The sequence below is a fragment of the Erigeron canadensis genome, chromosome 1, assembly GCF_010389155.1.
Source record: "Erigeron canadensis isolate Cc75 chromosome 1, C_canadensis_v1, whole genome shotgun sequence".
Lineage (NCBI taxonomy): Eukaryota > Viridiplantae > Streptophyta > Magnoliopsida > Asterales > Asteraceae > Erigeron > Erigeron canadensis.
In genome coordinates, this window is record NC_057761.1 from 22492496 (window position 1) to 22636674 (window position 144179).

Consider the following 144179-nt stretch of genomic DNA (forward strand, 5'->3'; position numbering starts at 1 on the left):
CCAAAGCTTGGTGTCGGTCCTGGTTGCATATGAACCGGGATTAGGACGATATTGGTATTTCTCAATATTTGCAAGATCTCTTGGTATTGTACTGATACCGTTCTTGGAAATTACCAAAAATGGATATCGTTATCGATCCCAAACGGAGTTCGATACTTCCCGGTATGAAGACTGGGATGGTACCGGGATGGAACCGTGATTCGTTATTTTTGCTCATCCCTGGTCATAACCTTTGAATAATACAACTCTTTATTTTTAATGGTTCGGTGATAAAATAAATATGATTATTTTTACATTTATATACTAGATTAATATGCGTTGCATGGTGAATAATTGTTGTCATAAAAATCTAAAAAATAAATAATGGACCTTTTTAAATTTAAATTATAAGACTACGATATTGTAGCAATAATATATTCAAATGTAAACTTACTTATCAAAGACAATTATATCATAATTGAATATATTTTAATACTAATCAAATCTTTTTTAAGAATATTTAAATATATAACCATGTAACAATAAATGAAATTAAGAAATAAAATATATAAAAATATATTTCATAAATAAACAAGTAACAAAAGTTCAAGTTCAATGTATAAAACATAGACCGGAAATGTTAATTTTCAAGAAACAAATAATTTACTGAACTTGAGTAAGAAATTAAATTTTTATTTAATAATTAAAGTATAAAATAAGATCTCCTATTAAAAGAATGAAAAGAAAAAAGAATTACTATATCATATTTAATTCAATTCGATATAATCAATATAATTATTACTTTAAATGAAAACTTAAATGAGTACGTGACTAAGTTTAAAATTTGAAAGCTTTTATTAATTATATAGTCCTTAGCCGTTCGGGAAAAAAAATTATATAGTCCTTAAATAATAAATTTAGCTAAGTAATTTTTCAAATAATATCATAAAATAATTTTAAAAAATGACAAATAAGCAAAAAACTTAGCTGACTCTTAAACATTTAAGCTACATTAGTCTTAATTATCCATTTTAAATATAAAGAGATTAAATAAACTAACTATATATACATATTAAATATAAAGAAAAATAAATAAATTAAAAGATTATAAAGAGATAAATACAAAATTTACTTTAATAATTAATAATCTACACGACATGCAAAAAATATAAAATATTTTTATTAAAATTATAACAAAGCAAAAATGTTAATTGTCTTTTAGATAAATATGTTACATATGATTTTTCATATCTTCTTTTACTTTTATACTAGATTATTAACCCGCGTAATACGCGGAGAACACATTAAAATATATATTAAAAATTATGATGGATGTTAAGATATATAGTTTATAATTAACTTTTATTATATAAAGTTGTAAGTCACAATGTCAGGAAGCTTGCCTTTCTCAACCATGACATTGATAATACTCTCTGCATCTTTTACCTTGCCTTCTTTGCATAATGCATCAACTAATATATTGTAGGTATGAACATTTGGAGAGATCCTATAGTCCTCCATTTCTTTTAACGTCTTATATAACTCACCACTGACTTAATTTACATAGGCCAGATATCAAATAGTTGTAAGTGATGACATCAGGTGCAATGCGTTTTTGAAAGACCATCTCTTTAAATAGTTTGAAGGCATCATCAATCATTTGGTCCTTGCAAAGACTATCGATGATTGTGCTGTATACAACAAGATTAGGTTTACAGCCTCTTTCGTCCATGAGCCTAAGCAAAGAAATGGCAATAGCATTATTACTGATTTTGCAAAGGCCTTTAATCATTGTGGAGCACATAACAACATTAGGTTCGCAAAGTTTGAGTTTGATAAGTTTCTTGAAGAATCGCTCAGCCTCAAGAATCCGATCTTCTAGGACGAGTCCGTCCAAGAGTGTACTGAAAGTGTACACAGTTGGTACAATATATCGTCTATAGGAAAGGCCTAAAAGTGCAAAACCGTTGTTGGTTCGATGCAAGTGACAACAACACTTGATGGCAATGTTGGTGGTGTAGTCATTAACAGGAACACCAATTTCACACATTCGTTTGAAGAGATGAATGGAATGTGAAAAATGTTTCATTTTGGTGACCAAATTCAAGAGTTGGGTAAAGTAAACAACAGAAGGAAGAGGGGTTCTTTGAGACATTTCATCGAACTTTTTGAAACTTCATCGAACAGGTTCAAGGCATCTTCCAGTTTTGAAACTTTTTGGTATATAGAACACGGGGCATTGTAATATTTTCAAAGTCGATCGCCCACCGCATAATTTAGTAAAAAACTTCAAGCGAAACAGAAATGGTGTGAAGAATTTATGTGTACACTACATTAAATATTACAACTTTGAATCTAACAACAACTAACATACGATCATATTTTTGAGATATCTAGGTTACTAGCTATGACATTTTTATGCCAACACTTACATTCCTATTACATGAGATTAAAAACTTTGAATTTGTTGAAGTATTGTATCTTACAAACATTTTTTAACCTCTATTTGGAAGAATAATACAATGTACAAGGTTTAAAATGCAAGTATTAAATATGGGTATTTTTGATTTTTCATTAACTTCATTCCGTTAAAATATAACAACCAAACATGATAAAAAATAGTAAAAAGTCATTCAATTATCACGTTCATTTTATTACAAGTTCATTCCATTCTGTTATTATTTCATTCGGTCCAATCAAACATACCTCCTTTTTTTTAGCATTTTACTCCTTGTGCCATTATTCGTCTATATGAAGAAAATGATATTTATTTTATCTATGATCTATAGTTCTATATGGAAATTGATAAATCTTCATAAAAAGTAGCCTAAAAAAACTTCTTTAAACTATAAGAAAGTGACATGCGTAATCCATTAGTTCTCTTTCTTAATCTTGCCGCCTAATTTTTCACATGTCATCATTACATGATTAGGAGGTTCTTTGATTATTTAGTTAGGTGGATTAATCAATTCCTATCTATACTTCTCTATTAGTACTTTATAAAAGTTATCACACTCTCTAACCTAACACATTTCACGCTCTATCATAAAAAGGTCCCAGTGCGAAATGAGTATCTTAACCTTAATAAATTAATTATTTCTCTTTTTTTTATATTAATTCAAACATCTCCACTTAAAATACCTATAATACCCTTAATGAAATAATTTACAACATAGACCCATCAACTCCTAAAATAACTAAACTAACCCTTTTACATTAATTTTTTTAACAATAATAACCACACCGCCACCACCTGTCACGCCATCACCACACCGCCGCTACCACCACCACCGCATTGCGCGGGTAAAATGCTAGTCTATATCGATAATCTATAATCATTTATGATTACATAATAAAGCAACAAGCCCTCTTTAAAATCTCAATTAAGAAAATAAACTACCTACACTACCCCTCTATTTTATTCATTAATTTAAACATCTCTAACGAATATACCTATAATATCCTTAACGAAATAATTTATAACATAAATCCATAAATTCTTAAAATAATTACATTGCCTCCATTACATCGCCACTACCACCACCACCGCATTGCGCGGGTAAAATGCTAATCTATATCTATAATCTATAATTATTTATGTTCACCATCATTGTCGCCCCGACCACCCGTCACCACCGCCGCCACCCGTCGTCGTCACCGCCACCCGTGCCAACCATCATCGCCGCCGCTGTTTGTGCCAACAGGGGCGGATCCAACAACGTAAATGCGGGGCGGGGGGGGGGGGGTAGAAACCAACCAAATTAGCCCAAAACCACTAATATTGATATATATTTTGGGCAAAACCCATTACAAAAGCTAAAATGAACCCAGCCCAAAAATTAGAATAAACCCAGCCCAACAAAAAACCTATACTTTGGAAATAAAATTAGCTCAAATTACTTATTTAACCTAAAAAAACGTGTTCATTACTCGTATTAACTTGTGGCCTTGTGGAAAAGGATAAAGTAGGTTACTAACAATTTAGTAAAAAGAACATAAGTTGAATATATATTTTAAATTCCCAACAGGTATAATCACATTATCACATTAATATATGATTATTCATTGCTTGGAAGTTGCTTGTATATATTGAAATTTATATGTTTGGAAGATGGTCCCTAATTGTTTTTGTGTTGATTCTAAGTTGATTCTAAGTTGTCTTTTATGTTGTATGTATGCTGATTTTTAGGGTTGTTTATAATCCTGTTTTTGGTGATGTTCGTAGGCTATATTTAGGTTGTTTGACTGCTGTTTTGTTACAAATTTAGTGTTGTATATAATGCTTCTTTGTTTTAGATTTAGGGTTGTCCGAAGTGTTGTTTTGGTGCAGATTTAAGGCTGCTTGATAGCTGCCGATTTGTCATACATGAGGCTATTTTAGTGAGGTTTTGCTCATCTAATTGTTGTATTTGGGACCTGCTCAGAAGCTGTTTTTGGTATTGGTTTTTTTGCAATGTACTGATCATTTTTTGATGTTGCAATAACTCAATAAGGCTATTTTGCTGCTGACTATATTGATGTTACCATGAAGCTATTCGACTAAGGTAAAAACTTTTGCCCCCACTATCTTAATTTCCTGGATCCGTCATTGTGTGCCAATGGGTTGATAGGCCATGTGTCGTCCCAGACCACCAATAAAAGCTTGTTCTATGGGCAACCAGGGTTCGAATCCAAAGAGGCGCAAGTTTTATACCAAATGACATTCGATGCCGTAAATGTCGTGTCGTTTGACGATCTATCCGGAGGCTTTTCCTGTGAACTAATGCACGAAGGTTCAAATAAAAAAAATGGGGCATGTATTAATATTTAAAAAGTTCAAATACTTTTAATTGAAACTTAAAAATTAATTTATTTTTTAAAAAAAATGGAAAATCAATAAAATAATACATATAAATAAAGTAAAATGAAAAAATCAACTTTGTATCATAAATATATTCCTCTGGTCTAATTGCAATTGTATCATAAACAAATACATTAGTCCTCTAGCTAATTGCAATTATAATACAGATAGTCTTTTGTTTGTTTGTCAATAATTTATATCAGAATCCATTACTTCTTAAACTTTTTGTGGGTAAAACATTTTGGTGGGTTGCAGATTTGTAGTACAAGGCTATCTTGAAATCTGGAAGTGTGCTACAATATCCTCTTACTTTCACGAGTTCTGCACTAGATTAGATATTGCACCATATGGACTATGGAATGTTGCACCAAAGACCGGCTTCATTGACCCTCCACGTCAAAAAATTGCTACCATATAATTAGAGGTTTCCAAACAGTAAGTGACGCCTATTTTATATATCTTCACTTTTGTCTGTGCTGATAACTAAGGGTTAAGTGCTGATAACTGTGCGAGTTTATGTCCATTGAGGATTTGCTGAATGATGGCATGATCCCTAAACGATCAGGGCCTATATGGTATTGGTTGGTCATCACTAACGTGTTGCTTGAGACACTAATTAGTGATGGAGAAACGATGGAGAAAAGTGTTGGATGTAGCACATCATTTACATACCATGTAAAGTCAGGATTGACTTGCACCAATCCTATACTATGCTGAGCCGACTAGCAAATGTAGAGCAGGAACACAACATTCTGGTTCATGGACACTTTAACATGTTTATTTGGAAACTTGACTGGTGTAGAACATTACATTTTGAAGACACACACGAAGGAATCCAAATGTCTAGAAACCTATCAATTGGCTTTATCAATTCTGAAGCCAGTCGGCTTGAACACCGCTCATTTTCAAGTCCTCTGCTCAAATATTCCCACAGGTGCTTTATATAATATAAAGAACTGGGTTGCTGGTGGAATTCTTAGCGGCTTAAGGTGATGCCAATTGGCAAATCGGTTGTCTACACACCGGTTGTGTTCGTGAGTGATTACATTAGTTAACTGATGAATTAGTGATGAGAGGATGGGACACGCATATGATTTAAGTTCAGGTAAAGAAACTCTTTCTATTCACCAAGAATCCCAAGCAGGTAAAAAAAAAAAGTGTGGTTCAAATGAATATTCCACTCCTAATATGATATAAATATTCTGATGACATCGATGTAGGGTAGGTTTAAAACCATCCAAATAAAAAGTTTAATAAGGTGGTTTTCACGGGCTTTAATAAGCCAGTAGGAGAAAACCTCGGGGTTTATCGTTCTATTGACCAGATACTAAACAAATCTATAAACGAGAGCATCATTTGATTCAATCAATAAAAATATAACGGGTACGCAGAAAGTAGTTTTATTTATTCAGAGTTGTGATATTGCAAACGATGCAATCAATACATAAAACAAATAAAACGTGGGCTAGTAGCTAATACTTATATGTATACATGCAGTCCTGTATGTGTGCATAAGAAGAAATAGAAACTTATGGACTAAAACACAGAAATTTTAGTAAGAACGGCTCTTAACATGTGCTGAAAACTGCCCACTATAGGCTATTGTACAGAATCTTACTGCACAAAGAATCAGCCAATGTACAAATAAAATGCTATAACAAATAAGATTTTAGAAAAGATCTCAATTAAAACTATAACATCCACATGGTATATGTCAAAGTCAAATCTTTAAAGCAGGTAAGTCAATTAAGTGGCAATCATCCTTCTCAAGAAAAATACACAGAATATGTAACAGCTGGCAGCCATGAAATTAGAAAAACATCATACAGCTACCATAAAAAATCAATAAAACCGATAATCAATTTCTCTCACTCAGACCCATGCTTAGGCAGAAAAACAGAGACGGTCAATTAACTCAACCATAACTCTGTGTTTTTTAAACAGAAAAGCACATCATAAACAATACTTTTTCTCTTATTAATTTCATACCCAGTCTGCATTTCAATACATCCACATATATTGTTAGTCGTTTTAAGTGGCACACAACTGACAACCATAGACACCATAGACACAGTATGTTCATGAATGGAGAAACAAAAAGCTATATTGATATAACCTTAACTGCATGACAGGAACAATGATCAAAAATTGAAGAAATACGGTAACTCGGTGTGCACATCCGCTACAGATAGTAGGGTTTTGATCTAAAAAAAACAATGCTATGAAGGCAAACCTACAATGGCTGATTATGGGACGGTTGATTTCTAATACACGCATGAACCTAGACTATTTTTTAAGCCATGACATCCATATTGTAAATATGAAAACCGCACAAGCACAACAGCAAATAAAATCAACCTAATGAAAAACACATCACAAGAAGGAATATCGGCATATAAAAGAAGCAAACAGCTAGTATCCATTTAATTAACAAAACATCATTCAACTACTCAAATCCACATTCACTTTTTTTGGATTTCTATTATAAATTTTTATCTAGGTAGCGAAATTGGGAGAATCCCTGAATTCTTTTGGCACGAGCTTGCCAATCAATTTAGAGATAGTGGTACCTAGGGATCCCGCAGCGATTGAGTCAATTAGCAAAGACATCGTTGAAACATCAAGTGAGTAACCCCTTCCTTCCATTTCCTGTAAAAGCATCTCTACATCAACATAGCGCTTGTTCTTTAGATATCCTTGGAGAAGAACACGGTAAGTAACACTATTTGGTGAGCAACCACTCTGGTCCATTTTGAGAAACATCTCCTTTGCATCTCCCAATAAACCTTCACGACACAAAGAACTTATCATCACATTATATGTCCGGACATCAGGTTGCAAACCTTTAACCATCAGGTCCTGGAAAAGATCCCTTGCGATATCGAACTTATGGCATTTACTTGCACCATCAATAAGGGTAGTGTACACAACAATACTTGAATTAAGCTTGCTATTACCCATTAGATTGAACAAAGAGATTGCATCTTCTACAAGATGGTTGTTGCAAAGACCTTCTAGAACAATGCCATAAGTCATTTCATCTGGAACCAGGCCTTGTGCTCGCATCTCATCAAAGAGTTTACGTGCAACCCCACAACGCCCGGCCCTAAACAATCCTTGCAACATCGTGCTGTAAGTGACTGTATCGGGTTTCAAACCATTTCTAGTCATTTCACTGAACGTTTGCAAGGCCTCGTCTATCTTTGAATTCTTGCAATACCCATTCAATAAACTGCTGTAAGTAATAACATTAGGGACGATACCTTTAGAAACCACTGAATCAAAAACCGTCTTTGCTTTGGTCATCTCACCTCGCAAACAGTAACCATCGATAAGTGAGTTGTAAGTCACTATGTCAGGAACCTTGCCTTTCTCAACCATGATATTGATAACATCCTCGGCTTCTTTTACCCGACCTTCTTTGCAGAATGCATCAACCAATATATTGTAGGTTTGAACATTGGGAGAGATCTCATAATCCGCCATTTCTTTTAGTATCTTATACACCTCCTCCCACTGACTTAATTTACATAGGCCAGAAATCAAAGTGTTGTAAGTGATGACATTAGGTGCAATGATTTTTTGAAAGACCATCTCTTTAAATAGTTTGAAGGCCTCATCAATCATTTGATCTTTGCAAAGACTATCAATGATTGTGCTATATACAACAACATCAGGTTTACAGCCTCTTTCATCCATCAGCCTAAGCAAAGAAATGGCAATAGCATTATTACCGATTTTGCAAAGGCCTTTAATCATTGTGGAGTACATAACAACATCAGGTTCGCAAAGTTCAAGTTTGATAAGTTTCTTGAAGAATCGCTCAGCCTCAAGAATACGATCTTCTAGGATGAGCCCGTCTAAGAGGGTGCTAAAAGTGAAGACAGTTGGTACAATATATCGTCTATAGGAAAGACCTAAAAGTGCAAAACCGTCGTTGGTTCTACGCAAACGACAACAACACTTGATCGTAATGTTGGTGGTGTAGTGATCAACAGGAAGGCCAATCGCACACATTCGTTTAAAGAGATGAATGGAATGTGAAAAATGTTTCATTTTGGTGACAGAATTCAAGAGCTGGGTAAAGTAAACAACAGAAGGAAGAGGGGTTCTCTGAGACATTTCATCGAACAGGTTCAAGGCATCTTCCAATTTTGAAACTTTTTGGTATTTAGAAGGAGCAGGGGGGTCGACATCAAAACGATTTGAAGAATGAAAATGAGAAACGGATGTAATTGAAGAAGTAAGAAAATTAATACTAGGTTTCAACTTGAAAAAATAGGTTGTTCGGTTCACCAATGTCGCCATTTCCAAAGTGGTAACTTTTTTTATATTTAGAAGGAGGATCGATATCAGAATGACTTTGAAGAATAAAAATGATAAGTGGGTATAATCGCATTATCACATTAATATATGATTATTCATTTATTTTAAACATGTATTTTGAATCCTTAATTTTACTTTGCTTTGAAGTTGTTTGTATATATTGAAATTTATATGTTTGGAAGATGGTCCCTACAAAGAACTATTGCAATTTATAGTTTGATACCCACAATGAAACTTAGTTTTGTTAGTAGTTTTTATGTTGATTCTAAGCTGTCTTTTATGTTGTATGTATGCTGATTTTTAGGGTTGTTTATAATCCTGTTTTTGGTGATGTTTGTAGGCTATATTTAGGTTGTTTGACTGTTGTTTTGTTACAAATTTAGTGTTGTATATAGTGCTGCTTTGTTTTAGATTTAGGGTTGTACGGAGTGTTGTTTTGGTGCAGATTTAAGGCTGCTTTGATAGCTGCCGATTTGTCATACATGAGGCTATTTTAGTGAGGTTTTGCTCATCTAATTGTTGTATTTGGGCTCTGCTAGGAAGCTGTTTTTGGTATTGGTTTTTCTGCAATGTACTGATCATTTTTTGATGTTGCAATAACTCAATAAGGCTATTTTGCTGCTGACTATAATGATGTTACCATGAAGCTATTCGATTAAGGTAAAAAATTTTGCCCCCACTATCTTAATTTCCTGGATCCGCCACTGTGTGCAAATGGGTTGATAGGCTATTTGTCGTCCCAGACCACCAATAAAGGCTTGTTCTATGGGCAACCAGGGTTCGAATCCAAAGAGGCGCAAGTTTTATACCAAATGACATTCGATACCGTAAATGTCGTGTCGTTTGACGATCTATCCGGAGGCTTTTCCTGTGAATTAATGCACGAAGGTTCAAATAAAAAAAATGGGGCATGTATTAATATTTAAAAAGTTCAAATACTTTTAATTGAAACTTAAAAATTAATTTATTTTAAAAAAAAAATGGAAAATCAATAAAACAATACATATAAATAAAGTAAAATGAAAAAATCAACTTTGTATCATAAATATATTCCTCTGGTCTAATTGCAATTGTATCATAAACAAATGCATTAGTCCTCTAGCTAATTGCAATTATAATACTAATAGAACGATAGTCTTTTGTTTGTTTGTCGATAATTTATATCAGAATCCATTACTTCTTAAACTTTTTATGGGTAAAACATTTTGGTGGGTTGCAGATTTGTAGTACAAGGCTATCTTGAAATCTGGAAGTGTGCTACAATATCCTCTTACTTTCACGAGTTCTGCACTAGATTAGATATTGCACCATATGGACTATGGAGTGTTGCACCAAAGACCGGCTTCATTGACCCTCCACGTCAAAAGATTGCTACCATATAATTAGAGGTTTCCAAACAGTAAGTGACGCCTATTTTATATATCTTCACTTTTGTCTGTGCTGATAACTAAGGGTTAAGTGCTGATAACTATTTGTGCGAGTTTATGTCCATTGAGGATTTGCTGAATGATGGCATGATCCCTAAACGATCAGGGCCTATATGGTATTGGTTGGTCATCACTAACGTGTTGCTTGAGACACTAATTAGTGATGGAGAAACGATGGAGAAAAGTGTTGGATGTAAACGATGAAGAAGCGGTTTACCCTGATCATCATGCCTACCCGTAGATTGAACGGTGAACAGCCTACAACATTATCTATGATTTCCTTCTATTGTTGATGTAATTGTAAATACAGGCAAGCTCACTAACTGCCATTTAATTGACTGTAAATAAATGATAAATAATGATAAATCATATTTCGTATCATTAGAAAAATCAGGGGTCAAGATTAGGAAAGCGAATTAGTGAATCCATATATCAGATTTTTAAGGTTTTAGGTTGATTTTTTGGCACATGAGTTAGGTTGATTAATCATTTTCCATAACAAATACGAGTGTATGTGATATATGCGTTTTTTTTTGGGTTCATCAAAGCACAAAACGTGTGTATATGTTTCAACTGTTAGGGTAGACATTTTAGGTGTTTTATTGGGCTAAGTTCATTTACTTAATTAGGAAATGATAAATCTTTTTAACTAATTATTTTAAGAATCCTCTTAATATATTTATTTATTAAAACATGTAATCCAAGAATTCTCTTTCTTAATTTCACTCACTAATTTTTTACTTGTCTTGATCCTATTAATTAGTAAGAATTTTAGGCTAAACAATTAAAAGGATTGATCATTACCCATTTAATTAATATGCTGACTAGTTAGTTCATATAATTTACACAATTAAAGCTATATAAAGATCTATTTTAACAAAATTTTCTTCTTCCGTTGTTCTAATTGTAATTGTAATAATATAATATTTATGATCCAGTCTAGTTTATTAACATTTAGTGTTTCTATTGACAATTATTGTTACTGACTTTAAATAACAATATTAATTTTATATAAATAATTATAGATTATAGATATACTGTTGTAGTAGATACAAAATGTAATTACTTTTTTTGTTTTTATAATTACTGACTTATTTTGTTGAAGGTACTTTTAATATTTTCATTTTAAAATATAAATTTCCTTTACTATTTGCTGGACGACTTTTACAACCATGAGTACAGATAAACGATGTGTATTTATGGTTTGTCTGAAAGGTTGGTCCAAAATAGCAAAAGGAAACCAAAAAAACTCTACACGGACAAAGAAGAAAATTATCACATAATTTTGTATGCCCACCTTGGTATTTCTAGATCCGCCAGTAGCGTTTGTGATTGTTGTAATGCTCAACTTGTAACACCCTACCGTTGGCGGAAACATAAGGTGTCATGAAAAGTACTGAACAACATGGAATTACATAGATACCGCTAAATGAAATAGAATATAATAAATATATTCCCAAAACATGAGTTCAAAGTCATAATTATGCTGGAACAACTCAATACAATAAGTCCATAAACGGTATAGTCCAAGGCATGTAGCCTTAAAGTCTGACAATAAGCAATGGAGCTTAAATCTCCAAAGTCCAGTCCTAGCATAGAAGTCTTTATCCCTGATTAGCCTGAGTACCTGAAAAGTATACTAAAACGTGTCAACACAAAGGTTGGTGAGTTCGTAGGTTTTTTGTCAAAAAGTCTAGTCAAGAAAGAAATCCTTTTGTCGATTCTTTTAAGTCAAAATAAGTATTTGTTCAATATATAAATAGCAGAGTTACGCCATATAAGTCAAGGTACACAAGACTCAAGTCCAAGTCTCAAGTCCAAGGTACTCAATGTACCCGAAGTACTCAAAGTCTCAATGTCTCAAAGTCTGGCCTTACGGTACCTGCCTTAGTCCATAGTCTCATAGTCTCAAGTCTCCATATAAAGCACGTCAAATAAGCACGACATCGAGCACAACAACAAACACATAATCACACACATACAACAAGACAGAAGCCCGTCAAATGGCATAAGTAACCCTATACGCACAGGCGCAATATTGAACATAAACAGAAATCGACAAAACTGTTTAAAAAGAACAAATATACTTTTCACCCCAAAAACTTATAAAAAGAGGGGCTACGAAACTCAACTGAAAGCAGCACAAGTATAAGTACCCTAGTTCAACGAACAAGAACACGAACAGTCAGATGCACCTGAAATAAGCTTACTATCTGTCTAAAAGTCCTACATTGTTCACAAGTCGTCCAGTAAGTACTTACTTAATTGCACAAGTCCATGTCCTATACTAGTGTCTTATAAAATGTCATTATGTCTCGTCAAATGTCATAATATATATATATATAATAGTCATGTTGTCCTTATAGATTGTCCAAATGAAATAATCTTTTAATAATGTCACATTTTAATATCTATATCACGTCAAGTCCTCGTATGGAAAGTCTTTATGGAATATGTTAAGTCCAATAGTCATTGATTATTATTATATCTTTACAAAGTCCATTAATCTTTATATTTATATAAAAAAAAATATATTCAATGTCCTTATTAAATCGATGATATATATATATATATGTTTAGGTCCATGTTAAATTGATTCTTATATATATAAATATATAAGTCCATATCACTTCGATATTACGACAATTTTTTGATTCAATTATTAGCACGGCTCGAAATGACTAATCATAATTAACTTTGCCCAAGAAACCTTAATTTTGACTAGAAAACATTAATTTTGACTTAATCAAATCTAAAATAAATTTGACTTTAACCAAAAATCCACATCAAACCAAAATAATACCTAAACTAACAACAAATCTGATTTTGAACCCAAAATCATAATCCGGCAGATTTGACCGGCGTTGACCGACTAGAAACCAGCTTTGACCGACTAGAAAACAGCTTTGACCAGCTTTGATCGACGTTGACCGACTAGAAAACAGCTTTGACCAGCTTTGACCGACTAGAAAACAGCTTTGACCGACCCGAATAACACATTCTTAGACCAAATTCACCAAAAACAATTCGGATCTCAGTAATATCTAATCAAAATAACCAAGAACAAGTCTAAATCTAACACAAAATCAACAAGAACCACTCGGAAATCAAATTTACCCACGGATCTATACAATTTTCGGTTTATAACAATGCATACAATACCGAAATCAGAAACAAGACCACAACTCTTACCCAAGATGATGGATTTAGGATCTTTGTTCACGGATTTCATGGATCTCAGTTATAAGGTTTCCGGATTTGGATGATTTTTGTCCATACTTTTCGGATCTAAGAAGGTTTTCGGATCTATAGCCTTATATATATTTATATAACCGAAATATAGGTATTTATCAAGAAAAATCGGATCTATGAGTACATACATACATACATCCGAAAATATAATTAAAAGTATATAAAAGAAATTCAGATTTTAAAAGGGTTTTCGGGTTTATATACATATATACATGTACAAAACCGATCTAAACGTATATTTGTACCACTTTTCGGATCTATGTGTATGTAGGCACACATATCCGAAATATACATATATAAATAACAAAATCAACTCTTGATGAAGAACAACATAAAATCATTTGGATCCAAGCATATATTACCCAAGTAGTGAAAGAAGAGGAAGAAGAAGAATAAAAGATGAGAAGTGGTGGTGATTTACGGTGGTAGAGCGGCGGCCGGATGGTGGTTGTGGGTGGCGGCAGAGAAAAGAGAGGGAGGGGGAGAAGGGGACGGCCTAGAGAGAAAAGGAAGAGAGGGAAGGAGTGTGGGAAGTGTGTGTGTGAGAAATGAGGGGAGGAGTAGGAAGAATTAGGGTTTTGTTAGTTCCACCTTTGACCCTTGACCGAGTTGACTCTCCTTTGACCCTCACAAAATTCGTTTGACTCGACATTTTAAGAAAACTCGAGACCCGTAAATATATTTTGTCGATATATTTAAATGTAATTTTTCAATAGCTTTCAGACGGATATAAACATGACCATATTTGTTTAATTAAATCTTTAATTGATTATATTTTAAGTATTTCATTTAATTTGGCATTTCCACAAGACAACTAGTATTCCTTCTGTTCTCGAGTCCACAAGCAATTTTTCTAAAGTCTAGGTGCTCATAAAGCCCAAAAGAAAGATAATTCAACTTAATCCATCGATAAAGTCTTAAAGTCTAATGACGTACTTAAACAAAACAAACTAAAACGACCGGAAAAGTACCTCGGGAAAAACGCTCAGATGCCCGGTTGTCACAGCATTACCCCGTTAAAAGAATTTCGTCCCGAAATTCAACTCGCACTAGTCCCATTAAATAATTGGGGGTATTGTGTCGTGAATTGATTCTTCCGTTCCCAAGTATATTCAGACCCTCGCTTTGAATTCCAACGAACCTTGACAAGTGTATACTTGGTTTTCTTTAGTTTCCATACCTTGCGATCCACAATCACCAAGGCTCATCAACGAAGTTCAACTTATCGTCTATAGGCGCAATGACGTTCCTCTTCGGCTAGACATTCCCGAAGATACGGTACATGAAAATTGAAATACACCGTGAACACTCTTAATCTCTTCCGAAAGCCTTAGTTGATAAGCTACCTTACCAACTCTATCCAATACTTCAAAAGGTCCAATATATCGTGGTCCGAGCTTTCCACTCCTGGCAAATTTGACTACACCTTTCTACGAGGAAACCTTAATAAGTACACGGTCCCCTACACTGAATTCCAAGGGTCTATGTCTGACGTCAGCATATTACTTTTGACGATCACGTGCTAATCTAAGTCGCTCTTTAATCTGAATTATTTCCTCGGCAATCTCTTCAATAAGCTCAGGCCCAACCAACTGGCTATCGCCAAAGTCAGATCATGCAACAGATGATCTACACTTTTGTCCATACAATGCCTTGAAAGAAGCCATATTAATACTCGCGTGATAGCTTTTGTTGTAAGAGAATTCTATCAAATGTATATGGTCATCTCAGTTATCTCAAAAGTCTACGACACACGCTCTCAACATTTCGTTTTAAAGTCTGAATCGAACACTCACTCTAACCACCAATCGGAGGGTGGTACGCCGTACTCATGTCTACCCTAGTTCCAGAAGAACTTTGCAACCCTCGCCAAGACTGAAAATTAAAGCGAGTATCTCTGTCTGAAATAATCGAAACTGGTACACCATGTTTCGATACGACTTCCTTTGCATACTTCTTCACCAATTCCTCTGTGGAGACTTTTTCACGAATGACCAAGAAATGAGCAGACTTTGTTAGTCTATCGACAATCACTCAAATCATATCCTGACCTTCCTTCGTCCTGGGAAATTTGGTAATAAAATTCATAGTCACACACTCCCACTTCCATTCAGGAATCTCTGGTTGTTTGAGTAATCCAAAAGGTTTCTGATGTTCCGCTTCCACACGTAAAAACGTCATGCATCGACTCACAAACACAGCAACGTCCTTCTTCATGTCAGGCTACCAAAACAACTCTCGCAAGTCATAGTACATCTTGTCGGCACCCAGATGTACCGAATACATTGAATTATGAGCTTCGTTCATGATCAATGTTCTCAACTCACCAGTGGAAGGAATCCATAGCCTGTTCACAAAATACGAGTCTCCATCGTCTCTTTTATCCATTTTTTTTCCATACTTCGTAATCCCTTCTTAAGAAGCTCCTCATCGCTAACAACCACTAGTTGTGCCTCTATAATCTGATCTCTAACACTTCTTTGCATTGTGATACTCCTAACACGTACTCATCTAGGCTTAATGCTTTCCTAACGGCTTAGAGTGTCGACTACAACGTAAATTTTCTCTCGGTTGATAACGAATGTCACAATTGTAATCAATGAGTAACTCAAGCCATCTCCTATACATCATATTCAGATCTTGCTGCTATATGCAATAGACCTTTATAATTCGTGTAGATTACACACTTGGTTCTATACAACTAGTGCCTCCAGCACTTTAATGCAAAAACCACTGCTCCTAACTCCAAATCATGAGTTGTGTAGTTCTTCTCATAAACCTTTAATTATCGCGAAGTGTACGCGATGACTTTGCCCTTTCGCATGAGGGCACAACCTAATCTTTGACACAATGCATCGTTGTACACTACAAAAACATCTGATCCTTCAGGCAGACTTAAAATCGGCGCATTGCACAACCTATCCTTCAAAATCTGAAACGCTTTTTCTTGTTTCTCGTCTTAAACATACGGCCTATCTTTCTACATCAATTGCGCTAACGGAAACGTAATCTTAGAAAATTTTTCAATGAACCTTTTATAATAACCCGCCAGACTAAGGAACTGTCTAACCTTAGTCGGCGTCTCTAGCGTTCTCTAAATCTTAACTGAATCAACCTTGCTGGGATTTACATGTATTCCATCCTCGCTCACATCATGTCTCAAACAGTGTACCTTGTTCAGCCATAATTCACATTTAGAGAACTTTCAATACAGTTTTTCCTTCCATCAACCATTCCAGTACCTTTCTCAAGTGTTCAGTATGTTCTTCTTTTGTCTTTGAATAATTCACAATGTCGTCAGTAAACACGATAACAAACTTGTCCAAATACGGTCGGCACACTCGATTCATCAAGTCCATGAACATTTTCAGAGCGTTAGTTAATCCAAAGGGCATCACTGTAAATTCGAATCGTCCGTATTTTGTCCTAAAAGCGGTTTTTGGTATGTCGTTCTCATGTACACGTAATTGATGATACCCAAAACGTAAATCAATCTTTGAGAAACACTTTGCACCTCGGAGCTAGTCGAATAGATCGTCAATCCTAAGAAGGGGATAACGATTATTCACCTTTAATATATTCAGTTCATAATAGTCGATACACATACGAAATGAACCATCCTTCTCTTTGACGAATAAAACACGCGCTCTCCATGGTGACTGACTAGGTCTAATAAATCCCATGTCTTGAAGTTCTTCTAGTTGTACGACCAATTCTTGTAATTCAGTCGTCGCTAGTCCATATGAAAATTTTTGCAACAGGAGCTACGTTAGGAACAAGACAAATACGACAATCAAGTTGTCGAGACAGAGATAAGTCGGGTAAAACATCAGGGAAAACATCCTAATAGTCACAAGCGACATGGACATTGGTCAAGCTAACCTCATTTACAGACGCACTCATGACACAACCCTCAAAAGACTCGGATCTCTCGCTCTTAACTTCTAGTATCTCGCCATTAGGTAAGGGTAAGAAAATGGGTTATGTAAGAAAACGTTAGCGTCGATTTCTCATAGAGCATGAAAAATGTAAAGGATTGGTAAAAAGTTACGACCTTTTGGAACCTAGTCTTCTGAGTCAAAAGTTATAAGGGGATTCTAACGATTTTTGCACTACATAGTATCGTCGCATCGACCAAAGACATCCAGTCCATATACCAACAATAACGTCAAAAATCCCATTTTCAAAAGGTATTAAGTCAATAAAGAATGCATAGTCATTAAGAACTAATGTGCACGAACTAATGACGCGGTCTAGTCTGATTAGTTCTCAGTTAACCATTTGTACGTGAAGATATATATACATAGACTCGGTCTACTATTCAATAAGGAGATAAAACTAGTCGCGACAAAACTATAATCAGCTCTCGAGTCAAAGGACAGTAACATAAAGATCATCCAGAGGAAGTTCCCTGTAGCACAATCGAATCGTTACGAGTCTCTGTTGCATTTAGTACGTGAGTATGACCTCTAGCAACTTGAACTTGATCGCCTCTATTTTGACGAGTCCATCAATCTATAGCTTATTAGGATGAACGTCCACTTGAACCTGTAGCGTAACACACTGAACCAACTCATCAATCATAGCCTCAGATCTCCATATAGTCGCTTCCAGCGTAAGCGGGTGAACAACAGCCATAGCCGACCTAATCCTGAGGGATCAACCTACGAAGATACTTCTCGATGCCTTAGCTCTCTGGATTAACCAAATGTGACAAGCCTTGACAACTCATTGAAATGTGTAGCGTAACTAACATGATCAACACCAATCATCTTATGCTCCAAAAGTTCTCGATATAAATCTATTGGCCCAATTGTTGTAGAGAATTTCCTCATCATTAGCGTCTTCACAGTATACCAAGACATCGCCTCAGCCACTACTATGCTTCTGACTCAACAGTGACCATTCCACCAAGACAGCACATCCCAAATAACGAAATTTGTCACATAACCCTCTGAATAGGAGTACCCCCACTAATGCCAATCACAGCTTCTATCTATCTAGCCCTTGAATAAACTTGACTTCTCCACTTCTGTCGTCATAATCTTGCACACCACAAATCTTGAAGTTTTTGCAAGTAAATATCTCACACCACTTATAGGCTCTCTTAGTACATTTCCAATACGAACTCTCTCGTCAGCATCTTCATCGTATCCACTAGTCTCTTCATTTACTGCTTCCTCATACTGTGCATCCTCTGTTTCATTACAAGATGGTCCTTCCTTTGTCGCAATTCGTGTATTTTGTGTCAGGACAGCGTTGATGACTTGAATAACCGCGTCCATCGTCTCCGTTAGCAGTAGCTCTCCTCTTACTGTTATTCCACACACGTTAGTATATCTCTAGGACGTTAGACGCGATGAAAGGCTCGAAAATGTCAACATCTATGTCACATGTTACACTCAGCAAGCTCTCTCGTCCTATGGTCTAAGGGATGCTATCTAGAACTTAAACTAGTCATGCAATTCATGTCAATGCAATACATATGTATATACTAATAATATATAACCCTAAATCGTAGTTAAAATGTGGTCCGAATCTAACACCTACATTCGTTGCACTAGTGGTGTATGTATACAGGGTGTACCAGCGGCTAACCCTCCACACCCCTAGTACATCTAATGCAAGGTTGGATCACAGTACTGGTATGCTCTCTAGGTATTGGCTCGGTATGTATACAGGGTGTACCAGCGGCTAACCCTCCACCTAACCAACACCCGTTAAACATCCCAGCATAGCTACCACACTCTCACCACAAGTGCAATCACTGATGTCAATACCTGTCGCAAGGCATGGCGGTAATCATAAAACAGTTGATCAGGCTTTTCTATGATTATCGTTATGCGATACTAGTTAGCGCCATCACTTCATCTTGCTCTAATACACATAATTAATCACAATAACACCGAAAGCACACAGTCACCAAATGATAGCCATAGTCAAATAAACACAGGGATAATAAGTCTCAATAGGATATGAACTTGAAATATAAGCGACGTTGGCACATCTAGAATGCATCTATGATTCCTATCGTAAATGCTATACGGGGTTCTTAGGTTATAGTCTAGGCTTTTTCACCTAATTCTGTACAACCATGGCTCTGATACCATTCTGTAACACCCCACCGTTGGCGGAAACATGAGGTGTCATGAAAAGTACAGCATGACATGGAATTACATAGATACTGCTAAATGAAATAGAATATAATAAATATATTCCCAAAACATGAGTTCAAAGTCATAATTATGCTGGAACAACTCAATACAATAAGTCCATAAACGGTATAGTCCAAGGCATGTAGCCTTAAAGTCTGACAATAAGCAATGGAGCTTAAATCTCCAAAGTCCAGTCCTAGCATAGAAGTCTTTATCCCTGATTAGCCTGAGTACCTGAAAAGTATACTAAAACGTGTCAACACAAAGGTTGGTGAGTTCGTAGGTTTTTTGTCAAAAAGTCTAGTCAAGAAAGAAGTCCTTTTGTTGATTCTTTTAAGTCAAAATAAGTATTTGTTCAATATATAAAGAGCAGAGTTACGCCATATAAGTCAAGGTACAGAAGACTCAAGTCCAAGTCTCAATTCCAAGTTACTCAATGTACCCGAAGTACTCAAAGTCTCAATGTCTCAAAGTTTGGCCTTACGATACCTGCCTTAGTCCATAGTCTCATAGTCTCAAGTCTCCATATAAAACACGTTAAATAAGCATGACATCAAGCACAACAACAAACACATAATCACACACATACAACAAGACAGAAGCCCGTCAAATGGCATAAGTAACCCTATACGCACAGGCGCAATATTGAACATAAACAGAAATCGACAAAACTGTTTAAAAAGAACAAATATACTTTTCACAAGTCGTCCAGTAAGTACTTACTTAATTGCACAAGTCCATGTCCTATACTAGTGTCTTATAAAATGTCATTATGTCTCGTCAAATGTCATAATATATATATATATATATAATAGTCATGTTGTCCTTATAGATTGTCCAAATGAAATAATCTTTTAATAATGTCACATTTTAATATCTATATCACGTCAAGTCCTCGTATGGAAAGTCTTTATGGAATATGTTAAGTCCAATAGTCATTGATTATTATTATATCTTTACAAAGTCCATTAATCTTTATATTTATATAAAAAAAAATATATTCAATGTCCTTATTAAATCGATGATATATATATATATATATATGTTTAGGTCCATGTTAAATTGATTCTTATATATATAAATATATAAGTCCATATCACTTCGATATTACGACAATTTTTTGATTCAATTATTAGCACGGCTCGAAATGACTAATCATAATTAACTTTGCCCAAGAAACCTTAATTTTGACTAGAAAACATTAATTTTGACTTAATCAAATCTAAAATAAATTTTGACTTTAACCAAAAATCCACATCAAACCAAAATAATACCTAAACTAACAACAAATCTGATTTTGAACCCAAAATCATAATCCGGCAGATTTGACCGGCGTTGACCGACTAGAAACCAGCTTTGACCGACTAGAAAACAGCTTTGACCAGCTTTGACCGACGTTGACCGACTAGAAAACAGCTTTGACCAGCTTTGACCGACTAGAAAACAGCTTTGACCGACCCGAATAACACATTCTTAGACCAAATTCACCAAAAACAATTCGGATCTCAGTAATATCTAATCAAAATAACCAAGAACAAGTCTAAATCTAACACAAAATCAACAAGAACCACTCGGAAATCAAATTTACCCACGGATCTATACAATTTTCGGTTTATAACAATGCATACAATACCGAAATCAGAAACAAGACCACAACTCTTACCCAAGATGATGGATTTAGGATCTTTGTTCACGGATTTCATGGATCTCAGTTATAAGGTTTCCGGATTTGGATGATTTTTGTCCATACTTTTCGGATCTAAGAAGGTTTTCGGATCTATAGCCTTATATATATTTATATAACCGAAATATAGGTATTTATCAAGAAAAATCGGATCTATGAGTACATACATACATACATCCGAAAATATAATTAAAAGTATATAAAAGAAATTCAGATTTTAAAAGGGTTTTCGGGTTTATATACATATATACATGTACAAAACCGATCTAAACGTATATATTTGTACCACTTTTCGGATCTATGTGTATGTAGGCACACATATCCGAAATATACATATATAAATAACAAAATCAACTCTTGATGAAGAACAAACATAAAATCATTTGGATCCAAGCATATATTACCCAAGTAGTGAAAGAAGAGGAAGAAGAAGAATAAAAGATGAGAAGTGGTGGTGATTTACGGTGGTAGAGCGGCGGCCGGATGGTGGTTGTGGGTGGCGGCAGAGAAAAGAGAGGGAGGGGGAGAAGGGGACGGCCTAGAGAGAAAAGGAAGAGAGGGAAGGAGTGTGGGAAGTGTGTGTGTGAGAAATGAGGGGAGGAGTGGGAAGAATTAGGGTTTTGTTAGTTCCACCTTTGACCCTTGACCGAGTTGACTCTCCTTTGACCCTCACAAAATTCGTTTGACTCGACATTTTAAGAAAACTCGAGACCCGTAAATATATTTTGTCGATATATTTAAATGTAATTTTTCAATAGCTTTCAGACGGATATAAACATGACCATATTTGTTTATTAAATCTTTAATTGATTATTTTTTAAGTATTTCATTTAATTTGGCATTTCCACAAGACAACTAGTATTCCTTCTGTTTTCGAGTACACAAGCAATTTTTCTAAAGTCTAAGTGCTCATAAAGCCCAAAAGAGACATAATTCAACTTAATCCATCGATAAAGTCTTAAAGTCTAATGACGTACTTAAACAAAACAAACTAAAACGACCGGAAAAGTACCTCGGGAAAAACGCTCAGATGACGGTTGTCACACAACTTGACTCTATAGATTACATTTTTATTTTGTGCACGCTGAGTATTACCATTTGGGAGAGAGTGAGATACTGATGTAAGATGCAATTAATGATTGAAAATACTTCGGGATAGGTTGAGGTTCAAAGGGATCATTCCGGGTTCCTTACTATACAAGAAGATTGAACAATTGCATCATCTTGGTTTTACTACCGTTTATGTGGAAAACTAAAAATTGATAGTGTTCGATCATTTAAAGAACTGGTCAAACAAAATTGTAGAAGAAATAATATCAAATTTCTATTTATGGCTGAAAAATGAGGTGAAATACTGAAACAAAGCTTATAGAGCTAGGAAGAATGGAGAAATTTTGATTTTCCATTATAACTTGTTATTTGTCTCTAGCATCTTGCTAATTTGTTTTAGTGAAAAGTTTGAGATTAAAAACTCAAAAATTACAAGATCTCCTAAGAACTTTTTATATCAATATCTACCATTGCTTTAATGCTATGAGCATATGTATGCAAGTCGAGCATATGCATGCAAATATTTTAAAAATAAATGTTTTATAAGATAGTTTTTAATCAAATGTGTAAGCAATTATATAGTTATATGAATATGTGTAAGGAATTATAATGTAAATATTTTTAGTTTTAAAAAGGTTCCCGCAATTTTTGGGGTTCTCCAAAAACAATTAAAATTATTTAATATATGATTGCGTTCATGTGACCACATAATTGCCTACAAATGTTCATATGACTTTCTATATACATTTTCTTACAAAGCACTTGCATACATGTGATCGACTTGCATATATATGCTCATAATACTATTCATGCCAAGTGATCATAGAATCTATGTCTCCACATTACTATACGGATGATAACCTATGCCTATGTATAATTGGAAAATTCAAAATTTGAATACTCTATTGGAAATGACATAATGTATAAAAGTTATTAAAATGTTGTTTTCAAGTGTTTCCTTAACAACACTAAAGTATGTTGCTAATGAGTTCTTGTAAAGACCCAAACATTTTTAAACAAAATCAAATAACTTTTTTTTTACAGTGCCCACTGCGGCGTAGTGAGGCAAAACACCTCCACTGCGGCGCAGTGGAAAACCTCGGCAGATAAAGAAAGAAGGCTCGCTGCGGCGTAGTGAGGCACGACACACCCACTGCGACGCAGTGGATAAACTCGGCAACAAAACTCCATTAGCCCACTGCGGCGCAGTGATTTACGACAGGCTCCCACTGCGGCGCAGTGGGACTACCTGCAGCAAACTGCTTGACCAAAAATCAGATTTTTCCCCGCACTTGACTCAATTTGCTAAAACCAAAACACCATTTCAACTTCAACATTTCCAAATACCAAAACAAGACATTTAAAACATATAAACCACCAATACATTGAAATCCTTCCTTTTTATAAGACTTTTGACTACAAAATTCCACAAGCGGGTCGATAACCCTACTTGGGTAATTGTTGATTTTGTCACAAATTCTATCATTACCAATGTTTCCAACGCAACCACAACTTTTCAGAAGTTCATCCAAAAATAATTGACCAAAGATTATGTATCACGAGCCAATGGGTACCAAAAGGGACTATCTACCCTCAAAATTATCCAACTTGCCAACCTTAGCGATGACAAGAACCTTCACTTGAACTTCACTCTAAAGCTTCCTTGCCTTTACTACTACCAACTCCTATAAAAGAGTTAAACAACTAAAACATAAGCAACGCTTAGTGAATGCATACACATATAATCATAATCATGTCATTTCAACTTTGTGCATTAAGCACCATATAAGCCTAGCAAGCTAGCCTTTTCATACAAATCAAGCAACATACATTCATTTTCAACATGGCCATGGACGATATGGCTAGTAGGAATTTACCCACCTACTAGCTCTTACAAACAAATTGACTAGTAGGAACTTACCCACCTACTAGTTCTATTTAACAACTATCACATGGGTCATAGGAATTTACCCACCTATGACCTCTAATAACAAGAACATGATTATATGCATATACACTCACCTCAAACTTGGCTAATTGACACAATAAGGCTACAAGATCAACAACTCACTCTTCAACACCTATACATGAATAAACACATAACATCTATGAGTTCTACAAAACTCACTCCCTTGCAAGTATATGCTTGCATTCATAAACTCCATCACTATGGTGTTTGGCTACTCAATATTTCCAACAATCTAAGATCTCATGATAGAATCCCCTTTTTATGATTACTAGCCAAACACCACTATATATAAAATTCTTACTATGGGGATTTTCATAATCAACAAACTTTTTAAATCAAACTAACCATTTATCAATCAAATTTAACTAGGGTTTTACTTGAAAAATCTCAAATAATAGGAACCCCCAAATTTTAAGATTAAGAACCCTAAATTTAAATAACAAATAGAACTAGGGTTATGGAATCAATACCTCAAGATAAGAGACAAGGAATTAGGTTATCAAATCACAATTTTTCTCCTTTTTCTCCCTAGAATTTTCGGCTACCACCACCTCCTCACAACCCTCAATTTCAATTTCTATTGTATTTGGAGATGGTTATTGATTATTGTTCTAAGAGTAAAATTTCTTTAATTGAGTTTCTATTGCATGGATTTGAAGAGAATTAGAGGAAGAAGATAGTGAAAAGGATGAGTGGAAGTTTAGTGGGAAAACATGAATCATCAAACTTGGTGGCTGGCTTTTCTCCCTGCTAGCTGTAACACCCCAACTAAGGCGGAACAATGAGATGTACAGAAAGTCGAGTATTCAAAACAAAGGATTATAAATAACATTCACCACAGCTTTATTTGATAAAAAGGAATTTACAAATGTACAAGCATGTGAACCAATTTCCAAGTACAAATGCGTCCACCATACTTGAATATTAAGTTCACGAAACAAATATCAAGCACATGAATAGTATACTACAATGATCAAGGCGGATTCCATTGCCCTTCACAAGGTTTGATATCCGACTCCAAAGTGCAATGCAAACAATCATGATGCATATAAATCCTCAAAGCTTATGCTAATTCCTGAAAAGCATGAAGAAAAAGTGTCAACTACGAAAACGTAGTTGGTGAGTGCATAGGTTTTTATATAAATCTTGGTACATCACCGTATTAATACTTAGAAAACCGATTACTATTATATTTCGAAATATCCAAACCATATGATCGACAAAATTTTCATATCATGTTATCAATTTTCCAAATACCATAATGTCATATCAAGACTTGGATAAATCCATAGTAAAATTTCAGGTTCTCATTTGTCAAATCATCATGAGAGAAAAAGTATATAAATCGATTAATCGTATATCATACCAAAATCATTCGGTTACCAAAATCATTTCAATATCACCAATCTCAACGTCTTTCAAGATATCATATGAAGGACGATACCCAATCCGTATGTCCAAACAATTTCCAATTATCAACAATATTAATATCAATTTCACTTAGCCACAAGGGCATAATTCAATATCAATTTTATTTAGCCACAAAGGCATAATTTACATAATTTGATGAGTAAATGCTTGAGCCACTACTACTACCATTTTCAAGTCCAAGCTTTATAATACTTCTTATCTTTGCACAAGCTGTCAATCAAGTGCCTTACTTATACTTGGGGTCGTGTCATGAGGACGACAGATTAAACTTACGTAGCTAGAACACCCTAATGGTCGGACTGGAAGTGATGGTCATCACGAAGGCAACCAACCTTCCACCGTTACGCTCTGGATGGGTAGACGACTCCTAGTTGCGCAACTATCTAACTACAGGCCTCCCTTAGGAGTAAATAGTAGTGTACCGAAAAGAAAACGGGTTGACAGAACTCAAGTTCATCATATAACAATTATCACTTGGAACATACGTTATAACTTCATATCATAATCATACTTATCAAGAGTCATTTCATATATCAAACTTTCTTTCAAGAAACACTTCATATATATGTATAAAATAACTTTACTTATCATGCTTTTCACCCCGAAAGTTAAACACATAAAATAGTTTGAAAAGAGACTATGACTCACCTTGATATGCCGCATATTATATTCACTTATCCAAAATGGGTACTTCCCATCAATCGCTCCATCATACATCCGTCGCGTTTCCCAATCACATTTCAAAGCCAAGACTATCCCTACGATAGGACTAATACACGTAAGTTCCTATCTTAAGTCATCACTTAGAAATGCCACTTTCATTATGTTGCTATCAATTGTGGAATCCAAGTATATTGCTAATATTTGCATTGTTTTGGTTGTAGCGATTGATGGTGTAAAAGGTTACTTTAATTACGTGCGTAGTTATAACTTGTTAGATTTTCGGCAACTTGGCTTCATTTGCGGTTTCACTTGATATATTAGGTTATCATATAGAAATGCCATATTAAGTTATGTTATTCTTTATTCATCATTTGTTGTGTAACCGATTTTAGCGTGAATTAACATTTGTGATATCAATGTATAGCTTGGTTAACATAATTACTTATGTCAATCTCACTTAATTATCTTTGTTTTATTTTGATTATACTTATCTTCAACTCATATATTCCTCGATTTGTCTTACGATTACTTGGTTCATGAAATTCGTTTAAGTGTTATGGGCCATTACCAATTGAGCCTTAAGTGTCATGGGCTTTTAAATGTTTTGGGCTTACATTAGTTATTGGGCTTTACCTTATTTGGGTTAGGTGCTTAATGGGTCATAGTGGTTATTGGGCCATAAGGCTTATTGGGCCAAGTGGGCCTACTGATTTGTGTTCCTTATGGGTTCATTATTTGGGCCGGGTTAGCCCATTATGGTTCTTAGTTCATTACATAGCCCATTATGCCATTTATAAGATTACTTACAAATTTTCTATTTTATACTTTATTTTTAAGAAATGATAGCTACTATTTTGGGGTCAAGACGAATTATTTGGACCTTCATAATTTTTACACAGTGACTTACATGTATCTAGTATTTTTGTGAATTTTTGGTGAATATTTAGATGATGTTTGGTGTCCGTAAAAATTATCCAAACACAAACTGTCCCGAATGGGCACTGCTTGCGACATCAGAAGTTTTATAAAAGTTCTTGATGTTCTGATTGTTAGAAAAATCCCATGATTTTAATTTAAGTTCACAACACATTGAAATTACTTTCCACCAAGTATGACCTCCTGGAACTTTATGGATTAGGAGATAAAAATTGTTAAAGTTTATAAAATATTCATACAAAATTACAGTTTTGACCAGTTTCAGTAGAAAAATCATATCGTTCGTTTGGTTTAGTATTTTTGAGTAATTCCAGTTGGAGGTTAATCTTAACTCATTTGTCTACAACTTTTATTTTGATAGTTTTTGTTGAAAATGTCCTCACATGTTCAGTTTATTCGTTACAAGACAGAAGACCATTTGCTTGCTTTAACCTCTAGATTCCCAATAACAAAATTATTACTTTGTTTTGTATCTCTTAACATCAAATATACAGATTATATCAAATTCAAAGTCATGACCATCCATCTCAAATCCCCAAATCAAAATCAATCAAAACTAGTGCAAATCTAAGCATGCATGTTAAGATCTATCACTTTCAAGCTCAATCAACTTATTATCTTTTATGTGTGAGACTTTTTAATGATTATTTCTTATTATTCCATCATTTAAATATGCATGCATGAATAGATATATGTGTATTTAGTGATAAAATGAAAGGTAAAAAGAGTGGTAATCAAAAGAGTTCAAGTTATCAACCTTTGAAGGTCAAAATAACAAGATGGGATGTGGTGTTGGGTCTTGTTCTTGATAGCAGCCCATCAGTCGTTTGTTGGCTGTTACAAGCTCAAAAATAAGGGAAAATAAGCTATCAAATGAAAGAAGGGATGAAGAACAAACAAAGGAACATGTTGGGTACCCATTGATAATCAAGAACCAAAAGGAAGGAAGAAGATGGGACTTGTTTGCTCCTGTTTTCTGCTGCTGTTCGATCAGCCCCTTAGAGGGCTGATTTCGTGACCTTGTTGCCTCCAAATCGACTCCATGCTTCCACCATACATGACTCTAGTTTTTGGATGATCAATGGAACTTATTATTACACTAGATTAGTTAATTTCAAGCTCCATTTTGCCTTGGAGAAATCTGAAAATGGAGAAGGAGGTGGAGATAGTTGAGAGAGAGTTTTTGGGAAGAGTGTGTGTTGTGTTTTCAAGAATGAAAGGTGTAGGGTGGTGTGTGCAGATGTATGGACGTGGGAGAGAGGAGGAAAAGGAGTTAGGAGGATGCCTATTGGTCTAATGGAGTGGTGTAGTGGGTTAGGAGTGAACTCATTGGTTAACCCAAGTGGTTTGTGTTAGGTTTAAGTCCTAACTAGTGTTTGTATGTATGTATATGTATATGTGATGTATATTTATGTGCGAGTGTAAGAATAAGTGGGTTAGTTGTATGTTGATTGGTGGATTTTATAAGAGTTTATATGTATAATAAGTTTAAGTTGTGTGCATATCTTTTAATTGGAAGACTTATTCAAATGTTGCAATATATTTATGTACTTATTATTATTCAAGCTTACTATTATGTACATAATAGTTTATAAATCTATTTTCAAGATGGTCATTATATCTTTGTGTTCAAATGTACGTCAATTAGTTTGGTGTTTGAATTGTTAGTCCTTTGTGAAGATTTATGATTGTTATCACAACTTGTGAGTCTTACCTTATTATTTATATAACTTAACTTCTCGAGATTCAATTTTTGGTTCATTGCCATTTTGTCAAGCTCAATTAGAACTAATATCTGTAGCTTGAGATCGTATTGAATAATTATAGTTATTGTTTATGGCATTTCACTGTACTAGGGGGCAATTATCGCTATGCTTTGAATGTCTACAAGGTCGATTCTCTTAATAAACCTCTAGGGATAAGGACCTAGATAAGTCCAAGTAAATTATCCTAATTGGAAATTGAGGGTTGTTACACTAGCCACGCCCCATAACATATTTTGTGGGTAAAATACCCGCTGGCCACTAAGGTTCCAACTAAATTAATCCCTTAACTCAAAACAAAATACTAGGAAATTAATTTAATGTCAAAACTACGAAAAGGGTTAATTTTTATTTACCTTAAAATATTGGGGTGTTACAAATTTCCCCCACTTAGAATCGATCACGTCCCCGTGATCCATGCCATGTGCAAAGACGAATAGTACACCAACATGTCATGTTCGGTTTCCCACGCATACTCGGAGTTCTTATGATGCTTCCATTGTACCTTGAAAGTGCGTACCGTCTTGCTGTTTATCCTTCTCAACTCTTCTTCAACTATGGCGACCGGTTCCCCGATATAAGTTAACTTCTTGTCTAGCTCAATTTCGTGCAAAGGAACACACGTCGCATCATCAACAAGGCATTTTCGGAGTTGTGACACATGAAAAGTGTTATGAATGCGAGATAGCTCTTCAGGCAACTCCAAATTGTATGCCATTTTGCCAACACGGGCTAAAATCCGAAACGGGCTAATGAACCATGGACTCAACTTTCCACGTTTGCGAAATCATAGTAAGCCTTTCATGGAGATACCTTTAACATAACCTGATCACCAACCATAAACTCAATGGGCCTTCTTCTAACGTCGGCGTATGACTTTTGCCTATCTTGAGCCGCTTTAAGCCTTTCACGAATCTCATCTATCTTTTGAGTAGTCTCAAGAACGACATCGGATCCTCCTAATTCTCGTTGACCCACCTCTCCCTAACAAATGGGAGTTCGACATCTTCTACCATAAAGCATTTCGTATGCTGGCATCTTAATACTAGAATGGTAGCTATTATTGTACGAAAATTCCGCCAAAGGTAAGTACGCATTCCTTGGTCCTCCAAAATCAATAATGCATGCTCGTAACATATCTTCCAATGTTTGGATGGTTCTCTTGCTTTGACCGTCCGTTTGCGGGTGGTATGCGGTACTAAAATGTAACTTAGTACCCATATCTTCATGGAACTTCCTCCAAAAATGGGAGGTAAATCGAGTATCTCTATCCGAAACAATAGAGACGGGGATGCCATGCCGAGCTACAACTTCTTTCACATATAAATTGGCTAAAACTTCGGAAGATGATGACTCACGAATGGGCAAAAATAAAGCACTTTCGTTAACCGGTCTACAATCACCCAAATGGAATCAAATTGATGTTTGGGCGTCTTGGGGAGTTTGGTAATGAAGTCCATAGTCAAGTGCTCCCATTTCCATTGTGGTATATCAAGTGGTTGAAGCTTCCCATATGGCTTTTGATGCTCCGCCTTAACTTGTAAACAAGTCAAACACTTTTCCACATACTTGACAATGTCACGTTTCATGCCCGGCCACCAATAATTGATCTTCAAGTCTTGATACATTTTCGTTGGAGTACTTGGACTTATGTGCTTCATCAAGAAGAATTTCCTTCATTGTGCACGAGAATGGAATCCAAATTCTCCCATAACGAACCATGAGGCCACGAGAGTCCTTAGAGAGATGTTGCAATTGCCCTTTAATTCTCTCTTGTTTGGGGTCGCGTTTCAGGGCTTCTTCTTGAGCTTCCCTTATTCGTTCGAAGAAATCGTTTGTAAGCATTACCCAAAGAGGCGAAACACGAATTGAAAAATGAGAGTTTTTTCTACTCAAGGCGTCGGCTACCACATTGGCCTTCCCGGGGTGATACAAAATTCCACAATTGTAATCCTTCAATAAGTCTAACCACCTCCGCTGGCGATTATTAAGATCACGTTGTTCAAAGAAATACTTAAGACTTTACCGACTGAAGTCAGAATATTCCTTGGTCTGGCTGGCTACTATAGAAGATTCATTGAGAATTTCTCTAGGATTGCGTTGCCGCTTACGCAATTAACACAGAAGGATAGGTCGTATGTATGGGGTGAAAAACAAGAAGCAGCGTTTCAAATCTTGAAAGATAAGCTATGTAATGCACCGATTTTGAGTCTGCCTGAAGGATTTAATGACTTTGTAGTGTACTGCGATACATCGGGTCAAGGATTAGGTTGTGTGCTCATGCAAAGAGGCAAGGTGATTGCATATGCCTCACGACAATTGAAGGTCCATGAGAAGAATTACACAACTCATGACTTAGAATTAGGGGTAGTGGTTTTTGCATTAAAGTGTTGGAGGCATTATTTGTATGGAACCAAGTGTGTAATCTACACGGATCACAAGAGTTTACAACATACTTTCAATCAACAAGATTTGAATATGAGACAACGAAGATGGCTTTAATTACTCAATGATTATGACTGTGACATTCGTTATCACCCAGGAAAAGCCAATGTAGTGGCCGACACCTTAAGTCGTAAGGAAAGGGTTAAGCCTAGACGAGTCCGTGTTATGAGTATTACAGTGCAAAGAAGTGTTAGAGATCAAATCATAGAAGCATAATTGGTGGTTGTTGGCGATAAAGATCTTCTTAAGAAGGAACTACGAGGAATGGAACAACATTTGGATAGAAGAGATGATGACGGCTTGTATTTCGTGGACAGACTATGGGTTCCTTCCACTGGTGATTTTGAGGACATTGATATTGAACGAAGCTCATAATACAATGTATTCGGTACATCCGGGCACCGACAAGATGTACTATGACTTGCGTAAGTTATATTGGTGGCCTGGAATGAAGAAAGATGTTGTTGAGTTTGTAAGTCGATGCTTGACGTGTCTACAAGTAAAAGCGGAACATCAAAAGCCTGCTGGATTACTCAGACAACTAAAAATTCCTAAATGGAAGTGGGAGAACATAACTATGGATTTCATTACCAAGCTACCTAGGAGGAAAGAGGGTCATGATATGATATGGGTGATCGTCGATAGATTGACAAAGTCTGCTCATTTCTTGGTCATTCATGAAAAAGACTCCACTGGGAAATTAGTGAGGAAGTATGTAAAGGAAGTCGTGTCGAAACATGGCGTACCAATTTCGATTATCTCAGACAGAGATACTCGCTTTAATTATCAATTTTGGCGAGGGTTGCAGAAGGCCTTTGGGACTAGGATAGACATGAGTACGGCGTACCATCCTCAAACCGATGGTCAGAGTGAGCGTACGATTCAGACTTTAGAAGACATGTTGAGAGCCTGTGTCTTAGATTTTGGTGGTAACTGGGATGACCATCTACATTTGATAGAATTCTCTTACAATAATAGCTACCACGCGAGTATTGATATGGCTCCTTTCAAGGCATTGTATGGACGGAAGTGTAGATCACCTGTCGCGTGGTCTGACTTTGGCGATAGTCAATTGGTTGGGCCTGAGCTCATTGAAGAGACTGTCGAGAAAATAATCCAGATTAAAGAGCGACTCAGACTAGCACGTGAACGTCAAAAGAAGTATGCCGACGTCAGACGTAGACCCTTGGAATTCAGTGTCGAAGACCGTGTACTTCTTAAGGTTTCCCTTTGGAAAGGAGTGGTTAGATTTGTCAAGAGTGGAAAACTCGGACCCAGATTTATTGGACCTTTTGAGATACTAGAAAGAGTTGGCGAGGTAGCTTATCGATTGAGACTTTCGGAAGAGCTTAAGGGAGTTCACGACGTATTTCATGTGTCGCATCTTCGAAAATGTCTAGCAGAGGAAGATCGTCATGTGCCTATGGACGAAATCCGGATTGACGATAAGTTGAATTTCGTTGAAGAACCTTTGGAGATTGTGTATCGCAAGGTGCGGAAACTAAAGAAAACCATGTATACACTTGTCAAGGTTCGTTGGAATTCAAAGCGAGGACCTGAATATACTTGGGAACGGGAAGATGATTTCAAGACGAAATACCCTCAATTGTTTAATAGGACTAGGGCAAGTTGAATTTCGGGACGAAATTCTTTTAATGGGGTAATGCTGTGACAACCGTCATCTGAGTGTATTTCCCGAAGTACTTTTCCGGTCATTTTTAGTTTGTTTCGTTTAAGTACGCCGTTAGACCTTAAGACTTTATCATGGAATAAATGAATTTATGTTTGATTCGGGCTTTATGAGCATTTAGTCTTTAGAAAATTTGTACGTGGACTCGAGAACAGGAGGAATACTAGTTGTCTTGTGAAAATGCCAAAAGTAAGTAAAATACTTAATTTTAAATCAGTTTAAGATTTAATTATCAAATATGGTCGTGTTTATAGTCATTTGAAAGCTATTTAAAAGTTACATTTAAACATGTCAACAAAGTGATTTAACATGTCTCGAGTCTTCTTAAATTGTCGGGTCAAACGAAGTATTGTAGGGGTCAAGTGATGGTCAAACTCGGTCAAAGGGAATGGGAGCATCAAAACCCTAGCCTACACATCCTATCTTCTCTCATTTCTCCCAAACACTCTCCCTCTCTTCTCTCTCTCTTTGGCAGCCGCCCCTCCCCATTTCTTCCTCTCAAAATCGAATTTTTAATAAGAATTCGTCATCTTCACTTCAAAACTTGGTAAGGATTTAAATGGGTTCAATGTAAATCCGTTTTTCATGTTAAAAATACATATATATACACAAATCGGTTTGAATATATATACATATACCCGAAAATCTTTAGAAACCGAAAATAAATGTAAGTTTGAACATAAGTCGGCCTGATCTAGATTGGATTTGAGTGATAATTGAAGTTATGGTCTTGAAATCGTGTGCTTTTCTTTCTTCCTGACCGAATCTGGTCATATTCATGACCTAGGGTTTTGGTCAAATCTGGTCAAACTCGTTTTGTTCATCTTCTTCCTGATTTAGATCTGATTTAGGGTTGTTATTGGTTAGATTCGAGTGTTCTTGTATAATCTCTGTGCCTATTGTTTTATTCTTTTCCCTTTCGTTCTTGACAGATTTAAGTCATGAGTTCCTAGTTATTTTCTTCATCTTTTTGAAATGGTTGTGTTCTATCTTTTTTAATCAACATTCTGTAAAATTAGGGCTGGTTGATTGGTCAAACTCTGTGGAAACGTTTCTGTTAAACTCTGTTCTTTTGATTCTCTATAATTCGGTGCAAAATACCTTGGTCAACAAACTCTCTGAACAGGGAGTTAATTAAATTTGGTGCCTTTACTTGGAAATAAGTTTTATGGGATTGAAAATATATTCTATGAAGTACCCAATAGTACTTTTGGTTGACAAATTTTCCAAACAAAGAGTTAAACAAATTCTGTGATAATAAACTCTCTCCATAAGCTCCCTGTTATTCGAAGAGTTTATAGTCTCTGTGTCATGTGTCAGATGCAAAGAACATATAAATTCTCCACCTTAATTTCGAAGAAGTTACAAACTCTCTAAAAATATTCTCTTCACAGAAAATATCAACTCTTTGCTATAAACTTTTCACAAGTTAAACTCTCTAAATAAATTTTATATGAAATAAACTCTCTAAACTGTATTATGAAAGTTCTGTCATAACTGATTTCGTGCAGACAGTTTTTAAAGAATTTATAAGTTCTATAGATAAAGTTCTTTTAAAATAAGTTCTCTACCTAAGTTCTTCAAAATAAGTTCTCTCAAATATACAAACTCTACGTCATAATTAAGTTACGAAGAACTTATAAATTCTCTAAATTGAACTCTCTACTCAAATTCTCTGAAAGACTAAATTTCTTTGATATGTACATTTCTTTGTTTCAGCGGTCAAGGACTAGACTTTAAGACATTTAAAAGTGTTTCAAGTACAACTAAGTTACTATATATATAATATGACATTATACAAGACATAATGGCATTTTTTAAGACATTAGTATAGGATATAGACGTGTACAATTAAATAAGTACTTACTAGTTGACTTATGGACATTGTAGGACTTTTGGACAGATAGTGTACGTGTTTCAGGTGTATTTGACTGTTCGTGTTCTTGTTCGTTCATCTAGGATATTTGTGTTTGTGCTGCTTTCAGGTGAGTTTCGTAGCCCCTTTTTATTACAAGTTTTGGGGTGGAAAGTATACTGATATTTCAAACAGTTTTGTCGAATTCTGTTTAAGTTCAATATTGAGCCTGTGCGTATAGAGTTACTTGTGCCATTTGACGTGATTCTGTCTTGTTGTATATGTGTGATTATACGTTGTTGTGCTTTATGTCGTGCTTATCTGACGTGTTTTTGTGTGTACTGGAGACTTGAGACTTTGAGACTTTGGACTAAAGCAGGTACCGTAAAACCAGACTTTGAGACATTGAGACTTGAGACTTTTGGACTTATTATGGCGTAACTCTGCTCGTTATATATTGAACTATTACTTGTTTAGACTTAAAAGAATCGACAAAAGACCTATTTTCTTTGACTAGACTTTTTGACTAAAACCTACGAACTCACCAACCTTTGTGTTGACACATTTTAGTATACTTTTCAGATACTCAGGCTAATAAGGGATAAAGACTGCTATGCTAGGCTTGGACTTCGGAGTTTAGTGCTCCTTTATTATTGTCAGACTTTAACAAAATTTGATCGACGTCGAAGTATCAATAAAAAATAAACCTAAATACCTTATACTAAATAGGGTAAGTGGGTATCGTTCCCACGAGGAGCGTTTGTGGTTATAGTCAAGTTTTAACAATTTTAATGAACTTTAAAGACAATACTTAAAGTAATTTTAATTAACTAAAGCAAAGATAAAATTAATTAACTAAACTTAACTAATAAAACAAGACAAATTTAAAAAGAGAAGTTGTAAACAATAATGAAAAGTGCATCCCTCCCGAATCCCAAAAGTTGCGTTAATTTACCTAATAAACTTTACCGAGTATTTATTCTAAATTACATAGACATAATTTTATTACTTGACAAGAACAGTTTTGGGCACAACCTATGTTAATTATATGACTTGTCTTAATCCCTAAACTAGGTGGACTCGGCACAAATCATTAACTCGCAATAAGTTGTCTTACAAAAATCCAAATCAAATAAAAGTGAATAAATACTCTGTAATCAACACGATTTTCTCAACCGAATTCACATCAACAATGGTGTTTGGTTAGTGTGTGTGTTCTTGATGTTTGTGTGTGTGTTTAGAGAGAATTGGAATCAAGAGTGTGATATTCAGGTGTAATTGTATAAAGAATGTGTTGTTAATCTGCCAAAGTTATAATTTCTAAAGAATTGAGGGCTATTTATAGTCCAAACTATCTAACTATGCTAATTAACGCTATTAGCCCCTCAACCTTAGAAATTATCAACTCATGACTTAACAACAAGTAAGTCCATAGCTTAAAATACAATGTATCACTATTTTTGGATTTCTAACATTCTCCCCCTTAGTGATATATTGTAAGGTCTGAAATACGTGTTGGTTTGTCTTGTAGGAATGAATTTGATGAGCCCGGTGATGAAGACAATTGGTGAGTTGAAACAAGTCTTCAAAGCTTTCTCATTGTCTTTGGAGAACTTGATTTAGTATTGTTCTTGGACTTCTTGAAGTTAGATCATCTGTTGTTTCTCAATGTTCTTATAGAACAGAGAATGATGAGTGTGTGTATGTCTTGAATCTTTGAAGATTGTTGAATCATGAATCAGAGTTGTCTTTTGAGGTGCGGAAGGTATGAACTTGTCTTGAATTCTTCAATCTTCGAATCTTGAAGTCATTTCTTTGAAATCTTGAAATGAATTTTCAGAAATATGTACTTTCCCCCTTGATGTGTGCAATGTAGCTTTAGATAAAGTGTTTGTTGTATGACGTGAAGATCTTTTATTTGACGAATACTCTTTTTAAAGCTTTTCTTCTTTGTCTCGAATCTTCAATCTTTTGTCCTTTGAAGCTTTGATTTTTGTCACATCATCTTGAACACTTTTGAGAGTAAACATTTCAATAAGGTTTTGGAAAGTCTCTTATGAAGTAATCATGCTCCTCATTAATCCATGAGTAATCACAGTCTCTTTGATTTTTGAAGCTGAATGATAGTATCTCTGAAAGCAATTGAAACAACCAAACACAAACTTTTCTCCTTGTCCTTATCAATCATTCTAATTTCTTCTCCTAATCAATAATCAATCATACTATTTTCTCCCCCTCATAATGACAAAGTTGGGAACCAATGTCATTATGCAAACATTGATTGACTTGAATATTTAGAAGAAATAATCATGACTAAAATCTAGACATTGTGCACATGGAGATTTATCAACAAACAAAACATCAATCTAATCACATAATCCAACCCATTTGTTCCTATGGATGACTAAAATGTAAGATTGAAGTTGTTGGGATAACCTTTGTATCATGGTGTTGGTGTTTTCTATGTTCGGGTGATGAGAAAAGAAACCGGATAAGAATGATCCGTTTGCATTCAAAAATCGAAAGGATTAATGAAATGACCGAAGGAAATGTATTATCATTTATCGGATTTCCTATGTATAATTGAGAAATGCACAAAGCAAACCTCTAACATAGTTTGGTCTTTTGGCTTTCCAACCTCAAGATTGCTTCAAAGAATGTAAATCATGGTCAGTGTCACCTAAGCGTTCGATAACCATGTTCTACTATCCTTAAAGACTTTTAGGGAAAAAAAATCCAAGGTCACAATAGACTTCTTGTTAACTAAATAATTACACAAATGCAATTATGAGACCTACGTTCAAAGCTGAAAATGATGTTAGCAATGGTAGGATTTCCATTTGATCATCGTGAAATATCATCTAAGATATCACTACAAATGTTCCGGCTATATCACAAAGATAAGCATGTATATCACAAAGATATGACGCAAATGTGTCCTAAAGAATGAATAACGATCAAATTAATGATCAATTATAAGAGCTCTAGACACAAAGTGATCAAATGAAGTCGGGGACTGGAGCAGAGTGTCACCCTTTTTCAATATCAACGTCTTCCAAATGAAGAGTTAATAGAAATGAGAAAATCTCTGTGAGAAATAAAACAAGCATTTGTTAAGAAACACTTGAGTGGTTAGGTAAAGATGTGCATTGCTTCACTGGGTCCATGAAGGCTTCTTCAATATCGAAATATCAACAAATGACATCTGATAGAAATGTGTTTTACCCGGCGATTTTAGAGTTTTTTTAGATAAGGGTATCAATTCTTTTAACCCTTTTCTCACAATATATCACCTTAACCTCTCACTTTTCAACTTTACTCCCTCCAACTTAGTTGCACGAGTTCATCATCACTCAAAAAGACCCTCACTATCTAATGAAAGAAGTGAATACTCCGGGGTTAGAACTCATCGGCGATGATGAAATTCATGGAGTAGAATTTTGAGAAAAATCTAGTCTCTCATGTGCTAACTCAACACCGAACTTCTTTTGATATAAATGTTTTGAAAAAAAATCATCAAATGTGAAAGAAAATGTTTAAAAAACATTTGAAGTTTGAAAGAGATTTGAAATCACAAACTCCCCCTTAATCTGTGCAAAGATAGATCAAAAAGATTTTCATAGAAAAGGTGGAGCAAAGATGATTTGTGTGAAATCAAAACAGGTTTTATGAAAAATGAACTCAATCAATTGTTCAAGATGAGATAACTCAGGAGTACACAAAGGCGTTCAATCCTTTGCTTCTCATATCAACAATTGAGAGTTTTTTGAAACAGGTATAACAAAATTGTAATTAACATCTTGTATTACACATATCCATTCATATAAGACGATTTGGAAGTACACAAAGGCGTTCAATTCCGCGTTATCTTATATCAATTTATATGTATAACAAAATGAATTAATTCCAATCTTTGAAACATAAATAATTTTTTCTTTTTAAGACCGGGTTGCATACAGAGTATATGCAAGCCATTTTGAAATAAATAGTTCAATGAAGAACGGGTTGCATACTGAATATACGCAAGCCACTTTGAAATAAATAACAGAAAATCTTTTTGTTGTTTTTCAAAATTTTATATTTTTGTATTTGATTTTTGGTTTTTTCAATTTTTAATTTTTGAAAAAATGAATCAAGAATTCCTTCCATGGTAAAGTGAATCAAGGATCAAGATTTAGCATACCAAGTTTAGAGATTAAGAAATTAAACCTCTTTTCGTCCAGTGGTTTTGTGAACAAATCAACGAGTTGATGGTCAGTTCCCACGAAATAGAGTTCGATGTCACCTTTCTCAACATGATCTTTGAGAAAATGATATCTCACGTCAATGTGCTTTGAGCGTGAGTGGTTAATTGAGTTGACAGCAATTGCAATGGCACTTTGAGAATCACAATAGATAGGGACACGATCATATTTCAGACCATAATCGGTAAGTTGTGTTTTCATCCATAACACTTGAGCACAACAACTAGCAGCAGCTACATATTCAGCTTCTGCTGTTGACAGTGATACGCAATTTTGTTTCTTGGATGACCAACTTACAATCTTATCCCCTAAGAATTGTAAAGTACCAGATGTGCTCTTGCGATCAAGCTTACAACCTGCATGATCTGCATCTGAATAGGCAGTTAAATTGAATCCAGTATCCCTTGGATACCAGAGACCAAGATTGGGTGTACCCTTCAGATAACGAAAAATTCGTTTCACAGCTTGGTAATGTAAATCAGTCGGAGCGGCTTGATACCTAGCACACATACATGTTGCAAACATTATATCTGGGCGAGATGCTGTAAGATACAACAATGAACCAATCATGCTTCTATACCTCTTTTGGTCAAATGGTTTCCCATTTTTATCAACATTTATGTTTGTACGAGCAGCCATTGGGGTTGAAATTGAAGAACAGTTAGTCATTTCAAACTTTTTCAACATATCTTTTATGTACTTACCTTGTGATATAAAAATACCAGTTGGTAATTGTTTGATTTGTAGACCCAAAAAGTAATTCATTTCCCCAATCATGCTCATTTCAAAATGATTGACCATTAGAGATGAAAAATTTCGGCAAAAAGTTTGACTGGTTGACCCAAAATAATGTCATCAACATATATTTGGACAAGTAAAACATGTTTACCTTGCTTACGAATAAACAGGGTAGGGTCAATAGTACCTTTGGTAAAGCCTCCTTTGAGTAAGAAAGTAGATAAGGAATCATACCATGCTCGAGGTGCCTGCTTCAAACCATAGAGAGCCTTGTCTAACCTGTAGACATGGTTTGGCTTCTTAGGATCAACAAAACCTTCAGGTTGCTCCACGTAAACTTCTTCTTTGAGTTCTCCATTCAAGAATGCTGTCTTCACATCATTTGAAACACTGTCAAGTTTCTGAATGCGGCATAAGCTAAGAATATTTGAATGGCCTCCATTCTTGCAACAGGAGCGAAAGTTTCATCGAAATCCACACCAGGTTGTTGGCAGTAACCCTTTGCAACCAATCTAGCTTTGTTCCTTACTACAACTCCATTTTCATCCTTCTTGTTCTTGAAAATCCACTTGGTGCGAATTGGTTCTTCTTGCCTTGGATTTGGAACCAATCTCCATACTTTCAGTATCTCAAACTGAGCTAATTCATCTTGCATTGCTTTAACCCACTCTGGATCACAAAGAGCTTCAGAGACGGTTTTAGGTTCAATGTTACTCAGTGAAAGTGCAACAAGACACTCATTAACTGTAGTACGGGTAGAAACACTAGCTTGTGGATCTCCGATGATTTGTTCTGTAGGATGATCTTTGCGCATACGTGACCACTTGTTGTCATGAGGAAGAGGATTTTGTTGATGAAGGTCAACATTATCATCATTAAATCCAGAGTTCTGTTGAGCAATGGAATAGCTTGGAAGAACTCTTTCCTCAAAATTTGGATGATCAAAATCCAGTGGTACATACACATTTGGAGTATTTGATGGATTTGTTGTTTGGGTGATTTGAGAAGGTTGTTCTTGATCATTCTTTTGAGAATAAATATCACTTGAAGATGATTCTTCTTGCTCTGAAGAATTTGAAGATGATTCATGATTGTTGTCTGGAACTGATTCATTTGTTTGAATGGGGTTATTGTTCGTAATTGGTTCAATGATGACTTGAGGTTCCTTTTCTTGAATCGGTTTTGAGTTGTAGAATTCTTCGAAAAGAATATCTAGCTCTTCACTTGTTGGAGTTGGATATTTCTTGAATTTTGAAGCTAAGGTAGACGTCCTTGGAGAAGCACTTGAAATACTTGGATCACTGATTGTTGGTAGCAAACTTTCTTGTTCAAATATCATGCCAGACATCTCGTCAAACCAAACATTCATGGTTTCTTGAATCGTGTTTGTTCGACGATTAAAGATGCGATATGCAATCGATGTCTTTGAGTAACCAACAAAGTAACCTTCGTCACCTTTCCTTTCAAACTTTCCAACATTTTCCCGATCATTCAAGGTATAACAGACACACCCAAAAATATGGAAGTAATTGATGTTGGGTTTGCGTTTGTTAATAACCTCATAAGGAGTCTTCTCATGACGCTGATTGATGATGGACCGATTTTGAGTATGACAAGCTGTGTCAACAGCTTCAGCCCACATGTTTGATGGTAACTTAGAATAAGCAAGCATTGTTCTTGCTGCTTCCACCAGCGTACGGTTTCTCCTTTCAACAACACTATTTTGTTGTGGGGTACGAACAGCAGAGAATTGGTGAGTAATGCCTTTTGATTTGCAAAATTCATTGAAGATGGCATTTTTAAACTCAGTACCGTTATCTGAACGGATATAACGGACTGGAAGTTGAAGATTCACTTGAGTGGAAGTGATGAAATCGATCAGAATTTGAGTTGTTTCATCTTTTGAAGCAAGAAACTTGACCCAAGTGTATCTAGAATAATCATCAATGATAACCAGAATATATCTCTTCCCGTTTCTGCTTTGTACTTTCATAGGCCTATAAAGATCCATGTGAAGCAAATGAAGAGGTGCCAAAGTGTGTGGAATTTTATTTGGTTTATGAGAAGTTCTCTTGATCTTCCCAACTGCACAAGAAGGTCAGACATGCTCACTTTCATATTTGTAATCAGGCAAACCTTCAACAAGTTGCTTGTTGACTAAAGCATTGATGGTTTGATAATTCAAGTGAGAAAGCCTTCTGTGCCACAACCAAGAATTTTTCGAAGTAGCTTTTGAAACAAGACAGATATTATCAGTTGGTTGGTTATCATCAAGATTAACTGTGAAAAGATTGTCTTCACGATCTCCGCATAGGATATCAACTCCATCTAGAGTTTGGACTTTGCACAGAGATTGTCAAAAAAGTACTTGAAGATTGTTGTCACAGAACTGTCCAACACTGAACAAGTTATGACTCAGGTCTTCAACATAATAAACTTTCTTGATGACAATTCCGTTTCTTTCAATCTCTCCATAACCTAGAATTGGAGCAAAATTGTTGTTTCCGAAACGAACAGTTCCCATGAATCTTTCAACAAAATTCTTGAGCAATGATTTATTGCCAGTCATGTGTTTTGAACACCCAAAATCGAGTATCCATACACAGATGGTTATTTCCTGCAAACAAAATTTAACCTACTTTAGGTACCCACTTAAAGACGGGTCCTTTATGGTTAGTTAATACAGGCAGGGGGTATAACTAAGGTGACGCATACAAACATGCTTTCATGTCAACATACTTGTTAACAAGCACATTATCAATAAGCACATTTGGATTAAACAAACGAATATTAACACACGAATCAAAAGTAACATGTTTACCAACATTCAAACCATGCATATGAGAACAAGAATTATCATTGTTTACAACATCACAAGGCCTAGCCTTGGCACCATTAACATTGTTTAACACAGAGGACTTAAAAGATAAATTGTTTGACTCAACAGAAACATGCTTCTTCTTTCTACCATCTTTTCTTCTTCGCCTTTTCTTCTTTTTATCAACATTAGTGATCTTAAGTACTACTGACTTAGCTACCCATTTAGACTCACTAATCAAGCTCTTTCCATCTGTTGGATTGGCATTAAGAAGATTAGAATGAGAGTTTTGAAGCACTTTTATCTTTTTAGACTCTTTTAGAGGTGCGGAAACTTCTTGTTTCTTAGGTTTATCATGAGAAAACCAGCCATATCTATCCCTATACCTAGTTCCATTATTTGAAGCATCCCTAGTTAGCAAAACTGAGCTAGACTTAGACACTTTAGAATTTGAACTAGAATGAGAGCTAGACAAAGAAACATTTGAATTGATTTCCCGAAGTTTCACTTTGTTGTATTTTATTTTGGGATTGGTCTCATCTTGCTTGGTTTTAACATGCTTTTCTTTGGTAAGACACTTTGTTTTTAACTTATTGGTTCTTGGTTTGGTGACAGTCTTTGGTTCAGTCTTGATGGGTTTGGAAGTACCCGTTTCTTTGAATAATATGAAGTTAGAGCTTTGAAAAACGATTTTGGAGATTCCTCTTTTGATTCAACTTTGATTTCGGTAGATTCAATCTTTTTCTCAGTTTCAGAATCAAAAACATATTCTCCCTCCATGAATTTATCAAAATCAGATTTGTTGAATGATGAAATCGGAGAGAATTTTGAAAAATCAGGAGTTTTGTTTTCCAACTTCACACTATTGGTTGTCTCAGGAATAAAATCAACTTGAACTGACGCTTCTTTGGTTTCACAAGAAAATTGAGTAGAAGTATCAACACCTATACTAGCACAAGGCTTAGGGTGAACAACTAACTCTTCAGGAAACTCACAAGTGAAAAACCTAACATAGTACCATATCAAAACTAAACTATGCGCAAGTTCGTCATTCGATAAATCAGATTGCACATAATCACCAGCTATTTCAGTAGCAGTATTTCGACATGAATACTCAAAAGAATCAGTCAAGGATTGGGTGGAGGAACAAGTAGATGAAACACAAGCAGTCTGAGTTGAATGGTCTACTAAAAGACTGAAATCAGTTTGTGTAGAAACATTCACACAAACTTTCTTGATATCAACAACAATTGATTCATTCTTTGAATTCAGACTTTGAGACTTTAGATTATTGATAAAGTTTTGTTGAGATTCCACCTTTTGTTGTAAACCTTCTATTTGTTTTTCCAAAATTGTGGATGGAACATACACTTTAGTTGGTTTAGGTGGGGAAACAACAGATTCTTGGTTTTGAAAATTAGACGCAATCTCTTCTAATTCAAAAATTGAAGATTTTTGCATTTCGTAAGAAGTGTTGATGGCATCATAATTAACCAAAAATTTATTGTTTTGAATTTTCTCAACTTCATCAGTCTCAAATTCGTCATCCAATGGACGTATGAATTGTTGAACCATACCAAGTCTCAAAAACTTTTCATCATACAAGGGTTCGATCTTTTCTTTGGCTTTTTGCAATGGAGTGATATTCTCAAATCCCAACCCAAGAAGAAGTTCTGATCTATCAATCTTTGACTTATTGAAATAGGCAGTGAAATCCAAAAGAGGGTTTTGTTCAACTTTGTACAACTTTTCTTGATAGAAAAGTATATTCTTTTTATGTTCCTCAATTTGTCTTCCAAGATTTTCAATCTCAATGCCTTTTAAAAAACAGTTATGATTTAAATCAGAAACTTTTCTTTCAAGTTCAATTGTTTTTGGTGTAGCTTCTCGAAGCTTTTTATTCAGAATATCAACATCCATTTGTCTTGCATTTGCACGAAGCCATTCATTGGTCTTTTGAATTTCAAGATCTTGATTGGCCTTTTCAAGATCAAGAATGGTCTTTTCTAAATTATGACACTTTTCCAATAACTTAGAGTCAGGAGACGCATTCATTTCATATTCTTTGGCCAACATTTGTTCTTTATAGTTTTGAAATTCTTGTTTCATAGCATCATACTCAAAAAGGAGTTTAGAATTTTCTTCAAGAAGTTTTGTGTATTCCCTTTTTGAAAATACAATGCTATTTTTCAATTTCTTGTTTTTGTTGGCTAAAGAAGTGTAATGATTCGTCAGGTTTGATAAGGCAATTCTACAAGACTCTTTATCCTTAATTGATGAAAAAGTAGAGTCGAGATTTACCTCATCATCGGGATATTCCTCGTCAGTGTTGTCAGCCTCCAGCATTTTATCTTTGCTCAACCTTGCCATGAAACATACATTGGCAGACAGATCTTCATCTTCATCATCAGTAAGCAAGAGCCACTTGTCATCTTCAGCAATCAAGGCTTAACCGGCTTCAACTTGCTTTGCCAGAAGCATCTTCTGCTTGTAGTATGCATAATCCTTTTTGCGAGGCAGTTTGCAATCCACTGCAAAATGACCAGGAAATCCACAGTTGTAACACTTTTTGTCAGATGTCTTTTCTTTCTCCATGATTTGTTTCTCATTTTCTGCTTTCTTGTCTCTTTTCTTGGAAACAGTTGTTTCACCTTGTTCAAAACTCTTGTGATGATATTGTTCCTTCTTTGGAAATGCACTTGTTGATGAAGTTCGAAGATTGTTGTTAGTTGGCCTTGCTTTGAAATATTTCTTCTTGAAATGCTTGGTAACAGCAGCAAGAGCTTGGTAGAATTCATCATGAAAACCATCTCTTGGAGCCAAGTAATCTTCTCCTTCCTCATCAGACGAAGAAACAATAGTCATCTGTCTTTTAAGAGCCTCAGAAACCTTTCGTTCAACAACCAATGCCAAAGGATCAGTAGATACAACTTCTGGCACTTTGTTGAATGAATTTTTGCTTAGAACTTTGCTCTCATTCAACTTGAAAGATTCATAAAGAGTATGAATGGTGAATTTGGTCAGATCTTGATGTTGCTTGATTTAGGTTCCATATTCTTCCCATTCGAAACCAAGTGCTTTGATAAACTTGATGTTCAACTCAATCTCATCCTTCTTGACCTTGTTCTTTCTCAGTTCATTGATCACATTGCAAAATCTGTAGTAGACGGACTCAAGAGATTCATTTGGAGATTTCTGAAAATTGTCAAATTCGGTTAAGACATTTGTCAGTCGAATTGTTGAAGTTACATCAGAACCTTCCATTTGTCTAGCAACTTCATCCCAAATCTCCTTTGCTGTGTCGTAAGAATCAACTAAGCCATAAATCTCATCAGGAAGTGCTTGGTACAAGCATGACCTAGCTCTGTTGTCAGCAGCAGTACGATCTCTTTGTTCAGCGTTTAAAAGATCAGGAGTCAAAATAGTACGGGTAGTAGGATGACGATGCATAGCAAGTCCATTGATGATTGAGTCCTTAAGCATGTGACCATTTGTCTGACGTTCAATGTAATCCATGAACCTTTTCTTCCAAAGTCCCTAATTACCACGGTAAAGAACTGGTGGTCTTGTATCAGTACCCAGAGACAATGCTTCACGAGTAGTTATTTGAAATTGATTTGAATTGAGAATTGAATTGATTTTGAAGAAATTAGGAAATTATGAAACGATCTAATTTGAAATGAAACTGAAACGATCTGAATTTGAAATAAGAATGAAACGATTTAATTTGGAGTAAGAATGAAACGATCTGAATTGGAATGAAGATGAAACGATCTAAATTGAAGAATGAAACGATTTGATTTGAAGTATGAATGAAACGATCTAATCTGGGATTAAAACGAAACGATCTATTTTTGAAGTAAGAATGAAACGATCTGAACTTAAAACGATTTTCAGAAGAAGGAAAAAAAAATTCTAAGTATTCTGAAATGATTTGGGCAGAGTTTTGGTATGAACTGGAATGAAATGAATTGAGCAAAAACTTGAAACGATCTAAAAGAGATCGTTCTAGTTTCTAAGAGAACTGAAACGATCTAAAAGAGATCGTTTTGGTTTCTCTTCAGAATTTCTCACTAACTTGTGTATTTTTCAATAACTGAATTGACCAAAACCAATCCAAAGGATCAGTTAGCCACAATCAGTTCTTCACAACACAACACTTGTCCAAAACGATCAAAATTTGAATCGTTTGACAATACACAACACTGATATGAAAGTATGAAGGAAAGAAAAACTGAAACGATCTAAATTAAGATCGTTTTAGCTTTACACAGTCGTCTTCAACCTTTGAACATGAACAACTCCATTGACGATATTTAAAACTTCAATATCTTTTGATTTTCTGAGAATTGGAACATGAAACCACTTGCAAACAGGTTGTTTTCACCTCAGCAATGATCCGATTAACAAAACTTAGCTTATAACACAACAGAATCAAATCCCAAAATTTACCGCCAAAAACTCAAAATCTGAACTTTTGATTCAGATTGAATTAGAACATGAAACTTGAGAGGATTATGTTATTAACTATGAGGAATCGAACAGTGAACAAACATCTGTGATTTTATGTGATTTGAGAGGTTAATTTTTGGATTTTCAAAAAGAACAAAAATGACGAACAGAAACAGAAATAAAACAGAATTAAAGGTGATTTTTGATGAAATGTGATTGAATTCAGTAATGGATCGAGATCAAAATGATGTTTGCTCTGATACCAAATGTAATCAACACGATTTTCTCAACCGAATTCACATCAACAATGGTGTTTGGTTAGTGTATGTGTTCTTGATGTTTGTGTGTGTGTTTAGAGAGAATTGGAATCAAGAGTGTGATATTCAGGTGTAATTGTATAAAGAATGTGTTGTTAATCTGCCAAAGTTATAATTTCTAAGGAATTGAGGGCTAATTATAGTCCAAACTATCTAACTATGCTAATTAACGCTATTAGCCCCTCAACCTTAGAAATTATCAACTCATGACTTAACAACAAGTAAGTCCATAGCTTAAAATACAATGTATCACTATTTTTGGATTTCTAACATACTCGATCAGTCATACGAATTATAATCTAAAAAGAACAGTGTTTACAAGATTGAAAGTAAAGTTCATCAAATAAAATTAATTAACAATTGTTCATCGGGAGAGATTGCAAAAACCTTAACCGGACATAATATAAGATAAGAGAATTCCTAGTTTCATCGGCTGCATCTTCGATCCTCCTTCTGTTCGTAAATAATGATACCTGCAAACGGATATCCCTTCGAATATTATTGTGTTGTCGAACTTCAAAAAACCCTCCACAACTTAATCTCTGTCGAATATATATAATAATTGTAGAACCTTGCAAAACCCCACCAAATTTAATTGTTGTCGTCGACTAAAAGATCCCCCGAAAAAGATCATAGCTCCTCAATATTAATGATAGGCTTATATACTAATTTGTTTTTCTTGCTAGCCATGTGAAATCTTCCTAGCAGACATAAACAATAGATGGGCTCTCCTTATTCGTCCAACATGATAGGACAAGAGTAATGGGCTGCTATGTGATACGGCCCACATTAAGAAATACCATCACAAATCTTGAAATTGTAAATTGTACTCTGCTTGTTTCGTACACAGCTTATAGTCATCTCATTCAGATATGTGATGTTAATTGCCAAACTAACTTCGCTCCAAGTACTTTATCACGAACCATACTCGAAAAATTTATCTTCATTTGAACACCATATAAAGTCATATTTTATCCTTTTTAACTCAAACCTAAAATTCACAAAATATATATTAAAGTAGGTCTATTCTAATAAAAAAATTAATCTATATAATTATTTTTAAACCATTTAATATGTATCCATTTATGACTTATCAAACCTCCCCAACTTAAGCTTTGCTTGCCCTCAAGCAAATCCATCTTTCAAAATCAAAATTATCCCTTAGTACACAAATATGAAAAACATGACAATCAACAAAAAGAAGCTAAACTATTAAGTTGAAAAATATTTTTGAATGGTTAGGCAGTTTTAATTTTAAATGAAAACTGAAATGTTTGTCAATACTCAGATCATTCTTAAGCCTTGATAGAACACGACTAAGCAACCCTCAAATGAAACGACATATATCTCACTATCACACTCCAACTAACAAACTATTATGTTGTATATAATCACTCAACGCCTAGTCGTGATGCATACTATTTTACCATAGGCTTGTTCTAGAATCAAATCTCCACCGACGTGGCATAAGCACCAGGTGTAACCATCAGAAGAGGACTTTTAAAGGGTTGTAATGCTGTGAAAGGGTCATTAAAAATAAAAGGTATGGAATATTTGGGAAAATTGTTGTAAAATGTAAAATAAAATAGAAATCAAAACTTAAAAACATAGTCTAGTCCAACACAACCCGTGTCATTAGTTGCCATCTTCCCAACTAACCCAATAAAACGTTATCCTGACAATACAACTCAATAAACCAATAAAAACCGACACCATTGTGGGGTATTACATTCGAAACAACTTAAACAACCATAACATACGATTGTTGACTTTAACGAATGTGCCAACTCCAATTACGGAAGATATGAACACTAATAGAACCTTTGTTGGTTTAAAACAAATGTACCAACACAAATTGACTTGACATAAATGTGGAAATGCCAATTGACAGTCCAAGTTCATATTTTTCTTTTTTTTCCCATTTTTCTGTTTTATTCCCTTTTTTTGTGAACTACTTTTACCCTGCCTAATTGGTATTTCATTTGAACTTTACAATGCATTGACAAATCATACTTTCACTAGTTTGAATAATCTATACTTGAACAAAATTTATGACACCTCAACCTATACTCAAAAACGAGAATATATCAAACTAACACAACTTAACAAACCCAAACCATCCAACTAGCATAGACAACCAATGACCCACCAGGACTTCGACTATCGGTATGGCTAGGATAGGTGAAATATATGGGGTGGATTTAAAAACAAAAGAAATAGGCTAGGTTCAACAGGTTTTCTAATTGTATCTTACACTAAAAATGAGTGTAACAATAGTTTCACAAAGGTGGTTCACTAACCAGTTTAATTAGCTACTAAAAACATGCACATAACAATGAACATGAACAAATAATTAACAAAAACAAGGGGTGAAATTCAAAGAAAAAGGGCTTAATCCTAATTTGCCTCTTCGTCTTCTAGTCATACCTATATCACCGAAGTGATCTCACTGCGGTCTCGAAATGATCAACTAGGACAAGTTCTAGAATCAATGCGATCACCGGCACACTCATATCAAAGAAGAAAGCCGGAAAATGGAAAAACCAACCTCAAACTTGCACATCATAGTTCAAAGTTCTAAGTAGAACCCTAACTCTTGAATAAATTCAAAAGCCTATGAGAGGGACAAATTTACAAGGCCAATCAATCCAAATCCATAAACACCTAGCATATCTATAAATGATCAAGAATCTCACATAATTGGTGTTTTGGGATATAAGTGTGCTAGTCATGTTATCAATCCAGAAGGGATCGCCCTATCAATCATTTGAGATTTACATTTCCCGATTAAAAATTTTGTACCAAAAGGAATTAGCTCAATTACTTACTAGATATTATTTAACCTATGTTGCAAAAAGTAATCAAACTATGAGGACAAACATCGCAAAAGTTCAAAATTACCCGGTTTTTCTATTTACTTCCCTCCCACAATCAAGTTGTATAATGAACTAAATATAACATATAGAAGAATAGGGAAAATAAATAAAAAGTATAAGAAAAATAAAACTTCCCGGGTTTAGATGATGCGCTCTGATGCTTGGCTGACTTGAAAATCTTCAAAATTTCGCATCATTCTTCTTCTTTTCTTGAACCTACTAACAAACAAGTAAACTAACAACAAAACAATAAATTTGACTCCCCTCCCCAACTTTGAGCCAAGCATTGCCCTCAATGCTCAAAACTAGAGATAAGTCCATTACTCAAATTATCTACTTCTTTCTCTCTCCCAAAGTTGACACAAATAAACAAGTTAATACAAACCCCTCCCCATGTCAAAGTTGATGAACAATTGTATTATTGGTGACATAACTAAGAAAAAAAAACTTAAAATAAAAGACACAAAAACTAACTAAATTAATGGGTTGCCTCCCATTCAGCGCTTAGTTTAACGTCATCAGCCTGACTCACCCAAGAGATTATCATGAAAAGATTTTCAACAACCCTACACATAAACAGTCGGGTGGTCTACACCAATAAGGTGAAAAATAGGTGAATTTAATTTTTATCATTACCGAGTCAGTCATTTTCAAAATTTCCTTTCAACAAACAAAAATCATTTATCTTCTCTTTAAAATCCACATAGAAAATCCATCCTTTCATCCGAACATACAAAATTTTAAAAATTCCGTTGTGATGCGGAATCTTCAAATGATTAATTTTAGAGCTTATGAATGTAAGTTTGAAAAGATCAGGGACTAAAGGATCCGGGGATAATTTTAGGAATAAGAAACATGGCATAAAATTAAAACTAGCCCCTGGATTGACTAATTCATTACACTGAAAATTAACTGAAGTATAAGGAATTAGAGAGCTCCCTGGGTAACACGGCTTAGTCAGAAAATATTCTTGCCTTGTATCAACAAATTCAGTTGTAAAAGTCGTGATCTCCTTGTCTGGCTCTTTCTTCTTCTCTATCAACATCAAGTTCTTGAAAGATTTGTCAAGTTTTGTCATACCTGAAAACAACATAAACGAAGACACATTAACTTTTATAAAATTTATCATGTTCGGGTACTTACCAATCTTTTCTTGAATTTTTTCTTCCTCTGTTTGTTGCGGGATAGTAATTAGAGCTTGATCAACATATAATTCAGAAGCTTTAACTGACTCCAATGGATCAATGTCAGCCTGATAGACACAGTGTGGCGCACCATTAAGAACAGGTTCGACGCTTTGAGCAATGTTTGGCTCCTCGAAATCTTCTTGTTCACAATGTAATGTACCATTAGAAATCAGTGGCTCATCTTCTTTGAAACTCATCCAGTACGGCGCATCAATAGGATCATGTGTGGCACACTCGGTTGGTAGATCATATTCCAAGCTTTCTTTCTCAATTTCAATTTCCGCATGTTCGACCTCCTGTATCTGCACATATTTTTCAGTATTAAATGGGAAATCAGAAACTAAGTCAGAAGACTCACCTGAATCAATGAATATGTCATTCATTGTCACGTTCCTTGTCGATTCATACTCATCTATGTAGCTTGGAAACACCTCATCTTCCCTCCTTAATCTCCTTAATCGCTCAGTATGTTCCTTATTTGACTCTCTCAACCCTTCCAGAATCCTGTTCAGCTTTGACTCAAAGCTAGATGACTGATTATAATCTTGATTCTGATTTTGGCATTGGAAAGATCCTTGACTTTGGCTCTCATACTGATACTGATTTTGATACTGATTTTGAAATGATCCTTGGTATTGGTTCTCATATTGATTCTCATACTGATACTGGCATTGGTATGAATCTTGTTGGTACCCATAATCTTGATATTCCATGTAATAGTTGCCCTGACTTTGATAATTCTGTTGAGGCCACTGTTGGTAAGATCTTTATGGGTGGTTAAATTGTTGGTATGCTTGATTTGGATTCATTGTATTATCACCACGCCATCCAAAGTTTGGTTGATCCATCCATCTTGAATTACATGTATTTGCATATTGATTATATCTCCTACCTTGCACTCTATTCCTCTGCAAAATATTAGCACTACCACTCCCGAATTTTTGGAGTAAAAGATCAACTTTCTTATTCATTAAATCTAAATCAACTCAAATACTATTATCAAAATTTCCTAAATTAGAGACAACATTTAAAGAGTAGTAATCCATCGCACTAAAACTAACTGAAAAAAAGAACAACAAACGCAAAAACAAACGCGTAAAATAGAACAAAAAATAATAAATGTAGAAAAATAGAACAAAAAATAATAAATGTAGAAAATAAACTATAATAAAAAGAGAAAATCTTTTTGTATTTTTTTTTTCTAAAGTTTTGTAATTTCTTTTTTTTGAATTTTAAAACTAAAGAAAAATAGCTAACTAAATAAAACAAAAAAAAAACTTGAACTACAAGCGCACTCGCTCCCCGGCAGTGGCGCCAAAATTTGATCGACGTCGAAGTATCAATAAAAATAAACCTAAATACCTTATACTAGATAGGGTAAGTGGGTATCATTCCCACAAGGAGCGTTTGTGGTTATAGTCAAGTGACAATACTAAAAGTACTATTAATTAACTAAAGCAAAGATAAAATTAATTAACTAAACTTAACTAATAAAACAAGACAAATTTAAAAAGAGAAGTTGTAAAAAATAATGAAAAGTGCATCCCTCCCGAATCCCAAAAGTTGCGTTAATTTACCTAATAAACTTTACCGAGTATTTATTCTAAATTACATAAACATTGTAACAACCGTTCCAGAAATGCCCCATTTAAGTTCTTAAAGACGTACATTTGCCACTTGATTCAGCAGACAGTTCAATTTGTTTAAGTTCTAGACGTACTTTAGACGTTCATTATGTGCTTATGTGAACTTCTCTTTGATCTAAATAATGTTATTATATATCGAGTTCATGATTATGTGCAATAATATGGTAAGTTCGGTTCATAAATGGTTAAAGTTCATAAGAGTCCTAGTCCACAATAACTGAAAAATAGTCCTTGTACTTATGAAATTTCATTTTTATGGGAAGGTATAAAAAGAAAATATAAAACCCTAAAACTTCACTATTCATTCATCACCTCCATTTCTCACTCATAGTCAGACATATAAACACACACAAAATCACCACCTTGATTTTGGGTTGTTTGAGTGAAATCACTTGTACTTTTGGGTTCCTTGTGACGATCAAAACACGTTTCTAGAATCAAATCACAGGTAATAACAACATCTCTTTGAGAATTTGATCAAAATAAAAGTGTACTTTTTATGTTCTTGTTCTTGATGATTTGGTCCGAATTTTGTTAAGAAATCATGTTATTAATTAATGGGTTTTTGTCTAGATGTGTTTAACATCATTTTGGTGAACAAATTTAGGTCATAACATGGTTTAATCACAAAGCCCACTTTTCAAATGTGAATAAAACTTGTTCTTGAAGTTAAGTGTTCATAAGCCCTTTTTAATCTTGATTCTGTTTAAGTGAAAGTGATATTATGAGAATGTATATTAGTATTATGTTGTTCTAAATTCTGGAAATCAGTTTCGAACCCAAAATTATGAAATTCAAGTGATCAGGCTTGCGGTTTGGCTAAAACGATTTCATCAGGATTTGACTTGTTGTTGATCAGGCTCTTTGTGCTGTGAAGTGTTTTGGTGATTGATTCGTTCACTGGGTAACCGATCTATGGATTGGTTTCGCTCAAATTGAATCATGAATCAATGTCATTATGGCTGTGGCAAAGTAAGAACTTGAGAAATGATTAGAACTTGTAATGGAGTCTAAAACGATCTTACTTTGATCGTTTTGGTTCCATGAGTTCTGAAACGATCTCTTTTAAGAGCAGGAGACGACCTCTTTTCCCTCCTAAATTCAAAACGATTTGATAAGTTCAACTTATAAAACGATCCCTTCTGGCTTACTGGAAATGATCTCTTTCGGATCATAAAACGATCTAAATCCTCTTTCCTAACTAAAACGATCTGTTTTTGTGTCAAAGTAAAACGATCTTAATCTGATCGTTCTGGCCTTGTTCCTTTGAGCTCACTGAAACGATCTATTTCCCTCTTTATTACAAAACGATCTTAATTAACAATCAGGTAAAACAACCTCCTCCTCAGAAATAAAACGATCTAAAGGACATAGAAACCAAAACGATCCCTTTCATCAATTAGCCAGAACGATCTCTTTTGTGATAGCTAAGACGATCTAAATTACCTGTGTTCAATAACTTGGTGTTTTGTCATGCTAAATTTGAGTACAAGATTCGATGACTAATCAATCAAAGTTGAGACTAAATTTCCCTAATAAGTTCATGTACAACAAATTAAGAAAATAATTAAGTTGTGTGAGTCCAAAGACGTACAAAGCAAGTCCTGCACAAGTACTAAAGTTCATTTTGTGTCAAAACGTTCTAAGTACATTAAGGACCAAATCATCGGATCGTCAAGAACAATTTTGTGATTTATTAATCACTAAGACTAATATGTGTACGTATTATACGAACAACAATATGTACATAGGCTTCTGTCAAGACGTGCTTGGACTTCGATAGATATAATATATCTATCTCTGTGTTTATTCTCTGTGCTCAATAACTAAACAGTACCAGATCACTGTGAGTTCACTTATTCCCCCTTTCGTATATTTTTAAAAGTTCTTTATCGGGGACTGAAAAGCATGAAAACTATTTTGTACTTATATATATACAGACTTATATATATATATATGATCTTAACTGTTTTACGTACTATTTTGAGACAGACAGAATATTTATGTACAAGCTATTTTCAGACAGACTATGTACAGACAGACTATTTACAGACAGACTATTTATGTATGATACATACAATTCATCTCCCACCTGTTCTGGGAATGGACCGTAGGTATTATGGACAGCGCTGTTAGGGTAGGCCCATCCTCATTCTCCACAGTTAAGGAGAATGCATATTACCCAGACTTGTTGATCACCTGTTCTGGTCACCGGTTCTGACCTAGTTCATACTTATAGACTATCTGATCACATGAGTTCCCTGATTTATCATAACTCGTCATGGCCAAGCGGATCAGCAGTAATAATAGACATACATATTAAGCGCATTACAGATTCTAAACCATTGTTATTACAGCAAGGTACATTTTGACAGCCGTACAGACTTTATGACTAGACTTTTTATTCATATCTGAACTATGTAAAGTACTTTTGACAGACGTACAGACTATATGACCTGACTTTTATACATACCAGTACTATGTTTATTTATAAAGTACTTTATGTGAATCTCACCAACTACTTTCGTAGTTGACCTTTGAACTCACATGCTTTTCAGGATAGGTTCTAGATCTTTAGCATAAGAGTCTTCCGTTCTAAGCTCATCCTTTTGGTAATGGTTCATGCGTACAAGCTCAGGAGCTACGAAGACCTTATTGCTATTCCAGTTCAAGTTCTGTTCTTTGAGACAATTGTTCTGCCCTATGAATTTGACTATTCCGATTCAGTTATATTCTGTAATAATATTTGTACTTCTGTTCTAGACTTAATTAGGATCTGGAATGACTTTGTTCTCTTGAACTTTGATTAATCTCAATGGCTGTGTTGAACTTGTACTGTGTGCATTTGTACTTGTCTGTGCATCCCGTATATTCCGCTTTAGCGGGGTGTTACAAACATAATTTTATTACTTGACAAGAACAGTTTTGGGCACAACCTATGTCAATTATATGACTTGTCTTAATCCCTAAACTAGGTGGACGTGGCACAAATCATTAACTCGCAATAAGTTGTCTTACAAAAATCCAAATCAAATAAAAGTGAATAAATACTCGATCAGTCATACGAATTATAATCTAAAAAGAACAGTGTTTACTAGACTGAAAGTAAAGTTCATCAAAGAAAATTAACTAACAATTGTTCATCGGGAGAGATTGCAAAAACCTTAACCGGACATAATATAAGATAAGAGAATTCCTAGTTTCGTCGGCTGCATCTTCGATCCTCTTTCTGTTCGTAAATAATGATACCTGCAAACGGATATCCCTTCGAATATTATTGTGTTGTCGAACTTCAAAAAACCCTCCACAAATTAATCTCTGTCGAATATATATAATAATTATAGAACCTTGCAAAACCCCACCGAATTTAATTGTTGTCGTCGACTAAAAGATCCCCCGAAAAAGATCATAGCTCCTCAATATTAATGATAGGCTTATATACTAATTTGTTTTTCTTGCTAGCCACGGCCCACGTGAAACCTTCCTAGCCGACATAAACAATAGATGGGCTCTCCTTATTCGTCCAACATGATAGGACAAGAGTAATGGGCTGCTGTGTGATACAGCCCACATTAAGAAATACCATCACAAATCTTGAAATTGTAAATTGTACTCTGCTTGCTTCGTACACAGCTTATAGTCATCTCATTTAGATATGTGATGTTAATTGCCAAACTAACTTCGCTCCAAGTACTTTATCACGAACCATACTCGAACAATTTATCTTCATTTGAACACCATATAAAGTCATATTTTATCTCTTTTAACTCAAACCTGAAATTCACAAAATATATATTAAAGTAGGTCTATACTAATAAAAAAATTAATCTATATAATTATTTTTAAACCATTTAATAAGTATCCATTTATGACTTATCAGCTACATGCCTTGGATTATTTCTTTATGGACTTGGTTGTAATAAGCTATTTTAGCCCTGTTATGACTTTGAACTCATGTTTTTGGGAATATATTTATTATATTCTATTTCATTTAACAGTATCTATGTAATTCAATGTCGTGCTGTACTTTTCATGACACCTCATGTTTCCGCCAACGGTGGGGTGTTACATCCGTCGAGTTATGTAAGCTCTAAAGTATTAAATGAACCTCTAATGCATTAAGCATTGTCATGAGTCATGTTTATAGGTATTTAGACTTGATTCATGACCTTAAGTAAGTGGGTACTTGTTAGCTCATTATGTTGTCTAATAATTGTAGGTAGTCAGGAATACTTGCAAAGCTAGGTAACTTACGTTATTATTTGTTGTGCGCTTATACGAGGTAAGATGCACTACTTTGACACGCTGAGGGTTCAACAAAAATATAGTTTTCATATAATAACGTCCCCAAATGGTATCTTGTTTACTTATGGTTAATCGGGATTACGTGCGAGGTGATATGGGCAATGTATATGCATATTAAAGCCTGAAATGTTACCCCAAAGATATGTGACGTTATTAGATGATAAAATATGATGTGAAATGATATGAAATGCTTTGAGATGTTATGAAATACGATATGTAATGAACTATATTATGCAATGAAAGATGATATGTAATGATATACGATATGCAATGACATATGATGTGTAACGATTCGAGATATATGATGATGTACGTGATGTAACAATGTTTGATATGTAATGATGCTTAATATGTATATGCGTATGTGTATATGTGAGATATGAGGATTACATGGCTTGTACATCTAGTTCACTAGACTTTGTAAGTTGCCTTGACACGTGCACTGTTTGAGCATGAAATATCAAACTCAATCACAAATGAGATTTAACCACGAAAACCATTATAATCTCCTACTACGTAGTGTAAACCTACTAAATTCTTCGCGAATCTAAGGTGAATAATGGTTTTCCCAAAGAGATGTATCGATTTTTGGAGGATAATAAATGTGTATGGTTCCGATGATGATTTAGAGATTTAGAGAGAGAGAGAATGAATGTGTGTGTAAATATGACCATTCATTGTTCTGACATCCAATGATTGTGTATTTATAGGCAACAATTAGGTTACACCATATTTGGGCCATTATCAGATATGGGCCTGCTTTTTCAGATGCCAACCCAATACGAGTATTTAAAGAATAGAATCATCTAAAGCCATGCTTAACGTCCAATCATAAATGTACGTGACAAGTGTGTCACAAAGAGTAATGGTGGCCATACAATCATATTCCTTGATTATTGGGACCTTTTCTTGACTATAAATATATGTGTATATATTTATATTTATACTTGTACTCATAAGATGAGGAAATTAAATATATTTATATGAGACATAAGTATATATCCCATACAGAAATAGTGAGAGATGGAAGGTGTCCCTAGTGTCCACTGCTGACCAGGCTAATGGAAATGGTCTTGAGTCCACTCTCGACATATAGCCTTCCTCTGATGGGATTCATGCCTATTTCATTTCAAGCCTATTTCATAATTATAATCGAATCTTAAGCCCATTCATCTTCTGGGAACTACTCCCGCTAGGTTAGAAGGGAGCATAATATATGAATATATAAATCCTTATACACTCCGGATTTTTCTTTCTTCCGTTCCTCTCGGCCTCTTTCTTCACTTTTATTCACTCTCGACTGGGCCCCACCTTGTCACTCTCATTTCTCTCTCTTCCTAAAGTGAGCTCCCAGCTCTTATTCACTCTCGGCTGGGACCCACACAAGGTAAGGTTAGGTCTCGACATCCTCTAGTATTTCTCAATTTCTACCCTTCTGAGATAGCTCTCGGATTCACTCCCATCCAAGATCACCTCTCGGCTTCTTTTCTTTGAGATAGGTCTCGGTTGGACCTTACCTTCCTATCACCTCTCGTTTATCTTTCTTCCCTTAGTATCTCTCGACATATATATATATATATAGGGGGAAGGGAATATGAGGCTGTTAGGCACCCAAGTTGGGTGAAAAACCCCTCACATACCTTTTTTTTAAAAGGTAAAAATCATGGGGGCCATGTATTTATTTAATATATTATAATATTAGTATGTGAGGGGTTTTTCACCCAAGTTGGGTGCATAACAGCCTCATACTCACTTTTCCCATATATATATATATATATATATATATATATCGATCCACCTCTAGTTGAAGCTCTCGGCATACATAAATATATATAGTTCTTGACTGCGGGTAGCTTTTGATTCCTTCCCTTCATATATAAAATTAGTTTAGGGATTTACTCCCTACCTCATTATGCACGTTTAAGGGCCCAAACGTTAATAAGATGTGATGTGATGTGATATGTTATTAATGTTTAGGTAATGTGAACACCTAAATTATATGTGAGAAATGCTCGAGATATTGATGTGTGAACTGTTAAGCTTAACCCGTGTTTGCCCTTGCCCGGCTAGTGCGTAGATGTGGTTGCTTAGGTGGCTCCTTGCAACATAGTTAACGTGAGATGAGTAATTCCCGGTAGGCCTAACTAGCCACCAATGTCTTTGACATACGGACTACTTCTGGATCGGCTTTGCCTTTCCTTAACGACAAAGATGGATTACCGAAAGATTTCACCATTTAGTCGGGTGTGAGGGTTGTTGTGAGGTCTTATGACTGCCAACACATAAAATTTCACCTAACGTGAGATGTGTGGCATAAGTCACACATAATTTGATGTAAACGTGAGATATGATATGTGATGTAAAAGTGAGATATGATATGTGATGTAAAAGTGAGATGTGATGTGTGATGGGTTTAGGCACAATTAGGATTGAATATCCTATGATGTTTAAGGTAATGTGAAATGATGTTATGCTATGACTTGTGCCTTAATGATTATAATGTATTCTTTCAGATATTGAAATGGACAAATGCTTTATAAACCATGTGTTATCTTACTTAGCTAATTCGTTAGCTAACACTTGTTTCTTGAAATGTGTTCGCTCCTTCAGGTTTAGCAAGCTTGAACTAGATGATGATTAAAGTGCGAGGCTTGGGTAGATTGCATTTGAGGATGGTTATAGTTTACTCATAGTAGCTGCTCATTCTAGACATTTGTTTTATGTTAAGATGTTTATGTCTTGAATTAATATTGTGATTCGTTGTTTAATGTTGGGCAACCGATGGGTTTCTAATTGAACTTATTTTGATGATATTGCTAGTAACATCATTTAATAAATGAACCAAACAGATTTTGTTGGTTTGGACTTTTAAAGTTGTTTCCGCTATCTCTTAACGCCGTTAGGTGAAAGTTTTTAGAAATCCATATTTTTAAATGATGGGTGTTACACCACATGTTTAAATATTATGTTCTACATTTATATGACGAGAACAAGTACCCGCGCGTTGCGGCAGTGAGATGATGGAGTGATAGATCATAGAGTGTGATAGGTCATAGAGTGTGATAGGTCATAGAGTGTGATAGCCAAATTTCTTAGTCGTACGGGCTCCGCCCTTAGATTTAAAAATTCGTCGAAAGTATATATCGAACGACATCTCTAACGAAAGAGCATGAAATTTTAGGAACACCCATATAATTTTTATGATTTATTGATGTACGGCTTTTGAGATAAAAGATTTTAAATGAATTGGAGGAATAAATGATTTCTGCATGAGAGATAAAAAAAATGATTGGTTGAGATTTGAGTAGAGAGAAAGAGTAATTTAGTAATTTTAGGTAAATATAGAATTGATACGAGCATTTAGGGAAAGTAAATGTTGAAACTTAAAATTTAGATATGGCTTTTTGCTTTATAATTACATTTATATGATGTTTAATATGTTAAATATGGTTGCTATTGTATATGTATTGTCGAACCTATGCTAAGGTATTGTTAGGTCGCATGTTTGCTACTCTTCCCTACTCTCAAGGTAGTCAGACCCAGCAGACAGATATATCTGATTATGATGTTCTTGCCGACATGTATGGTATCTAAACACTTTAAGCTTTCCGAATTTTACCTCTTTGTGGCCGGAGGTCTTTATAGAAAAAGTCTCTCTACCTTTGGATGGAGGTAAAATTGTTTACGGCTCACCTCCCCCATACCCCACTTAGAAATTGGGTCATGTTTTTGTAAATAGATAATTAATTTTATTTAGGGATAAGTACCTAGGAATGTAATGAACTATATACAAATATTTATATTGTGTAATGAACTACTCGAATGTTTATTGTATACAATGAACTTTCAAATCCTGGTTATTGGATGTATCTGTCTATATGTGGCTACCATATAAGCTGCTACTTGTAAATTTTTGATTGGTCGGATACACATCCATCTAATAACCAGGATTTCAATAACCAAGAGTAGTTTATTACACAGCATAAACATTTGTGTATAGTTCATTACATTCCCAAGTACTTATCCCTTTTATGTATTAACAGACCTTGAAACCTAGCTAGATTTGCAACTACATTCATTCGCCTCATTTTTCCAGTTTTCCTTTTTCTTTTCTTTTTTTTTTTAATTCACATTCATCGTGATGTAAGAATGTATGTTGCATGGTGGTACCTTGTAAGTTATTATTATTAGTGCATTTTTCATACATATTTTTATTACACTACTTTTGTTTACTGCTATGATTGCGCTGAGATTGTGTCATTTGGTATTGTTTATATTATGCCTGAAGTCTTCAGACGGCATAGGTTATGGACAAAAGATATATTCCATGAGATGGTTATGTCATAAAACAAAAGTAGATATTCATACATTAAAGTCATAAAAGCTTATAATTTTAAACACGGGTTATGATATTATCAATATTAGATATTCATATATTAAATTCATAAAAGCTTATGATTTTGAAGATATACGGTTTCAAGTGCATTACTTTGCCAGATTTATTACAATAATCACAAATTCGTCACTGTCATTATCAGCTGAGACATGCTACAATAATTTCTCTATTATAAAAATTTTGAAAACAACTGTAATCATAATGTGATATTATTTTGAAGGATAATTAAGAATTTAAATATAAACAAACTTGTGATCTTGTACTTGACATTCAAGTATATGTCTTAGATCATAATGTAGGCCCATAATGCAAATAGTTTTATTTTCAATTACATGTCCTATGATAATTAGATAACAATTAAGATTGTCTTCATATTTTTTGATAAAACTTATGACTTTTAATTTGAGTGACAGATGTAACTTTAAACATAAATAAACAGAACTAATATATATAAAAAAAGAAAATTTTGTACCTTTTTTATTGAGAGAGAAATGAATTTTGAATGAAGTTCATATTGATTTGGATTTTGTATTCAAATAACCCTCTGTTGTAAATCGTGCTTTGTTATGTAATTGTCACATGTTCTATAATTCCTATTATGTTTAGGATATTAATGTTGTATATCATCATCTGTTATTATGTTTGGGATAGGTATTTAAAGTTCATATTGTGTTTATATTAAATATTAAATTAATTATTAATCTAATATTGTATTGGGATACCAATGTACGACATTTATATGTATCAATTTATAATATTTTCTTATAAGTTAATCTTTATCTTTAGTCATGTAGTCGACATTGATACCAATGAAACTTTTCTACAAATATTAATGTAGATACTAATGTAATAATATATTTGGATAATGATTATTATGATTTTTTTTATTTATTATTAAATTAAATGATGACATAAGTAGAAGTCAATTTGATGAAATTGAGCGATTTGATTAGTTAATAAGTCATTAGTTCAACTTTCTTATAATATATATTAAGAAATTGAGCGATTTGATTAGTTAATAAGTTATTAGTTCAACCGTCATATAATATATATTGGGATAAGATTAAGATGCTTAGACTCTAAGAGAAAAGATCATTTTTATTTAGATTTAGATGTTCGTTATTTGGTTGTCTAAAAAAGATACCAATCATAATATATGAAAAAACAAAATGAGATATTAAAAAGTAAGGAACGTATGTAAATCAAATAAATGACACTGATTTTGAAATATGGAAAACATACATTATATTTAATGGGAAATGATAAATCTATAACAACTATTAGACATTTATTATTTACAATTAATATACACATTTCACAATACATTTTACAAATAGGTAAAACTTTTATTGTTGTAAATGGCCAATAGTTATATACATTTATCAATCCCCATTAATAGGTGTTATACGTACTCTAAATGATATTTGTTGTATTATTTGTTGACTTGTCATCTTTATATTGAGATTTGTTTAATTTGACCCAAGATATTATAATGTAATACGCAATGTATATTAAGTAATTTAATTTAACGATTACCAGCCATGGCGACAACGAGAACATGAGCGATAACCAGCTTGGTTGATGCCATATGTCGTAAAATTATAGAATATAAGTTTATTATGTAACAATAAATTTATATGTATCAAATGGTTTCATTACACCTTTTATATATATGAAAATCTATATACTAGCACGTCACAAACATATGCCCATATTAAATGAAGTTCATGTTAATATAATTTATAACAACAATAAATACATACGTATTGTTGGTTGTTTGTAACCCGAACCGTTATGAGGGCTATAAGTGGTAGTGGTCTGATTACTAAAAAAGGCCGGTTGGGATATGAGGACGTATTTTAATGTTCAATCTATATAACTATGAGTTTTTAATTTGACGTAACGATATGTTTCTCGGGTAACATCAGAGTACTAATTTTTTTTAAAAAAAATTTATTAATATTATTAAAACGGACCTAAAACCTAGCTAGATTTGCAACTATCATTCATCCGCCTCTTTTTTCCAGTTTTCCTCACATTCAGTCATTCACCATCACAACACAAGTCACATCCATCATCATCGCTCGATCCCTCCCTCTCAGGTTTTTTCCGATTCTAGCGATATCTATACTATATACACTAATAATAATAATAATTATTATTATTATATTATAAATCGTTGGGCCATTTGTTATTTAGAATAGGTTCCTGAATTATTCATTGATTTCATTCATTAACCTCTTTTCAATTCCAATTCTTTCTTTGTATGTGTGTGTGTGTATATATATATATTATCTTTGAGATATATCTATTTATTTTTGGAGCAAAATTAGGGCTACCTTATTATTATCTGTTACTAAACAATCTGGGTTTGATCCTTCTCCATCCAAAATTTGGAAAAGCCCTTGGCTTTGTAGAGGTTAGGGTTTGATCCTTCTCCATCCAAAATGGCCATTTTTTTTGTAATTTCCTAATTAAAGTTATGTACTTTACTTGTCTTACTTATCTTGACCAATACTTACACACAAATGAATGTATATATCTTGTCATATGGCGCCTCAACATTTTGTCATATGCTATATGCTGAATGTTGAGGCGCCATCGGTTGTTATACTTTTGGCGTCGTGCCGTTTATTTTTCTCTTTTACAACATGCGTTAAGTGTTTAAAGTTGTCGCGTTCCTGAAATGTTTTTCTTGAATACTGAATATTAGGATGTTGTGATACTCAGGTGATATGCTGTCTGCAATGGACACAAAGGGCGAGACAAATGGCGTAAACGATGCCACAAACAAAGATCTTGTCGGGTTGGCAGAGGTTGCGTATGTGAGTGGGTGGATGTATGTTAGCGAACAAGGACAGTATTGTGGTCCGTATATTCAGGAGCAACTTTTTGAAGGTCTGTCTAGCAACTTCTTGCCAGAGGACCTTCCTGTTTATCCACTCTTGAATGGAAGCTTGGGAAATCCTGTGCCGTTAAATTACTTTCGGCAATTCCCTGATCATGTTGCCACTGGCTTTGTTTATCTAAATGTTTCCGCGTCTGATGTGAAGGAGAACTCTGATAAAATTTTACACGAGAGCGGTGATGTTAAGAAAGATGAAAATCCTACAGGTGAAGTTTGTACATCAACTCAACGGATGCAGAAATCGGAAGTATTGATCTCAACTTCATCGTTTTTATCACAGGTAAAAATCTGAAGAATCAAACTCAACTTCATCCTAACATATTAGTGTGCGGAACACATTTCTAATTATTTTGATAAATTTCTTTTTTATGTATTGATTTGAGCCTTCAGTCAGGTGAAGAAGGATGCTGGCTTTATGAAGATGATCTGGGAAAGAAACACGGTCCACATACTCTTATGGAGCTTTATTCCTGGCTTCATTATGGATATCTCCAAGGGTCAGTGATGGTAAGTCATGATTTGGTAGATCATAGAGCTTGTTGTTTGTGTATGGGTTGAATATATGTCGTTGTTTAGTTATGATGTTGATGTTGTCCAGGTATATCATTCTGAAAATGTATATAAGCCCTCCAATTTGCGGACTTTAATAGACTCCTGGTTGACTGCCCAAGGTGATTCTATAGGGCAGCTTGATAACAATGAAGACCACCTAATTACGGGTTTTGTGGCTGATGTTTCTGAGGAGGTCTGTGCCCAGTTGCATTCTGGAATTATGAAATCAACAAAAAAGGTTGTGTTAGATGAAATAATAAGCCATGTGATAAGGGAGTCTATGACTGCAAAGAAAGATGACAGCCATCTGAAACTTGAAGATTCTTGTCAGACAATCGAGGACTGCTCACTGGATAACCCAATCTCTCATACAAATCAGGAGTTGGATGAATGTTCTGGGAGCGAAGGAGCGGCATCTCATAGTGTTCACAAGCAGACTGCCCCTTCACCTTCTGTGGAACCTCATGGATACAAGAAATCTGTTGGAAGCTTAGAGAATTTTCATGGTGTATACATTGATGTTTGCAGAAACCTTTTTGACTTCTGCATGCAGGTCATCTGGAATGCTGTCTTATATGACCCAGTAGCAGATCAAGTATCTGTATGGAGGAAGGAAAAACTGTGGTCCAATTACAATGCTGTCACTGAAAAATCCAATGAATTTCATGAGTTGACTGAGAGGAAGCCTGTAGATGATGTAAGTATTGTTTTCTTGATGTTTGTGCACTTCTTCGCCTTTGTATTTTGTATCTTTCAACTTCTGTATCACTTTGCTTTCAAATTTGCAGTTGGAGCAAGAATCTTCATCTTCCAAGAATGATTATCCCCCTGGGTTTGAAGTGGCTGCATCTCCATTGACATTGTGTCATGGAGAAGTTACATCTAAAGATGATTCTTTTAGAGATAATATGGAACAAATAATGGAAAGTGTAGAAAGTGAAATCCATTTATCTGCAAGGAAGTCTTTGCTTCATTATGTTGAAAATCTTGTTGACAAGGAAGTGCGGAAAGTTGTTAAAACTAAAAGGAAAGTTAGAATGAAGGAGGTATAGTCCATCTGTTATTCTGTTATAGATCTTTTCACGTATTTTACCTATTGTGTCGACTGTTTCTATAAACTGTGTGTTCAACCTTTGCAGGTTGCTGTTGACTCTAGACCTCAGCTCAGTCGTGCAACTCGATCTGATGTTTTTAGTTCATCGAACAGCAGGTCATCTCAACAGAATATGTTTCTGCCGAAGATGCCTTCATCTAATTGGTTTGAAAATGCTTTCATTAAAGTATATGCACATGAGGATATCGTTCAGAATAAAAATAACCTTCAATCAATTGTGCCCAAAGAGAATTCTAGATTTGTTGTTCCACAAGCTAGTAAATTTCACCCAACTAGGGCAATGGATTCTATTCCCAAGATTGCGATCTATGTTATCGTGGCAGCGTGCAGACAGAAGTTGCACGATATTGTTGCTAGGGAGTGGTTATCGATATCTCTGAATGATGCCATTGATAAACATAATCAGCCAGTTCATTCTTCTAAGAGGCACAGTAATCTTGATACAATGGTGGTAAATTATTCGATTTAATATTGTGTGGCTTAAGTAATGATGGGTTGATATGGATACTGTTTTTATATCTGATCGGTCAAATGAATTGGAAGACAATGAAAAGTATGTTTTTAGTGCATAAAACATTCCAGATTATTTATTTAAAAGTTGGACTATTAGCTGTTAGTTGAGTAATGCTAAATTTGTAATCATATTTAACACATTAGTTTATACGAAATTCTTAAGTTTTTAAGAAGTTTCGTATTCATTCCAAATCCTTTTTTTGACGCGTGACCTACCCTGCCCCACCTGCCCATTTTATCACTTCATGTATCCCTTCTTCCGCCCCGATCCACTAGTTTCATATCTTTCTTTCCAGGGTAGAGAAACTAAAAGAAGGAAGGAGAAGACTGTAGAGTTCATTGCCGCGTATGATAAGTACAAAGAGCAATCTAGGAATGGTCAAAGCTCTGGCCCCCCTGAACCATCTGCTGGCAAAGGAGACTATACTTATTGCCGAACTAGAAAGTCAAAGAGAAAAAAGTTTGCATCTTTATCAGGGCAACCGAAAACTGGACGATTGGTTCAGAATTCAAGGAGACAGGATGTTTCTGCACTAGAGCATGAGGTAGCTGAAACGTTAATCAAATATGGTGATGAACTTGCACTAAAGTATCGTGCTACTAAACAGTTCCGTGATCCTGATGTTCATGGAGTTCGATTAGCATCCAATAGTGGGACTTGTCAGAAATCTGTGAAGGTTTCTACTGTAAGTGAAGGTACTTTATTGGATTTGGTTCTGGTCATCTGCATTTTAAAAACGCGTGTAATCATATACTAAGATCAGTTTTATTAATTTTTTCACCTAGATAATGACAGACGTGTTGGTGCTATAATATCTCGCAAAGAAAATGATCCCGATTTCCGTCTGAAAACTTATGATCTTAGAAGCCAGGAAGCAACTGCTGTTGACTTATCTAAAAGTGTTTCAAAATGTAACGTGCCACTCTTTTTACTTGTGTAATTTCTCTTTGTTTTTAGATGTGACAAGCTAGACTACTTTACTTATGAAAGGATCATCTGAGGTTATGTCATATCTGTAGCGGGTTGAATGAAATATGATCAATAAGTGAACGGGTTAAATGGGTTAAACAGATCACAAGTTGGCAAAATTTATTTCTTTGAACTTCATAAATCATTCTATCTAAAAGCTAAATTTTTGAATAATATTTGTCTAGCTCTTCTTTGGTATAATTTGACTCTAAGGTTTGAGCAAGAAATGTTCAGATTACCCTGACCCATATTACAACTTATTTCTTTTGGCATGCTATTTGCCACCTCTACATGGTTGTGATCTGCTATGTACGTGTGCACTATATGGTTGTTGATATTTGTTTCTGTTTACAGCAAGCAAAATGGGAAAACTAAAAAGGAAGAGTAATATAGATGATACACCTGAACAATGTTCTGTGAAAGTTCCCAAGCTAACAATTGGTGGTGTTAAAGCTAAGAAGATTCAAAATAGTAAGTCTAAAAAGTCTAAAACCTGCCCTGTATCTAAAGGATGTGCACGTTGCTCTATCAATGGGTGGCAATGGCGTAAATGGTCATTACATGCAAGTCCTGCTGAGAGGGCTCGTGTTCGAGGAACTTGTGTAAGTAATACAAACGATGCTGGTCCCGAGGCCAACACATCTCATCCTTCAAACGTTAAGGGATTATCTGCCAGAACAAATAGGGTAAAGATGCGTAGCCTGCTTGCTGCTGCCGATGGTGCTGACCTTCTCAAGGCTACTCAGTTAAAGGTGATGAAAGTATAAGATTGCTTTATTTAGGATGTTTTATATATGACTTTTGTTCATTTGACCATTATCTTTTCAAGCTATTTTTCGTTTCACAGTTTAACGCCTCCACTAAATGATTTGTTTTTTCTTCAGGCAAGGAAAAAACGTTTACGTTTTCAACAAAGTAAGATACATGACTGGGGTCTTGTTGCTCTCGAGCCAATTGAAGCAGAAGATTTTGTTATTGAATATGTAGGAGAATTAATTCGTCCTCGTGTAAGCTTGCCCTCATATATCCCCTCGTTAATTGTGTTATGTTGCTCCTGGACTCTTATCAGGGGCAACTTCTGTTTTAATGTGAATCTTTTTTTTATTCATGTTTGTGACGCTGTTATGCATGTTTGGTTCTCATGGTTTTGTAACTTATCTTGAGATCACTTCAATCCATGCTGTTCTTTGTACTCCTTTTTGGCTAGGTGTTTGCGTTCTAATAATAGATTTTCTTCCAGATTTCTGATATCCGTGAACAACATTATGAGAAGATGGGAATTGGTAGCAGTTACCTTTTTAGACTGGATGACGGTTACGTGGTAAGATATACTTAGCAACTGATTTGATGAATTGCACTTTCCCAACTAGAATTATGCATTGTAGATTTCCATCTCTTGTTTAGTTCAGTTAAATTTGTTGAATGGTGGAGTCAACATGGCAGTATATGTTGTAAACTTGGGTACTAATAAGTTGTTTCCATGATAGATTTCGATGTACAATGCATGTTCTAGATGGGCAACTTTCAATATACAGTGTTGGTTCTTGTTTTGGATTGTTTCTGCCTTATTTTGGATTTGCAAAATGACATGTTCTTGATTTTTCCGTATTCCTTAATGTTTATTTTCTGTTGTATCACTTTATGTATGATTCTTGGTGTTAGACTTATATTTCTTTAGTATATCTTAAACATCTAGTATCTCGTCTCTTGCAGTTTAAAACTTAAATGTCAAACTTGAGTTTTTGGGTTATTATTTCTCTTTATCTCAGTAAATCTCGCTGTGACCTTTGTATAGGTTGATGCGACAAAGCGTGGTGGGATTGCTAGATTCATTAACCATTCATGTGAGGTACTTGATTAAAATTAAGTCTACATATGAGGTGAAGCTAATTACTAGAATTGCACATAATGAACAATTAATTAATACATCTTGCAGCCTAATTGTTATACCAAGGTTATAAGTTTGGACGGTCAGAAAAAGATATTCATTTATGCAAAGCGGCATATAGTCTCAGGAGAAGAAATTACTTACAATTACAAGTTCCCGTTGGAAGAAAAAAAGATCCCCTGCAACTGTGGCTCTAGGAGGTAAATCTTCAAAATTGATTTATGTTCATTGTGATTTGCTAAGTTGTTTATTCGCTTTTCTGTTCTATTATTGGCTTTGAAGTGTGTCATCAAATATGTGTGCATCTTAGTAAGGGAAGTTATTCATCTATCTTTGAAAGTCTTTTTTAATCTACTGGTTATATATAGCATAATTATTTTTATAATATGGTCCGGGTATTTTTTTTATATATATTGTCATTGGTAAAACAGGGTCTGGATGAACTGGACCAACCTTACGTCTTTCTGTTATTTGAAAAGTAGCTGATATGTCAAATATGAATGCATAAGTTATAAAGCTGATTAAGTATTTTTCCCCCAATAAAGTGATTTAGGAGGTTTTTTTGCATTGCAAATATGATTACAGATTAGTTGGATGTCAAATATGATGCAGAAGTTGTAATGCTGATTAAGTTTGACTCTTTTATAGCTACTATTGTATTTATCATTTTTATTCTACCTGTTTGACCCATTAGGCTAAAAACGTAATCCAAGTTAACTCACTCATAAGTAAGTGGGACCAAAAGTGCCACTTTGCATTGTTTTTTTAAACATGTCTTGTGTCTTTATCTGAATAAGATGTACAGTAAATCTGTGATTAGCCAGTCTACCCAACTCTTGAGCTTATAATGTTCGTGAGTTTCTAGCCAATTAGTCGTGTTTATAAATATTATGGTTTATTTCTAGCATTAGGAATTGATAAATAGGCCTTGATTGCCTGATTGGTACCATTGTTTATAAGGAGATTAGTAAAAAGGAATCAAGGACTCAAATTTCAAAGCCATGAACTCTTCTCTCTAGATCTTGCTCACACAACGGTCTTTGTGGTTGCTATATTATTGTTTGTAGCATTAGTTTGTGAATTGTGATGCTTCCAACTTCCCATGTTGATTGAATTTAGCAGTTGATATGATATTTGTTTCTGAAATGTGAACCCAATGTTAATCATTTTTAGTTGTGGTCTTAGAACATAGTTTTTGTTTATTTTAGATGTCGCGGATCGATGAATTGAGAAGTTACAAGGGCTCCATATCATGGAATGTAAGTTTTGTTTAGTGGATTATATGATTTTTTTTCTTCAATACAAAATGTTGAATCAAAATAGAAATTTTAAGAAGGTATTTATGATGTGCCTTTGTGATGGTATTTTGTTTGTTTTGAACATTCTACAGTGTTTTTGCAGGACTAGTTTTGTTATGTTTTATTTGTTGGAAAGCATGTTGAACGGACATATTTTGTTGGTAATGCTGCTAGGCTACTGTAGCGGTTGCTTGCTAAAATCCCCCAAATGACCATTTTAGCACCATACTGTCTCAGAAAATGTTGAATCTTTTGAAGATGGACAACCGATTCATGTGCATACTTGTAGCTTGTCTCAGTTGCAGATGAGTTTCTTCCCTTAATTTTGTAAATCAGTCATTCATTGGTTAATTTTGTGGTCATATTTCTTTAAAGCCCTTGTACAGACATGCCCCAGTTTTTGACTCTAACTATTAATATAAAATTTATTCCTTTTGATGATAACACTTCTTCTTTATCATATTTTATTTGGTATCACTTGCCATTGGGAGTGGATAGCTTTTGAGATGTTCCTGTTGCGTGTTTAACATATATGATAATAGCTTCAGTTTTGCACCCTATGAGAACAAGGCAATAAATATCTATTGGCAAACTAAATATTCTCATACTAAAAATTTAGCATTATATTTATGATATGGAGAATGTATTTGGAAATCAACCCCCTGGATAATAAACTCATTTTTGGTATAGTTTTCTATAAGTAGACGCTTGTTTTTGATAAACTAAAAAACTTGATTTCAAGTGAATGTTAATCAATCTATCTTATAGTATGAAAACCCAGATAGGTATTTGGACTATATGTCCATATATATATATATATATATATTTTATCTTATATCCAAGCGTGAGCAGATTGTACTTTGCATGTGATGTTGTATAATGTGATCATAATTGGTAGTTTCTTTCTTTTCCTTTCTTAAATTGGTTTAGGCACAGGAATTTATCAAGGGGTAAAATTGGTTTCAACATCTGGCTAAAGTGGTGTTTTACAATCTTCTGGTATGATTCCTTGCTTCTCTTGCAAATTTTGTTCTTAGTGAAAACGTTTCATTTTTGCCCGGAGTTTTAAAGATCCTAAATTGCAGTGGAATTAAAACCAAACTATCAATGCCGGGAGATCGAACATAGGCATAAAATCAATCAAGTGTTGATAACCCAATTGTCTTTTTTGGCTAATTCCGCTAGTATGAACAATACAATTAATCTAAATTGGCGCAATGAACTATGTATTGTTTTTTCGTAGGGCAAAGAAACTCACACATCATGTTAGTAGCAAGCATTATAAGGGTAGGGGTATTTTGGGTTCAGTTAATCTTGAAGTTTGAAGGAAACTTTGAGCATAATCTTCCATGAGGTTTGACCACGTTGATGAATTTAAATCATAAACTTGTGATCAACAAGTGGCCTGGGGTTAGCAACTATCTTCCAAACATGAATATTAATCCACATGATCATTTATGTTCATAAGTAAACTAATTAACCAAATGAAGTCAAATATAGTAAAAATGACTAGAAAGAGGAGAATGAAAATTTATTTAACTAGAGAACGCTTTAGAAGTATAGTTTATAAACATGAGTGTTCATGTTAGTTTTAAATAGAAAGATAGTTTATAAACATGAGAGCTCATGTTAGTTTTAAATAGAAAGTGCTAGTTTTTTTTCGTATTACAATAAATATATCAAATCCCATCAAAGGGCGGGGTAAGGGTGAGTGAGATGTAGACTATCATTTCTCTACCCAAGGGTGGAGAGACCACTCACTAACTGACCTCCGGCGAATGTGTTGGATTTGTATCCATGACGCTTGGACTATATTAAATTGTTTAGTTTTGGTAACTAAATAATCAATTAGTGAACCTAAACCGATCCATCAAAATATCAAATGCATATTTGTCAAGTTATAAATCAACAACCGACTTTTACCCTCTTCATTTTGGTGGTTTTTTTAGTGGCCCTGATTCAATGGTTACAAAAAAAAAATTGGATATCAATGATTAATGTGATTCAAATTTTGCTATTAATCAAACAAAACAAAAAAAAAAAAATAACAGTTTGCCTATCATGAATCTGTTCGACAATTCCAAAACAAAACAAATACAAAACCAATATGCGCATGGTTTCAAATCCTGTTGCCACATGCAAATGTGGTGAGGGGGTCTTAGCAATGCTATACCCGTGTACACATAAAAATAAAATAACAGTTTGCCTATCATGAATCTGTTTGACAATTCCAAAACAAAACAAATACGAAACCAATATGCGCATGGGTTCAAATCCTGCTGCCGTGGTGAGGGGGTCTTAGCAATGCTATACCCGTCTACACATTGGAGAGCAAATCCTTTAGGGCATTGTCAGGATTCGAACCCGGTGTGTGCGCATCAAAGTTGAAGGTGTTAGCCATTTATCCGCTTTGTGAAAAAAAGATGCATAGCATAATAGAAGCAAAACAAATAATATAATGGGAACAATAAGTGATGTTTCGTTTGATGTGCTGGTCTCTTGAATGCCAATTATGTACTAAACTAATTATCATGTGTTTGTATGTTTTTGACAGAGTGATTCTCCAAGCAATGTTACACGAGTCCCAAAATTATGTTGCATCCGACCTTAGCTCAAATGGCAGAGTAGAAGGATTTTGACTAGTCAGAGTGTTATCTTGCCTCTGACTTCTCGTAATCCTTTTGGCTGTCGGTTCGAATCCGACAGGTCGGTTTATATATGTTCACTTAGCTTTCTTTTTCACGGCCATGCTTATTGTTCCACATTATACTCCCACACTAGTTAAAAACTTCACAATCATTTAGGTTGTTCAACTCTTACTATGACCACATCTATTGGCTAGTAGTTTTGTTTGCTTGTATTAGGGGACATTGTGCATGGACTAAAGATGTTTTAAAAAAGCAATTACTAATTTACTATAGACATTCTTCAGTTGACCTATAAATCATGGATATCTGTCCCACGACATTTAAACCCACTATTTACAAGTCTGTTTGTTGTCTTTACGAGATCCTCTCTATATAAACACAATATATACTATTGTGTCGAAGCGCTTTATTACCTAGTACCTTAAAAGAGCAATTTCAAGGATGACCTTGTAGGGTTTCATTCACAATCATTGAAAGGTTTCCATGGCATTCGATATACAATTGCCAATTTGCCATCACTTGAAATGATCACTACCCTCGCTCAACCCTTGCAAAGCCAAACAATCTTGATGACGACGATGTTTGAAATTTGATGCATATATGTATCTTTACATGGAACTAGAGAGGTCACATATGTCAGTGAAAGAATTATAAACTAGTGTTGGTGGCTTGGAAGTTTCAACGCGCTTTGAAGTTGCGTTATATTGATGTATTGTAAATATTGTACTTGATACTTTGGCAAAAAAAAAATTTTTTTATAAATTATTCGAAATATGTGAAAGAAATCACCTTGTCTTTGTTTGAATTTAGCAGACGGTTCTATTTTACACAAGTGTAGTTCACTTTGTAAGAATTTGAATTAGCAAATGACATAGTAAAAGCTCTTACTAGGAATAACTGGTGTTGTGATTTACAAAGGAAGTGTATATATCTTCCAAGAATATGTAATTTACGATTATAATATAAACTGTTACTATCTATCAAGTGTTGCGATTTATGTGATTATGTCGTGTCATTGTTGATGTGTTAGTATCATTATCACCCAACCTGACACTAGCCAATAGATGTGGTCCTTTATGAGTACTTGAAAATCTATACAACGTACCTTAAAGGTTTTGTTGGCAAAATTTGTATTGCCGCCATTTTTGTTATATTACTTATTACACCCAAACTAACAGTGATTGTTTTCATTATTAAACAATCACTACTTAGAGAGACCTAAAGCATGTGCAAACCCGATTCGCAATTTGGACATAATTTTGAATAGGGTGCGGCTAGGGCAAAAACGTTCGTGTAGGTTTTTTTTTTTTTTCATTTTTTTTTAAAGATATTGATACCACAGAGCTTATTTCTAATCTTCTAAACACCAAACTAATCTGCACGATTCCCTATGTTAAGGGTAAAACCCCAGATCTCTCGTTGCCATAAGTTTCTACCAGTGGGTTTAACACTTAGACACCTCTTATCTAAAGAGAAGTGGGACGAACCTTTACCAAATGAACGAACTCATAATGACATGTCGTGTTAGATAGTTAAGTGTGACTACTATATCCTTTGTATCCATAACATACTTTATGGATTAAAAGTTAGCAAATATCTAAGTCAAACATGTACATGTGGTTTATATATTTATAATCGGGTTTTTTAATATGGGGATATGACTAAATCATAATTAAAAATCCACATAGTACTCACTATAAACTAAAGTCAGTGGATAAATAATTGTTCGTTTAATCACAAACATTATGCCAAGGCTTGATTAGCCAAAAGGAAAAAAAAAACGAGAATTAAGAACAACACAAAAACCACTTAGTAAATAAAATGACAATCACTAACAGAAGCCTGTTTTATTTGAACTTCGTCTCTTGCCAACCATTTCATTATTCTGGGCCATATCGTGCTGAAAATGAGCAATTAGCCATTGTTAGAAATTAAGCGAAAATGAATATACGTATAAATGTTAAATTATAAATGAGCAATTAGCTTTCTTTTTTGGCATCCCGTCATATAATGGCTTTTTCCTCCACAATAACTACAAGTTTTCCGTTTCTTTGGGTTCGTTACCAATTCGATGCTCGACTTTAATCTTTAAGAAACCTTTGGGCGCCCTTTGGTTTTGGTAGAACATATGGGACCAGAAACATTAGTTTGCTCTAAAATGTTTCCCTAGTAGTCCGGAAGGACGTAGTAGCAGAACCAATGATATTCAGCTCACCTCTAGCATTCTTCATTCTATTTTGCTCTTCCAAAAGACCATTAGTTAACATTCTAAAAGTTTCAAAAGTTTTTGAATTTAAGTGACCCTCAAGTACATTGTTAATTTTTGATCTTATAGACCATATAGTTAATTTTTGATCTTATAGACCATATAGTTAACAAACTAAAGAAAGTAGTATCATTGTCGGTAGATCTTCATGGGACTTTTACAATTGCAAACAGTATATGTTGCTTTCATTGTCCATTTTGGTATAGCTTCCCTTTCATGATGTACAAAATATGTTTGCACAATATTCCGTAAGTTTTAATTTTGCACATGAACAAGTAGCAAAAAAAGTTGAAGTTACTTGATATTCAATGATATTCCAAATTTTTTATTTTTTGTTTTCTTTTAAATGTCCAACACGATATTTTACCAAATATGAATCTTTGCTTAATTTTTCATGTCCGCAATCAGAACTATCCTTCCATTATTTCTTGAATATATCGCAAATATTTCGTATAACAGTCAGCCGCCATTGCTTCAATTGGATGATCAATATCTAATGTCGGTTTTGAGTTTAAAGTTTGTAGATCATCGTCTTCTTCTGTACCTTTTTGTAAACTTTGGTTTGTGAGATTAAATATTTAACTTTTTTTTTAAATAAATAAAAGTGAAATTTTATTACTTTAATAAAAGAATTAAATGTGTTGTCCAGATTGGTCCTTATGGTCCTTATTTTATTTTCAAAGTTCTCAAAATAATTCACCCTTATATATACATATATTTTTTTGATATTAAAATAATAAAGTTTATCTTTTTTAAACAATGTATTAAGCAATATTTTATTAATTAGTTCATATCATCCATATATTATATATTAATAATAATTACTTTATTTGTAGATTATATAATTTTTGAAGGAATGTAATGATTAACGAGAAGAAAAAAAAGGTAGGCCTTAGAAATTATGAGTGTCTGGATTCGTCACCGTCTAACATCTATTTTCTTTAGAAGAAAAAGTTAATACACATATGATGGGGAGGGTGTTGCTATTGAGTTGATACTTTAGTGGTTAGAAAGTTCTTCGCTTTGTAATTTTTTCTTAGAGAGTTAAAGGTTCGAATCCTATCACTTGCAAATTTGGTGAAGGGGCCTCAGCAACACTATACCTATCTACACACGAAAAAGCAAACCTTTTACGGTGTTGTGATTTGAACCCGACAAGGGCGTACCAAAATTGATGATATTAGCTATTTATCCATTTTACCTAGAAAAAAGATGGGTAAGGGGTTTGTTTTAATAATGATGAAAAAAAAGTTAAATTCTAATACTTTATGTCAATACATTTCATTAGGCCATCTCAATTCACATCCCAACCTAACATTACTATTCATTAAAAAACTATTTTGGATATGTTTGGGAAAAGTAGTTGTAGCTGGTAACTGTAACTTGTAGTTGTAGCTTTTAGTTGGAGCTGTAAGCTGTAGCTTTTATTTTTTTTCTAACAGTATTTGGTATGGTAGTTGTATCTGCAACTTCAAGAGGTATTTGTGTCTCTTTTATAGATTAAAAGATTCATCAAAAAGCTAAAGCTCCTGAAACGCTACTTCAAGTAGCGTTTCATTTTGGAGTTTTTTTTCCAAATAAAAGCTAAAGTTAGTTGTATCCAAACAAAGCTTTTAACATTTTATGAGCTTTTAGTTTAAAATAAAAAGCTAAAGCTCCTGAAAATCTCATGAAAAGCTTATGCCAAACATACCCAAATTCCCTCTCTTATATAACCAACCTAACTAAACTCAATTTCTACACACCCATTAACAACCCAACCAAACTATTTATTTAAATACATTATAATGTTTTATAATTAAATTTTTATTTCAAGTATTTTTTTAATACAAGAAATAGTTTTTATATAACAAAAAATTAATTTATTTTTATCATACGATACTTTTACTCGTGCCCAAAGCGATGCTTTTCGTTGATCCACTAGTTAATTAGAAAACAAATCTGTGCATCCTAAAATCTTCACTAATAGAACCGGACCAGATGTGTCCAAAATGATCGAACATGGCCCGAAAAATCGGACTCTTATATTTCATAATATGTATACACCATATATATTGAGAAAAATAGTATCTGACTATGCTTAGGTATAGATACTCAATGCTAATTTTTTAATATTTATTTTATAATATGAATAAATAATTGAGACCTATGTTGATTAAAATAAATGTGAGGGTTATATTTTGAAGCTTAGGTAAATCATATATATATATATGAAAATGATTGATAGACTTAAAATATGGACCCCTAATAACTTGACATATGTATCATGAGCTATGTCAGAAACATGTTTTAAGTTGAATCACTTTTTATAACTGTATTCATTCTCTAATACTCATTTAGTTATTTGAAAATACTTGATTGGCTATTTCTAAAGCTTCGGTTGCTCTTTTTTGAGCTTGGGTCAATAAAAGCATCTTATAGCTCAAGCTCAATCACAAATAAACTAATTTATGGTCGGTCAAGTTATGTTAATTTAGGACTTAAAAGCTTACAAAACTTACTTGTACTGGACTTGTTTGACTTATTAGCTCATGTTCAAGTTCAAAATTGAAATGACATGCTAATCATAGTCACAAAAATCTGAGTTCACGAGAAAAAGGAGACGGATATTATAGCTTAAATAAGACACATGTCGTTTAAGATGTCTTGTGTCACACTAAGGATGTTGTAAAGAACAAAGGTATGCTCGCTTGCTGTCTTATTCTCTGTCGCGAACTGGGATCCCCCTATAGTTATAGCAGTACTGGGGAATTCCTCTATCAATTCTGTTTTAGTTTATTGGTAGATATTGAATTTTTGGCGAGATATATGTTTTCTAAGGTGTACACTCCTTAAGAGTGTCACATAAGAATAATAGACGTGAACTCAAGTATGAACTTCGTTACTGTAGAATTCAACCCCTCGGGGTACTTTTTTAAAGGTGATTGCTTGTAATATTTAGAATTTACAATTGTAATAATGAATTGATTATATATTTACTTTAAAAAAATTTATACCTGTGTTTTTTATACAGAGTTTTACTGTGCTAGAGACAGCCAGCATTCGGATCCCCTCTTGTTCGAAATTAGGTAAATGTTTTGTTTGTCTGTGGGTTTGGGTCTTGGTTTTGGCCTGGCTCGGATTTTAACATGCTTAAATTTGTTGCAGATTTGAATGAAGACTATTTCAACCACCATTGTTCAATCCTAGCTCTCTTTCTGGTAAAATTTTCCGACTGTAGGGGAACGGTTTAGGATGTTATTTTTTGTTTCACATAATCAGTTTTAGGTTGGTACTTGAAACTTTATGTTGCTATTGTCTATAGGGGGACTGTTTAGGATGTTATTTTAAACATAGGCAAGATTTTAGGCAACAAACTAAGAAAAAAGAAAAAAAAATAAACCACAAACTCTAATATTATAATCAATAGATAATACCAACTTAGCAATTCAAGTTGGCATTAAATAAGCTCAGCAAAACGACGCCAGAAATGTTGTGGGCTTGGATACTGGGCTGTTGCTTGGGTCAAGCCCGACAACGTCATTTTCAAGCTTAGCTTGTTAAAGTATGATAGTAGTAGTGATTTTTGTGCAAGCTCAAGCTAGAGTATTTGGTTAACTTGTTACATCCTTGTCTGTATGCAGTTTATTACATAGTTATTCAATTGTACAGTCCCAGTTTTATATCTTTTTCATTAAATGTATTCAACCATAGATAATATACAAAATTAACAGAAAAAAGAACTTTAATGGGCTGTTATGTCCTGTACTCGGTTGTTTGTGTTTTCTTAGCACAAAATGTATCAAACAAAGCCTCTGGGTAAGTTTATTTGTGTCGTTTGACAAGAGTGACTCATTATTGTGTTTGACAAGAGTGATTCATTATTGTGACGCATTATGTTTTTTTCCCATGAATAAAGGTATTTCAAAGTGCTGCGTAATTCACTTTTGGAAAGATATGATTTTAAAACAATAATTAAGTGTATAAAACTCAACATCCGTTAATGTCATTCTTTTTAACTATTGCATTTACAATCAAATTGCAAAAAAATGCAAATTACTTATGGGGTCATTTTTATTGCATTTTCAATAGTATAATGGTTCAAAATCTTAATTTCTCATAAAACGTTGTAGTGACTAATGTTTATGTTGGGGCCAAATTGCAGCGCTGACCCCACTGAAGGAAGGTTGCAAGCATTTTGCTATTAAACTTAGCAAGGTTTTAAATCAATTTGCTTTTGAGAAAAACATATGTATATGTGATTATGTGGTTATTGTTTCAGATCCAAAAAAGAGTGGATGCTGATGTACACCAATACCTTTTTGCTATATGACTGCAAGGTAAAACTATTCCTTGAAAAGTATACATTTTTGCAAAAAGACATCTAAATTTTTAGAACAAAGATGAAAGTTGACAATCTTAAAAAAAAAAAGTGGCATATGTTGATGGCACATGTAATATGAAAGAAAAGCAGATGCATTTTGTTGGCAGCGATATAAATTTTTAACTTGAACTTGTATCTAATTAAATGTCACGTTAGAAGAAACCTTCAATGCATTGGTTAAGGAAAAAGAAGAAATGGTGTATGGAGCAATTTTGGTAAGTAAAATTATATGTTAAAATGTACTCTTACATATAAAACCAAGTAGGCAAGTAACATAATGTATGGTGCTTTATATACTTTTGTAGATTCCATGCCATGTAAAGAATCAAAAAATTATTCTTCTAGGAGATTGATTCAATTATCAACATTTGAATAATGGTGCTTATCAAAAGAATAAATTATTAAGAGGAAATTCCTTCAAATTATTTCTCCAACTTTCAAGTTAGGGAGATCTTAATCCTTAATTAAAAATCAAAGGCAAAATTTAAAGATGGGTTAAGATTACCCATGACTAGTCATGTTAGGCTAACTTGAGGGAATCTCGTCCCTAAATTATTTACTTACCTTTGTGCAGGGTACGTATGTGTGTGAGGGATCTGCATGAAGACGAGGGCACCGAGACCCATGCACCACCAATTCTATTCCGTTCTTTCCAAAGTAGAAAAGGTCAATGTTACGAGCCCATATGACCAGTCCTACAGAAAAAGAACGGCTAAAGGTGCCAAATCACCTCAAAGATTGCATGACATGAAATTATGAAAGGCAGTTTGGTTTGTACATTTTAGTTAGTAGTGTTTGTTTCTTTTGAATTGAGCACATCTTGAATATTTAGTATTACTTTGTTTTTTCTACTCTCTCAATTTCCTTTCCTTCTTCCTCATTGGAGTCTCCTCAAAAGATGCCTCATATCTAACATAGGTGCTATCATTGACTCTCGGATCCTGTTCACAAAACAGAGAAGAATATCTTGCAAACTTAAGTATACATAAGAACCAACTACAAACAACTTTATGATATCCAACCATGCATCATGCCACTAGTTACCATGCCAAGCTGATGCTCTCATCCCATTGCCATTTCGAAACCATATAAACCTTCTAATTACTCATCTTAATTATTTGTGGCATCTTACGCTGTCGTTCAATATACATGGTAGTTTTAATGGTAGTTTTAATACCCGTGTGTGATGCACAGGTTGTCTCATAACTTATATTAAAAGAATTTATATCACCATCAGCTAAAATTGATTACAATTTTTTATTTTAAATTATATTTGGAATATTATCTGTTAAAAAAGTATATATAAAGGATGGTACGTGCAAGGCTTCACCATTGTACGACGAGGTTTTTCTAATGTCGCATACCGACTGAATGTTCGAAAAAACATATTAAATTTGCCATCAAATAAGTTTATAGATATCTTGAAATATATATACGGCTACAAAGTTAAAAATATAAGGAATCACAGATATGTATGGGCCTGTCCTACACTCTCTCAAAATTTGCGCACTATGTAAGTTTACATACACCATTAATTGGCCATTGATTCACTGTATTTGTATCGAAGGTACGATTTAATAAATGGATCTAGTTCGCCATCCATTACTGATACAATATCCGTTGTCTCATACCCTGTTCTTACATCTTTCACGAGCTTGTAAGGATGGAATACATAGTTTCGGATTTGCTGTCCCCAATCTGCCTTAACTGCATCTCCACGTATCTGTTTTATTTCTGAAGCCCGTTGCTCTACCGCTATCACCAACAATTTGGCTTTCAAACGGCTTAAAGCTTTTATTTTGTTTGCAAGCTGGGACCTCTCTTCTGCAAAATGTGAGATGAAAGATCAATAAGTGATGACTTAATTGCATGCACAATGCAACTCAGAGGTGGCATGATTGCAGGTCATAGAGGTTGTGTCTTGAGTCAAATGCTTCAACTATGATTAAAAATAAAAAAATAAAAATTCAGGTGGTATTTTCAGGTTGTTAACTTAAAAAGGCTATTGGAATTTATATTATAGCTTTCAGTCAAGATTATCGAAAAGCATCTAATTTCTAAAGACCAAAGCTCATTGGTTCCAGAAATGTTTTATAAAACTTAAATGATCAAAGTAGATATAAAAGGAATAGATGTTTATGTTTGCTATGGAGTACAGTTTAATAAGTATTGCAGTTTTCAAAGGTTTAAAGTAATAGTATGGTTAAGAGTAGTCAGCATACCATTCGTAATGAGCTTGATAAAATGTACAGATAGTTCCATGGGTCGATTTGTTTAATGTGTATATCTAACATGTCAAATGGGCTAAAAAAGAAAGAACGTTTCCCAAAGTGTAATTATAAGGCCTACTAAACTATTTTTGTACAGAAAATTAGATTGGTATTATAATAATACGAGACAAAGTACCCGCGCGTTGCGGCGGTGAGATAGTGGGGTGATAGGTCATAGAGTATGATAAGTCATAAAAGGTGATAGGTCATAGAGCGTGATAGCCAAATGTCTTAGTCGTCCGGGCTCCGCCCTTGGATTTAAAAATTCGTCGAAAGTATATTGAATGACATCTCTAATGAAAGAGCATGAAATTTTAAGAACACCCATATAAATTTTATAATTTATCGATGTACGGTTTTTGAGATAAAAGATTTTAAATGAACTGGAGGAATAAATGATTTATGGAGGAGTGAGAGAAAAAACGATTTGTTGAGATTTGAGGAGAGAGAAAGGGTAATATAGTCATTTTAGGTAAATATAGAATTGATAGGTGGACATTTTGGGAAAGTACTTAAAATCAATATTGAAAATTTAAGTTCAATGTTGAAAATCTAGAGACTTTTTGCTTTATAATATAGTATAGATATAGATAGTACAATGATCATTTTTAATGCATTGACTTATACAATATCAACCCAAACCAGACAGCCGCATATCAGCCCAAACCCATATCAGCCGCATATCATTTTTAATGTAAAGAAATGGGTTATACGAGATTGAATGTTTCCCAAAGTAGTATGTTTGCGCTTAGACAATCCTGACAGCCCCATATCAACCCAAATCCATTTTGACCGGTTACCCAACCGCTCTGATCCTCTCATTTTTGAATCTTTAACAAAAAAAAAAAGTGAAAAGCTAGGAGAGAAAGAGAGATAGCATTACCCGTGCAACGGACTGTTACCCCAGTAGGAATATGCGTTATTCGAACAGCTGTTTCAACCTTGTTAACATTCTGACCTCCGCTTCCACCTGCTCTAGAGAAACCAATTTGCAGGTCTTCCTCGGGTATTTCCACATTTAATGAATCATCAGGAAGAAGAGGCATTACTTCAACACCAGAAAAGCTAGTCTGGATCAAGACACACAAAGCCACATATTCCAATCACATATAAAAGAATGCATCATTCACTTTCATTATCAGAGGGTAGTAATGTAGTATGGACATATGACTAATGGTTAGTCATACCTGACGAAGACCTTTTGCATTAAAAGGAGATTGTCTAACAATTCGGTGTGTTCCTTTTTCACCAGACAAGTATCCAAATGCATATCGACCTTCGAGCTCAATGGTAGCTGACTTGATCCCGGCTTCTTCTCCCATTGACTTTTCAACCACTCTTGTTTTGTATCGTTGCCTTTCTCCCCATCTTACGTACATCCTTAAAAGCATTTCAGCCCAGTCCTGCACTGAATATTATCAAATAACCTTCCATAAAAAAGCCACAAAAAACCAAATGTTGTTGCATAATGACATAATGCATGTATATACATTGATTTAATAAATATATGTTCTGAAAGTGATGATCTAATATTGAATGACCCAGAATGGGCTGTAAAAGACAGTTTTGGATGTAATAATGCTTCCACGTTTTAATACTTGTATAATTAGGTGTTTGAATTTTCAATAAATCCCGATTTTTTAAAAACACTGACAGATAAATGACCATCAAACATGAGAGTTCTATGAATTCATGAGGGACAATTTGTGATAAGGGTGAGAAGTCTCTCAAATTAGGTAAACAAAAAGGGGTAAAGAAGTTTTTTTTTTCACCCTTGGATATTAGCTTTGCATTGGTACAAAGCTGATTGGTTGACCCCTATATAATCGGAAGCAATATATTGTCTATCCAAACATTACAAAAACTATAATCAAATACGTAATTAAACTCTAGATCTTTTTATGCTTAGATTCTATGATGCAGGATATAAAACCAATGAATCATATCACATCTGGGGATTCACTTTACAGAATTAAAAGAAAACTGAATGTTTACCTGTGCATCAGTACCTCCTGCACCGGCTGTTATATTGATAACAGCACCTTCCTTGTCGTAGGGGCCAGAAAGAAGCTGACTTAACTCAAATTTATCTAATGCTTTATTCAGTTCTTTGACAATGGCTGCAGCCTCCTCAAGCAGTGCAGTATCAGTAGAATCCATCTCTTCCGTAAGGTTAACTATAGTCTCCGCATCATCAAGCTGAAATTTTTTCCATGTCACGTGTCAATGCACATGGAATTCGAACATTACCACAAAACTAGAGGTGGGAAACAGGAGGGGATAGGTAAGTTGGGTTACCAGTCAAAACAGATTTTGTATCATCGAAGCCAGGTTGGGTAAATTAGTTAAAGCACTTTTTGTCCAAACATTTCAAACTTTTGAAAAATATTAGTGCCACCGTCAATTATGATTAATTATTTTTATATCATTTCAATAATAATCTAAATTTCTAAATAGAGTTGTGCTGTAGGTTTTATGCGTAGTGGCATTTTACCCACTTGACATGTTTTCTTTAATACTATATATCTATCTTTAATTTTGAATTTCGCGTTTGACCCGTTAGAGAAAAGAAACCCAAATCAGCCCATTCAGTAAATGGATCTGATCATGATCAACACCAGATCCACAGACAAGCCTAAAACGGATAAACAGATACTAATACTCAGTATTAGTAAAAATTAGCTCCGAATTAACTTTTTTCTGCATAAACATGACTCTAGATTGGTTATAACAATTTTAAACCTGGGATTGAAACTCCTTGAGAAGATTTATTTTGTCTTTGACGTCTGTTAATGCCACAAGTGTTTGTTGAGCTGATGCTCGATCATCCCAAAAAGAATCACTTGATGCTAATGTCTCCAGCTTAGCAAGTTCTTCTCCTAACTGCTCCAAACCCGCCGAAGCCCTAATTTCTTCTACACGCTGTGAGGTAGCCTCAACATCCTTCCTTAAACTATAGAAATCTGTCAGAAATTTTTTTATCATTAACAAGCAGTACAAACGCATGTAAGGGCTGCTGAGATGTGCATTTGATAGTACTCATGTGACTTAAAATGACTGGAATCAAATAACCAGTCATATAAAATGTGCTACTAATCTACTATATAACGTTTGGATGTGTTTTTGCTAAGTAACTGAAAATTATGGATATGGAAGTAATTAATTCTTTAAATGACCAGAAACGACAGTATCATTGATAAAGAAGAAAGGGTCTTCTGAGATAAAACTGATAATGCAATACCGACAATATATGTCTCCATATATTTAGACAATCAGAAGCAGAATTTGTTTATCTGAACATCGAAAAGGTTTTGGACAAAAAGTCACTATAATAGAATAATCAGCTTCAAAAGTAAATACCCTTAACCGCCAACTAAGCAACATTAACTACTAGTTTCACATTCACATGTACACATTAGACTATTTATGTTCATGCTACACGTAGCAACCATCCCTGTAACATTACCTTGCATTGCCCACACATTTGTTTCATTGCTCACTCCAGCATCTGGTGTTGCAAACAAAACTGAACTAATCCAAATGCCAATCAGATAGAAACACAATTAGCAACCAAACAAACCATCTATGATAATACTTTTAGGAAATAAGACTATGCTATCTACAATATGTCCAACATATCACATATGTTTCATTTTTACATAAGAGATATTTATATTTAACTAATAATACAATATAAAAGCGAGTTGCGCAGCACATAACATGCATATAACTTCCTATCAGCATAATCCTGGCACACATGGTGACTTTTATTGGTAAGATAACCTGTCAAGTCAAAAATGTAAAACACTAGAATTTAACTTGAGCTTTACCTCTTGTGATATGTGTTCAAGTCCCATTGTGGACACTTAGTAAATATGTGTAGATTGTGCCAATGGGTTGGTGGCTCATTGGTAAGGTCTTAGACCTTGGGAAAATCCACCGGGGTTCGAATCTCACTTCCTACATTTGTAGGAGTGGATTATTATGGGGGGTTTTCTAGAGTCCTGGGTTTCATCCCAGGCATGTGTGGTTCTAGCACCGCATACTGCCCAATTGGATGCCACTGTGGTATCTCGAATGCTAACTGCTAACTACCAACTACTAACTCTTGTTCAAAAATAAAATAGAAATAAATATGTGGTGATGCCCTTTTAGTTTAATACACGGGCAAGAACCGGGGATGTCTTATTAAATTCACGAAAGTGTACAACATATAAATCGTACAAATATCTAATACCATACAACTCCTTGTTCAACAAAGAAAACCTAATACGATGAAATATAAGTACAGTCCCATACGACTTCGGCTCCATCTACTTAACCCTATAAAAATCCACCTCCGGTTTGCCGAATTCCGATACGTGTGGGGTTATAATTCGATTCTAATCAGCTATACAATTCAAAGTCATACTCTAACATAAACTAAATTCAAGAAACAGCTCAAGAACAACAATCAACCTATCATCTATCATAAGTTAAAAATCAGTATAGAATTAGGAAATACAAAAATAAGACCAAAATAAAGGAATTGCAAGATCAAACTTTATAAAATAACTGAAACCCAGAATCAATATGCTAAAAAGATTCAACCTTTAATCAATAAAAAGAAAATGAAATTAAAAAAAAAAAAAAATGGGTTACCTTTAGAATGAGAAAGAGAAGGTAGTGTAAGAGGTGTTGTGGAGAAAAGGGAATGTGAATTTGGATTAAAATAATACGGGAAAGAATAAGAAGAAGAATGTTTGTGTGTGTAGAAAGCAGAAGAGCAAGTTGTTGTTGTTGTTGTTGTTGTTGTTAAGGTTGGTGTAACAGCTGTCATGGCCAACCTCTGCACCACACTTTCCATGGAAAAACACTGTGTGTGTGTGTGTGTGTTTCAGTGAATTGGGAAGGGATAATGCAGTGACAAGGTTTTTGGGTGGGTATAAGAATGGGTAAATTACATGGATCGTCCATGTGGTTTTTCGTTTTTCAGTTTCCATCTTTTAAAAATTTTATTACAACGAGTAGTCGAGTATCTAATAATGGATAAACTTATTCTTACTCGTTTTTCTCACGGTAATTTTAATCACATGGTTAAACCTCTTAACTTTTTGTTTTTAAAAAGAAATGATTAATCCTCCTGACTAAATAGCTTAAAGATCTTTCTAATCACGAGAAGATGACATATCAAAAATCATGGAACAAGATTAACAAAGAAAATTAATGGATAATACATGTCACATTCTTATAGTTTTAGAAAAAATTTTAAGCTATTTTTTAAAAAAATTTATCATTTTCCTTTTAAAAATTATGAGACTGGGGAAACATCTACTTACATGTTGCTAGAAGCATTAGTGACAAGATTATTATATTTATTGTTAATAATTTTCAATCTTTAAATTATACCAGTATTTTGTGAAAGATTTTTTATTTATACTTCTCAAAAGTCTTTGTAGCTCAATTTTGTTTGGAAATTTTGAAGCAAACTCGATAAAAAGCATCATTTCTATATAGAAATTACTAAGCATCTATACTCGTTTATAAAAAAGGATTATTACCTATAGATGTAACTAACTATGTTAAAAAGATTATATTATATAAAGATATTGTAAAATGTCTATATCATGTAATAAACTTTCAAATCCTGATTATTGGATGTACTTGACCAATCAAAAACTTACACGTGGCAACTTATATGGTTGCCACAAATACCCGGGTACATCCAATAACCAGAATTTGACAGTTTATTACATTACATAGATATTTTACGAGATCTTTACATAACATAGACATTTTAGCATAATTAGCTACATCCATAGGTAATAATCCCTTATAAAAATTATCACACCCCTTATTTTTAGAAATAGTTACACAATAGTTACATACGAAATTACTAAATTACCTTTAAAAATCACCCACTATGGAAAGAGTTTTTATAAAATATCAAATGTGTCCTTAATAAATTAATTTACACTCTAAACCTTTATTTTAATAATTAACACTTTAAGCCCTTATCTTCTAAAAATTTCCACTATCACAATTACATCAACCTACATCACTTAACACCGCTACCACCACCAATAGTAACATCACCGACACCACTAGACCGCCTTCCCCACCACGCCGCCACATTGTGTGGGTACCATGCTCCTTATTAATAATGATTTTTTAAAATATTTGAAGATATCTAAAATGTGTTTCATTATCCTTTGAAATACTAAAATATCATCAATATATGTTAATTTAATAAAGATTTTATATTGAGAAAATTGCGACAATAGCCAATTTTCGTTGCAGTCGCACCAAAATAGCCAATTTTTTTTAGATTATAACAAAATAGCCAACAAAATCGCAGCAAGAAACAACAAATCGCAACAAGGAATGGCCAAATCACAACTCTAAGTTTGACTTTGACTTTTTTATGAATCTAGTGTATTACATAGTACATAAATACAAAACTTCAAATACATAAGACACATAATAAAAACATATTAGAAACATACTAATAATCTCCTAAGATAATAGTCTCAAAAGGTGATGATGTAAAGTCGATTTTGATTTCCTTTTTGATTTTGATCTTGATGGAGCTCCACCACTCTCTGAGTGGATATCTTGGAACAAACTTATTAGCAGTAGGCATCTAAAAGTTTGTTCCATGATATTACATTTTAGATGCCTACGGCTAATAAGTTTGTTCCAAGATATCCACCAAGAGAGTATAAATTTTCATCAAGATCAAAATCAAAAGGGAAATCAAAATCAATTTCACAATCATCTCCTTTCGAAACTATTATCTTAGGGGATTATTAGTATGTTTCTAGTATGTTTCCTATGTATTTGAAGCTTTGTATTCATGTACTATATAATAAACTAGATTCGTTAAAAAAAAGTCAAACTTATTGCAATTTGAGATTTACTCTTTCTTGTTGCGATTTTGCATTTCTTGTTGCAATTTTGGTTTCTTGTTGCGATTTTGTTGGCTATTTTGTGATAATATGAAAATTTTTGGTTATTTTGGTACGATCGCAACGAAAATTGACTATTGTCGTGAATTTCTCTTTTATATTTGATGTGTTTAAGTAAATGTTTGTTAGGTGACAAGCTCATTTAACATGATAGTATGAAAGGAAGGACAATAGTCTCCCTCACATTTTAACTCGTGAGTTTTTACAACAATAATTCAATGATTTCACATTTTCGAGAAGAATTTTAATCTATCTTACTAGAGGTAGAAAAAGACTTGAGGTTAAACTAACAAGGGAACAAACACTAAATTATTATTATTATTGTTATTATTATTATTACAAATCGGTAATTCAAAGCTAAACTTATTATTACTATTATTATTATTTTATTTATTTATTTATTTTGAATGACATTCTATTCTACTCCTACTCCTAAATTACACGTAATCCAGAAAATCAGGACTCGAACCTAGATGAATCCTTCCAAGGTCATATACCTTACCAATGGGCCACCATCTCCATTATTATTATTATTATTATTATCATTATTATTATTATCATTATTATTATTATTATTTTAAAATTTATTTTCATTTCATTAGACCACAATTGTTAAGTAAAAAAGAAAAACAAAATTTTTACCCAACCTTCCATACTCATCATAGATAGGTTGGTTTTTGCTATATTGTGATACTATACTAAACTTCTTTCGGTTACTTTAAGCAATCATCATCATCATCGGTAATAAAACAACGTTTTCTTCGCCAATGTTCACACAATAAGTATTGGATTCAAGCCGCGTCTTAAATATGTATAAATAAGCCATGATAGGTATCAACAGTTATATCTTATAGGGTGGACAATGACTAATGTCAAAAATAATCGGGGTCAAAGATATTCATGTCAAACTATACGTTTACGGGAATCATCATTAAGAAAAAACTGCTTGATATACTCTAGCATACTGAAACACAAATCATATAAAATCAAGATGCAATTTGTTAAACAAAAATATTATTAAACTAGTATTTTAGCGGGCCGTTGCCCCTAACGACTTGTAGATTTGCAACGTGTATAGAGTCGATGATGTAGTCGGAGCTTAAGTGAGTTTTCATAAACATTGACGTGTTGTATTAAGTTTCGTATCGTTTGAGTATAATGAGGATGTGCGGAGATTTATATATAAAAGCTTTTTAAAAAAATTAAGTGTACTTTGCAATAAGATTTTTAACTTTTCATAGTATTTGAATGTGCCTAATATCATCCTACATTCCTACCAATTATGTGTATCTACATGTTTGTTATGGAATATGAAATTTTCATTTTGAATCACCCAAATGTCACCACATCTACCTTCACAGTAGACCATTCTTAACCGTTCACCTTTTTCACTTACACTTTTTCTTGCTATATCATCATCACCTTTTCACCTTTTTCACCTTTTATTTTTCTCTTAACCATTCACCTATTATTTGAACCATTCACTCTACTTTTATCTACTCAGAGCACCGACCAATGTGAAATGTTATTTATATAATAACAAGGTTTTTTAATAACAAATGACAATATAAAATTATCAAAAACTACCTTCTCAGTCCAATAAAGATCAGCACGTTCAACACCCTTTTCAACAACTTGAGAAGAATCTGATTTAAGACTTTACACTGCTGAGACTTAAAGTCAACGTGATCCCAAACAGATAGCGCAAGTCAAAGTGACTTCGTGCGAATTATATATAGAGAATAAGCATTCTTCACATCAACATAACATTTTTCGGGCCCTCTGTCATTTACAAAAGAAGACTGTTGTAAAAATCTGTAACATGCATAGAAAACTAATCTTTCCTTTGAATTAAATCTCATAGATTACATCTTATAATAACAGATACAATCCACATGAAGTGTATCAATATCAAACAACCTCATAAAGAAGGTTTTTGGCAAGATCAATATAGAGCTACAATTAAGAATACACGTTATGACATTAAATCGGCTCTTAATCTGTTATCCGACTCATTTGAAGCCAGTAAATCGGCTCCTTTACTTGAATTTACAGATTAAAAATTTAAAATGATAAAGGCTCTGATAGTCTGATCTTTTTAACTCAAAAACCTCCTGCACTGCCATACAACAAAAAAAAGGCAACAATGTTTTTACCATGATTTATTCATTAAAACTGACGAGTATCAAAATTTGTAAAATTGGCAAAAAGAGCACGAATTACATACCAGGATCATCAAAGAAACAACCAATGCCTGCTGCAAAATGCCAACCACATGTGCTTCAAGATACTGAACACTGGCCAACCTGTTTCCTAGAACAATCGAGGATACATCCACGCACCCTTGTCAGGACAGCTAAAAACGTGTCACCATACCAAGCTAAAGCAACCATAAGTCACTATATCCTACACGAAAAAATAACAATGATTTAGCATGAACTCTTGAGTGTATGTATTTCTAGATCTAGATACTCGTCTGACATTTGGAAGAAAGTCAAAGGGCAGAGAGATAGAGAAAGATATGCACCTTGGTATATTTGTGTTCAACTTTGTAATTCCTCATCTATGGTGATGCAGGGGATATGTGAGACGTTGGGCCAGTAGTTGAAGGACCCTCTTCCACCACTTTTACTCATCTTTTCTTTCAGTTTGAGACATTCATCGATTGTTAAACTCAATAGTGAAGGCAGCAGTTTCTCTGGTAGATCGGTTAAGGTTGGACAGCTCTTAAATTGGAGATGTTGGAGGGAGGTTAAGTGATGAAGTCCAACTGAAACTGTTTTCAGGTTTTTAAATCCCACTAACTTCAGGGAAGTAAGATTTGAAGGCAAAAGATGATGAGGAGACAATTGACTTAAATCACTCACATTGTCATCACTTAACCTGTCAGACAAGGTTAGGACAACAAAGGAGGTTGGGAAATTATGAGGACCCCACTTTGACATGGGCTTCTTTAACCCTCCTATTACAAGGCCACATAGATTGGGAGGCCAATACCCACGCGGAAAAGACCCATGCATACTTGGACAGCCAACAATTCCTATATGTGTTAAAGAGGTGAGATTTGGCAGCACAATGTCAGGAAATGTCTCCATATTTTCACAATCCGCTAGTACCATTGTGGTGAGGTGAATGGAGTAACAACTAAATAATGCGTCTATTGATTTCATGTTTGGCCAACTTCTTATATCTACTATTTCAAGCAGCAATGTGTTGTTGGAATTTTCTCCACCACCCAACTCTTTTGGCATGACTAGTTCCTTACAATTAGGAATTTCAAATGGCTTGAGCTTCTGCATTCCTCCTGTCAGGAAGGAAACACTTGTAATTGAACTACAACTTATAATTTCCAATGTCTCGATGCTATTTGGACAACTGCAATCCTTCAAATTACTACAATTCTTTAGTTCCAATAACCTTAGAGATGTTAGCAGATTGTTCCTACGATCTTCCTCTTTCTCTCCTAATCTCACTAGCCGTGAACAATTCTTTACGGACAACCTCCTTAGATTCACAAGAAACTTACTTGCGTCTTTTTCTAATTCCCACAAGTATCTTATTTCATTACAATCGTCCACACTTGCAGCTTCAACTGCCCCAAGATTTTTTATAACACCTCTCCACACCTCATCACTAAGTCCTGAAATATCTTGTATTGTCAAGTGAGTGACCGACGAACCTACATGAACCATATTTCTCAAGACACCATCACCACATCTACCTATCCCTAGGATTCTCAATGAAGGTAGTGCTTCGAGTGACATGTCTACCAATTTAGGACAATTATATATAACAAGCTCTTGAAGGAGTGGGAGCACTACATCATTTACCCCACTATTGGTTAACCATTTTCCCAACTCTGACATATCTGAAACTCTTAGAACATCAAGCAAAGGAAATGCAACACGACCAGACCCAAGAAATTCCATACCAATGACTTTAACCTCACCCATTTGTGTAATATGCAACTCTTTTAGTGATGGTAACCACCCAAGGGCCGGCAGAGACGTACATTTTCTACAATTACTTATTGAAACATGGACCAACTTGTGAAATGAGGAATCACCAACCCAATTTGGAAACTTTGTTCCCCAATATGACGCAATCACAAGTTTCTTTAAAGCATCATTACGAGGCTTCAGTTCACTGAGGACCTCATTTTCAAGTAATTCATTTCAGGAATCATTAGATACATCATCCCAAACCAGCTTTACCTCAGTAAGCTTTTTTTCCGATAAGATAGCATCTCGTGCATGCATTGCATTTTGCACTTTGTCCAACCCTTCAATGGAAATTTTCCCTTCGAGATTCTTTAATTCTTTGAGATCAGTTATTGTATAACCATCATCTCGTTCAATGATGATCTTGGTGAGAGTGTGTAGGCTATTCAAACTAGCAATGCCTAAAGGCATCTGCTTCAACAATGGAGTATCCCTAATGTCAAGATGTCTCAAATTTTTGAGCTTTGAAAAGCTTTTGGGAAACGTACATAATTTAGCACAACCAAAAACAAGCAATGATTGTAAATTATAAAGATTGCCCACATATTTCAGTAAGACTTTAATTTTAGTCTGAGATAAGTTCAGATACCTCAAGTGCTTCAAACTACCAATGCACTCTGGTACTTCGCTTATGTCAAAGCCACTTAAAGAAAGTACCCTCAATAATGGCAACCCAGGCACTAGGTCAAGCAAAATCTTCTGCTACAAGTAAAAGCAATTTGAACTTTCTTTCACCCCGATAGACATTGCCAAAAATGTTCTCAAACTCTTGGATCTTTTGAATGCCTCAAAATTCTGGTAACCAACATATTCTTCCCGAATAAATGACATATGGCGATACATAGCCAAAGCTTCTGTCTTTATTTCCATCCTACCATCAAACCTTAGAAAAAAATCTTCAGCGACAAATGTACCCAAGTCATTAATGAGGTCGTGCATCACAAACAAGGATTTGTCATTAGGTGCATGTTGAAAAAAGGACCTCGATAACAGCTTATCAAAATGTTCATGGCCCAAGCATTCTTGTGTTACCTTATTTTTAATTGATTGGTTAAGAAAACCTTCCGCCATCCACAACAGAACTAACTCTTTCTTGTCAAACATAAAGTCCTTAGGGAAAAAGGAGCAACATGCAAACAATCATTTCAAACATGCTGAAAGCTCTTGGTAGCTTAGCCTAAGAGCTGGAACAATATCAGTATCTTCTTGTGACCGCCATATCTCACTATTTAACACGTACTCCCAATCTTGTTCATCGGTTTTTGTTCTTAATAACCTTCCAATTACTTTTAAAGCCAAAGGTAAACATCCACAGTTCTTCACAATTCCTTCACCATGAGGTTTCAACTCCAAATGTGTATCAAAGTTATCAACATCCAATGCATGTCGAGCAAGTAAAGACATAGCATCATCATGTGACAGAATCTCCAACTTCTCTAGATGATCAAACCCAATTTGTTTGAGCAATCCATCCTTTCGGGTTGTCATGATTATTTTACTTCCGGGTTCCTCTGAATGAAGCGGCTTTACAAGGTTCTCCCAATCTAGTACTAGTAGAAATCTTTTTTCCTTAACTTTATCCGAAAGAGCTACTTGAAGCTCATTTAAGTCTTTAGCTATTGCTCGAAAGATGGTTTCAGTTATCTTAAATACATCAAAATCATCTGAAACATAAACCCACGCATGGAGCTTAAAGTGATTCATTGTACAAACTTTTAGCTAAAGTAGTCTTACCCACCCCACCCATACCAACAATAGGTACAATGGTTAACTTTTCCCTACATGGCTCGCCTCCTAGTAACTTGTGAAGCAATTCCTTTTTTTCTTTTTCTCGTCCTATAATGTCAGACGAATCTGGCAAAGAGGTCTTGTTTCTTCTACTACTCGCGTTTCTAGGCTTTTCGTCTTTCAAAATATTCAAACCTAGAGAAAGTTTTTCCTTTTCTAAATGTCGTAACTTAGTGGCAATCCTATCCAACTTGGGATGCAGTTTACTACTTAGTTTGAAATTTGTGCAACAACTAGGGATGAGCTTTCTTACCTTACCGGTGTCTGCTCTTGATTCCTCGGTGGTCAGCTCACGATGTATAGCATCAGTAGCCAAACCGTCAAGTAAGTCATCGATATCATAAGCCACATGTTGGAGACTATTCAGCCATTGTTTAACATCTTTATCTGCAATTTCCTTCTGAGAAGCATCGTTAAGCAGGTCTTGGATTTTAGACAATGTCTTGCCTAAACTTTTGATCTCGGTATGAATTCCTTGTGACCGAAAAAACTGCTTGAAACCTTCATCAGCCAGCTTCTTAACTACAACTTTAATGAGTTCAGTAGCAATGATTTCAGCCATTGTTTATGTATGTATGATGAAGGTTGTGACTTGTGAATTACAAAGCAGTTAACAACTATTTAACCTCTTCATGGATCTAAGGTACTATACATTATATCCTTACTTGGGACTTACGCCATGCATCCTTACCAATCCATATACATACAGTCAAATATATTTCAGTAGCTTTAAAATATTAACAGTTGTGTATTCTTAAATGCGTTTAAGCAATCTCCAATCCATGGGTCAATGCATAGCTTTAACCCTCTTGTTCCTAATTATATGGAGATACAAATATTAAAAATATGGATTTTGTCGATGAAAACACTTAAAAAGGCTATTAAAATTTATACTTTGTCATGCAAAAATTAGAGATTGCTTTTAATGTATAAAATACTAGTTCTTATGCGTGTAATAACAAACTAAACTAATGACAACCCACCATATTTCTCACAAAATATATATGTTTAAAGCTCAAATAGTATATTTTGTTCAATACATATTAGAGACAGAATTTTCTTCTTTTGACCAAATTTTGTAATTACAACATGAGAATAGAACTTGTAATTGTTAATGTTATTTTACAAAGTGAGGTTTTATTTTAGCACAATCTTTAATTTGAACGAAATTTCCTTCCTGCCTGAAGAATGGATGCATTCCACCTTTATAGATGGGAGATGTAGCTGCACCAGGCCAAACCGTTTCAGCCAAAATATCACAAAGACGAACCAGCGAAAACCAGCATAAAAACACACGGGCCACCCAGAAAATGTGGATGGGTCACCCAGGCTATAAAATTTGGTCCAGCCATACCGATTGGATATTCAAACAATGGTACATAATAAAGTCTTAATAGTTCATAGTTCAAAGTTCAGTTTAAACAGAAATTCGAAAGTAAGATTTTAGCGAATAACAATGATGATGACATTAAAACCCATCATCTTGCAGTTGAAATTCTTGCAGTCATTTCTTCCTTCAAAAGACGTCCCGGAAGAAAGACACAGAATAACTGGAATCTCACTCATTCATGAAGAATCGAAGATAATCCTACTAAAGATGTACAAAATACACAACAATTAGCGAGTATCTTGGAAGCATTTTCTGCATGATAAATCGCCAACTCTTTGCTCATGAGTCACGACCCCGGCAAAACTCGGTCTTCGGACCCACATCTTATTTCTGGCACCCCTGTTCCAGCTTCCAAATACGTCATGATCAAACTCACACTCTGCTATTCAACCAATCAATAATGTCCCTTTTGATCTCCTTTTGTTCTGGTTCAAACAGTAAATCATGTAGACATTGTGGAAGAAGTTTGATGGATTTATCTTCTGAAGATGCCAGTTCATATAGCTTCAAAGAAGCATTCGGGTCAGTTACAGCGTCGGCGCCTCCATGAAGAACAAAGAAAGGCACTTTTAGCTTGTGGGCATTGCGTTGCAAGTAGGATGTGATTCTTAGGATCTCATGGCCTGTTCTAACCCGTATGGATCCTGTGTAAACTAGTGGGTCAGAGTATTTTGCTATCAATGCTGCTGGATCACGAGAAACTACTGCTTCCGTCTTGTTTGCTGCACTTAGCTGAAATTTTGGTAGCAACAGGGAGAAGATCGGTGCAAGTATCTGTGAGAAGAAAAATATCAACCGAATAAGAACAGCACGCGAGAGAACAAATCTTTGAATAAAATGAATAACATGATAAGGAGAAGTTTCCATACCAAAAAGATTGGATGGGTCGGTTGAACTCCGACCGCAGGAGATGTTAGCACAATACCAGCTAGGGACTTCTCAATTTTTGGGTCCAGAGCAGCCTAAATGTCATCATTACAATATTCAAAAAAGGAAAATATATCATCTTTTAATACTAGTGGTGGAGACGAGCTGCGTTTAAGAGCCGAAGCATTAAAAAGTTTCAACATACCTTAAGGACAATGGCTCCTCCAGTAGAGTGCCCAAAGCAAAAACATGGAAGGCCTGTATTTTCGGACATCACATGCTTTATAAATGCTTTCTGCACAATCAATAACATTAATCACAATAAATTATGTAAGACTTGGATCAAGCTAATCAGCAAAATAAGGGTGATTTTTTTGGGAATATGGGTCCAGTAGATAAAAACTCTGAACAAAAAATCATAACGTTCTATAAGTAGCTTAGTTAAAATTGGATGAAAATGTTGCAACATATGTGATTTCAATAGTGCAAGTAATTAGCTTAGCAGCACTTCTTTTATTCAACTACATTGTTGAGTCTGACATCTTATCGACTTTGCCTCCTAATTTCCCTTTTGCAAATGGCTAAGCATTATAAACTATGAGTAAAAGCATAAATAACTTACAACATCAGTGACGGCATCTTCAAGAGAGTGTACATATGCATGAAGCCCATCACTGCCACCATGTCCTATACATGAAATGGTATCAACACATGGTTTAAGAGAGAGATATCAAATAAATCATATGTTCGTATCTCATGATGCAAAGACTCGAAAGTTTTCAAATTCATGTCAAGGGTTTCCTTCCTTCCAACAATTTTACCCTTTTATCCTTGAATAATATTTTATAATCAAGTCATTTACACAATCAGATACACAAGAACAACTGCCACATAATAAAAAGAATATCAAATAAAATACTAGTCTTTTAATCAATTCAGAAGGATCAAGAAACCAGTAACCACTAAAATATCATTTGATTGGAAAACCAATGCTACTAACAAAATATATAGAGAATTCCATCTGTCCTCACTCCTTAGAATGAGTTCCCAGTTGGGACTAGTCCGCTTAACAGGTAAAAGGTTAGAAGGGTGTCTCCTAATTTTGATACTGAAATATTAGAGACACCTGTTTCAATTTGCCCCATGAATGATCATAGGGTTGAACTTGGCGAACCAGTTACTCCAAGGAAATAGTTGTCATGGAGTAGGTATAATAATATTCAGAGCATTTGGCTCACGCGGTTTCATACAGAAAACCAAAAGGACTCGAATGATAAGCTTACATAGCCGGACGAGCTTTGCGCCAATGGGCATCCAAAATATTTCAACTCCTGCAACATCCAAATATAGATGCATAGTTGAACAACTTTATGGCTACATGACCAACAGTAAATAAAATAACACTTCTTCTTCCCCAAGAAAGGAGTTCACATTTAAAAGAAATTGCTTTTTAACATAACACTTGCGCTTTAACTCTAGAAAAAAGACACGTTAACAAGTTTTGAAGCAAGAAGTTGGAGGATTTTTGTCAAAAAAGAGTATGCATATTAGGTATGTGCAATTTCTGAAATAAAATGTGCCCTCTGTATGTTGTGGGGCTGAAGGAGTAAAGTATTTATTTTATGAACTACACACTCAAGAAAAACCTTACGAACCACGACAATAACTACCATGCAAACACAGGAAACCGGGTAGCGGGAAAATAGAAGAAATGAATATGTCACAACTAACTCAAAATGCAATAAATTTACCAATAGTACCTGAGAAAGAAGTCGTTCTTCATTTTCAGTTAACATAAAGACTGTTTGTAATAGAACATGTATATTCATAGAAAAGATGAGCCATGAGGAAGGGGTAACATCAATTGTGTTCATAAACCCCCTTACCATTTACCACTTGGAGTTATAGAGAACAAAAAATGCTTTGAAACAGAACATAGCAAAATGCAACAATCCATTAAAAAAGATGAGAAAGTTCTGACTTACCAACCCAATCCATTCCGTAAACTTTATATCCATGTGCATTCAGCTGCTTTGCAAATTCATCATACCTACCACTGTTGATAGAAAAATAACTCAACATTAAAAAATTAAGTAGCGGCGTCAATTTTGACCAATTCGCGCACAAATGGGCCTATCCAAGTCATATTATGGTATTATACCTCAAAAAGATCGTTCTATTAAAAAAAAACAAAAATTAGACTTTTTTGTAAGAATATGGTTTTTTTAATCATATTTGGTATTGTAGAAACCAATTTTTTTAACCGTTTGGGCTAATATTTAATATCATCTCTAAACGACTCATTTTAACCTTCCCAAAACACCCAATTTGACATATCACTGGCCACCATTTAAGCCAACCACGTATAGAAGCTACAAGAGGGGTACTAAACCTACATACCTGTGTTCATTGAGTCCATGCAGGAGAATGACAAGTGCCCTAAACAAAGCATATTTAAATATTGATCAAAAACTTGTAAAATTATTTTACAAATTACAGTGATACCATATGCCATATGATACATATCATTTGAGTAGTGCAATAAATTGTTTGATCACTAACCAAATACCTAAATAATTCATGAAGTTATAGATCTTAGGGACCAAAAGCCAGCTTCTAGCTAGCTTATCTTAGATTATTCATGAAATCCTAATACAATTTACTACTTCTTCTTCTTATTCCTTTCTTTGATTAGGTAACCTACATTTACTTTCCATTATACAATAGGGAAACTCTTATTTTATTATTATTAATATAATTTAAACAAGGTCCAGAACTTTCATAAGAACGAACAAATTAAATACTTGAATCATCATTGTGTTCTACTCCTAGTAAATACAAAATATTGGTCGTTGATGGAAAGAAAATAATAATAAATGACAGGCAAAAGGAAAACAATTCTATGGTCATTATGTAAAAAAAAAAAATTCAATATACACCAATAACATACATGAGTTTAGCATATGAATAACATGAACATATCCCTTTATTCCATTACTTGAAATTACCGGTTAAAAAAACAATTTCTCGGACACAATGACATTGAATTCAACAGTTGATGACTAGAAAGTATAATTCCTTTATTCCAGTACATGTTATATTCTACTCGATACATTCGAGGTCAATTTGTAATAATCCTCTTATCTTAAATTAAAACAGACATGTCGACAAGAACGAAACGACATACGTAACATTATCTCATGTTGGGAAGTAAAAGAGAACTTGTCCACCAAAACAGAATCAATATCAGCCTGCACTTCCTAGGTTGTGAGGCTATTAAAAGTTGGGACCAGCAACATTTGACTACATTCTTGCAAACTTATCCACAGGGACCACAGCACACATATAATGACCTTAACAAAAGAAAATGTATACATCACCTAACAAAACACTACCAATTTTATAATTACACTTTATCTCTCATAAAGATCACTTTTTACTTAATTTAGCATATTATAATCACTTATGACTAAAAAAAATATAGGACGCCCCAAAAATGATTGGTCCCACTCCTACTCTTAAATATATCTAAAGATTTATGTGGCTGAACTTGTTTATTCTCCACATAACTTTAAAGGTTGCCAAAAAGTTTCACCTTTTATAAGTTCTAAATTCTGATTAATAATCGGTTTAAGATCGTCTCAAATCGAGATTTCTAGCAAGTTGGAATTCGTGTTGAGGAAAAAAAAATATAGTAGGTCTTAATGTCATTTAATGGCACATCATCATATCAATAATTTTTGAAACTTTCGTATTGGTTCAACGTTACAACTCGTAAGGATCGCAACACTTAATAATCCAATCCCTTAAAGCATATTCACAAAAATAATGAATTCAAAAATTACCATACAAGAGGTCCATGTAGTTGTGAGTTTTCAAGGTTACCTATTATCAATAATATTGACCCATTCATATATTCACAAATGAAGAAAGGAACCATTTTAACATACACTTTCCAACAAGTAAACACCACAGAATCCGAGGACTAATTGCAATTCATTTCCTCAACCAATTTAATTGCTAAATTAACTTTTTGATTATTTCAAACAGCAAAAACCTTTAAAATTATCTTAAAGTGTGACATAAATATCATTTCCCCAATCACATCAAACAAAGACAAATTGCACATCCCAAAGAAAATACTATACAATAACAAATATAAAGATATAAAAATATTTAATACTCTTTTTTTTTTCTTTTCATAATACTCATAATTGATATATCATATATATGCATATACATGTACATTTAAAAAAAAAAAAAAAAAACCCAAAAACAAAAACAAAAACTCACCTGGGCTTGACAGAAACAGGTGTCCAAGATTGTGTAAACATAGTATCACCTCTCGGCGTCACAAAAAGCGAATATTCCCTTCTACAAACATCTCCACCACCACCGCCATTTTCCATCACTTTTTTAATCGCCATCGCCCGTCTCGCCGCCACCTCTTGATCCACCACCACATTTGCACTACTCTTCCACGGCACCACCGCCGGCACTCTCACTCCTTTAACCACCTGCTCCTCTTTTCCCGGCGCCACCACACATGACGGCGGCGACGACCTCGCTTTTCTTGCCCGAAATGGATAAAACAATAAAAGTAAAAACGCGCTCACAAGCATTAACAAACTTTTCAAAACTTGCATTGATAATAATGCGTTTACTCGCCCACTCGCCCCTGACGTCAGCATCACCTCCTTGCCTTGCATTTTGATCAACTTTTTTTGTACCACGATAAAAATGTTGTTATTTTTTAATTATATTGATTTTTGTAAATATTGTATCTAGGTATGAAAAATTTTGTTGTACTATTAAAAAATGTAATAATTTTTTATATATTCCCCAGATAGATCATATAACACAAGGAAGAAATTCACACAAAATAATCATGCAAAATATAATAACGTTCCAACAAATATCAGAAAATACAATATTGTGTGATGTAAAAAATATTGTTGAAAAATATATAGGAAATGTTTATGTTGTGTTCTTCCTTGGAAAATATGATGAAATGGGGATAAAAGATGGAGGTGGTGTATATATGAAGGAATTTTAGGATGAAAAGATTAGGGTGAGGATGACCACATAGGATCGGGGCTACTTGGATGTGCTAGATTGTTCTGAAAAATTTGATGGTTAAATTAGGTGACATGTGGCATAGCGAAATTATAGGCACGTGTGGTTATGCGGCAACGTGACGGTTAATTTTTTTGTTGAGTGATTGGATAATGAAATGAAGATGTCAAACCTTTTGCATATAACTGAAATGCGACATCTGTTATTTCGCGGTCCTCTAGTTTTTCAATTTTTCATTTTATTTAATCATATTTTTAAAGAGAAAATATTATATACTACAAACATCATCCCCTTACATAAATTTTCCCAGATGATGAAATAAAAACATAGGCCCTGAATGTGAGGTGAAACAGCAAATAACCATTTACTATTAATAGCATATTAGATAACCCCATTTTTAAAACGAGGCCATTTATCGGTGTTTGTTTGGATTTCGATTTATTCTTATCTTCTTTCTCATAAAATAGGTCGACAAAGATACTATTTAATACAGTAGTAGGGTAAGGCAAGTTGGGCCCCAAAATTTTAAAGCCCTTATATTTTTATAACTATACATAAAATCTAATACAAATGAGAATTACAAAAAAAAAATTAGAATTATTATGTGTTATGTGAAATGTGAATATGTTCATTTACATAGTTTACATGTATGTATATGTGAAATCGTGAGTAAACGGTGCTATGTTGAAAACACGTTAACTCATTCATACAATCAATTACAAAAATATAAATAATCTTATTAATCTAAAAGGTCTCGTAGTAAAATCCGCTTTAGGCCCCCTACTATCTTGAGCCGCCTCCGAGTACAAGTGTACTTTTTGGCATGACACTTAACAAAATAATAGTTTCATATAAATCTTTTAACGTAGTACAATATGTTATAGACAAAATTTAAATTCAAAACCTTTTTATCTTGCAAAGTTAAACACGTATTGAACCTAAAAAAGTAATCAAATGCAAAAAGGATGTTGAGTAACAGTTGCCGACAAAATATTTATTGATTAGGGAGTCATTGACTGATAAAGAAAAAAGTGATCAGACCAGATCAACATTGAATTGTTGCTTAAACGATCGAACTTATTATTTTCATTTGCTTCCATCAATACTATAAAACGATATAAGAAGTTAATCATTACATACAACTTTCTCATGAATCCACTTGCTATCCTTACCCAACTGGACTTTGTTTTATCCCACCCTTTGAGTCTATCGGGAGAAGATGTGGTGATAACTCCCTCAGCTATCGGGAAAAGATGTGGTGGTAACTCCCTCAGCTTTGTCTAGAGCCAGGCGTCTAGTGGTATAGGAAAACTCACCCTAGCCACTATAGCAACTCCACCCCCAACTATAGCTGAGAAGCACCCTCCATCCACTTCCCCTTCCGTAGTTCTGTGTGCCCGAAAGCCTATTCGCCTGGCCGGTTTATGAGCCTATTTTCGATTCTCTTACCCAATCTCACGAATAGCAAGCCCAACAGGCTCTACCTTAAAATGTCTCCACACAACCCGCCCTCACTATACACAAAGTTCACTAATAAAACTTCTTATTTTATGTTTATTATTACTGCTAAGTTCATTGAATCAATTTGGTTTATAAATTATAACATCTTCTATGGTTAAATGATGGTGCAGTTAAGAGCATGTTGCAGCTCTCAAAATGAATTTTAAACAAAATAGCTAGCACTTTTTCCATCCCTTTCATTTACATCTGTCTTAAATTCTCAAGTGTTATAAGTTCATGTAACATATATTCGTCAATTGTATGTACTAAGCCAATGGCGAATCCAAATAGGAGCCCTCTATCATTTGAGTACATATGTAACCAATTCGATATACTTAGAAGCTACTAAGCTAAATGCTATTCTATAAAATTATATTTATATGATGATGATAGATATACAAAAATATATATGTAGGTATCATATTTGGTATTTTCACCACTGTACAAATTTATCCTCTATGCTTTATTTTGGGCCTGTTTTGGATTTGACCATTTTTCATTGTCTCATAAAGGTTGGACTCTTTATTTTTAAGGTGGGAATCTCCTCATATTAAAAGTAACTTAAGGGGTAAAGTTGGAGGATTATTGACCATTAGATTAAAAGCAATGTTCAAATATCAATTATCATTTTTGAATCTTGAACATTTATTTTAAATTAATGGTTGAGATCATTCAACTTTACCCCGCAAGTTACCCTTAACTTGAGAGGATCTCAACCCAGTCAAGTTGAGGAACTTGAGGGAATCCTCACCCTTATTTTTAATGTATTGGAATTTTATTTTTTTTGGCTTGTTTTAGAATTTGGTTTTTCAGACCTATATATTGGGTATCATCGTTTTTTATGGCTTTTTTGGATTGGGGAACTAATCCGTACGGTCAACTTCATGGATGTGGTGCAATTACGTTATAAATATATTAAGTGTGACTTGGAGCCTTGGAGGTTAATAACGGGAAAAAATAATAACGGCACCTATTTGGTGCCGTGTGAAATAATTTGTGTTGATAAATACACAAATGTTGGTGGAGTTTGCCTCACATATATATTATTGAGAGATATATTATGTTCATTTAGCACACTCGGACGTTGATGTCAGAAAAATAAAAAGTTACTCAAGCGTTGTATATAACCCTTCTTTTTAACATTTATCCTTATTATAAAATAAATATATATTTTTTATAGAGAAAATATCATAAATGGTCCATGTAGATGTTGGTATTCGCATTTTACCCCTTTTTTTTTGTTGCAAATAGTCCCTTAGTTTTCCATTCTTATTGTCAGCGGTCCCTGACACTAACTTCCGTTAATTGTAGCGGTTAAACCCCTCATGCGCATACCACGTGAGGGGCATTTTGGTCCGTTTAAAAATCACAGGGACTACTTTTGATAAACTGATAACATTGTTTATTTAATTAATTAATGTTGATATGTATTTGTATCTAATCTATACTCCGTATATGTATCGTACCTATCCATAATTCTATATCCACTACCCTTCTTGATTATGAACACTTGAATTCATCTGCCAGTTACAATCTCAGATCGACCTCCTCATTACTATTTCGATGGAAACCCAAAATCCTAGTTCGAAAACCAAGCTGCCGCAAAAAAAAAACCACCGCAGCGCCGCCGCAAAAAGCCACTGCGGAGGTTTCTTCTTATATGGGAAGGGTGGGGTTGGCCTGACTATTTTCGTGGTTGAAGATCCAAGAAGCTTGGGTTCCTGGAAATTACTCCAAAAAACCGAAAATACGAAAAATCAAGCCGCCGACGATCTTTAATTATACTTTGTTGATGCTCTGATTGTATAATGGTTCACTCCCGGTGAACCTCCGGTTGTTTCACTAACATTAATTGGGTTTGTTGTAAGAGACATGTTGATTTGTTTACTACTTGTCTATTGTAGACACATTTGCTTTAGGGTTATTTACTAAAATGGTACCTGGATTATTCATCATATTACTGGTTTCATACCTAAATCTTTAAAATTACTCTCATCATACCCCAACTTATCAATTCTCCACCCGGACGATACCTGAACCTGACGGGCGTCAGTTTGGCCGTAAATTTGGGGTATGATTACCATAATTTTAAACTATAGGTAGGTAATCAGTAATATGGTGCATAGTACAGGTACCACTTATGTAATTAACCATTATTATTATTGTTGTTGTTGTTGTTATTATTATTATTATTATTATTATTATTATTATTATTATTATTATTATTATATCTAATTAACGACATCAAGTGACTCAAGAAAGAAGCCTATGAAGTTACAAGACACAAGGAAGTGATTCGGGAGCCAAACGAAGACGCACGAAGAAGAACAACAGCCACCAACGCCGCTCCCCATATCACCAGCGTCGCTAGCCCAGGAGAGCCCAGGACCAGCGCCGCTGGTCAGCCTACCAGCGCAGCTGGTCGGCCCAGATCAGAAACCGAATTTTGCATCTATTTAAGTCGAACTAACCCTCGAAACCGCAAGAGAGAGCCGATTCAGCAGCCCTAGCCGCCCAACAACAACCCTAGATCGACTTTGCAGATTCCAAGGAGGTTTTGGAGCTTCTAACACCTTCTGATCTTCACTCTTGGTCTAGATCTTTCATCTTTTATTATCAAATAATGTCTTTCATCTTTTCAGACTTTGTTATTCATTTAATAATGTTAGGTTAGTAGGCTGAATACTTGTTTGGATTGATGTGATCATGTAGACGCTTATTGTTTTACTGTGTTTGTTTAGTTCTTGTTGGAGTGTGTTTTACTGTTATCGTAGATCCAAGTTTATTAGTAATTCATGTCGCTATTGGTTTTATATCTGAACATATTAGTTTAATTCTGATGGTTGTCTATGATCATACACTAGGACCAATATGCTAGGACAGAAAACAACTAGTCGGTCTATAACTAGAAGTGAAAATTGATTCACTTGTAACCAAGGGATCCAGAACCATAGTAACTAGGATGAATTGAACATGAAGCTTAACAATGCCAGACGCGATCCTTTGACTTGTAACCGAGCACTATGGTCAGTGGAGGGAATTATATCTAGCCATGGCTTAACTGTTGGGTAATTAAAAGATAAATTAGTAACACAAACTTTAGGTCATTAATGCTTAAACAATGAATCTAGCGAGAATTTATTTATAGGGTAGTGTGAGTCTAGCGACAACACTACTAATTAGGCAAAGTGAATCTAATGAGAATCTGAGTTGTGATGAAGTTTCCAACAGACTAGCAAACCGGTAGGATAGTATTTAGTTGTACCATGAGATCTGAGATGCCAAACAAGTATTTTAATTTAATTACTGTTATTAGCTTTTTCAAAATATTTTCAGACCTAGTCTCCCACTGAAAAGCGGTTGCGGCTATTTTAATTTACTGCTAAGTATTAGTTTATTAGGAGTTCGTGACAAACCACCCAAACAAACTAGAATTACACATACTACTAGATTAGGTAAAGCAACGCGTCCCTGCGAACGATCCTGTAATTTACCACTAGGCTATATTACACTGACCGGGTTCTCTACTCGTTACGTGTGTTTAAGTTAGATAGTTAATTGTACAACATAAATTTAAAAACAAGAGTAAAAAAAACTAGCATCAACAGACAATGAAATCACACAAACCACCCCATCCCTTCCTTCTCTCTCTCACTTGTGCCTGCTCCCCCTTTCTTGCCGCCGCCGACAACCATCCCCAATCCCCCTCTCTTTTCGGTCCTCGGGTTGGTTCATTCTAAACCCGAGAAATACTCGAAACATAGATGTGACTTGACATGCCTCTTCAAACTTTTGTCCTTTTATTAATTTGGTTATTCGCTAGCTCTAATTGGGGTTTTTATTAATATGGACTTGGAGACTAATTAAATAAGTATGAAAATTTGGTTTCTAATTAAAAAATATATGTGTATATATTATATATTTGTAGCTGATTGTCCAACAAGAATGTTTATAGGTGGATATTTAAACCAACAAGCGGCTCAACAAGGAAGCTTGTTAAAAAAAATAATAATAATCCAAGCTCAATGGTTATAACCCGAGACTGGACAAGAAGAATCGGGGACCGACCGAACTGGACCATAAGCCAATCGGGTCGGGTCACGACTCCGAATTTGAGTGATTTTCGATCTCCGGTTTTTACTGAACCGAGCTGGTTCGGCTTGGGTTCAAGGCCGAGCTCATCCCTAACTATTACAATATATTGTTGGATTCCATTATCTATAAAACCATATTCTTTAACAATAAATGCTTACTAAGAAAAGAAATATAACTAATTTTGTGTTGATGTTGTTTCATGTAATTAACACACCTATCACTACAATGTACTTGTATCACAAAAATACTTTATACATCACAAAATATGTGATATTATCTCTGTATTATTTTTGTAGGAATAAAATCACTAGTCTTGCTAAATATAGTTTAAAAACTGTAGTTAAGGTGAATAAAATATATTTATACTTATCGTAAAATTTAATGATAACTTTTTAATATGAAAGGTATATTTTTTTTATGCATATTAACTATATCCATATCTATTTTACCAGTACTAGAGTGATACGCACTGCGGTGGCTACGACTGTGGTGCGTTGGTGACGGTTGCTGGTGGTGATAGCGACTGGTGATAATGACGGCGGCAAGTGGTGTAGATAATTTATCAAAGAAAATGATAAATATATTCTATAATATAGAGACTAGTGATGTAAATTAATTCTTTGTATGTCGACAAATCTAACTTTTCATCATTGGGTTAGAATTTTTATATAGTACTAGTACTATAAAATATAGATAAATCCTTAAAAAGATGGAGATTCTCTCAAATTAGTATTAGAGAAATTGTCAGAAATCGTCTATGTGATTTGTTCGATTCGCATTTTCGTCCTTGAACTTTTTTTTATCACTAAGTGTCCATGGGCTTTTCCATTTCATTGCCAAACGTCCCTATCACTAACAAACGTTATTTTTCCTCCGTTAAACCCCTCATGTACAATGCACATGAGGTTATAATCGTCAATTTCATAACCACATGGACTATTTGTGATAATGATATAAAAGCATACATGTACAAAACATTTTTGTTCTTCTTCCTCCTCTTTCTTTTTCCTTTTCTGATCCACCACCATCACCATTCACGAAATCTACCAAACATGTTTTTTCCCATCTTCCACAAATTCCAGAATGCCACACACACATCAACTCAGTCTCCTCTTTTAACTACAAAAAGCTTCAATCTTTTTTTTTTTAATACCAAATTATTAGTAGCAAATAGACACAAAATAATACATACCCTGCCACTAGATTCTTTCTTTTTACCAAAGTAAATAGTATCAGAGGATACATTATATGTATATAGATTATTGTATAGAAAAAGTTACCGGAAAAGAGAGGCATGGGAGTTAGGATTTGACAAAGAACAAGAGGGTTTGGTAATGGTATCATCATCATCATCATCTAAAGAGAAGTTAAAGAGGTCATCATCGCTGTCATTAATCAGACAAGAATCTGGGTCAGACGCCATCTTTCTGTCTTTCCTTTTCTATTATATATATATTTGTGTGTGAAAGGGTTTGAGGAAGAACTGCAAATATTTTTGTCAATAAATATGGGGTTGGGAGTTAAAATTTTATCAACATTGTTTCTTGTTTTGGACTTGTTAATTAATAATAGATGTAGATATATAAGTCTACTGGGGGATGATGAATGGCAACGATAGAATGAAAATGGAAAAAGGATGGATGTATATTTGATCAACCAAAAACATTTTTGGTAGATTTGGTGAATGGTGATGCTGGTGGCTGAGAAAGGAAACAAGAAAGAGGGGAGGAGGAACAAGAATATTTTGTATAAGTTTTATATCATTTATCACAAATAGTCCTTGTGGTTGAGAAATTGATGATTATACCCTCATGTGCATTGCACATGAGGGGTTTAACGGAGGAAAAATGACGCATGTTAGTGATAGGGACGTCTGACAATGAAATGAAAAAGCCTAGGGACACTTAGTGATAAAAAAAAAGTATATGGACAAAAATGCGAATCGAGCAAACCACAGGGACGATTTGTGATAATTTCTCTTAGTATGAACTTGAGGGTAAGTTAAGAAAATCTCAACCCTTGATTTAAAATCAATGGTCAAAATTCAATAATTAAATTTTGAATCTTAACCTTTTATTTTAATTCAATGGTCACGATTGTCTTAACTTTATCCTTCAAGTTTGGGTAACTCGAGGGACCTCTACCCTAAAATAAAAATGGTTATCTAACAATTGTATGACCTCTAGAAGAGTTGAAAGTTTATATCAATTATAGAACTTTTAATCTCTACTTTTATTGATTACCTTTGTTTAATCGCGTTTATACCAACTTATATCAATATCACTTTAATTTATATAACTTTTGCATTTACATTATATTACTAGCAAATTTGGGGATGATAAAATGAACTAAAAATTAGTTCCAACCATAAACTTACAGAGCTTAAAGGGCTGACGTACGTACCAATGAGGACATGTAGTTATAAGTTGTGACCATAATCCAATTCAAGCATATGCCCTGATCTAAACCTGCACTTTACAGTATCAAATCCATTGTTTGGCTTGGGTTTGATAATGGTTACGTCACACACTATAATGTAATTGAAATCATACTTGGTTTCGTTAAATGTCAATTCTTCGGTTCTATTCGATGAGAATGGGAAGTAAATTTTAAGTCTAGCTACATTACGAGCTTGTTTATGTAAGTCTAGAAGACCACAGAAATGTACCAAATACAAGAAGTCAGCATTATCCGAGTTAAAACATATCCCCGCAATAGCTCTTTTGATTTAAAGTTATTAGTAATTTATATATGTATATGATGTTCGTGTCTATGTAAGAGTTTGGTTTAACATGTTATGTTTTGTATTGTAAGTGTGCATTTGTAAGTTTTATTTTGTTTTCTAAAGGCTGAATAAATGCTTTCTTTGTTAAAAAGTGAGCGATAATTTTACACATTTTAGTGCTTTGGCCCAAAAAGCACAAATTATGGAAAGAATTTTGTTTACAGGGTACTGCACATATATGTAAATAACTAATATATTGTTAATGTTATATATATATATTCTTCAAATTGTTTAACTGGAATCACTTACTACGTTTATTCCTGTTTCCATAGTCCAAGTTATTATCAAGAAATAATTTATTACATTGATCAAATAGGTTGTATTGAATGAACTATTTTAATTATCTGAATCTTTTGTTATTGTATAGATGGTTTATTATCAAAATTCTTGATTCCGATAGAGTCCTTACCTGTCGAAGCAAATAAGAGTAAATCATATGCATTAATGTTTCTCTAAGATCCGAGCCTATGACACAAGAACCTCAAGGAAGCCCAATACCACACTTCAAGGTTAACACTCTATTATATACCGTCTTATATATTACAAATGTGTCTTTACTTTATTTGTGAGGCTTTTTTTATTTTTTTTTACAACTTCGCTGGAAACTTCGTGTCACGATTCGACAGCGAAAGATCTGGCATACGTTCTCTTAACCGGGTCCGCGCTAGAGAGCTCCTTCGAAGTAGAAATGCATTTTTCAAATACCCGATGGAGTGAAAACCCCTTATTAATCCGTCCGAAGGCACGACGATCAATAGGGGTAAACCCTGCCCCCTTAGACTTGAACATGGGTATACCCAAGTCAAGCCCTCAAAAAAGGACTTCTTTACGTCTTCCCCAAGGCTTGAACTCAAGACCTCATGGATAAGGGGATGGTATTTCAACCATTGAGTTAATGCTCAAGAACTACGTGAGGCTTTTTTATTTACTTCTTAAATGTATGGCTTTGTGTAAGATTATCTTTTTTTTTTGTAAAGATGTATATTTTAATTAAAAAAAAAAAAAAAACCCTCTCAAATAGAGTAAAAACTAATTTGTAAGAAATAAAAGATTATATAAGATGGAGTGTTAACCGTAGGGTGGTATTGGGATTACTTGAGGTTCTTGTGTCGTCGGGTCAGATCTTGGAGAAGCAAAATGCATCTTGTTAAATAATTCAAAGGCTTCATTTAGTACAACCTATGTGATCAATATAAACAATTATTTCTTGGTTATGATGGACTCTCAAAATAAATAAACATAGAAAATGATTCTCCTCAAACCATTATTTGAGGAAATATATATAATATGAGGAATTCATGACTAACAAATTACACACTTTTTTTAATTAACTCACGTGGCATTTTATGTGGTTTTTCATGTCATAATATTAATTTACTAGCTAATCAACCCGGATTTAACCTGGACATTTTAAATAATATTTTAAATGAAAATAAAATGTAAAGAAGAATATATGTAATTTTTATTATTTAATATATTATAATTTGGTTTGTGGATATTAAACTGACTAATATAATATTTATATGTAAATACATATTGCAGTAATAAAACATAATAGAACATTTCCAATCAAAATTAGAAATTTAAAATTAAGTATTTAATGAGTTATTTATCTTTAAAAATGTTCAATACTAAATATGACATCATAAATAAAATAAAACCTTTTGAAAAGAAATATAGACCTGCCAAATAATACTATTTCTAAAAATAACTTTAAAAAGACAATTCTCTTTTATTATATATAGAGATTAGTTAATAGTAACTTAATTAGGATTAACTTTTATTAATTTTTTTAACATCTCCCTCTCTTATCATTTTGCAACTGATTTAATCTCTCATTTTTCTTCTCACAAACAATTTGAATATTTTCTGTCACAATTATAGGAAATTGGTTTTGGGTGAATTGATTTTGGCGGCTAACAAAAAAAAATCAAAAGGGTATATTTCTTTTTCTTTGCTTTCGACGACATCAAGAAATTATACTATACATATATCTTTTTTTTGGGGGGGGCCTTGTTTTATTTCATGTGTGCGCACAAACCACATGAGCAGAACAAAGTTTTTTACCTATTCTTTTCTGCAACAAACAAAAAGAAAACAACCCTTTACATTAGTTTTTTTATTCTGATTTAAGAAACTGTAGATTGCTTATACTAGCAGCCGCTAGAATCATACGGAGACATGTGATTACTTTTTTGTGTGTGTGACGACTGCCGCCTCTTAAAAAAAAAACGAATCAGAGGTTATGTTATTTAACCTAGGTTAACTAATCTTAATTAAGTATTATGATATGAATTATGACATGGCCGGATGAGCCACATAAGATCCACTAGTAAAAAAGAGGTTTGTAATTTGTTAGTTACTATAGCATTTCTCATATAATATTAACAAATATAAGTTATTATGTGTAAGTATAACACCTTTAAAGCCTTCATAATTTGTGCTTCTTGGGCAACAACAGTATTAGTGTGTAAAACGTACACTCCCCTTGTAACTAAGAAGATATGCATTCAGCCTTCAGAAAACAAAATACAACTTACAAATGCAAAATCTTACAATACAAAAAAAATACATGTTAAATCAACCTCTTAAATGATAGACATAATCATCACATATATAAATTACTAAAATTTATATAGAAAATCAATCATATATACCTGGGGCTCTTAAGGCTATTTGTTTTAGGCCTCCTAATTCGATCACTTTTGAACTCACCTGATCACAATTTTTAGCAGTGATACTTTTAGCAATGATTTTGTCTTTTTTGAATCACCTTGTCGTTGCTAAAAGGTCTCCGTAAAAATGGTCGAAAAAAGATGTCAACTTAGACGAGAAAGAATATAAAGTGAGGTTTTGTTCTGAAACAAAAATAGTGTAAAGAGAATGTCGTTTATTAGCAAGAAAACAAAATAATAGGACATGAGTGGGTGACATTTAATAACTTTTGATGAAATCGAGATGACCCTTTAGCAACGATATTGCTGGTAATGGTGGGGGTCAAAGTAAAAAAATACTTATGCACCTGTCAATTGTATTGTTTCATACTAGAACTTTTAAGTAACAATATTACTACTAAAAAGGTAGGTGGTCGGGTGAGTAAAAATAAGTGGTGGGATTAATTAGCCCATTGTTTTTTTTCCGAATATTCGTGGGATTAATCATCGTCTTGTTAAGTTAAATCATACAACAACGCATACACCGCCGATATATATTAAGAATCCTTACATATATGACATTACATACAATTCTGAACCTTCAATACTCGTATCAAAAACTTGAATCAAGTTAAAGCCTGCAACGCAATTGACCCTTTTTCTCTCAAGGTGTTTGTGTAAGCTTATACAACGCCAAAAATAGCATTTTTTTATTATTTATTTAATATGTTAAAACAACATTAAGATATTACTTGTAGACTATGATTTACAACACCTACATAACAAAGTCGGAAAGGAATCAGTTTTCCAATAAACTAACCAGACAAATATATTGGAGATTTGAGAAAAACAAAAATCTTATGTTGAGAGTAGGTGAGTTTTTTCCTTTTCAAAAAGAAGAGTAGATAGGACTTGGGAGTCAACGTGGATAAAGTAACAAGTTTTTCATGTGTGTCATGGGTTTGGGATTTTTTTCCCTAAAAAATAAGATTTATACTATATTATAAAGCAAATTTTCCTTGTCTAAATTTTAAGCTTCAACATTTACTTTTTCAAAATGTCCTTTATCTATTTAATATTTACCTAAAATAACTATACTACCTTTTTTCTCTCCTCAAATCTCAACCAATCATTTTTTTTCTCTCTCCTTCATAAATCATTTATTCCACCAATTCATTCAAAATCTTTTATCTCAAAAATCGTACATCGATAAATTATAAAAAATATATGGGTGTTTTTAAAATTTCATGCTCTTTTATTAGAGATGTCATTCGATATACTTTCGATGAATTTTTAAATCCGAGGGCAGAGCCCGTATGGTTAAGACATTTGCCTATCACACTCTATGACCTATCACACTTTATGACTAATCACCTCCACCATCTCACCATCGCAACATACAGATACTTGCTCTCATATTTTCTTTAAACATTAAACTGATAATTCTTTAAAAAGTTTCATGGAATAATAAATGTAAACCATTTTTCCTCCTAATACTTTTTTATCTTATCAAGTGTCATGAGTTGTTTGGGTGGAAGAAGTCATGACATTCAACCTCTCATCCGTCTAATCAAATTACTACATCTCATTTTAATCCTTGAAGTTTTTTTTCAATATTTTTTTTAGTGGCAGTCATCACTTCCAACCTTTTCTTCATATTTTAATAATTCATTTTTAACATTATAAAACTTATATAACTAACCCTTTTTTAGTTTATATGTTTTATTAATAACAAAACACATTACATAATACTTAAAACACATTACTTTTTAAAAGTAAAAAATTATACATAGTTAAATTTCACCGTACGTAATAAAAACACATAATGCATAACTTAAAAAAAACCATAAATACTCTTCATCGTCATCATCTTTTATTGACATTTTTCCTAATCTACGGTAAGCGCTTTCATGGAGCCACCACTTGTCGTGTTGCGGACAATTGACTTCATTTGTTGTTTTGTCTTCTTCGCAATTGTCGTGGTACGATTCGGCCCAAGTGCATTGGTCACCCAACATGTGACCGGCCTTAAAAACATCATCGACCACCCTCTTGCTCTTATCCTGCAGAAACAACGAATATGTCTCTTCGTGTTTCAAGACCTTGCGGTCTGGTGCTTGTATTGCCTCAAACTGTAACATCCCCAACATTTTATGTCAACCATTGACCATGTCGTTAGTCAACGTTTGCCTTCCGTCAAATTTATACATCTTAATAGTTAACATGTTATGTGATAATGACTACGGTCGTTATATATGATTAATGTGTCTATGTGTTAATGATTAATTTCATTATATGTGTTCAAATGGAGAGTTTAATATGTCATATGACAAAGTAATATGTTAGTAACGTGATTAATAATAATGATACGTATTCGCGACTGAGTTAAAGCGATGAAAAGTGTTCCCGTAAGAGTTTAAGGGGCAATAAGTGAAAGATATAAAGTACAAGGGTATAGATGTTAAGTTTTAGAAAGTTGGTCCAGCAGATTTAGGGCCATATCACGTTCCATAAACCCCATAATCAGATTTTAATCTCAAAAATAATTCTCCCTCAAGAACCCTAGAGCCCCTCTTCAAGTTTTGTGCGATTTTGGATCTATCTGGCGGTGATTTCTTCTAGGTTTTGGTCCCTCAATCATTCGTACAGGTAATTCTTTATTCTAAGATCATAGGGTAATGGTCTTTAATAACTTTTATCCACCCATATCTGGTTGTGAGGGTTGGGTTGGTTTAATTGCAATCCGTTAATTGATTTCGAGTCATTCGGGTGATTAATCGGTGGTTTAATGATGGTAAATGATTCAAGGGTTAATTGGTGTTTTCAATGAGTGATGTTGGTCTTACTTTAAGTGTATTTGATGTTCATAAGACCTGGAGATGTGTTAGAGTCGTTTGAGATGTGTTTGGTTAGGTTTTGGGGTTGTTTTTCACGACTGGTTGTCGTAACTCCCGTTACGGTTGTGTAACTCCCGTTAGCTGGGTAATTGCGATAACACCTCCACTGTAACTCCCGTTACAAATTTTCATAACTTCCGTTAGGTGCGTAACTCCCGTTACAAATATTCGTAACTCCCGTTAGGGACTGATTTTTGTTAACATTTTTAAACGACCATAACGTTTGAACCGTATCTCCGATTTTGACAAATAATCTATCCACGGAACCGTGAGAGAGTCTACTTTCTAATGGTTATGCTTTTAAAAGATGATGATGATTTCAAGTGTTCAGAAAGGTTAATTTAGTGAGTGAATGTCGAGTTCCGTCGAGTTATGTAAGCTCTAAAGCATTAATCGAACCTCCAATGCATCAAGTCTTGTCGTGGGTCATGTTTATAGGTATCGAGACCTGAGTTATGACCATAAGTAAGTGGTTATTTTATTAGCTCATTATGTCGTTTAATGATTATAGGTAGTCGGAATACTTGCAAAGCTCGGTAACTTACATTATCATTTCTTGTGCACTCCATTGAGGTAAGATACACTATTTTGACACGCTGAGGGTTCAACATAAACATAGTTTTCATATAATAACATCCCAAATGGTATCTTGTTTGCTTATGAGTATTTGGGATTATACGGGAGGTGATATGGGCTATGTAGATGTATATAAAAGCCTGAAATGCTACCCCAATGATACGTATTGCTATGAGATGTTATGTATGCTTAATAGATGATATGATATGAAATGATGTACGATCTAAGATGACAAATGTTATGCAATGTTGTAATGATATACGATATGCAATGATATATGACGATGTACGTGATGTAACAATGTATGCGATGTGATGATATGAAATGAAATGCTATGGAATGTGATGTATGATGATGATATGTGAAATGTGCATGATTACATGGCTTGTTCATCTAGTTCACTAGACTTATTAAGTTGCCATGACACGTGCACGTTTAAGGGCCCAAACGTAAAAGATGTATATGTGATGATTGTTTAGGTTGTGTAAACACCTAAACTATATGTGATGTGAAATCGAGCTTTTAAATTTGATGTGAAAGTGTTAAGCGTAACCCGTACTTGCCCTAGCCCGGTTAAGTGCGTTGATATGGTTGCTTGGGTGGCTCCTTGCAACATGGTACAACGTGAAGAGTAATACGGGAGGTCTTACCAGTCCCATTGTCATTGAACATACGGATTACTCCTGGATTGACTTGCCATTCCTTAACGACATTGATGTACTACTGAATGGTGGTTCATCTAGTCGGGTGCGACTTATGTCACACTTAACGAGATGCATATGTTATATGAGATGCGTGACTTTTTTCACAATTATAAAGATGTTCAAATGTGATATGTGATGATGCAAAATATGACTAGACACATTTAGGATGACCCATCCTAATATGAATGATGTTGATGATATGATATGTAAGTGTGATGATACGTTTGAGGATATGTGCCTTAACGACTTAATATAACTTTTATATAATGTTTTAAATGGACAAACGTTTTATAACTTATGTGTTATCTTACTTAGCTAATTCGTTAGCTAAAACTTGCTCTTTTAAATGTGTTGTGCCCTCAGGTCCAACAATAGTGAGCATGTAGATGTGAGAAGATGTGAGGCATGGGTAGATGATCTTGAAGCTAGCTATAGTTTACCCATAGTGGTTGCTCGCTTTAGACATTTGCTTTATGTTTAAATATTAATGACTTGTATTGATAATGTACTCGGTTGTTTAATGTTGGGCAACCGATGGATTTCCATTTAGACTTATTTTGATGATATGGCTAGTAACACCATTTATTGAATAAACCAAACAGATTTTACTGGTTTGGACTTTTAAAGTTAATTCCGCTTCTTTTAACGCCGTTAGGCAAAAGTTTTTGGAAATCCATGTTTTTAAATGACGGGTGTTACACAAATTGTTGCTCGCATTGTCGCCTTTTCTCCCGTAGGTAACCCAGGAACCTAGAGAATTTAGTTTGAAGGAGGGTGTCCTCTTTGATATCGGCCAAGATTCTTGTTTTCATTTCATCTTCAGTCAGATGAGGTCGGTGAACATTCTTCTTTGATGATGATGATGACGCCATTTGGTTAAAAAGAGTGAGTGAGTTTGTAGAAGAATGAAATTTGGAATGGTGATGAATCTGAATTGTCTTTTAGGTTGGTATTTATAAAGTGACAATCCAGGTAGCCATTCAGGGACTTTAAGTGTAAATGATTTTGAGTTTTTGGCCGTTTGAGAGGCTGAAAGTGTAAATATTTTAAATTTTGAACGTTGGAGGAGCGTCTTTGTAGTCTACCTATAAATATTGGGCCCTTATAAAAGATTTCAGATCAAAACTCACACTCCTATATATCTAAAATGACTTCTTCATCAAATGTCCCTAACGGAAAACCACCAATGACTTTCGATCAAGTGAATGACAGTATCATGACTGATATCCTCAACTACCAAATGTTCAAAGAGGAACTTGTTGCAGTTGGTCGAAAACTAAAGGCGAAGAAGCAATGGTGTCGAGAACAAATCGATTATATACAAACCGAGTATTGTACTGATCTTGAATGTCAATACTTTACTTTTTTGTAGGGTAAAATCGACAAGATTGAAATTGCTATGGAACAACTTGCTTGTCCAGTCATCACCTTGAACAATTTGATCATAACTGCCAAAGCAGTTTATGAGATGAAGAAATAAGTGTTTAATATGTTCTAATGTTTCTAAATTATGTTCTAATGTTTTTTAAATCAAGTTGTAATGTTAAGTACTTTTAATTAGTTTATGATGGTTTAAGTAGTTTTAATTATGTTGTAATGTACTTTTTTAATAAATAAAATGGCATTTTAGGAATTAATATGTTATTTTAGTTGTGTTTTTGGAAGTTTAATGGGTATATATATATGCGTGTATATATATATATACTAGTGCTTAGACCCCGTGCGATGCACGGACAACCCTAAATAATTTTTCTTAAACTTTATTTTAAGATTGTATCAATGAATAAATATAACTGAGTTGGACATAATAAAAATATTCTTATGAGTTGATTAATTTAAAGAAGAAGAATGCTACATATACCTTGGGATTTATTAATGATACACGAGGGCTTAAAACGCGTACATTGCACGCCGGAGAGAAATTATAAAATGGATTGCCCATAGTAGGCGCATATAAGAAGGATTATGTTGGTTACCTGGATGTGATAGGTATTATGAATTTTCCCCCACTTTGATATATAGACCCACGTGGATGCGTAATAACCTTAAATAATTTTTTTAACACCAGTTCAAGCATGCATGTAGCGAAGTAAATGTACTCCTATTACAACTAATGACCATTTTAAAAAAAATTAATGACTTAAAATGCATAGAAAAGTCTTATTTAACACTAAAATAAACTAAATATACCTCATAATTTTCATCACAAATTTGATAGGCTGTTCTTTGTATAAGATTTGAAATTTGTTGATCATTCATTTTAACTTCAATAGCACCAGTGGCATCTACAACCCTAACTTGCACATTAAACCTACCCAAAAAAAAAAAAAACATAGATACAATTTTACCACACAACTTAATGATTATAGAGTTTTAATATGAAATATAAATATATACCAAGGATTGATGAGAACTCCTTCCTTGTTGCATGAACAACAAATCCACATTTTGTTGTCCCTTAAAGCATCAATAATGTCGACTGCATCCATGTAGAGATCGGTCAACTTAACTTCTTGAGAACAGTTCACACATTCCATTGAATACCATAACTGGTCGATTGAAATAAAACCGATTGTTGCAACAGCAACCACTTTATCAAACTGTCAAAATGAAAATGTTTATACATTAGAATGCTAAAAAGCTAGTTATAAATTCGAAAGAAAGTTATGTTAAAAAGTAATCTAATCAAAAAAGAAAAATTTACAAACAATGAATACTTACATGTTTGTCCATCAGGATCATCTCAATACTACCTATGTTATTAACATCTCCATATAGAGGTTGCTTCCATAGCCGCAAATTCTAACCGTTATCGTACATGGCTTATTATTTGGACGCAAATTTCTAATTAAAATATGGTTTAGTGAAGCCATGCTAAAATTGATCTGTTATGTGTTTACATTTTGAAATGCCTTAAAACTGATTGGAAGTGGCCTTATATAGACATAGACATGCAAGGAAGTAACCGCCACAAGCAATACACGAACGGTTACATATTCAAATTTTTGAAAATTTGAACTTCTTGAAAGCATAACTAATCCGTTTTTGAAAATTTGAACTTCTTATAAAAGTAACTAATCCGTAGACCTTCCAAAGAGCAATATTGTAAGGATTTTTGGGCTTTCTTGCATTTTTAAGCATGCCACATAGGCAATAACTAACAAATTTTGAAGTGAGATTTATATAATGTAGGGATATATATATATATATATATATATAAAGAAAAAAAACTTTCAACACAATTACACTTTTGGTCCCTGGCGCCTCTTTTCTTCCACCTTTGGTCCCTGTAACGGTTACTCAACTTTCCAAAGATGTCACCTTTAGTCCCTGCATGCCCAACCTTTCTTCAAACCGTTGCGAGTTCAAAGTTCGCTCCCTCCATCTCGCACGCAGCTTGCTCAGCGGGCACCCCAATCTCGCTCGGCCCTCCTCAGCTCGCACCCATCTCCCTTAGCTCTCCCCTTCGACTCCCTCCACCTTTGGGATAATTTTTAAGGATATATTTTTCTACACCATGCCTTCAATTAAGAGGCGGTGGAATAGACAAAAGATTACACGTGGATCGAATTTTCACATATCACGGAAGCTGGAATAACTCGGATGTCGGTTAAGTCATTGTGCATTTGTTGCTTGGTGCATGAATACATGTGCTTCGTTTTTATTCAAGTAGTAGAAGCTATTTTTTGTGTTTCTTCAATTCTTCCTCTATAGTCTTGTTAGAATTCTTTTTATATTTAGGATCGCATTGTGTCTTTTGAATTGTCTTGCTAGCATTTAGTATCGTTTAATAAAATCCTAATGTCGTCAGGATTCAGGAAAAATGTTAATCAATATAAGTGTACACCTAATATAAATAGTGTATTACTAAAGTTCTTTGTAAAGTTTTTTGAAAATAAACTTCTCATAAAAGTTGAATAAATTAATTTGTCTCATCAGGCAGCCAGGCTCTAACTATTCATAAATTAAAAATGTCTCACTGAAGTAGAATCAGAATAAATAGTTAGAAAAAAAAAAGGGTAGATTTGAGCGGAATGATCGAGTTAAGCATCCAATTTTGTTCGAGTTGGTCTTTGAAGAGACGCAAAATGTATCAACAATAAACTTTTAATTAAAAAACTTTTTAAACAAAGGTTTACAACAATAACTTTAAGCATATTTGAACTTGATTTATTTGACTTGCCCTATGGGAAATGGGAATTCTTCAACATGAACTTGTTAGCAAATTTGATTCGGCATCCTTTCATATCTAATCAATCTTAATAGCGTATTTCGAAAAGTTTGATTATATATATGAGTGTGCAGTTGTGCATTATTAAAAATAAATTTAACTTAAAAACAGAAATAATTTTAGTTGATTACATATGATTATTGGGTTTGGGTCAAGTGATGGGTCAAGAGGGTCTTAGCAATGTTATACTAATCTACACATGGGAACAAAGCAATGTTATACTAATCTATACATGGGAACAATGGCGGTTCTCGGGCCCGGGCTACCACCGTTTTTTCGGTTAGTAGTACTAATATATCTGTATTTCGTCCAAAATAATTTATATCTATTAAGTCGGCCCCAAGGATTATTTTTTAAAAAACTTTTGATACGTTTAATAAATTTAATAATCCTATAAAATTTACATTTTTGGTTTAATTTATAATCCATAATTAACTTAGTCCATTCATAATTCTATGTTTTTAGCCTACAACTCACAATCCACGTAACAAAGTCTTCCTCCCTTTTTTGAGTTTTAGGCTCCAGAAAAAAAAAATTACCTTTTTAGTTTTTATAACACACAATTCACTTAGTCTATTCATAATTCTATGTTTTAGCCAACAATCTACAATCCATGTAACAAGATATTTCTCCCACAATCCACAATTCAACGCCTTTTCTCTTGTAGTTTTTTGTTGGTTAGAAACTATGTATTGGTAATTTGAATGGAAAACTTAGATTATTAGTGTTAATTTTGTTTGACCCGACCCGATTAAGTGTATTGCATGACCATAATATAATACCCGGAACATAGCGATGGCTATAGCAAAAAAATTTTGGCCCCCACCGATAAAATTTTTAAGATTCGCCACTATATGGGAAAGAAACCGTTTAAGGCATTGACATGATTCGAACGCGGTGTGGACGCAACGAAGTTGGGAGTGTTAGCCATTTATCCGCTCTGCATTTAAAAAAAAAAAAAAAAGAATTAGTGTATGATTTTTGTTTGCTCGATCGAAAAAGGTTTATGCTCAATTAAGTAAATTTTTACTCTTCTACATGCAATGTCAAAGGTCGTAGTCGTATTCATTCATTTGGTTTTCAACTTTTCATGATTTGTAGTGATATATAATGGATTTGGATGTTGGGATTTTACCTGAGTTTGTTGGATTTTGCTTTCATATGAGTTTGGCTGTTGGATTTCAGTACGTTGGAATCCTGAAGCATCAGTGCATCACTATGAACGCCACCGTGTTTGGATGGTCTTGTCCATTGGCATGTAGACTTGATTTGGGGGAGCTTTTCCTCCTTGACCTTGTGAAGATTTTTTCCTATAGGCATCCGTCTCTGTGTGGTAAGGCACCACTCTATTGTGGGCCAACTTTCCAAGTTATGCGACTAACTTTACTACGCTACCCCGATAGAGATTACTGAACATTGTTAGTACATTTACATTATTCATATTTAGTAACTATTATAGAAATATTTAGAAATGTTAATTGTGCGCTTATCAAACTTAAAATTACGGAGTACACTTTATAAATCAATGTGTTCCGGCCGAAATGCACTCTACATTGTTTAAATATTTCAGAGTTTTGATTAGTTATTGAATCTAAAGCTTTAATACAAACTAGGGTGTTTAAAAGCCTGTGTTGCGGGCCAAATTATCATGTTTGATATGTTATTGATGTGGATTGTCACACTATTTATAAATAAAAATTACTTGCAATATTGATATCGTATAAATAAACCAAAATAGTTGTGGCAACCACCCAAAAAGTTTACAATATAAAATTGAAAAAAAAAAACTAATATAAATATATATGTATCTAAAGGCAATACAATGTTACAAAAAAATAATTGAAATATGAAATATGAATATATAAGTATCATAACCAACAAAAAAATATGTTTAGAACAAAAGAAAAAGAAAAAAAAAATTGGTTCAATTCTAACGTGGGCCTTAAAAAATCTTCAGTGATAAAATATGGTCGAGGCCCAAAGGTCATAAGCCCAAAAAGATGATTTTGTTAATTTAATAGAAGAGTTAATATGAAAAATAATGGGGAGAAAGGTGGGGATCAGCCCAACCTTTCCGTTTTCGCATTTTAGTTTTTTGATAAAAGGAGTAATTATGTCGCTTAATTTCATCCAATTAACTCTAGTTTTTTGTCATAATTTAGATTAAATATAAATTAAAAATTCTGATAATCATTATCCAAATATATTATTATAATAGTATTTACAATATTAATTTGTAAAAAAAGTCTCGTTAATTTACATTTTTTTGTACTCCATCAATAATTTACATTTTTTAGCCCTGAATACTTAATTTATATATTTTTTAGTCATTAACTTAAGAAAAAGACCTTTTTAAAACTTTTCTAAAAAGTTACAAAAAGTATTTTTATTTAATTTTCTAAAGTTACAATTATCATTCAAATCAAGAGTCCTAATTGTTATCAAAGAATATGAAAACAATCCGAATGATTCTCTAATTATCATACGGCAGTTGAATGTCAAATACAGGATCACAAGTATGTTTATTTTTTAATTCTCAATTATCTTTCACAATAATATCACATTATGGGTACAACTGGTTTCAAAAAATTCTATAATAGAGAAATTATTGTAGCATGTGCCTTGTGAAATGACTACGGCAAATAATTATATCAATATGTCTTAGCTAATAATGACAGTGATGAACCTGTGATTATTGTAATACAACTTGCAAAGTATAACACTTAGAACCGTATATCTTTAAAATTACAAGCTTTTATGAATAGAATGTATGAAGATCTAATATTGATAACATCGTAAACCTCGTGTCCAGAGTTGGACACGTGTCTAAAATCTAATTGTTGGACTATAAGTCTATAACTCTATAAGTCTTTACTCTTATTGGGCAAAGAATTAGGTTCAATCCTTGACAAAGATTAATTTAATCATATTTGAGGTAGTACTCTAATAAAAGTTAAATATATGTTTAGGAAAAAAAACACTTAAAAACAGAAATGTAATTCAGTATATATATATATATATATATATAGACTTTCCTTATTTTAAGAACCATATTTTCTGTAAAAACCATGAGAACTCTTAAATTATGTATTGGATAACATGTTTTTTTTGTTCATTCACATGTGAAACGATATAAAAAAGTATGTTGTCGAATAAACTTTTTAAAAAAATCTTCAAAATAGCTTTTTGTTAACTTGTGAATGAATATTTTCACGTTTTCGTTCACATGTTAACAAATGGGTATATATAAGGTTATCAAAAAAAATTTCTTCTATAACATGTATTTTTATAATGTTTTCACATGTGAATGAACAAAAAAAACATGTGATCCAATACATAATTTAAGAGTTATCAAGTTTTTAAAAAAAAATGGGATATATATATATATATATATATATAAGTAGACCCAATAACATAAATGGAACTCATTGCTCATAGTACACTTAGATAACAAAAGCAAAATTCAAAAGGTGAACGATTGGGATTAGTGGATTCAGGATTCTGCAAATGATGATGTAGTCTCTTTAATAGAAAAATGACCACGCACAATCACGCACACAAATGACCACTTACAAATGATGATGTAGTCTCTTTAAATAGAAAAATGACATATTGACCAATGAGAATGAGAATATCTATTCAATGGTATTTTGTTCATTCCCTTGATATTTAATAAGTTAAGGGACAAAGTAATCGACAAAGGAAATGGTATAATTAAGGGCATAAAACTCCCAAATTTCGGCCCAACTCTATCACATTTGTTATACGCAAATACGGATGAGCAAAAGACCCGTTGACCCGCGCCCGACCCGAAATTGACCCGGAACCGGCCCGAAGCCCTAACGTGCTAGGTCACGTGTCACGTTTTTAATGCATTCGCGGGTCACGGGTCGGGCCGGGTCGGATTGGGTGAAGACAAAAACTAAAAAATTGTGAAGGAAACTCGCGACCCGCCGAACCGACCCGAACCTTCACGGGCCGGGTCACGGGTCACGTTTTCATGCTCTCACGGGTCTCGGGTCGGGTTTTGACCCGTGCACATCCCTATACGCAGATCATGCAATTCTGATGGGGGCCTAGTCCGTTACTTATCTTCAAAACATTACCAGAACATTAAGATGCTTTAATATGGTTTCTGGCCTGAAAATCAACCTGCAAAAGTCGTGTTTCTACGGGCTTAATCTACCTTCTGCCACTACACAAAACTCAGCCAACATCCTTAATTGTAGCATTGGCAGCTTCCCTATTACATATCTCGGTTTAATGGTTGGATCAAACATGAACATAATGAAGAACTGGCTGCCTGTCATCCAAACTTTCGAATCCCGTCTCTCTCAATGGAAAGCCTCAACCCTCTCAATTGGTGGAGGGATAACCCTAATTCGTTTTGTGCTTGACAGTCTCCCGACATATTATTTCTCGTTGTATAAAGCCCCAGTATGTGTTATCTCTAAACCTAAATCAATACGTAGATCATTTTTTTTAGGGGGTTTCCCTATCCGGAAAAAATAAGATCCCTTGGGTATCTTGGGATAGGGTAATAGCTTCAACTGAGTCGGAAGGGATTGGTTTGGGTTGTCTTCAATCAAAAAATTTGGCTCTTTTATCAAAATGGTGGTGGCGTTACCGCAAAGACCCTCTTTGTTTTTGGGGTAGAGTCATCAAATCAATTCATTTTTCAAAAAGAAATTGCTCACCATTACCATACAACTCAAATCAAGCCGGTGTTTGGAAGACAATTTCAAACCTCAACTCTAATCTTTGTCACTATGATGTTTCTTTAGAGAAACTTTTTTTCAGGAAAAGTAGGAAATGGAGAAACAATACGTTTTGAGATAGATAACTGGATTGGAACACAACCGTTTAAAGAAGCTTTCCTGGTTCTGTTTGCACTCGAAAAGAATAAAGGATGTTACATTAGAGAAAGATGCATAGGTAGAGGTCGATTCTCGCAATGGGAGTGGAACTGGAAAAGCCCCCAACTTCCCCAACAGAATTACATCAGCTCCAGTACATGCTCAACCTGATCACCGGGGTCACCTTATGTAACTCGAAAGAAAATGGATCTGGAAGCAAGACTCTGTGAAGTCCCTCACTCGATGGTTTAACCCACAAGTGTAGAATAACAAGTCAAGTAATCACTAAATTGGACTAGTATGAAACGTCAAGTAAGCACTAGATTGGACTAGTATTACGATAAATATAAATGCAAGAATATATATAACTTAATACGTACTTAAGCAATATAAAGATAAGCAAGTAAGTAAATGGTGAGACACAATGTAATTTTCAAGTGTATTTTATTTATTGATATTAAATAAAATACAAGGTTGTTGCGGAACAAGATATTACAAAGTAAGTATCTAAACAACCTATGAATTACAAGTGATCTAGTCTTTGCTAAATAAACTCTTTGATCGAAATACTTAAAGTTGTGAAGTATGACTGTTTAGATCGAGAGTATTTGAGCAAAGGCACCAAATTGCAAAAGTATGTAATTTGGCCGAGGAAGTGACTTGGTATTTATAGGCAAAAAGAATAAATATAATATTCTTTTTTCCGTACAAATATGGTTATATGTATCTAAGGAAATTACTTTAATTCCTTCAAAGCATTGATTAAAGTACAAGAATAAAGTCACATGATAGTGACTTGTCTTCTAATTAACCAACCACCTTTACATGCGTGTAAGACTTTTAACAAAAGACAAATGGATTGTCCGGTTAAAGGCATGTAAAGGCATAAAGTCAATCCCTCGAAATCAGTGTTCAGACTTGTAAGGTCTAAAATACTGACAAAGGACTCCAGTCAGGAGATCTGGTAAATCTTCCAGTGAGCTCCGCTATTTGTCAAACTTCTTTCTTCAGACTTCAGTCTTCGACTTCAGTGAGAATGTTCTTCAGTGGAAAGATCTTGAGTGGAGTGAAGTCCAGTGAACGAATCTGGTGGAATCCAGATTTCTGTACAGGTAAGTTGTTCACTGGTCTTCACATAATTTCTGGACGAATCTTCAGAGGGCTCCAGTAATCACATCTGGAGCGAGTCCAGTAAATCTGGACCTAACAAATTCCCCCTATTTGTTTAGAAATTATGCTAGGATTTTCAAACTTTTATCTATACAAGTTTGTGCTTGAAAAATCCTTGAAAAATTTGACTAAGTCTAATTTGAATTTCTGGAGAGCCACTTTATAGATCATTAGTGTTCCCAGTTTGTACATTTTAATTTCTAAACTTAATCTGGATAAGTACTTGTGAAAAAAAAAATAGGAATTGAAACTTATATTTACAGACATCAACTTGAGGAACGTTACAATTTTATCAACATAAAATAAATACAAGCACAATATCATAGTCAGGCCTTTTTCTTTTCAGCATGCCCAACTGGCTCTTCAGTGGCCTTTCTCTTTACACCTGGAGATGAAGAAGTAGTAAGAGAAGTCCTTAAGCCCAGCTCCATCTCCATCAATTCCTTCCTCATCCATTCCTTGCCAATCCTCTTCATAAAGTATTTAACATCCTGGGAGACATCTTTACCCCTGAATGAAAGACCAATCTCTCTTAATTCTGACCACCCAAAAGCTCTTATTGAAGTGTCTTTTCTTTCATCAGTAAAGTTCCCTTCTCTAAAGAGTTTGACATGGAACTTAGAGAAGTTTTCATGATTTTCTGCCAGATGGAACTCACCACCCAGTATTGATCGGACATCAGCTCTAAATTGTGACAAATGTTCATACTTTTCTTTTGTCTGAGCCCTTTTCACCATTTCGTCCACTTCCCTGTACACCTTTCTCTGTTCAGCAACTTGTTGAAATTTTTCTTTATTGATCCTTTCAGTTGTGTTCAAGGGAATGAAGGTGCTAAGATCTGCATCTCTGGCAGCTTTGGATTTTCTGGCTGGTGCCTTGGGCAAACCCTTAATCTTCTTCCTATATTCATGCTCCAGAGCAGTTGCATTACTCCTTACTTGTTGCTGGAGATTTTTCAATTCTTCTCTTCTCTAGGCAATAAGATCCAGTATGCTCACACCATAAATTTCAGAATCATATACTTGTTCATCCTGAGCATACATGGATCGAATATAGACATCATCCAAGGCATCCAGACACTTCTTCAGCCTGGGATCATCCTTCATCTTTTTGTAAACTTCAATTTGTACGCCCAACCTTCCAGTGTTGTAAGAATCCAGAGTCCCATGCCTGGCCATATCTAACTGGTGGGCAATCAAGTCATCTTTTAGATTCTTCTTGAAAATTTCAATCAAGACGCACTCTTGCTCCAGTCTCTTTGCCTTGGCCTCATCAGCAGACACATATTCCTCTTCTGCTTCATCTGTTGGTTCCCCAGACACCACTTTCTTTCTTTTAAGACTTTTCATTGTGGGTGGGATGTTTGGGAACTCTTCAAATACTGGCTCACTGGCATCAGTACCAGCAGCCTTTTCATCAACTTGTCTACTGGCTTTAGTACCAGTGACATCTTCTCCAATTACCTTCTTCCAGACTTTGATCTTCTTCTTAAGATCACCAACCTTCTCTGTACCAGAACCAGAACCTTCCCCCTTGGAAGCATCTCCAGATTGAAGATGATTCCACACCTGATCCAACTTATGTCTGTCAGCAGAGTCAAATGTTCGACCAGACACTGGAGCAATGTTGTTCACAGTTTTCCTCAACTACATCACTTCCTTTTTAACTATGTCAAGATCTTGAGGAAAGTGGCGAGGCAACTAGGCGTCAATCATCTTCATTACTTCAGGCAACAACCCATCACGAAGATTTCTAAGGAGAGTTTCAGACACCTCCTCAGTGATTTTTTTCAACATATCTCCCCTGAACTTTCTAACAACTTCATCACTGAGGGTGCTGACCGCTGAGTTTTTCTCCAGGGTTGGCCTGCTCTCCAGAGAGCTTATTCAGGTGGTCAAATTCTGAACTTCACCAGTCAGACTTGCCAGAGGTTGAGCAACTTCAGTTTGAATGGCAGTCTGAACAGTTCTCACCATATCTTCCTTAATTCCCTGGACTACAACTTGTATCGATTCTGAATTTCTATTTGTTGCCACGACAAGTTCATCCAGCTTCTCAAAGACTATCTTCTCATTCCCAGCAAATATGTTCATTTCTGACTTGAGATTATTGGAAATAAGAGATTTGAAGTCAGAAATAACCTGAGAAGAAGCCTGAAGTGATCTCTCTGGGTCCGCCACCTTATCAAAAAGGCCTTGGACCTTAGTTGAAGAAGAAGAGGAGAGACCACTGGAAGGATTGGTGATTCTGGTGATTGATGATACTGGCAACACCCTTGTGATATTTTCAATTGGTTGGGTGACTGCCAGCGTTCAGAATGTTGAATTTCTGGTGCGGTTGGTGAATCAAAAATTGTTGTTGTTTGTTCTGGAAGAGGTGTTGGCGTATTTTCTGGGGGTGGAGGAGGCATATCAGATAGAATTGACTGGGAGACAGAGTGGATGGTGCGATCAATTTCTTCTTCTCCCAGAAAACTCATATTAACATCAAAGTCATTGTCTTTAGAAAGTGGAGAATCAACCATATCCCAATCTGGGCCGGTTCCACCTGTCTGGTCCTCTACTTGTACATTCTCCACCCCAACATTCAAATCAATATGAGCCACCTGCTCCAGATTCTCTCATTCAATCTGCCCAACTTGTTTCCCCTCAACCTCTTCAACTATTAGGGACCCATCAGCAGCCATGATGTCCCCACTCTCAGCAGTTGATACTGGTATGACAAGAGGTGATCCAGACCCTCTTTCTTCTTCACCACTTCCTTCTACAGGTACTGGAGAAGTGGTAGATGGAGCAGTTTCCTGACCAATTTCTCCAGAATCTTGATGAGATGATTCTGGAAGGGATGATACCAGAACTCCGTCTCTCCTAAGACGACGAGTTCTATTCCTTGGCCTGGTGGGATTGGGTGGAATTTCAACAATATTCACAGCAGGCTGCTGAAGATCTGGGGCGATCTGGGAAATAGGTTGCACCCTTTCAGCAGTAACAACATCAACAATTTCCTCATTGTTATGAGGCTCACCAGCAACCTCCTCATCAGGTGATGATGCAATTGCATCTTCTTGAATTCTGAATTGATAAAGCATCACCGATGGAATGTCGACCTCAGTAGGAGATGAGGTCAACTGGTTGAGGTCCCTCAGATATTCACATATTGAAAAATGAGTTGTATTTACAGAGTACTCATTCTTCAAGGCCCTTCTGAATATGATGGACAAAAATCGAATAAATGGAATGAAGGCTTTCCTGCTCTTGACCCTCAATCTGTCCACCAGATCATTAAAGAAAATCTGGGCAAAGTCCACCTTGTACCCATGCCACAAGCAGTAGGCAATCTGGAGCTGTTTATGGTTTATCTGATCTAAACCTCCAGAACTGCCACCCAAACACTCAACTAGGTGAGTAAAGAAATATCTCCATGAATCTGTCAGCCTGCTCATATATACAGTGCCCTTCCTGAGCAGCTGACCATTCTCATCTACTATCTCCGTGTGCCCCATCAACCTGCACACTTCCCTGTTATTGATGCCAGAGGGAATTTCAACAGGCATTTCATTCTCATCAAAGTAATTCATCCTCAAGGCATCTCTGAGGGAATTAACAATAATGGTGAAGTGTTTGGTGCCTTGTTTTAATGTGTAGTGGATGGATTCATCACTTTCCACGTACACTGCAGTATACCAGAAGTCACAAAGATAGTCGTGATACATTTTGCCCGGATTTAGGGTTAGGGCACCATAGAGTGGACTGCTCAAGAAGAAGGTGTTCAACCTTCGAATGATTGAAGTTGTAGAGTGATTTGTTGAGAGTTTGGCCATCCAGTTATTCATGTTTATGCGGATGGCATCGGCAGAAAGAGATATATGATTTGCCTTTTTGACATTTTCAGCAGGAGTATAACTTGCGGCTAGAAGATTTTTAGGAGATGGTTTAGGAGCCATTTTAGATACATGAAAATGAAAGTGAAGGAATTTAAGATTGAAAACAGACTTTTAATAAGAGAGATGATGATGATTGGAGAGTAAATGAAGAAGGAAATAAATGAAGGAATTTGAAGATGTGGGAGTAAATGATTTTCGAGATGAAACTGAAAGTGAGGTAAATGTGGATATTTATAGAGGAAAGAGAAAATGAAATTCAAAACGGTAATTTTGAAAAATTTCAAAACAATTTTGATCGGTTTTGACATCCGCATTTAATGTTTCTTCATTGTAGTTTGCATCAACGCTTTGGAACTACCTCACTAGTTGGTGTAATCTTCCTCATATCAGACCATCCAACCTCAAGGAGCTGTTCGAGACGCACAACCACCCGCTCCTCAATCAAATAAAAAGAAACATCATAAACCTCATAATACTTGCCTATTGTTGGATAATCTGGAAATGTAGAAATGCAGCAAAAGAAATCAAGTCTCTAAGCTTCCTATGGCTGACAAATAGGTCGACAAAATACCGAGTGGATTGGAACAAATGGAATGCTTTTGATTTATAGTCACCTGCAACCTTTATATTTCTACTTGCTTAATTTCTTCCCCTTAGATTGTACTCCTAGCTTCTTGCTAGTTTTATGATCAATAAAATTTGAATGTTTAAAAAAAAATGGTATACACACACTTATAACTATATGTATATGTATCATAATATGTTCAATAATATTGGTTAAACAATAGGATATCAATATATAAACACAGTTAAATTCTGTTTGCAAGTATCAAGGTTCTGTTTTATTTGAGTGCTTCGTCGCATCTTTATCATTATTGTTAACCATTTCTGAAGCTTTATCGTCATTCTCAACATCATTTATCTTCTTGTCTAAGTCGGAAGAATTGTTGCCACTCTTCCCCCAGAGTACGCAGTAAAGCCCGAAAATAATGATCAACGCTCCTATAAAGCTGGATCAATGCAAAAAAAGATAGTGTAGATAACTAGTGATGTTAATTACTACAAGTTTTCTTTGGAAAATAATGATAAAATCATCTTAGTTAAATCCATATATAGTATTTCAACACATGTCTAATCAACAAGTAATTAGCTTGAATTAAATTTATTAAGCTAAATGTCATTTTATAAAATGATGTTTAATTACCTTCCTATATGAAGTCTCTCCTTAAAGACAATAGCTGAAAAGATTCCGACAATTGGAACTTGGAGTGGGCTGAACATGGCCGCGAACACGGGTCCTCTCTTGCTTATTGACCATAAGACTAGGTAATAACTTAATCCTGATACCACGAGGCCCTTAATAAAATCAAAAACCAAACTGGTTGTTAGTATATATATGGGTTGGGTATTGTAAAATTAACAACTATTAAAGCAAAACAAATAGGACAACATCTTAACCCTTAGATTATGGTTAAATGGATGCACGAACATTCACGGAACAATTGATGCATGATAATTTTCATGATGCACGGTGATTTTCAGTGAAGAGAAACATATTGTTTTATTTGTTTTACTTTGATACTTGTTTTATTTTACCTAAAGTGTATATATATATATATATATATATATAGGGTAGAGATCCTGAAAGAAGGTATCTTAAGGAGAGAAAGTCCTATAGGCCAATTAGAACGCGACATGTGTCAAAATGAAAAAAATGCACGGTGGCATTTTTGTAAATAAATCAAACTTTTGTCAGCCTGGTTTTAGGTCAGCTTGGGTCTGGGTCAGCTTGGGTTATGATCAGCTTGGTAGGTCAGCTTGGTTTGGTCAGCTTGGGTTCTGGGTCAGCTTGGGTGGTCAGCTTGGTCTGGGTCAGCTTGGGTTCTGATCAGCTTGGTTGGTCAGCATGATCAGTTTGGTCAGATTTGGGTCACGGTCTGGTTGGGTCAGCTTGGGTCAGCTTGGGGTTGGGTTGGGTCAGCTTGGGGTCTGGGTCAGGTTGGGTCAGCTTGACACAATCTACACAGATGTAGATTATGGGTTTTGGGTCAGCTTGGGGTCTGGGTCGGGTTGGGTGAGCTTGGTTAGCTTGGGTTAGGTCAGCTTGACACAATCTACACAAATCTAGATTAATTTACACAAATGTAGATTAATCCACACAAATGTAGATTATAAGTTTTGGGTCAGCTTGGGGTCGGTTGGGTCAGCTTGGGGTTGGGTTGGGTTAGCTTGGGGTCTGGGTCAGGTTGGATCAGCTTGGTTAGCATGGGTTGGGTCAGCTTGACACAAAACTACACATAATCTACACAAATGTAGATCCCAAGCTGACCCAGATTCCAGACTGACCAAGCTGACCCATAACTCAGGCTGACCAATCTAACCCAACCAAGCTGACCAAGCTGACCAACCAAGCTGACAGACCAAGCTGATCATAACTCAAGCTGACCCATACCGAAGCTGACCCAAAACCAGGCTGACAAAAGTTTGATTTATTTACAAAAATGCCACCGCGTTCTTTTTTTTTTTAAATCCACATGTCGCGTTCTGATTGGTTCATAAGACCTTCTCTCCTTAAGACACCTTCTTATTTGATCTCTCATATATATATATATATATATATACATATATATATATATATCACATGTAATCATAGCAATATTCGTGCACATGATCAAGAATCCAAATCTCCACATAATTGTATAACGGATGATAATTTATGCCTCCACACAATTATAAACTTCAAAATTACACATAAGTTATTCAAAAAACAATCAAAAAACAATTTTCATGTAAAGAATAATCATCGGTTGGGCTTGATTTGAAAAGTTCTCAAAGGTTCTCACAAAAAAAAGGGTTCTCAAAATAACTTTTCACTATATATATATATATATATATATATAGGGAAAAGTGAGTATGGGGTTGTTCCCCATCTAACCTCACATACAAATATTTCAATATTTGTTTGAATTTTAAATAAATAAATGTCCCCCCATGATTTTTATGATTATAAAACCAAATGTGAGGGGTTCCCCATCTAAGCTTAGATGGGGGACAACCCCATACTCACTTCCCCCATATATATAACTAAGAGAGGGTAATTTTTTGCTTATCTATAAACCCATATAAAACATATTGAAACTCTATTTTAAGTAATTTAAGCATTTTTTTCAATATCTCCATATTGCCCCTAATTCACACATTACCTCTAATTCTATATTTCTAAACACAATCAGACAAACACCCTACCATGATCTAACACACGCTAACTTCTTTCTCTCCTTTCTATTTACACACATGTATATCAATTCCCCCCACTGTTCTGTATTATCATCATTGTTTAATCGCCGCAACGCGCGGGCATTAACCCTCGTTTGACAATAAGGAGATAATGTCATGTAAGATTTTTCTTTAGGTGTCATTCTTCCATTAATTTCCTATTTTCAAGCATTCCATGTCATTAAATTATTACTAATCATTTATCATAATCATCATTAATTAATAATAAACAAAATTAAAAAATGATAATGACAGCCCTAAGGATTGTCATTAAGAGCTTATTACATGCATAAGAATTAGTAATATATATATATATATATATATATCTCAAAATAACCAACCCCTGAATTTTCGCATGACATAGTATAAATTTTAATGCAACAAATTAATTAATACTGACAGTCTTAAGGGCTGTCACTAACAAAACTCAAAAAACTCTCTATATATAACTAAAATAGCATAATTTTTTGTTTAGTTGGCAATAATGAGATAATGTCATGTAGGATTTTTCTTTAGGTGTCACTTTTCCATTAATTTCCTATTTTTAAGTATTCCATGTCATTTAAATTATTCCCAATCATTTATCCTAATCATCATTAATTAATAATAAAAAGATTAGAAAATGATAATGACAGCCCTAAGGGGTGCCATTAAGAGTTTATTACATGCATAAAATAAGTAATTTATATATCAATAACCAACCCCTGAATTTTCGCAAGACATAGTACAAATTTTAATGCAACAAATTAATTAATACTGACAGCCCTAAGGGTTCTCACTAACAAAACTCAAAAAATTTAAATAAAAACTAAACAATGAAACAATATATGATAACAAGCCGACTGCAATAGTGGATATGTATATGTATAAATGGCTAAAATTTTGTTTTGTTTTATTATTAATGTACGACTGCAATGGTGGATATGTATATTTATAAGCGGCTAAATTTTGTTTTGTTTTATTATTAATGTAATTAATTAATAAATTGTTTTAAAACAATGATGTTAAAACATATATATATCTCTTAATGATCATGATAATGAGGTCGATCGGTTACAATATATATGGATATCTCTCTATATAACTAATAGATGATATATTTTTTCCTATGTGACATTTTTAGTTTTTTGCCACATTGGATTTTTAGTGAAGTGTCATTTTCTCCACTATGTCACCATGTATGATTTTAATCATCAATTTTAATCATAATCATCAATCATAATCTTAATCATTAATAATTATTTTTCTATTTTCTATATAAGTACAAAAATTATTATACTATGTTCTCTTATTAATTCAATTTTGATATTTATATTTTATCAAATAAGATTATTTATTATATTATGTTTATTCTTTTGAAAAGTATTATTATATTATATTTAATAATTTATATCATAAGAAAGATTTTTATGGTTTATAAATATTTATGTTTTATTAATCATGCTTTTACATATTTGACGTATATCATATATTTATAAACTATAACAATTTTATTGTTTGTATCAGTCGTAATCTGACAGTTTTTATATTATCATAAATTATGAATAATAATGTAACTATCAGTTATTGTATTTTTTTTATTTATGTTTACAGTTATTTCGCACAACGTGCGGGTTTAATCTAGTGTATATATATATATATATAGGATAGGGATTATCTAAAGTTGTACTGATGATTTCCCACATGATTTTAGTACCAATTATTCGTAATTTTTATAGTTTTATATCCATCTTTTGATGCTTTTAGGTAGTGTTGAGTGTTTTCAGGTTAGAGAACGATGATACGGATGAATTGGTTGATTTCGATGATCTATGGAAGAAACGAGAGAACGGTTTGGTTGGAATCAAGTGAAAGACAAAGAAAACGAAATCTGGAGCTTGTAACACCCGTTACATATGTAACGCCCGTTACATGTGTCTCCACTGTAACGGGTGCGTAACTGCCTTGACAAATCCTTTAGAGATCGATGTAACGCCCGTTATATTAGTAACGACCGTTAGGGCTTGTTTTTGCAATTAATGATAATTAAGAGTTAGGGCTCCGTACTGTAGCTGTGTAACGGGCGTTACACGCGTAATATATATATATATATATATATTGGGTTAGGGTTCCGAAGACACGCGAATTTTGGAGGGATTTTTCTTAGCATTACTCATAGTCTTTAGTATTTTGGAGCAAAGCTTTGTGATTACAATCACTGTTGCTATCAGATTTTCTTCTATTCATTGGTATAAACATGATTTCTTCTATCTTTGATTGTTTCAGTTATTTAATTATGAGTAGCTAAGCACTTTATCATCCATCTTGATGGAGTAGGACAATATGTATGATTGCACAATTTTAATAATTCAATGTTGATTTAATTTAACGGTATATCGAGATCTTAGTGTGTTTTTCTCTTTTAATTTATCTTGGATTGATTGGTGATATATATGCGAGTTTAATGGTAATTATTGATTGCATATATGTTGTTTTGATTATTTGGGTACAAATAACTGGATCTATAATGGGTACGGTAGATAATCATTCAATGATAATAGGGGAAAATGTGTTAACGGTTAGGTACAATCGGAAGATATAATTGTTATTTTAATAACCAAAACCATTTTTTGATTAGGGAAGTTATAAAAGATGTCTTGGTGTACCGGTCTTATAAAACTAGTTAAAACAAGAGAGTCAAGTTATGTCATTAACTTTACGGGTACGTGGTTGGTGGTTAGTTTGAGTCTGAGTTATTTTATCAACTCAATTTGGATTTGAACTTCATTTATGTGCAATCTTAACATGTTGTCGAGCGAAATTAAGATGAATGCCTTTTAAATTATTGTTTTAAACAAACTCTCTTTTCGATTAATCCTGAGGGATTACTAACAAACTCACTAACTTACTAACAAACTCACTAACTTTTGCAAAGTGACAACACGGTCACAAAACCCCCATTTTCTTCTTAATTACTTTATTTTAACAATTGCTTACAAAGTCCTTGTGTTCGACCTCGGATTTACCAATTCAACTATACAGCATATGATCGGGTACACTACCCGCAAGTGTGTAGTAGACAATAGCTAGGTAGTTCGTGTATAAATTTTAAAACTCGAAATTACATGTCATGTACCAACTTCATAAGAGAAGTTGGACAACTCTTAACCCTTTCATTACCTACATTATTAATTTAGTGCTACTATTTGACTATTGATTGATGTATAATTGTTACACCATTTGCTCCAGTATACATATATAGATATATGAGCTAATATCCCACATTTAATATTGCCAAGATCTGTGTTTAATTTGTTCCTAATTTCCAACATGTAAGTAACAGCCAAACTGTCGATGGTATTGGTCCTAGTTATTGTAATCGTAATTGTATTCTGTACTTGTACATATTCGGACGACTAGTGCTTCATTTGCTAGTCGGTTTATTTAAGTTAATATATCGTTGTTCTAGAAAAAAAAAAAGGTAACAGTCAACTCACCCCATATATAATTGTCAAGAGACTTGCATCCCACTCAAGCTTCCACAAAGTGGCATCTCTAGCGAAAAATATAGCAAGGAAAGAAGATTGCAATGATGCAAAGAGGCAAACCATGAAGTTGATAGAAATCGGAGCCGGGTACTCCTTGTGTATCAATCCCTACAAATTAAAACAATCAAACAAAACAACAATAATGTCCGTGGAAACAACTTAGCTAGTTCCTCAAGTTTTTGTATATAAACTTTTCAGTGTAACAATGCTTTAAACACTTTTTAGTGTACCTCAATCAAAATAAAAGATTAACAAAAACAATGCTTTAAACACTTTTTAAGAAACGTAACAATGGTGTTAATTAAATGTTTTTTATGTTATAACTTACCTGGAAGATGAGCCACAAGCTCCATGCCACTTTGCTAGTGGATATTAAGGTTGCTCCTTTGACCCAATTTTGTTTAACATGGCCAGAGAGACCATTAGAGTTATAAATGTTAATTAATGGCTTCTTTAAAATCCCATTGATTTGGAATCCTCCTCTCCAAAAAGTAATTACAAGTGTTCCTGCCATGCTTATAAGAGTGCCCAAAACTTTGGCTTGCCCTTTGGAGCTTGTAATCTTCACTTTCTCCATTCTATGATCAAGTTATATATACATGTGACCATAAGTCGATGTTCAGGCCAGTGGAATTGTGGAACTAATGAACTATCCATTATTATCAAAACGAGTATAATTCCATCATCAAGAGCAATTAATAATTTTTTTTTAAAATATGTAATCTCGATAAGTGAGGCTTGGATCTCAAATTCCATAGCTAAGACTTCAATTTGTAATTATGTGGATCAGCCGATGACATCGATCATTGGCCGAGCCACATAAGGGTTAGAAGTGTCAACTAAACTCATGAATTTTTCCAATCTTGTGTAAAATATAGGCATTTTAGGCTCTTTTTAAAGAACAAGAATAAAGACAGAGAAGACAACGACCAGAGTTTTACACCAATAGCTCGATACCTTCCAAGTGTCAACATCATCTCTCTATCACTATATAAGGCAACACATTGCTTAGCCATTAGGTGGTTGTTGTGTGTCATATTGTATTTCACTTAGTGTGTGGGTTTATATACATTTGTTGTAAAACTATTAAATTTTCTGCTTAATTTTTTTTTTATGGTCTTGTATGTCAAGATAAACTCAACGAGCTACTATTCATTGTTTAATCAATACTAATTATGATTAAACTTGTTTACAATACTGTTCTTAGTAGTTTACATTAGTTGTTTGAATACTAAAGTATTGCAAATTTGAGACTCACATACTCCGTACGTATAAAGTTAGACGAAAATCGTTTGAAAATGGAAGCTAATGTAGAGTTATAAAGGTTTAACAAAATGCTAAAACTTTACAAAAAACTTTACCTTTGCAACAAAAGTTAATGAAAAAGATGAAAGTGATACTTATAAGTAAAAGATTAAGTGAAAGAAATCATTAAAAAAAAATCCAAATAATACTAATTCATATTCATTAAGTTGGTAACAAAAAGCATGAAGAATGTGACTTTTCTATTTTGAGATTATGTATGAAAAACTCGTGTTTCTTTACCAAATTTCACTATATTCGATTCTTATGATTAACTCTATTAGATATACAAAAAGGCATTTTGTCTTATGGCATTGAGATGGCCCTTGAATTGAATTTAAGTACAAGACAATTGATATGTCAGGTAAGGGAAAAGTTAATTACTTAGATAGATGAAACATCCTTTCACATTTTAATTTAATCTTATCCTGTAATATATTACAAAAATCACATATTGATTTTGTAAAAGTATCATAAAAAATTAAAATGTGTAAAAGTTTTTGCCCAAAACTTAAATGTAAAACACAGAACCACCTGCACTTTCCCATTAGCTTGATAAATGTAAGTTAGGTTAGAGTCTATATGTTCTTATATCAAGTCTTATTTTCTTTGTTCAAAATAAATTTAAAGTTGTGGTAAGAAAAAGAAAAGAAAGACAAAAAATATTTCCTAGTTGCTAGTAGTATATATTGAGAGAAAATAATCTGAATACTTAAAAAACAATAAAAAGTATACAATAATATCCAACTTCTTTTAAAATAACACAAAATATCTATCAAAAAATTGTAAAGCAAGCCTTGCGATTATAAAAATCGCAAACTGGCCATGGTTTGCGATTTTGCAGTTTTGCTATTCATGACTTTCATTTTACCAAAATCGCTAGCCGAGGTTTGTGATTTTGATGTTTATTTGTGGAAATTTTAAAAGAAAAAAAAAAAAGAAGAAGAAAGGTTGAATACTATGGTATATTTTCAATAATTTTCGAGTATTTAAGTCATCCCACTACATAGATTTAGATATAAATATATATGATAAGAATATTTGCAAGTACCTTAGGAGAAAGGCTATGAGGAAGGTTAAACTTGGAGTAAGACAATTCAAAGCACTGGCCACAGTTGGAGATGTGTAAGTTAAACCATAAGAGAATGCATTTAGATGAATTGTGGATCCAATTAATGACATAACAAAAATCTTGAGTATCACTACAAATGTGAGGGCTGGTCGTTCTTTCCTGTAATGTTTACTTTCATGTTAGTGCTTAATTTTTCACATTGCTACATGCCTTATATGATCAAAGTGATCGATTTAATCACGAATGAGTTACCTTTCAAAAGCATACGCGAAAGGGCAGAAGAGAATCGTACTAACTATGTGGCGATACACCATAAACACGAGCTGATGAAGTCCATTAGCGAACCCGATTTTCATTGTGATACTTGCTCCAGAAAAAAGAAATTGAACAAACACCATTGCCAAGTAAGGCAACATGTTGGTCTTCATGATATGTAGTTTACTACAAATTAAAGATTGGCCCATCTTTGTTTCAAACATATATATACGATAGATTTATGAACATATACAGAATAGCAACCTTAACACGTTTTTATTTATATAGAAAGCATGTAACCTTTTACATTTAGTTACTAGTGTTCAGGCCCGTCCAATAAACGGGTAGTCTTAAAATATATCAATCAAAGCTAAAAAATTGAAATTCAAGTATATTAAATAGATACTGAATAAAATTGTTAGCACGATCAAGTATGGACAATGAACATGCTAATGACAAATTTACCTTTGACCGTGACTGCCTATAAAAATATGAACTTACAGTCAAACAAAAAACAATAATGTTCTCCGCTTAAAACACTCAGAAAAATGTGAAGGTGTCATCGAGAGGAAATGTGCTTATAATCCCTATAGGCACATGAAACAGCTAGGAAACATATGTATACTATAAAATCAGAAGGATCTTTTATTATTAAAGATGGATATGTTACTCCGGCCAATGCCATATCTACAAAACACAACCATGGATAAAATATCTGATTATTGTGACTTGATGTCGCAATGAATTACGTTTTAATGGCTAAATAAAAAGATTCCATTTTCATAAGGGTCATTCATATGATTGGTTTATATTAGCTGCAACGTTATTCAAGAACAATTTTTTTTATCCAATTATATGAAATTCTTTTTTACGGATACGAACTTTTTCCGGCCATATGGTGTAAATACGAACATATGTGAATAAACTTGTAAAAATCTGAAAACCGGTGTCTTAGACACCGGTCTTACTTTTTTTTCTTCATAAAGTCGGTGTCTCCAACACCAGTCTTGCCTTTGTTTTCTCTTTTCTTGACTACGCCGGTGTCAAAGACACTGATCTTAAACTCTCTTGTATTAATTTGGCGTACATAAAATTATATTAATGTTGCAACATAACACTAGATGTGGTGCTTTCTGATTGGATTGAAATTAAAGTGAAGATCGCCCTCTCTATCACGGCTTTCTGCAAAGTTGTAAGATTCCCACAAGATTAATACATGTGGGCGCTTTCTGATTGGATTGAAAAGAAAAGACCGGTGACTTCATCACCAGCTTTCTGCGATGTTGTAAGATTCCCACAAGATTAATACAGGAGAAATTAAAAAGGGGGGAAAACAAGGAAAGACCGGTAGCTACATGACCGGCTTTGTCAAGAAAAAGTAAGACGATTTTCGTATTTTTACAAGTTTCCCCACAGAAGTTCGTATTTACACCACATAGTCGGGAAAAGTTAGTATCCATACAAAAACTTCAATTATATGAAACTAGTTATTCAGTTACATTATCATTTACAAAACATGAGTCGAAGCACCCCCATAATAGCTTCAAGAGACATACGAAACATACCAACAGTTGCACCATGCGCGCTTTTGCACCCTCCAAATGTGACCTATATTTAAAAAGATTGTAATTGGGACTTCAAGACATCAATCCTGAATTTTTATTGTATAGACATTCGTATGAGCAACAGACATGTAATTACACAAATGATATATATACTTAGATCTAGCACATGAGTAATCAATACATAAATAAATAAATAAGACGAATAAATCAGATTTTAAAAAGAAACCTGATCTATTTAGGGGTTTAGAGAGGGGATATATGATATTTCCCGTTTCTATAATGTGAGGTGATCTAAAACCTTACACGAACCACGTCCTGTATATATAAGTAAAAAACATATAACAAAAAGACAATACACACTTGGAAATTTAACTAGTCCAAACACAAACTAAATTTATACATTATCCACTTAGAGAAAGGATAAACTAATAACAATAGACGTCAAATTATATAAAAAGAATGAAGATCATGAGAGATCCTAACATTTAATCAAACAACTAAAGGTTCAATGGCAAGTATCCCCATGAA

The 144179-nt window shown here is 34.2% G+C and overlaps 5 protein-coding genes, 1 long non-coding RNA gene and 1 pseudogene across 6 annotated transcripts; 2 read left to right on the plus strand and 5 right to left on the minus strand.

Annotated features, from left to right (window-relative positions):
• Positions 1 to 7215: 7215 nt before the first annotated feature.
• Positions 7216 to 9198, minus strand: LOC122584931 (putative pentatricopeptide repeat-containing protein At1g12700, mitochondrial). The gene has a single exon (XM_043757012.1). The coding sequence runs from the start codon at positions 9125 to 9127 to the stop codon at positions 7316 to 7318; it is 1812 nt and encodes a 603-aa protein (XP_043612947.1). The 5' UTR covers positions 9128 to 9198; the 3' UTR covers positions 7216 to 7315.
• Positions 9199 to 64443: 55245 nt separating this feature from the next.
• Positions 64444 to 74607, plus strand: LOC122579664 (histone-lysine N-methyltransferase ATXR7). Its single transcript, XM_043751883.1, has 16 exons — positions 64444 to 64546; positions 65175 to 65632; positions 65743 to 65859; positions 65951 to 66601; positions 66693 to 66950; positions 67044 to 67469; positions 67828 to 68227; positions 68318 to 68443; positions 68856 to 69253; positions 69386 to 69508; positions 69742 to 69822; positions 70297 to 70350; positions 70438 to 70589; positions 71598 to 71648; positions 71780 to 72686; positions 74242 to 74607. Exons 2-14 carry the CDS (start codon positions 65180 to 65182, stop codon positions 71617 to 71619), a joined length of 3261 nt encoding a protein of 1086 aa, XP_043607818.1. The 5' UTR covers positions 64444 to 64546; positions 65175 to 65179; the 3' UTR covers positions 71620 to 71648; positions 71780 to 72686; positions 74242 to 74607.
• A 5691-nt stretch (positions 74608 to 80298) lies between these two features.
• LOC122600601 lies at positions 80299 to 80890 on the plus strand. Its single transcript, XR_006324073.1, has 3 exons — positions 80299 to 80399; positions 80746 to 80766; positions 80863 to 80890. It is a non-coding gene; the product is annotated as an uncharacterized LOC122600601 (long non-coding RNA).
• Positions 80891 to 82357: 1467 nt separating this feature from the next.
• On the minus strand, positions 82358 to 88118 carry LOC122606697 (peptide chain release factor PrfB1, chloroplastic-like). Its single transcript, XM_043779551.1, has 7 exons — positions 87876 to 88118; positions 86701 to 86760; positions 85977 to 86197; positions 85230 to 85433; positions 84422 to 84637; positions 84118 to 84304; positions 82358 to 82788 (listed from the first exon to the last, which is right to left on the minus strand). The coding sequence occupies exons 1-7, from the start codon at positions 88078 to 88080 to the stop codon at positions 82496 to 82498; spliced, it is 1386 nt and encodes a 461-aa protein (XP_043635486.1). The 5' UTR covers positions 88081 to 88118; the 3' UTR covers positions 82358 to 82495.
• Positions 88119 to 92724: 4606 nt separating this feature from the next.
• Positions 92725 to 96532, minus strand: LOC122587228 (annotated as a pseudogene).
• An 818-nt stretch (positions 96533 to 97350) lies between these two features.
• On the minus strand, positions 97351 to 103225 carry LOC122598364 (monoacylglycerol lipase-like). The gene is made up of 7 exons (XM_043770959.1): positions 102521 to 103225; positions 100628 to 100666; positions 100213 to 100283; positions 98850 to 98914; positions 98433 to 98522; positions 98230 to 98322; positions 97351 to 98134 (listed from the first exon to the last, which is right to left on the minus strand). The coding sequence occupies exons 1-7, from the start codon at positions 102934 to 102936 to the stop codon at positions 97733 to 97735; spliced, it is 1176 nt and encodes a 391-aa protein (XP_043626894.1). The 5' UTR covers positions 102937 to 103225; the 3' UTR covers positions 97351 to 97732.
• A 30154-nt stretch (positions 103226 to 133379) lies between these two features.
• On the minus strand, positions 133380 to 142291 carry LOC122587506 (WAT1-related protein At5g64700-like). The gene is made up of 6 exons (XM_043759716.1): positions 142084 to 142291; positions 141811 to 141990; positions 139786 to 140035; positions 139407 to 139565; positions 133859 to 134010; positions 133380 to 133664 (listed from the first exon to the last, which is right to left on the minus strand). The coding sequence occupies exons 1-6, from the start codon at positions 142257 to 142259 to the stop codon at positions 133484 to 133486; spliced, it is 1098 nt and encodes a 365-aa protein (XP_043615651.1). The 5' UTR covers positions 142260 to 142291; the 3' UTR covers positions 133380 to 133483.
• Positions 142292 to 144179: the final 1888 nt, after the last annotated feature.

Coding starts and splice junctions, on each gene's coding strand:
- LOC122584931 (XM_043757012.1), bottom strand. CDS start 9,127: ATGGCGACATTGGTGAACCGAACAACCTATTTTTTCAAGTTGAAACCT.
- LOC122579664 (XM_043751883.1), top strand. CDS start 65,180: ATGCTGTCTGCAATGGACACAAAGGGCGAGACAAATGGCGTAAACGAT. Junction 65,860..65,950: donor ATCTCCAAGGGTCAGTGATG/GTAAGTCATGAT, acceptor GATGTTGTCCAG/GTATATCATTCTGAAAATGT. Junction 69,509..69,741: donor GAGAATTAATTCGTCCTCGT/GTAAGCTTGCCC, acceptor ATTTTCTTCCAG/ATTTCTGATATCCGTGAACA.
- LOC122606697 (XM_043779551.1), bottom strand. CDS start 88,080: ATGGAAAGTGTGGTGCAGAGGTTGGCCATGACAGCTGTTACACCAACC. Junction 85,434..85,976: donor TCAAGGAGTTTCAATCCCAG/GTTTAAAATTGT, acceptor AAAAAATTTCAG/CTTGATGATGCGGAGACTAT. Junction 84,638..85,229: donor CAGGAGGTACTGATGCACAG/GTAAACATTCAG, acceptor TATTCAGTGCAG/GACTGGGCTGAAATGCTTTT.
- LOC122598364 (XM_043770959.1), bottom strand. CDS start 102,936: ATGCAAGGCAAGGAGGTGATGCTGACGTCAGGGGCGAGTGGGCGAGTA. Junction 100,667..102,520: donor CCTGTTTCTGTCAAGCCCAG/GTGAGTTTTTGT, acceptor TGCTTTGTTTAG/GGCACTTGTCATTCTCCTGC. Junction 98,135..98,229: donor CGACCCATCCAATCTTTTTG/GTATGGAAACTT, acceptor TTCTTCTCACAG/ATACTTGCACCGATCTTCTC.
- LOC122587506 (XM_043759716.1), bottom strand. CDS start 142,259: ATGAAGACCAACATGTTGCCTTACTTGGCAATGGTGTTTGTTCAATTT. Junction 141,991..142,083: donor TTCGCGTATGCTTTTGAAAG/GTAACTCATTCG, acceptor TAAACATTACAG/GAAAGAACGACCAGCCCTCA. Junction 134,011..139,406: donor TCTTGACAATTATATATGGG/GTGAGTTGACTG, acceptor GATTTTATTAAG/GGCCTCGTGGTATCAGGATT.